General features: G+C 40.9%; 1 protein-coding gene across 1 annotated transcript; it reads right to left on the minus strand.

The window, feature by feature from the left end:
* Window positions 1–6,829: 6,829 nt before the first annotated feature.
* Window positions 6,830–110,622, minus strand: LOC124795381 (serine/threonine-protein phosphatase 5). The gene is made up of 11 exons (XM_047259391.1): window positions 110,352–110,622; window positions 93,730–93,971; window positions 93,507–93,654; window positions 93,263–93,384; window positions 86,283–86,447; window positions 74,064–74,169; window positions 60,870–61,012; window positions 58,987–59,074; window positions 35,873–36,092; window positions 35,597–35,678; window positions 6,830–7,453 (listed from the first exon to the last, which is right to left on the minus strand). Exons 1-11 carry the CDS (start codon window positions 110,446–110,448, stop codon window positions 7,394–7,396), a joined length of 1,473 nt encoding a protein of 490 aa, XP_047115347.1. The 5' UTR covers window positions 110,449–110,622; the 3' UTR covers window positions 6,830–7,393.
* Window positions 110,623–115,222: the final 4,600 nt, after the last annotated feature.

Here is a 115,222-nt window from a genome sequence, read left to right on the forward strand (position 1 = left end):
TGATGAGAACGTAAATTTGTACCGGACTGGACCTCGAACACTAATTTCTTGTTTTAAGCGAGCGGTCGCCTTGACCACTTTGGCTATCCAGGCAAGAGTCTTCGGCAGACCCAAACTTCCATATGTCATGGTTACTGTGCCATAATCTGCACTCGAGCACACAGTATGTAAACGCTTACAGAGCAGGGCATTTTAATTGAATGTCGCTGCCTCGTATCGGCAGATAAATACAATAGTGTTGTGCCTATGTTGTTAACAGAAGGATGCAATGTTCCTTGGAACTTGAATGCACATCCGAAGAAACAGGCACTACAACTGCTATGAAATACACTGACGGGGGGACGCTAATAGCGTCAATATGACGATGCAATTAAGGGTTGCTTTAAATGCAAGCTGTAACGGTAGTGAACCTTTCAGACTGGACGTAGGGGTTTGATGTTAGCCAAGAATGACAAAGACGCCATTCTCAGCACCTCACTGAGTTTGAACGATATTATGTAATAAGGCTACAAGGAGCTCGATGTTCCTTCGGCGATACTGCAGAAATGCTTGGCGGGCATGTAGCCAGTATACATGATTGCTGGCAGCGGTAGTCACGAGAATGTACGGCCAGGCTCCAGACAGAAGACCGTCATGTTCGGCGTATGACTGGAGCATCGTACTGCAGTTGCAGCAGCAATCTGAGCTGCAGTTGGTACCATAGTGACACAACGACCTGTTACAATTCTGTTACTTCAAGGACAGCTTTGGGCCAGATGCCCTGTATTGTGCGTTCCACTGACCTGAAACCATCGCCCTTTGCGACTTCAGTGGTGTCAAGCGAGAGCTCATAGCAGGGCAGAGTGGAGGTCTGCTGTGTTTTATGATGAAAGCTGTTTCTGCCTCTGTGCCAGTGATGGCCATGTGTTGATTATGAGGAACTAGTTGAGGGCTTGCAACCAAACTGTCTGCGTGCTAGACACATTGGACCTACACCGGGAGTTATGGTCTGGGTTGCGATATTCTCTGACAACAGGAGCACTTCCGACACACACTGATTGCAAATTTATTCGTCAGTCTGGTGATTTGACCTATTGTGCTGCTATTCATGAACGGCATTCCAGGGGCCATTTTCCGATAGGATAAAGCTCGCCCACATATTGCTGCAACATGCTCTACTGTCTCCAGTCCAGCATATATGGAACATCCACAAACAGTATACACTGTCCCTGTATAGGCCGACCGAATGCAAACAGGCATGGAACCTCTTACCACAAACTAACATCTGGTACCTGTACAAAACAATGTATGCACGTTTGCATTCAACATTCTGACGGTTTCATCAGTTATTAATGTATGAGCATTTTACATTTACAATGGCTTATCTTACGTTTACTTTAAAATGTGATCTTGCAATGTTAATAATTTAAGTACGAGTATGTTACCTAGACAAATGTATTCCCGAAAGTTTATTACTCTTCATTAATTGTTTTTTTGGTGTTGCGATTTTTTTTTTTTTTCAGTCAGTGTACATGACGTGACACGCATGCATCTTCGAAGGAACACTGTATCATACTTCTTAACAATACAGGCAATGTAATATGGCATTTATTCGCCCACTGTCTAAATTTTTCTGTGAATAAAACTTAATTAAAATATTCTAGGATGCTTTCATAATCTTGAGTGCTGATACAGTCACACCAAGGTGCTGTATATACTACCTGCATACAGTGCTGATAGCTCCCATGTGGAGCAAGGACAGTTATCCAACTCTGAATGGCTCATTCCGCCAACAAACCTGTCTCTGTCATCATACAATAGCAGCAGAACACTGGATCCTGACTGTTAGTGGTTGTAGTTATCGCTTAGCGCTCTGCCAGTGGGCAGTGTCCCCAGACATCTGGAGACACCCCTGCTTCAGCTCACCTGCTATAAGCGGTCAACTGCACTTATCAGAAATCCTGCTGATGGCTTCCTGTACTTGTGGGGAATAGTCCATAAAAGTCGGGCGAAATTGCCGTGACCTTCCCGTCCTTTCCTAAAAGGCAGCAAGATTTCCTACCATTTGTCAGTATTTAAACTATCACAGTTCTGCACATCTGAGTGCCACTGATCACTCTACCGAGACACAGATTATATCCTAAGAAGATTTTTATTTTCTTGTACTCACGTTGGATGCAGCCAGATAAGCCAAGCGATTTTTACTTTCTCTGTTTACTGATTTCTTCATCACCGATGTCCTCAGTACACCTAACGTGTCAAATACCTAAAAATTTCATAACTGTTTAAGCAGATCAGCTATATCCAGCATTTTGACTGTACCTTTGCATAAGACTAAATCTTGCTACACTTCAGATGAATGACTGTGGAACAAATTACCCCGTGATCTCTGTCTCACCCAAAAACTGCTCTGCATTCAAGAGGAGATTAAAGCTTTCTGTCTGATCAATTGGCACAGCTTCTCTCTCAGCATATTCTAGTGGTTTTCTTTCTACCTCACTCTTCCTCTGACCAGTCAATTACTTCTCCACAGTACTGTACTGTTTCTCTTCGATGACACTATTCTCATTTGTCAAGAATGTAATGAGGAAATTGCTTAATGTTAATAAGACTGACATTTCTTGAATACCACATATTCATTAACTCTGGAATAGATAAATCAGTGTCACAGTGAATCATGTTTGTGATTTCAAACACCAAGTCCTGGATACTGTCTCTATGCTCAAAAACAGCTAGCTGGCTGAACAGCACCCAGTTTGCTCTGCTGATCATCCATTTTGGCAGCTTTCATTCAGAAACTGCTCCATTTGACAGATGCATACAGAGTGGGGTTGAATGTAAATCAGTAACTTCTGTGAGGGCTGGAGAACTGAGCAACAGATCTGTGACTGGTGATGACATATTACCAGTGCTGAAATGCGCGTGGCTGCCAGCGGGTAAGGGTACACAGCTACACAGATACCATGATGTCAGTGTTTAGTAGTTGCAGCGCCCCACAACACATTGTGTCACTAACTTTTCACTAGCCATGGTAAATATACTTACCAATAACTGTATCTATTTACTATACTTATGAGAATAAATCATTCCACCTCTGTATGCTGCCGACACCTAGTGAAAGTCCACCAGTTGTAGTTTCTGTTTGTTGCAAAATTAGTTTTTAGGCCCTGGGAAGTATATGTCCCATAAAACCACCTTACTTTAAAGGCCCTTTTTGTGCCCTATGCTGTACCAGGTGTATAAAAACTGCTGCAACAGTCTCTTGTGAGATCACTACAGTTGCTTGCAAAGTTTGTACACATTGCTTTGTTTCTAATGAATATATTATGACTTACCAGCTAATTTATTTATTGTGTGATAAACGAAGTATCTAGCATTGTTTTCATATTGTGGTAAGTAAAATAAAAACACAAAATGCTGTTTCCTATTACTGTTTGAAATGTAATAGTAACCCACAACATCTCACAAATGGGGTGTGGGAAATGCAGTTACCATCATAGTTTTTGGCCCTAAATCACAAAAATATTATCAAATAACAAATGTAATCAATTGATCACAATTCCCTAATAAAATATGAAAGAAATTAACTTTGGTGGGTAATTACAAAGAATGCACCTGTGATAGGGGTGCACTAAGAAAAACTGTACAAGATGATAGCATGCCCACAAAATGAGAAAACAAAAACTGATCAAAGTTTTCTTTCTTCCTTCTCCAATTTCTGACTATTCTGTTTTGAGTGAATTAATGCAATGAGGATTAGAGTTTAATGTCTTGTCAACAGTGAGGTGATTACAGACGGAGCACAAGGTCAAATTAGGGAAGGAAATTGGCCATACCCATTTCACAGGAATGCTCTCAGCATTTGTCTTAAGTCATTTAGGGAAATTAAATCTGCATGGCTAGATGGGAATTTGAATCCCCTTCCCGAATATGAGTCTAATGTGCTAAACACTGCACCACATCGCTTGCTGTTAATTTCCCTTCTGTTTTTAAACTGTTTATTGATAATGAAACACCAGGTTCACCAGCCTTGTACCCCACCATTACCAGCAGAGTCCTCTGTAGTGCACACGATTTATCACATCTGTGGAGAAATACGTGCCTAAACAAGTGCCATGGAAATGGCAAGCATTAACACACTATCCTTAAAATTTGGTACACTGTTTTTCATTTCATAAAGTCTATATTTGAGTTTATGTGCTACATTCTTCAGTAATGAGGAAACACATCCTAATTTATTTCTGCTGTGAGGGTACAATTAAGTGAATTAATAATTCGTCAGTTCGTAAAACATCTGTCCTGTAACAGCTGATATAATTGAGAAATTGTGGCTAATCGGTAGGCAACCAAGTTTAATTTATGTTATTAGGGTCAGTCGGAGTACTGAACCAATTCTCGGTTCATTGTGTTTAAATTTTTGTTAGACCATCTTATGCTGAAACTGCATCATTGCAAATAGCCACAGAATCTACAGAGCTGTGCGTCTCACAGTGGAGCCACTCCACGACAATGGTCAATGATTATCTGATCTGAGAGTGTTGAAGGAGAACTCTAAAACTAGGCTTGATCAGTTCAGTCATACTTGAATTAATAACGAGTTGTAGAGTTGGGAATTCAAGTCTACTTGTAATCTGACAAACAAAACCACATAATCTTCCCTAACAGATGAATAGTAGTTCTTTGTAAAAAGCAATTTTCAGGAAGAACTTGTTGAAGAACTGGTGAGTTCTACCAGCTGAAGGTATTACTAATACCACATCCTATTTGATATTATGAAACTCCCTGTTTCACTACACAAACTTTTATATTGATTCTTAAGTTCTGCAATTTATTATTCCAAAGTAAAAAGTTTTAGAAAAAGCTGTATGTGTAAAAAACGCACATTTATTTGGCACAAAGTTTATAAGAAAATTGCAGACATGGAAGTATTCGTACGTATTTCAGTGCTTCAAGTATTTGTATGGATCTCAATGCTTCACTGCTGAATTCCTGCAAGCAATAAATCTCAATCAACGAATACCAACATCCCTGAAAATATAACACTAAGGCCTCCAAAAGCTCTATTCTTGATATACTTGACTCAGCTGTCACTTTCCGAACAGTTTGGCACAATACGTGAAAAATGTTGAACCTAGACAGAACCTGTCCGAGATCTTGGAATAAACGCCACTAATTTCCATGACAGTAATGTGACTGCAGGGTCCACAAGCTAATATTGTTATTTAGCTGTCAGTCTGGCATGACTACAGTCAAGATTGTTGCAGGAACTCATTCGTCACATTGTCTGCAGTGCATGTTACTGAATGTTTGTTACCCACAAAGTTATCCAACAGGATGATTATCTTACAGCACTGGTTTCCAACCATTTGGAGACCATTTATTATCCCATGATGAGAAAAAAACAGTCCAACACCAAGTCAAAGTCAGGGGGAAGGGAGGGGGGTTTGTAATTCTGCTTTAGAAATGAAAAGGTGGATTATATTTAGTTAATTTAAACAAAAAACTCTTACGCTTTTTTACATTTTTGTTACACCAAAGATTAATAAATCAACTAAGACTGCTAGTAGTGCTTGTTTCTAACTACATTTTTCATATTCTGTTTGGCGTCTAGGAACTGTACATTGTAAACAATCAGAAGTACATTCACTTCCTTGCTTTTGCTTCCACTCCTATTTATCACATCTGCAAGTTCTTGTGAATGGTGCTGATAATCATGAATTTAATGATGATAACTATTCAACATCATATGACAGTATTTCGCTAGCGACTGCTGTCCTTGCACAGTTCAAGAAATTGTACATTGGCTCAAATCTTAGTATCTGACAATTTTCCATTCATTGAAAATGTTCTTTTTAACTATAAATTTACTTCCCACTTTCCTAAATTAGGAAAGCAGTTGCTCATAGAATTTTACTGATGAAAATTGCTGACGATGACTGGATGAGCAGAAAAGGGTTTGGTGGCTTTGCTGAGAGATCGTGCTTCGTTACAAAAATGGTCTCAAAGTACATTGGTAAACAAAATACATGGATAACAAGGTTTGCAATGTGCCTGAAAGTGAATGTTTTGCCTTGTGAGATATGAACCTTACAGGCAAAAACCATGGAAAAATGACTGCTGTTCAACAAACTACAGAGCAAAGTATGATGGAAAGGGGGGGAGGTGTGTGTGTGTGTGTGTGTGTGTGTGTGTGTGTGTGTGTGTGTGTGTGTGTGGGGGGGGGGGGGTGAGAGAGAGAGGGCGGGGGGAGAGGGGGGGGGGGGGGGGAGAGGGCAGGCCAGGTAGGAAATCATATTCTCAGTGCTCACAAGCAGTAATAGTAACAGGTTTACAAAAAAATTGAAGAACATCAATTGTGTGGTTGTGTTGTTGTGAGATTCGTGTGAGCACATGTTAGGTTTCATTATAATTCTGTTGAAAATATGTCATGTTTTTTGATTGGCCAAAAAATTTTGAGAGCTCTAGAGGGAGAATTTAATGATATTGGACTGGAAGAGGAATTATCTGAGTGGGAACAGTCTGAAAAAAATTAGTGAAGGACTCTTCCAGAAAGGCACAACATTGACTCAAGAAACTGTTCCTAACACAACTACTAGCAATAGGTCTGTAGGACGACACTTTCTTGATACAATTCCGGCAACTGAAAACAGCAGCACATCTAGCATGTAACACTGGCCATCCATCCATCCATCCATCCATCCATCCATCCATCCATATCTCTCTCTCTCTCTCTCTCTCTCTCTCTCTCTCTCTCTCTCTCTCTCTCACTCACTCACACACACTCATGTAAAATCAGGTTTTAAAAACTAATTATTTTTGACTTTGATAATCAAAATCATTAACACAGTGATAAGCTTTCAATTTTATTTTAACAAAAGTTTTTGGATGGTGTGATGATGGTAATATAATAATGATCACAATGATTATTTTTCTTTACAAAACAAACACAAATATTACTACTTGAAACATTAAAATAAAACATTTCTTTCACAATGGGAGGTATTATGAAGCTTTAAATAAGAAGTTGTATAATTACACAGGATTTATGTAGCAAGGTAAATGGAAATTAAAAATCCTGTGCTATAAAAAACTCTTTCACAAAGTCTGGAAACAAAACTGCGAACAAGCTTTTAATTACACTTAACTGTTGTTGAACACAGTTATAAAAATTTTCACAGTGACATTGTGTTGTGGCACAGATTTTAAACTAATGTCATTGATTTAAAATAATATTCTTTTAGGCTTCTAAAATAACTGCATTTTTTCTCAACTTGATCTTCGAACATTCCTAAAACAGGGAACAACGTTGAGTCCAAAAGTCCTTCGAAAGCACCTATTCCTTAATATCTTTGATTCTGACAAAGATAATTGTATTGGCACTTCCTCTTACGTATGTGTATTTCAAAGGAATACACTACACAATGTAACGCATCAGAGCATTTGCATATGCCATTGGTTTCAAGTTGGGATGAGGCTGGAAAAAATGAAATGAAAAAATAAAACAGAAAGTATTCACTACATCTCTCAAATTTATTATGGTTTTCATTTAACATCTAAATCTTAAGTTTGCATAATGGTAACAATGACTGCTTTGTCACAGAAGCTTCACAGTGCGATCTTTTACACTTTTAAGCCAACTAAATGGTTAGCTATTACTTACCTTCAGATGGTGTCATTTCAAGCATTTAAAATGGAAAAAAATATTCCTAACTGTCAGAACTGTTAGTTCATTCATCGGGGGGGAAACAGGAACAGATTCTAGAAGGTTACGAAGGACCTGACCACAAACTTCTACCACCACAGAAAGCATAGATCGCTACTCACCACTTACAGGAAGTAGCGTCACAGACAGGCACAATGAAACAGAATTCTAGAAATATTTCAGGTTTCAGACGAAGATGTTCTGCAGAAGTAGTAAACTCATGCAAATTCACCCAAGAATTACATCTCAGCACCTGGAGACAGTGCCCATGAATGTGAGATTCGTGCTTGGGTGAATGTGTGCGAGTTTTCTATTTCTGAAGAATGACTGTCTGGAAGCATTCTTTTCCATTGGCCTGTCTGCGACACACACCACCTCTATGAGTTGAGTAGCAAACTGTTCTTTCCATGTTGTTATTTCATGCTGGACTTTCCATTTATACACGTTCCCCCTTCCTACTTTTTGCCTTTTCCCTGTCTCTTCTTTTCAGCCTGCCCCTTACGCATTAATTGCACTATTCATTCTACTTCCCATTTCTCTTCCTCTCACTCAATCTGCTGGCAAGGTGCTTATCTGTGTACTATCTTTTACCTCCTCCTCTCTCCAATGTCTCCTGCATCATCTTTGTCTCCCTTGTATCACATTACATTGATCCTCTTTTTGTAATCTTAGTCAAAAGCTGCTTCCCAACATTCAAAAACCTATACCTTATAGGTATAGTATGATGATCTCATTGTTATTGTGGAAGGGGTAAATCAAAATTTTTTTTGGGTACACAACTGTTGAAACCTTAAATCCAAGTTGCTAAGAAATGTGAGTACGGAATATCTTACTAACATCTGAACCAAGGTTATTAACAACCGCACAGGCTTTGCAGTATGTAAAGAACTTTACTTCTTTCTAACCAAAGTGGAGATTATATATATATAAAATAACTCATGTTTAAATAACTTTGCGTAATCTCAGTTTGTCTTTTCATGTTTTTCCTTTGTTTTCTGTCATCATCATCATCATCATCATTTTTTGTTCTCTCAGGGGCACTTTATCAATATATGTTATGTAGAACACTGCTTAAATTAAATTTTAGCCTATAAAAAAAGTCAAATTCTTCTTATTCTATTCAACATAGACCAGAATTGCAGTGAATCAGCATGCTTCACCACTTCATTGTAATTCCATTTGAATAAAGACTGCATATACTAGAAAATGCGTAGACTAACAGCAAGCAGAGGCCGAATGACCCAAAAGTTTTTCTATGTAAGAAAGATTTGCATAGCAATGAAGAAATAATTATGCAACTGATAAATATCAATACAACGATTTTCACTGTTCTGTAATCTTTATTGCATTTTTACCAACATATTGCGTGTAAATTTAAGTACACTTTTCTAAAAGCTTTCAACTGTTTTATATCTTATCTGGGCAAGCTATTTCCAGTTTACATTTAATGACTGCCTGTGAATGAAACCAAACAAGATATCCAGTATGCCCCAGTTGGCTTATAAGAACAAAAATGAGTCAAAATATGTATTGCTTTTTTTTTCCAGCAACTTCCTTAATACCACTGAAATTTTGTAACACCAACTGCTTGGTACACACTTCATCGCTCAACAATACGTTTACAAATACATTAGGATGTCTGTCCATTACATTATTTGTACTATGCAGAAATCATTATTAGGGCACACAGTTATATTTTTTCCTCAGCTGCATAAGTACAACTACTGAGCAACATAAATATCAAATGTACTTCGTTTTATGTAACTATTTAGAGCAACTACAAGGGTTGGACCATGCAAGAACAAACATTTCCGAAACTGTTTCCAATTCATTTATATGAAGTATGCTCAACAACTTTATCAGCCTGACGAAGAAACACAAAATAATTTTAAAACCTTTTTACAGAATAGCTGATGCTGAGTGAATTTTTAAATAGACCAAACAGCTAAGGTCATCAGTACCCTATTTACACTCCAGGACAGAGGCAGTGTACCCAGTCCATCTGTGTGTAGAGCAAATTCAGTGCGCAGATGTGAGAAAGTGCTCTAAATTTTGGCATAGTGTGTATCTGAGGTGGAACATTGGAACTAGCCCAGTATTCAACTAGTAGGATGCAGGAAACTGCCTAAAAACCACATTCAGGCTGGATGGCACACGGACCCCTTGTTGTCAATCCAATGGGCAGATTCGATCTGAGGTCGATTAACCTCTCCGTCCCGGAAGCAGTCGCAGTTGCATTAACACATGCACGGCCACCCAGGAAAGTAACACAATTGCCTAGCAAATCATTACATTTAACTCAATGCTTCCTACTTTTCAATGCCCTTTGTGAAATAAAATTTGTCATCTTCAGCAAAAGAAGTATTTGTTTTACCTACAACTTTGAACCATTAAATGTGAAAATTGTTCTCTGGTCTGTTTCTCTACATTTTGCAACAACAAGTAATTGCCAGGATCTAATTACACTGAATATGGAAGATCTGGAAGCATTTCAAGAGAAAAAGAAAGATGCTGATGCAGTTTTTCAGGAACAATAAAGGAATGTTACTGTGACAAAGGAGAACACTTCTCTGCAAATGAAACTTTGGACTGAACAGCAACCTTCAATTTGCCAGCACAACAGTTCCTGCCAATCCCAGAGACTCTGTCGAGTTTGTGACAGTCACGGCTGTGGATTTCTGGACCTGCGTTATATGGTGCAGTGCTTTAGGGCTCCCCACAGTAGATAAGGGGTGCAATACTCAAAGGAAGCAGCTACTCAGGTAGCAAAGTACTTGTGGAGCACATACAGGGCCTTTTTAGGCTGACCGATAGTTTGAGGTAGTCTGATGAATACTCAACAATCGACATGCAAAGAGCAAAATCAGATCGCATTCAGAGTGAAGACACTTTGACTGTCTAAATATAGCTGGTACACTGTCAAAGTATTTGTACAAAAGTTTCCCAACATACTGCTCTCCATGAAATTTGTTGCATTCAAATTATTCTTGACACCAAGATCTGATTGAAACACTAAGTACTAAGCTCTGAAATCTTTAGTGAGTCATGAAATCTATATCAGAAAGCCATATTATACACCAGAGGAGGGAGTGTGTGTACTGCAATGGACAAAAATATTGTCTCTAATGAGGTCAATTCCGAGGGTGACTGAAGTTACCTGGATGCAAATAACAGATTTAGGTGAAAGTGAGTTAATTACCGCATGTTTTTCCTTGGCATCTAATTCTGCTGTGTTTTAAAACCAATCAAACGAAGTCTATCCTCAGTAATGGAAATATCATATATACAGAACATGTAATATTAGTTGGAGGCGACTTTAATCTACCGAGTATGGACTGGAATGTCTATGGATTCACTGCAGAAGTTACAAATAGGGGGTCCTGTGAAGTACTTTTAAATACGTTTTCCAAAAACTGTCTTGAGCATACCACAATGGAAATACCTTAGACCTTGCAACTATAAAGAGGCCTGACCTTATCGCAGTGTCTATAGAGACGGATTAGTGATCATGATGATATAGTGACTATGGTTACTAAAGTTAATAAATCAATCATGAAGGCTAGGAGATTATTTTTGTTTGAAAGAGTAGATAAGCAGTTGCTTGCATCCCACTTAAACAGTGGACGGACATCAGTGTAAATTGCACTCTGGAAAAGTATGTGACAAGTAAGTGGATTAAGGACACAAAAGTCCACCATCGCTTAAAATAAAAAATCGAAAAATGCTGATGAATCAAAGACTGTTGCACTCTCGGTGCAAACGAGAACATGCAAATGATGACAGGCAAACATTAGTAGAGATTAATGCACATGTAAAAAGATCGATGCGCAAAGCACACAACATCCACTGTCGTATCTTAGCAAAGCATCTAGCTGAGAACCCAAGAAAATTCTGGTCCTTCATATAATCCCTAAATGGGTTGGAGGCTACCATCCAGTCACTCATTGACCAATCTGGTGTGGCAATACAATATAACAAAATGTAAGCTGAAGTTTTAAATTTCACATTTAAAAAATTGTTCACACAGGAAAATCATACAAACATACCATTGTTTGATCATTGCACAGACTCCTTCATGTAGGGCATAATAATAGGCATTACTGGCATAAAGAAGCAACTGAAAGAGCTGAAAACATAAGTCTCCAGGTCCAGATAGAAACCCAGTTCATTAAAAAAAAAAAAAAGTACTCTATGGCACTGGTCCCTTACTTAGCTTACATTTATCAAGAATATCATACCCAGTGCTAAGTCACAAGTGACTCCTGTATTTAAAAAGGGTAAAAGATCTGACAGAGCAAAATTGCAGACCAATATGCATAACACTGGTTTGCTGCAGAAGACGGAATATAACGAAGTCCTTAAGAAGTAAAAGCTTGACCACAGATCAGCATGGTTTTAGAAAGCATTGGTTGTGTGAAACTCAGCTTGCCCTTTTTTCACAATCCCCTGCGAACAATGGATGAAGGCCAACAGGCGGTGCCTATATTTCTGAATTTCTGAAAAGTGTTAGACATGGTGCTGCATTAGGTACGAGCATACGGAATACATTCCCAGATATGTGAGCGGCTCAAAGACTTCTTCAGTAAAAACAGTATTTCTAATAGGTGTGATGATTAAAAAAAAGTCATGTGACTAGGGCCTCCCGTAGGGTAGACCGTTCGTCGGGTGCAAGTCTTTCGATTTGACGCCACTTCGGCGACTTTCACGTCGATGAGGATGAAATGATGATGATTAGGACAACACAACACCCAGTCCCTGAGCGGAGAAAATCGCTGACACAGCCGGGAATCGAACCCGGGACCTTCGGACTGACATTCTGTCGCACTGACCACTCAGCTACTGGGGGCAGACGGTGTGATGAATGACAGCTAGCTCTAACTGCAGAAAATTTTAAGTTAATAGAGATACTAGGAAAATACAATCCTGTAATGTATGAATACAGTATTGGCAGTGTCTTGCTTGACACAGTCATGTCAATTAAATGTTGTTGTTGTTGTTGCTGTCTTCGGTCCTGAGACTGGTTTGAAAGCACCTCTCCATGCTACTCTATCCTGTGCAAGCTGCTGCTTCTCCCAGTACCTACTGCAACCTACATCCTTCTGAATCTGCTTAGTGTAGTCATCTCTTGGTCTCCCTCAATTAAATATCTAGGTGTAATGTTGTAAAGCAGAATGAAATGGAACAAGCATATAAGAATTATAGTGAGGAAGGCAAATGGTCAAATTCAGTTTATAGGAAGAGTTTTACAAAAGTGTTGTTTATCTGTGACTGAGGCCCCAATAAAACACCAGCGCAACCCATTGTTGAATACGCTCGAGTGTTTCGGATTGCACGATGTCGGATTGAAGGAAAATGTCAAAGCAATTCAGAGGCAGGCTGCTAGATTTGTTACCTACAGGTTCGATCAGCACTCAAATATTATGGAGGTGCTTCGGGAATTCAAATGGGAATTTCTGGAGGGAAGGTGATGTTCTTTACAATGAATGCTATTGAGAAAATGTAGAGAACTGGCATTTGAATCTGAGGTTTTGGGTAAGGGTCATGAATGTGAGAAAAGAAATTAAGGCTTGTACAGATGTGCACGCACACACACATTAATTTTTCCCTCCCCATCTGTGAGTGGAACAGGAAGGGACTTGATTAGTGGTGGTACAACATACCATCCCCCACAGTACAGTGGCTTTCAGAGTACGTGTTTATATGTAGAAATGGAGCTCTGGCTCATATAGGGCAGGGACAGTGCTGGCTATGTCCTGTTCATTACTAAAATATACCATATTTACCCTGAATAACGACCCCCCCACCTTTTTTTTTAAATACTCCTTGAGGGAATTTTATTTTTAACATATTGTGACTAATCAAAATTATGAACTGTTTAACTGATGTAAAGAACTCTGCTTAAGAAAAGTTAATGTTATAGGTTTCCTGAACTTATGCCAGTTATTGATGTAACCAATGAGGGATAACTGAAGAGGCAATGTATTTCTGGTGCTGAATTCCAAACCATTCTGTTCTTTACTTAAGTGTTTCCTAATATGTAAAATGTAAAGAATTACTAGGTCATGATCAAGTTATGACCTAATAGCACACTTTATATTGCTGTGAGTGAAACAAGCACCAATTAAATTTCTAAGCTTGCTGTCACAAATATCTGGCTGTTTCTTCTGAATATGTTGCAAGTTCCACAGATCCAGCTATGGTGGGACCTGACAAGACAGCTTTTTTCCACACGCATAGCTGATTTCACATCTCTCCCTGCATGAGAATGTGACAATATTCCTTTGTTTCTTCCTTCCAAGCACACTGCCTAACCCATTGGCTGCATACAACCAGCAGCTGACCCCCTCCCCTAGTTGTTTCCACCATACTTCCCAATGACATTGACAGCATCACTGCACAAAACATGTAAGTACGCCACTGGCTCCTATCTATACATTTCTCGTCTCCTGCAGAAATGTATACTACTGTTAAGTATTTACCTAATTTTAAGGTAAATTCAATTCAGACTACACATGGATTAATGCGAACTGCATTTTAAACGTGGTAGATGGTCATAAAATGCCAAGATTCACAGCACACATCCCTACAATTGGCAGTGCAAGTTTGCTGCCCATTCCCCACTTTATTCCCCACATCTGTAGTTCTCAGGCAAGCTGTTGTCGTTTCCCCTTCAAACCTTCACGATACTTCAAAATACAGTGTGCTCCCAATTCTTCGTGTGCAAATTATTTATGCATAACAAAAAAAGGGGCACACGTAATACACACATAGGAACTGGCAGCACAAGTTGCCAGCTGCTAAGAGCAGCAGCGGACGCTAATCCAGACCCGCAGCAGAGGACGACTGCGCCAAGCCATGTCCGAGCGCATGCAGACATTGGTTTCCAATGCTGTTGCTGCTACCCGTCTAGTGGACATCATCCTGAATACGTGTTTGAAAATATCTTAATTATTCATGTTTTTGACAATTCATGCATCTTCTCCCCACATTACACCAAATAATCGGAAGTATGCTGTAAATGGTGCTGCGCTTGAGCACAACTAACTGCTCCAGCAGTTTTCTTCACTGCTCAAGAAATCACAAGTTCTGCTCGAGCTTTTGATTGCCCCATCATCTAGTGACTTCTGTTGGTTCTTCTTCTATGACCTGTAAGAGGTTTTAATGTACTATTGAGTTTAATGATGGAAATAACTGCAAAACACTAAATGCAATGTTTTGTCAGGCACTGTTTCTATGTAACAATAATTGTGATTGCGATTCAGTCGTATTATTAAGTTTTCGCTCGTCCTGCAATCTAGTGACATCTGCTGGTAAAGTCTTCATGAAGGGTCTAGCTGCTCGCAACAGGAATTACAGTCAGTGTAACAGGATTTATTTCTTTTGTTGGTGTTTTAATACTTATTAACTTATTTTCTTGTTTCAGCTAAATATTACCCTCTTGTTTTCAAGCTGTTAATGTTTTATCCATTTTTCCAAAATGTGGACACGGATCGAAATGTTCATTTGCAACCCATTTGGTAAATCATTAAAACAAGTACAAGGCATATAACGTTGCTTCCACCGTTTTTTCCCCAACATTTGAAGCTTTAATGAAAAATTGGTTACACATGTATCATTCAAAGTATTTTCCATTGCTCGCCACTACTTTCTCCAATCTTTCAGGCAGTGTATGAATACTGCATCGGAAACATTGTTCATCTTATGAAACAATCCATGAATAAATCCAATTTGTGACTTCTTCGTGAGATTGGAAGTGTTGGTCAGCCAGGTCATGTGCCATTGATCTAAACAGGTTATAGTCAGAGGGAGCAATGTCTAGAGAATACGGCGTTTGGGGTAGGACTTTCCACTTTAATGTTTCCAAGTATGTGTTCACCTCTTTTGCAATGCGGGGTCGAGCGTTGTTGTGCTGCAAAATCACTTTATCATGCCTCTCGCTGTATTGTGGCTGTTTGTCTTTCAATGCTCAGCTCAAATGCGTTAAGTGCATTCAATAACGAACACCTGTGATTGTTTCACTTGGTTTTAACACCTCATAGTACATGACACCGAGCTGCTCCCACCAAATGCAGAGCATGATCTTGGAGCTATGAATATTCTATTTGGCTGTCGACGTGGAAGCATGGGCAGAATATCCCCACAACTTTTTGCGTTTAGGGTTATCGTAATGAACCCATTTTTCGTCCCCAGTCACAATGTGATGCAGAAATCCCTTCCGTTTTCGCCTCTGAAGCAACTGTTCACAAACGCCATTCAATGTCTCTTGGTTTCAGCTCACACAGGACCCAAGTTCCTTCTTTTTGAATCATGCCCATAGCTTTGAGACATTTTGAAATGGCTTGCTGTGTCACTCCCACTAATTGTGCCATTTCTTCTCAAGTTCGACGTGAGTCTTCGCTCAGCAATGTCTCCAATTCTGCATCTTCAAAAACATTCTCTCTTCCACCACTATGCAGGTCTACGACATTAAGATCACCATTCTTGAAGCATTGAAACCACTCACAACACATTCTTTCACTAACAGCATCCTTACCATACGTACCTGAGAGCATTCGATGAGACTCAGTTGCTGTTCTCTTCATACTGAAACAAAACAACACCTACCACAAATGACGAGAATTAGGCTCATAAATTGAAATTTTCAACCAAGAATAACTTTATGAAGCAGACACAAATCGACTAATGTTTGAATGAGGTTATGTTGACCGAGGTCCAAGCTAACTGCTTTATGTCTGCAATCTGTTTCTTTCAACCGCTACTTACCATTGTTGCCACCATCGGCAAATGACGGAAGCAAAGTTGTAGACCTTGTAATATTTTTCGAAGGAGAACATTTTCCCCTATGACTGTCAGCTTCACTAAAAATCAGCACAACCGTTAATCTATCCATACAGGTGGGTACTGTGTGAGAACTCTTACTGGAAATTTGTACAAATATAACAAGAACAGTGGTAGTATTAATGCTAATTTCTTCTGCATTTCATGAAATTTTTAATTTTTAAGCTGTTATAGCTGCTTGTTGTGGCTAATTCGTAGCTTCTCGAATGTCCCTTTCACTCATGCCATGTGATTCAAATGTCATTCAATTATTGAAGCATACTCAATATTGTATCAAGTGCTATGGCATATTGGAAAACATCGAGCCCATTTAAATGTGAGTACTGTTTGTCCAGGCTTAAAAATATATTTGCACTTCATCTGTATTAATCTACTACACAGCACAACAATATTGACCTCAGTAGCAATAATTTAATTCATGGATGTAAGATGACCATCTCTTTAGATGATAAATTTGGAAAGAACCTAATCTTTTCATCGATTAAATATATGGCACCTGTTGACTCTGGAAAAAAATCTTGGGAAAACTTAGTCTGAATAGGACAAGACGGATTTCAATCTAGTATCTTTCCTGGTTTGAAGAGAGGTGTCAAAATTGCCTCTCTCCACGAGTTGGGGAAGTTATCTGTCTGCCATATGACATTAAAGCAGTGGAGCAGGATTTCCTTTGATGCCATTGGCAAATGTCTAAGCATGCAGTACTGGATTTGGCTGTGACCAGGTGTAGTCTCAAAGTCTCAGACAGAACAGTCTCCAGCTCTCCACATGGAGAAAGGTTAGTAGTTGTACGTCTCAGAACTCGTGGATCTAAAGTTAATTTTCTCCTCTCTACAGTCACATAGTAGTGATGAAACACCGGATCCTGGCTGATATTGGCAGTAGTTCTAGCAAAATGCTCAGCCAGCATCTGAGCAATGTCTCCAGGTGGTGTTTGGAGACACTCCTGTTTCAGAACTGTGGCTATTGGTAAATAACTGTGTTCACTGGAAATCCTCCGGATGGCTTCCCATACTTTTGTAAAAGAAGTGGAATGGTGGATGGTGTTCAGGAACACTTGCCATGACCTTTTCTTACTCTCCCTAATGACACACTGAGCCTTGGCACATGTAACTCAAAAGACACCGAGGTTGTCTGCTGTTGGTCGGCATTTAAAATGTTGAAGAGCCGCGTACCTGTCCTGGATTGCTGAACGGCACTCATCTGTCCACCAAGGTACATGTCACCACCTTAGATAACCAGAAGACTTGGGGACGGATAAGTCAGTGGCATGATGGACCACTCATGTGATGTGGTCCTCTGACGTGCGTGAATTTCAACTGCAGCTGACTGCAGATTAGTGGCCAGGGGGAGAGCAGAGGACTGGTGTGCATGATTTACGAACACAGCAACACCTCCCTTGACCCTTTCCCCAGTCAGGTCATCCTAGCAATAGATAGTACAGCCCTGTAGGACAGGGGCAGCAAATGCTTTAAAATGCGTTTCCTGCAGACAGATATACACTGGGCGTTTCTGCGCTAGGAGCTTCAGTTCCTCCACATGGATACTGAACCCATTAATGTTCCACTGGAGGATGGGAGCTTTTCGTCACAGGAGTAGCACTTCCACATTTTCTTTCCGCATGGGAGGGGAGCCTACCGTATGAGGTGACTGAGCTTTGGGGCTAAATGATTGCCTCAGTCTGACATCAAGTTCCATTTGCTCTGATGAAGAATCAAGAGATACATCAGAGAGGACATGTTCGACATCACTGGACAGTGTATTTTCTGTCTCTGTTATAGGCTGATGCTTTGGCTTCCATTTTTTTTGTCCTGAGTGGGCTTTGGGGCCACAACTGTGGCTGCAACACTTGCTGGTGGACCAGGCTGAACCTTCGGAGAGGCAGGGAGCTCCACAACTGTGACAACCACAGACTTGTCTGCAGTCTTGTGTGGCGGTATGGGCTTCGAAATAATTGACGCAGAACAAGTGCACTGGCAGATGCAGGTACTAGTGCTGACACTGGTAACCTCCGTTTGTGCAGCAGCATCCGTTTTGGGACTGACTGATTAATAACAGACGCCATGGAGACAGCTTACATTGGGGGGCTGCATGACCTTACAGATCTTTGTGGCCTTCCCATATGAGATATGTTTAATAGTTTTCATTTCCTATCTCTCCCTTTCTTCAAGAAAGACACTGAAGTCCCTACTCCAGACAGCATGATCCTCAGAACAGTTGACACACTTCACAGATGAACAGCAAACTCCAGCAGGGGCGGCTTTCCCCACATCTACCACATGTGGCTTCTCCTTTACATCTGACAGTAGTGTGCCCAAAGTGGTGGCACTTAAAACACTGCATCAGGTTAGGGAAATAAGGCCATATACTAAGGCAAAGGAAGCCAACCTTAATGTGCTCTGGAAGTTTTGTGCTGCTGAATGTCAATATAAACGAGTCTGACTTCACTAGAGTGCCACCCACTCTTTTCATAATGTTCTGCAGATCAACAATGCCTTCCGGGACCATTCAGCTTTCAGTTCTTCTCAGGGAATGTCAACCAGATCTCTGCAAGTCACCTTTCCTGCAGTTCATGGTGTTGTGCAGTTCAGTATCAATTGTGTACTCCTTGAGGGATTGAGCTTTTTGGAGGTTCGTCACTTGTTGGTAACTGGACTGCTACAGGTTCCCCAGAAGTTGCCCACTAATGACTGTTCCACCTCAATGGCCATTAATCTCATCAGCACACAGCACACCTTGAGATCGAGGTTTCTCTTTATAGAGGTTTTTACCATCCTCGCGATCTGGGCGGTCAAGCCAAGATCCCTATTCCCTGCGACACACAACATTCCACTACTGCACCATACAGTGGTCACTGAAGCATGCCCAGAGCTTAAGGTGACAAGACTGGTGGCACTTACAAGTCCCCAGCTCAGGAATCCATGGTCACCAAGCCCATCCATACTCAGCAGACAAATGCTGAGCCCTGAGGAGAACAACCCCAGGAAAGGTTACAATTCTGTGTTATCTACTTAACTGCAAATTGTGATGGAGGTCATAAAGAGTACTTATCTTTCATGTGACTTATTGCTTTTGTGATCCTTACTAGTCGCTGGCTTTTGGAACTTTAGGAACTGAGAGCGTCTTACCCCAGCACTAGCGATCAAACACTGCCTTAGTGTGGGGAGAGGAGTCCCTGTTGAGCTTCTGCACAGAGCAGTCACATGCTACTGCACTGCAGATAAGTAATGTGCAGAACATGATAGAAAGTGAAATAAATAGTTAAAAATATTAAGTCAGGTTGGGAAAAAAAACATTTTCATGGGAAGGTGCACAGGATTAATTAAAAGATTTACGGTTCATGCAGTGTCGTGTTTGAGACTCGGCAATTGTCATGAAGAAACATACTGTTAGTAGAACACCAGTGAAAAGGCTTCCAAGATCAGTTATCTGATTCATTAATGTGGAAAAAAGCAAACAATTGTTAAAGAAGACTGGATGAGCATAGGAATTATTAGGGAAATGTGTTCATATTAAAGGAACAATGCAACTAAGTAATTTGACTTTTACTGTTATTATTTTACACTGACATTCCTTCTTTAATTCAGTAACTTTAATATTAAAATCTTAAATAGACATGTATTCATATTGGGCACATGATCAGGTTATATTTGTAATGATCTCTCAGCAAAGCCACAAAACTCTAATCCGATAGCTGCAAAATACTGATTATCAAAATTAAAAAGACAAGGACAGTCTTATTACAAGATTCTGTACTGCTTGAAAGTTGCACAACTGAAAATAGCATGAACAATTAAACAACTGAAAATCCAAGACAGAATCGCAACAATAATATGAAAAGGTTACATTGTTACTAACTATATTGAGCTGCAGACAGGCACAATGAAACCACTGATATACAATTAAGTTTCCCACCTAAATGCCTTCTTCGTAAGTAGAAAATTGTCGTGGGTGATGGGGGTAGGAAAGTGGCAGGGAGTGGGAGGGGTAGGGACAGTAGGTAGGGGTTGGGGAAGGTTTAGTGCTGCTTGTGGGAATATGCAGGGACATGGTAAGGATGGGGTAGGGGTGCTAGGTGCAATCGGGTTATTTGGGGAGGAGGAGGAGTGGAAAGGGAGAGGAGTAGAGAAGGGGAAAAAGACTAGTGGGTGTGCTGGTAGGATAGAAGGCTGTGTAGTGCTGTAGTGGCAGTAGGGAAGAGGATCAGTAAGTAAGCACAGAGAATAGTGAAGTTGAGTCCAGGGAGTTACAGGAAGGTAGGACGTACCGCAGCGAAATTCCCACCTGCACAATTCAGGTTGCTGGTGTTGCCAGAAAGGATCTAAATGGTGCAGGCAGTGAAGCACTCATTGAAGTGAAGCACAGTATGTTGGGCAGCGTGTTCAGCAACTGGGTGGTCCAGCTGTCTCTTGTCCCCAGTCCATCGATGGCCATTCACGCAGGTAAACAGCTTGCTAGTTGCAAGTTGTCATTCCCACATAGAAAGCAACAGACCTAGATGCAAGACCTGTCCCATATATCTCCCCACAACTACAAACTCCATTCCAATCACTGGCGTCTCCTCTCCCATCAAAGACAGGGTTTGCGTGAAAGCAGCTATGAGGTCTACAAACTACGCTGTAATCACTGTGCTGCTTTCTATGTGGGAATGACAATTAGCAAGCTGTCTGTCTGCATGAATGGCCACCGACAAACTGTGGCCAAGAGACCACTGGACCACCCAGTTGGTGAACTTTTATCACTTTTTCAGTGTCTATGCCATCTGGCTTTTTCCTTCCAACACCAGCTTTCCTCAGTATAGGTGGGAACTTTCCCTGCAGTATGTTGCCCACACCCCTCTGGATTCAAACTTTTCTAGTCTCTATCCTCCACCTACCTATCCCCTTCCCTGCTCCCACCCCAGCACCACACAGCCCTCTATTCCAGCATCACACCCACAGTCTTTGTTCTCCTTTCCTTCTCTCTTCTCCACTCCCCCCCCCCCCCCCCCCTCCTAAACACCCAAAACCTTCTCACTGCACTGTCTGTGACTCATTATCTCCTCTAGAAGCCAAGTAGCAATCTGTTATCCTTTTCACAATATTACCAAAAGGAAGAATTGGAAAGGTAACCTGTAAGATACATGAACCTCTTTCAGGTTTACTTAATGAATCAATTGTTACAACCAAGGGAATTCTCCTTTCGAGATGGTAATACAGTCACCGAGATGGTAAGACAGTCACTCTCACAGCAGCATGATCCAAGACGAGTTTTAAGATGATGAACTAGCACATCAATCTTTATTATTGAGCTCTACATCAGCAGATTTCGATAGTAATGTGTGATTTTGGTTTGTATTGAGCAGACGCTTCAAGTTACTTTTCTGTAGTCACCCAAAAAAAAAAAAGGACGGTTTAATGGGGGAGTGAAAGAAAATCCTTCACACCTTTGTTTAGGATTAATACAAATTAATCCTCTAAAAGAAGGAAAAGGTGGTCTTACAAAATATTAAATGAGTTTTCCTATTTTAAGGAACTGCTGTAGTTGTGGACAAGGAACACAATGCTAATTCTGCATTAGAATGTCTGTAAAACATAGTTTACTGAAAATGAGTGTGGAGGGGGAAAATGTGGCAGGGACTGACAAAAACAGGGAAGACAACCTTTAAAAAAAACTGGGGCTCACTTTTGTTTATTCTGGTTCTCAAGCAACAGTAACCTCAATCTTTGAAGGTGTGAAATGTAGTTAATTGATAATAAAACAGCATAATATGAACTCTGGATGAGAATTACGTTCACAACACGTTAGAAACAATTTATTTGCATAGGATGTAATGGAGCAGCATACGGCATATTACATATACTTTAGAGAATACTTACAATATAAGTACTCTTGAAGTGAGAATATTTATAAAATGGATTGCAAAAATCTATTCACCAAGAGGATGTAAATGTGAACAAAGCTGTAAAATTGCTAGCTTGCACAACCAGGACAATCTTCTAGCAGAAGAAACTAAAGGGCTGAAGGGAAAGTGACCGAACCTTACACTCATTGGAAAAATTATCCAATATTTACTAGACAGGATGAAAGGCAAAAGCTGGGTTGTTGGTAACATAAGTTATTTGAAAACTCAGAAGGTAGAGAGAGGGAACAGTCAAGTCAGATGACTGGAAAACCAGCCAAGACATAGGGAGACTGAATGCAAATACAAATTGATGAGAGGAAATTTTATGGGAGGACAAGAAACTAAAGGAAATAATAAAATGAAGAACAATAGAAAAAAATACTTCAGAATGAATTTTCACTTTGCAACAGAGTAGCAAGTGTGCATTGATTTGAAACTTTCAAGCAGATTAAAACTGTAAGTCAGACTGGGACTTGAAGGTTTCTGGAAAGACCAGTTTGGTGGTAAGAATCAAGCATGTCCCATTTGGCAAACCAGAAATAATATTCTGGAGTAAAAATTCAAGTGGCACTTTTGCAAAACAGGCACCAAAATCATGACTAATGGATGATGCTCAGCAACAACGCACTGTGGGTTGCACATGTACACTCTCTGCTTGTCGCCATTTATTCTACTGCCAACTAGGTAGTTATCACACCGATATAAAAATCAGATAGTGGTTGCACATAGCTTATTACTTGAAAACAGTTGCTTCTCATGTGGCACAGCCTCTGATGGCATAGGACTTGGCAATAATGAGGTCAGAGGTGGTGATGGTGGTGCCGGTTGTGGGGTAAATCTCACTGTTGGCATGACTACATGGATAAGAACCAATGAGCAAAGCAATGGGTTCAGATGTGTAAGATCTTCAATTGATTGACTGATTAATTGAGAGAGTATGGGACCAAACAGCGAGGTCATCGGTCCCGCGATTCCCAAGTGGGTTACATAAGAAAGAGGGTCTGCTAAAAGTGGATGGATTCAGTCAGAGGAGTCAAATTATAAAAGAATGAACATTAAACACACACAGTAAAAGCATAAAAGATGAGACCAAATCTAGAAACAGGAAAAAAAGGGGAGGCAGTCATGGGGTCATAGACCGTGAAGACTGCAGAAGGAGTCCTAAACACAACCAACCCGCTCCTGCTCCAAGACTGAAGGAGAACCTTATATCTGAAAATAAAAACCACTTTCCCGGAGGAAACTAAGGACCAGGTCAACCATTCGTGGATCGTCTGCTAATATTAAATTTAAGGAAGCAGGAAGACTATACTTAGCACGAAGGGTCGAAAGAAGGGGACCTGCCACCAATATGAGATATTGTCAGTCTGGCACCACAACCACATTGCGGGGGTGGGTCATTACGTAGGAGGAAACAATGGGTGAGCCGGGTATAGCCAATGCGTAAATGGCATAAAACAGTGGACTCCTTCCAAGAGGGGCGGAAATAAATGCACCAAACTGCAGTAGACTCCTTGATTGTGCAGAGTTTATTACTATGAGCAGTAGCGCTCCAGATGGGCGTTCCAGACTGTTGGGCAGAGAGAGATTTGATGTAGATCTGCATACCCACAGCTGGAATCACGAAGGGAAAAGGGGGTAAGTATCTGCTTCTCTAGCCAAACTGTCAGCCAATTCATTCCTTGGGATTCCCACAAGACTTGGGATCCAGAGAAAGATGAGTGAACAGGCGGTATGCTCAAGGGCAGAGAGAAGGTCATGGATGGCAGAGACCAAGGAGTGACGAGAGTAGCATTGATCGATAGCCAGTAGGCTGCTCATGGAGTCTGAACAAATTAAAACTCTATGGAGGGAGGCCAGAGAAACAAAAAGAGGGCCCTGTGAATGGCTAGAAGCTCTGCTCTAAATACGCTACATGACCCTGGCAACAAATGGTGCTCGAAGCCAGTAGGAGACGTGAAAGCATATCCCACCTTATCAGTAGTCTTAGAACCATCAGTGTAAAAGATGGTGGCACCCTGGAACTCTACAAGGATGGCACATACAAGACGCCGGTAAACCATAGGAGCAACAGAGACCTTAGGACCCTGGAAGAGATTGGTCCTAATCCGTGGTCTAGGCACTGTCCAAGGGGAGGGGGGGGGGGGGGGTTGTGTATGGGAGGAAAGACAAGGGGTGCAGTCCAGTGAGTGCAGATGGAGTCCCTTCAGAGGGTAGTGAGATGCATGCCAACCAGCAATACCACCTGTGGGCAGTTGTTTGGAGGGAGACATCCCTCATTGGTGAAGAGCATAGGGTACACAGGACGGTCAGGGAATTGGCGAATGGTGACTGCATAAGAAACAAGGAGTTGGCTCTGTTGGATGTGTAGAAGGGGACTCCCTCTTCTGTGAGGAGAATATCAACAGGTCTACTGTGAAAGGCACCAATAGCCATACACACCGCACATTGATGGACAGGATCATGGAGTTTCTAAGTGGAAAGAGCTGCTGAGCCATAAAACTGACTACCATAATCGAGTCTGGACAAGACCAGAGCACAGTAAAGATGGAGAAGAGTGGAACGGTCTGCACCACAAAATGTGTGGGCCACGAGGCAGAGAGCATTAAGCTTCCGCATGCATGTAGTCTTTAGGTGGCGAATGTGGACCAGCCATGTCAGCTTATTATAAAAAATAAGGCCCAAGAAACGGGACCGTGCTACAACATTGAAGAGCTGGTTGCCTAAACAAAGTTCTGGATAAGAGAGAACTGTGGGTCGATGACAAAAATGCATAACCCACATTTTGGAGGAGGAAAACTGGAAGCCATGGGCGGTGGCCCATGCAGAGGCCAGTCAGATGGTGCCTTGGAGCTGGCGCTCAGTAGACGCCACCGAGTGGGAGCTGCACCAGATGCAAAGATCGTCAACGTACAATGCCGGGGTAACCAGAGGCCCAACAGAGGTCACAAGCCCATTTATGGCTATGAGGAAGTGTGTGACACTTAAAACAGAACCTTGTGGGATACCGTTCTCCTGAATCTGAGGGGTACTGAATGAAGTGCCAACTTGAACCCACAAGAGCGGTAAGATGAAAACTCGTGGATAAAAATTAGAAGGGGACCACGGAAGCCCCCGTCATGGAGGGTAACCAAAATGTGATGGCGCCTAACCATGTTGTACGCCTTATGTAGGTCAAAGAAAACTGCGACAAGGTGCTGGCAGTGAGTAAAAGCCTGTTGGATGGCTGATTCCAATTGGAGTTAATGGTCAGCTGGAGATCGCCCTGCCCAGAAGCCACACTGATACGGTGACAAAAGGCTCCATGATTCGATTACCCAACAGTTTGGATTTGACCATCCTTTCGAGGAGTTTACAAAGAACATTCGTAACGGTAATGGGGCGGTAGCTGTCTAGAGACATTGGGTTTTTCCCAAGTTTAAGGACAGGGATAACTATACTGTCTTGCCACTGTGATGGAAAAGCAGCCATGAGCCAGATGTGATTGAAGACCCTGAGGAGCTTTTGCCTCTGGGGAACGTCCAAGTGTTGAATCATCTGATTGTGAATGGAATCTGGCCCTGTGGCTGTGTCTCATGAAGAACTAAGAGCCTGCACCAATTCCCATTCAGCGAAAGGTGCATTATAAGACTCAATGTGGTGCGGGATGAAACGGAGGGGGGTCTGATCAACTCTGCTTTTCAGCTGGAGAAAAGTAGGAGGGTAGGAAGCAGACGATGATGCCATCACAAAGTGTGTCGCAAGGTGTTCTGCGAGGACCAATGGATCAGTGCACAGGGACCAGCGCACAAAACTCCTAGGAGGTTCAAGCTCTGGACAGCTGACTGTTGCTGGCAGCCCAGAACGCTACGGAGCTTTGACCAAACCTGTGATAAAGAGGCATATGTCCCAGGGAGGAGACATAGCGATCCCAGCATTCCTTTTTACTCTGCTTAGTAAGGCAAAACCTCCCCCCCCATGAACCAAGGACCTTGCCGTTGGTGGGGAGGCTTGCGTGCCTCAGCGATACAGATAGCCGTACCGTAGGTACAACCACAACGGAGGGTTATCTGTTGAGAGGCCAGACAAACGTGTTGTTCCTGAAGAGGGGCAGCAGCCTTTTCAGTAGCTGCAAGGGCAACAGTCTGGATGATTGACTGATCTGGCCTTGTAACAATAACCAAAACGGCCTTGCTGTGCTGGTACTGTGAACGGCTGAAAGCAAGGGGAAACTACGGCCGTAATTTTTCCCGAGGGCATGCAGCTTTACTGTATGATTAAATGATGATGGGCGTCCTCTTGGGTAAAATATTCGGGAGGTAAAATAGTCCCCCATTCGGATCTCCGGGCAGGGACTACTCAAAAGGATGTCGTCATCAGGAGAAAGAAAACTGGCGTTCTACGGATCGGAGCGTGGAATGTCAGATCCCTTAATCGGGCAGGTAGGTTAGAAAATTTAAAAAGGGAAATGGATAGGTTAAAGTTAGATATAGTCGGAATTAGTGAAGTTCGGTGGCAGGAGGAACAAGACTTCTGGTCAGGTGACTACAGGGTTATAAACACAAAGTCAAATAGGGGTAATGCAGGAGTAGGTTTAATAATGAATAGGAAAATAGGAATGCGGGTAAGCTACTACACAAACAGCATAGTGAACGCATTATTGTGGCCAAGATAGATACGAAGCCCACACCTACTACAGTAGTACAAGTTTATATGCCAACTAGCTCTGCAGATGATGAAGAAATTGAAGAAATGTATGATGAGATAAAAGAAATTATTCAGATAGTGAAGGGAGACGAAAATTTAATAGTCATGGGTGACTGGAATTCGAGTGTAGGAAAAGGGAGAGAAGGAAACGTAGTAGGTGAATATGGATTGGGGCTAAGAAATGAAAGAGGAAGCCGCCTGATAGAATTTTGCACAGAGCATAACTTAATCATAGCTAACACTTGGTTTAAGAATCATGATAAAAGGTTGTATACATGGAAGAACCCTGGAGATACTGACAGGTTTCAGATAGATTATATAATGGTAAGACAGAGATTTAGGAACCAGGTTTTAAATTGTAAGACATTTCCAGGGGCAGATGTGGACTCTGACCACAATCTATTGGTTATGACCTGTAGATTGAAATTGAAGAAACTGCAAAAAGGTGGGAATTTAAGGAGATGGGACCTGGATAAACTGAAAGAACCAGAGGTTGTACAGAGTTTCAGGGAGAGCATAAGGGAACAATTGAAAGGAATGGGGGAAAGAAATACAGTAGAAGAAGAATGGGTAGCTCTGAGGGATGAAGTAGTGAAGGCAGCAGACGATCAAGTAGGTAAAAAGAAGAGGGTTAGTAGAAATCCTTGGGTAACATAAGAAATATTGAATTTAATTGATGAAAGGAGAAAATATAAAAATGCAGTAAATGAAGCAGGCAAAAAGGAATACAAACGTCTCAAAAATGAGATGGACAGGAAGTGCAAAATGGCTAAGCAGGGATGGCTAGAGGACAAATGTAAGGATGTAGAGGCTTATCTCACTAGGGGTAAGATAGATACTGCCTACAGGAAAATTAAAGAGACCTTTGGAGATAAGAGAACCACATGTATGAACATCAAGAGCTCAGATGGAAACCCAGTTCTAAGCAAAGAAGGGAAAGCAGAAAGGTGGAAGGAGTATATAGAGGGTCTATACAAGGGCGATGCACTTGAGGACAATATTATGGAAATGGAAGAGGATGTAGATGAAGATGAAATGGGAGATACGATACTGCGTGAAGAGTTTGACAGAGCACTGAAGGACCTAAGTCGAAACAAGGCCCCCGGAGTAGACAACACTCCATTGGAACTACTGACGGCCTTGGGAGAGCCAGTCCTGACAAAACTCTACCATCTGGTGAGCAAGATGTATGAAACAGGTGAAATACCCTCAGACTTCAAGAAGAATATAATAATTCCAATCCCAAAGAAAGCAGGTGTTGACAGATGTGAAAATTACCAATCAGTTTAATAAGCCACAGCTGCAAAGTACTAACACGAATTCTTTACAGACGAATGGAAAAACTTGTAGAAGCCGACCTCGGGGAATATCAGTTTGGATTCTGTAGAAATACTGGAACACGTGAGGCAATACTGACCTTACGACTTATCTTAGAAGAATGATTAAGGAAAGGCAAACCTACGTTTTTAGCATTTGTAGACTTAGAGAAAGCTTTTGACAATGTTGACTGGAATACTCTCTTTCAAATTCTAAAGGTGGCAGGGGTAAAATACAGGGAGCGAAAGGCTATTTACAACTTGTACAGAAACCAGATGGCAGTTATAAGAGTTGAGGGACATGAAAGGGAAGCAGTGGTTGGGAAGGGAGTAAGACAGGGTTGTAGCCTCTCCCCGATGTTATTCAATCTCTATATTGAGCAAGCAGTAAAGGAAACGAAAGAAAAATTTGGAGTAGGTATTAAAATCCATGGAGAAGAAATAAAAACTTTGAGGTTCGCCGATGACATTGTAATTCTGTCAGAGACAGCAAAGGACTTGGAAGAGCAGTTGAACGGAATGGATGGTGTCTTGAAGGGAGGATATAAGATGAACATCAACAAAAGCAAAACGAGGATAATGGAATGTAGTCAAGTTAAGTCGGGTGATGCTGAGGGTATTAGATTAGGAAATGAGACACTTAAAGTAGTAAAGGAGTTTTGCTATTTGGGGAGCAAAATAACTGATGATGGACGAAGTAGAGAGGATATAAAATGTAGACTGGCAATGGCAAGGAAAGTGTTTCTGAAGAAGAGAAATTTGTTAACATCGAGTATAGATTTAAGTGTCAGGAAGTCGTTTCTGAAAGTATTTGTATGGAGTGTAGCCACGTATGGAAGTGAAACATGGACGATAAATAGTTTGGACAAGAAGAGAATAGAAGCTTTCGAAATGTGGTGCTACAGAAGAATGCTGAAGATTAGATGGGTAGATCACATAACTAATGAGGAGGTATTGAATAGGACTGGGGAGAAGAGAAGTTTGTGGCAAAACTTGACCAGAAGAAGGGATCGGTTGGTAGGACATGTTCTGAGGCATCAAGGGATCACCAATTTAGTATTGGAGGGCAGCGTGGAGGGTAAAAATCATAGGGGGAGACCAAGAGATGAATACACTAAGCAGATTCAGAAGGATGTAGGTTGCAGTAGGTACTGGGAGATGAAAAAGCTTGCACAGGATAGAGTAGCATGGAGAGCTGCATCAAACCAGTCTCAGGACTGAAGACCACAACAACATAGTAAGGCAACAAGCCTTCGCTTGGAGACACTTAAAAGTGAGGAGGTTGGTCTAGGAGAGGTATTGCTGAAATTGCTGCAGTGCCCAGCGGCAGTGCTGCACAGCAACTGCGATGTCCTTGGTCCACAACTGTACCGGTCGGTGACAAGGGGGGCCTGTGGATAGGGGGACAGCAGTGCCAGCAGCATGAAGAAGAGCAGCAGAGATGCCTTGTATGACTACATCAATGGAATTCGAGAGGGAGGTGTCAAAGTGGACAGCAGACATGTATAAAGGTCAATTAGCCCTGCAGAATGTCCAATGTGGGGGCCTGTTTGCCTGGCAGCAGCAGGGGAATAACAGGGTCACTGAAAAGTGATCACTGTCACAAAGGTCATCATGGGATGACCAATGGAGGGAAGCCGCGAGGGCAGGGGAGGAGATCATGAGATCAGTAGCAGAGAAGGTGCCATGAGCAGCACTGAAGTGGGTAGGAGAACCATTGTTGAGGAGACATAAATTGAAGTCTGTGATAAGTTGGTCAATTAGGATACCCCGACCCACTGAAGTGACACACCCCCACAGTGGATGGTGAGCACTGAAATCGTCAAGGAGGAGAAACGGGGGAAGGAGTTGCTGGATTAAGGTAGATAGTGCAACATAAGCAAGTGGCCAATCTGGAGGCAGGTAGACATTGCCACTCTGACATCACTTCCAAGGTGGTACACAGGGGGATCCAGTCACTAAGGATATCGGAGCAAATCAAAGTGCAGACCCCACCAGATGCTATCCCAAGGCCAGCAGGGCTCCGACAGAATGCCCGATAACCACGGTAAGTTGGGGAGTGGTCATCACAGAAATGCATTTCTTGGTGAACAAGACAGAACGCAGAATAAGAGGAGACAAGACGTTGCATTTCCAGTAGGTGATGACAGTATACCTTGCAGTTCCACTGGATGACCATGTGGTGTGGTCCAAAGTAGACATGAAGGAGCTGAGCAGAAAGTCAGGTCACTTTGTCAGTAGTTGTCACCGACAAGGATGGGGTGACAAACATAAATAAGATTAAGATGTCAGGCTCAGGTTGTGAGAGGGGAGTTGGCACATCTGGGGGCACCGGGGGGGGGGGGGGGGGGGGCGGGGGGGGGGGGCTTGTCATGGGATTTATGTTTCTTCTTCTTCTTCTTCTTCTTCTTCTTCTCCTCCTCCTCCTCCTCCTCTTTCTGAGGTGGAGGAAGGCAGGACACAGGGGGAGTACAGGAATCTGCAAGATCAGGTACCGAAAGAGTGTGGGCGACCTTGGGATGCGCAGATGGTGCTCCTCCTCCTCTCACCACCACGGTGAGAGTCTTCTGGCCCGAGAGATGCCGGGGAGAGGGTCCCTGGGAGGGAGCCCGATCACTGGCAGATGCCGAAGAAGGCAGGTACTTCTTCAGCCGGGGAGGGGGAGCGACTCCCTGAGTCGAGGTTATGGGAACTGCAGGGGTGGTGGAGGGGAGATTGGGGCGGGACAGAGCTGGGGTAAGGACGAGGTAGGAGGAGGAGGAGGGGGAGAACGAGGGGGAGGATGGGGGGGGAGGATGGGGGGAGGGGGGAGGAGGGGGAGGATGGGGGGAGGGGGGAGGAGGAGGGGGGGGAGGGGGAGGAGTGGGAGGAGGGGGAGGGGCAGGAGGGGGAGGGGCAGGAGGGGGAGGGGCAGGAGGGGGAGGGGCAGGAGGGGGAGGGGCAGGAGGGGGAGGGGCAGGAGGGGGAGGGGCAGGAGGGGGAGGGGCAGGAGGGGGAGGGGCAGGAGGGGGAGGGGCAGGAGGGGGAGGGGCAGGAGGGGGAGGGGCAGGAGGGGGAGGGGCAGGAGGGGGAGGGGCAGGAGGGGGAGGGGGAGGAGGGGGAGGGGGAGGGGCAGGAGGGGGAGGGGGAGGGGGAAGGGGGAGGGGGAGGGGGAAGGGGAGGGGGAGGAGGGGGAGGGGGAGGAGGGGGAGGGGGAGGAGGGGGAGGAGAGGGAGGGGGAGGAGGAGGGAGGAGGGGAGGAGGGGGAGGGGGAGGGGAGGAGGGGAGGAGGGGGGGAGGAGGGGGGGAGGAGGAGGGGAGGAGGAGGGGGGAGGAGGAGGGGAGGAGGAGGGGGGAGGAGGAGGAAAGGAAGTAACAGAGGCAAAAGCTGAAGACAGTGACACCAGATGGAATGTCTCATACTTTTGGCGTGTCTCAGCATAAGACAGGCGATTCAGGGACTTGTATTCTTGTATCATCTTTTCTCTCTTGTAAGCCGAGCAATCCGGCAAGCGAAGGGAGTGGTGTTCAGCACAGTTGACACCCACAGGCAGCGGAACACAAGGCCAGTCACCACACAAAAGGTCCACCGTACAGTGGGAAGACATATGCTCAAAACGCAAGCACCGAAAGCACCGCATAGGTGGAGGGATGTACGGCTTCATGTCACATCTGTAGCACATAACCTTGACCTTCTCTGGGAGAGTATCCCCTCGAAAGCCAGAATGAAGTTGCCATTATCGGTGCGGTTGTCTTTGCGACCCTTCTGCACCCGTCGAACAAAATGGACACCATGCCGCTCCAGATTAGCCCAGAGTTTCCCGTCAGATTGCAGGATGAGGTCCCTATGAAAAATGACACCCTGGACCATATTCAGAGATTGGTGAGAAGTGATAGACACTGGGACATTGCCAAGATGAGCACAGGCATGAAGAGCTGTGGATTGGGTGGTTGAAGAAGCTTTGATCAACAGGGAACCTGATGGCATCTCCACTTCACCAAACTTGCCCTCGATATTTTCCACGAAAAACAATGGCTTTGTGGTGGTGAAAGTGTCCCCATTCATCCTAATATGGACGAGGTAACGGGCAAGGGTTTCAGCCCAAGATGGTGAGCCTGGTCCTCCTCCCACGTTGTAGCCAGGGAATGGAAGGCTGCCAGGCCATACAAGGCAGCATTTAAGGATCCTCCACCATTCAAAGAGACACCCGTGTGAGAATGGCCAGACTTTTGCAGCTTGATATGCTGCATGTGCCAAGCATCCGCCCTGATACCACCCACTCCAACCAGGGGCTCTCCCCATGGGCGCCACCCAGCCACAGCAAGAGCCGTCTGGCATGGCAGACATTGCCAGGAGTTCCGATGCTCCAAGAAGACAAGCAACCACTCCTTGGCATACATGGGTAGGGAACAGCTCAGGTATCAGTAGTGTGATCCCTGTGTTGTCAGGGGGCTCAGCCATATGGATACATAACAGTCCTACCACACGGACTTGCTACACATGCTGGTGACCTAGCAGGGTGAAGGGGGCTACACTAAGGAACAGAGAAGGGAAGGGCGGGGTAGAGGAATCCACATGGTAGATGCTAGGGAGGGAGTTCTTCCCCATATGGCTCACACTAAAAACAGGAAATTTTGAAGTGGAGGTGAAACCTCAAGTGGGGACAAATGCCAAAACGGTGAAAAAACAGGCAAAAGGAACTAAATTGCAACCAATACAGGAAACCAGGGGAATAGCCAGATTGACATAAATCAGAACACCGAGAGGGGAAAGAGGTGGGAATAGGGAAAGGGGGGGGGGGGATAGGCAGGGAGAAGGAAATGCAGCTATGGAATGAAGAATGAGCTGCAATAGCTCGGGGCCCCATGTGCGCCACACATGAACTCACGAAAGAACCGTGAGCCTCCGGGGGATTGTGGAAGATGAAATTTATTTCACGTGGTGAGAAGAATGAAGAATATTTGGTATGTCTGAGTTCATTTCAGATACGATTTAAGAAAGTCACATATTTGCAGGAAGAGTTGATTAATGCGTTCCAGATGGGAACAGTATAAGGAGGGAGGGAGGGAGGGAGGGAGGGAGGGGGGGGGGGGAGAGAGAGAGAGAGAGAGAGAGAGAGAGAGAGAGAGAGAGAGAGAGAGGGGGGTGTAGTCCTTTTCATAGAAAACAGTAAAACAGTGATTCCAGAGCTAGCTTGGTGGCCCAGGAAATCAATCTGTGTAACTAGGCATTGGGATAATTATAAGCAGTATACGCAGAAATCAGATCGGCAGTGTACTTATGTAAGAGTTTGCAGACACATTTGTCATGAATGTTGAGCTGTAGGGAGAGCACATTTCATATGGAAAGAACAGCAAATGTCAAAATATCAATACTGCTGTTTATTGACTGACTTGACAAGTACTTGGGTATGAAGCTGGCCTTCAGCAAGATTGATGTCAGCACCCAGGATATTAGAACAAGATTTAGTAATACACTGTACAAGAATATTTGGTATTTAGTGCCACTTTATACTTTGTTTCATCAATAAAAACACACTTAAGTGCTTGCATTTATTTATAAAAAAATGTGAAATAGTTGTATTCACTTCCATAAGTTCCAGTAAATGGTGATTTGTTTCAAAACACCTTACATAAGTGAAAACAATTATTTCACATTATATCTACATAAATGCAAGCACTTTATTGTGATTTATTGATGAAACAACTTATAAAATGGCACTAAATATTCAAATATTCTTGTGCAGTGTAGTGTAGGAGCAGACAACACGCTGTTGATCAAAACCTTTATGTAACTGAAAATATTAGACATTCCTAAAGATGACCATGGTAGCCCAAAACCGTTTATGACACTAAAATAAAATATTTAAAAAGTATTTTTCGTCATCGCATCATTCACCAATTTCAGTATAATTTCAGATTAAACCCAGCTAACCAGTTTTAATAGTAGTGGTATGATTTCCTTAAATTCTGGTATACAGCTAGCTGAATTACCTAATATTCTTTTTACAGGTATCTATGAAACAAGACACCTAAGAATGCATAAATTGGGGGCTCATGACACTGCGCTACAAACTCCCCCATATCCTACATTTTACGTAATGCATACCTAACTCCCACCTACAGCAATCCCACCACTAGAATGCTGTATTGGGAATGATCGATGTTACTTTTTCATCAGTTGATTCAGGTGACTTCGGTATTTGCAGTTCTTGGTACAATTATAATCACATGGCTTTTACTCAGTAGCCTTACACAGAGTATATGCTCAATCATAATCACTTTTATGCAATGCCACAGGAACAATGCTTTCAAATTCTACAGGTAAACAACATAACTTACAAATCACATCAAATTTATTTTATGTTTATATTTGCATTACATTACTTATCTACAGCTCTCATTTTTCCTTGAGATTCCTATCTGATCTTCTGCGCACCCTAAAAGTCTTCATCTTTTACTGATTTCTCCGTTCCTTATTCACTACATTCCTCCTCTCATTTATTTGTTTCTCTGTGACTAAATGTTCTCCCAATTTATTTTTGCTTGATTTGCATTTACGCAAGTACACATTTAGCAGATTATTATGCTTGGTGAAGTTTTTACTTTTCAGTATTGCTTTCAGTTTCTGAGTGCAAGCCTATCCCCTTCTTACCGTAATAAAAGTATTGGGTTTTGACCAACATACAAGAATTTCTGCGAAGAAGAAAACAAGTCTCATGGCAGGCTATCTCCATGATTCCAATGTTGCAATAAAATTTCAACACAACATTTAAATGCAAAATATTTTCATTCATACTTACTACACCATTTGTGTGAAAAAATGTCAACTAAATAAAATCTCACGGGCAGGAAAACTGCAGCCAGCCACACTATTAAATGCATACATTATTCCACCACAACTAGTTTTGGGCCTGAGCCCATCACCAGATGGCAGCGTTGATTCTTTGTACAAATATCAGATTATTTTGCTCTTTAGGAAAGATTGTTATTACAGCATAGTTGTACGCATCTGTGGTTGTGGGTGCAAAGAAATCAAGGCAAAAATAATGTGAAATTTGTAAAAGATATCCTTGCCGCCATCTGATGATGACAAAATACAGCAGTCGTCACAAAAGTGTGGCTGGTCACCATTTTTCTCATCAGTGAGATTTACTGGAACAACCACAGTATTCTCACACCATTACAGATAAAATAATGTAAATAAATGCTTACCACTGCTTCATATGATGTGAATTTAGGTTTCATATCTCTGCCATTAAGTGTAATAAATGCACCTTTGTTCCCCATCGAATCACTGAAACACAACATCATTGATAAACAACTCAATGTTTAACTGGTAACGTATATGTAGGTACCACACACACAATAGTGGAAAGACTTTTTATGAGGAGACACACACACACACACACACACACACACACACACACACACACACACACACACACACACACACACACGAGAGAGAGAGAGAGAGAGAGAGAGGCGCACCAGTAATTTGGAGCAGAGAATACTGTTATGCAGCGTCCATCGTGAGCTATTTCAAAGCCTTCATTTTTCACTTCATGGCTCCTTATTATGTAATCTAGACCATTAAGGTCAAGAAATTTCTTTGTAACATCTGGACCAAACTGTATGCCAACACCTCGCTTGCTTGGTTCTCTGCCAGGCTGAGGTTGTGGATCAGACCACAATAACTCACACATTAAACCTGTGAAGAAAAATGTATATGTTATTTATGCTCAAACAACACTATATTAAATTTATGCATTTATCTTGTGAATTGTAAACCACAATGAAAAATTACAATAACAGTCTTTCACCTGACACTGACGTACTGGTAAATTTTTATCCCAACAGGAACTGTATTAGGAGTCAAATATATGTTGTTGTTGTTGTGGTCTTCAGTCCTGAGACTGGTTTGATGCAGCTCTCGATGCTACCCTATCCTGTGCAAGCTTCTTCATCTCCCAGTACTTACTGCAACCTACATTTTTCTGAATCTGCTTAGTGTATTCATCTCTTGGTCTCCCTCTACGATTTTTACCCTCCACGCTGCCCTCAAATGCTAAATTTGTGATCCTCGATGCCTCAGAACATGTCCTACCAACCGGTCCCTTCTTCTTGTCAAGTTGTGCCACAAACTCCTCTTCTCCCCAATTCTATTCAATACCTCCTCATTAGTTATGTGATCTACCCATCTAATCTAGAGCATTCTTCTGTAGCACCACATTTCGAAAGCTTCTACTCTCTTCTTGTCCAAACTATTTATCGTCCATGTTTCACTTCCATACGTGGCTACACTCCATACAAATACTTTCAGAAACGACTTCCTGACACTTAAATCTATACTCGATGTTAACAAACTTTTCTTCTTCAGAGACACTTTCCTTGCCATTGCCAGTCTACATTTTATATCCTCTCTACTTCAACCATCATCAGTTATTTTGCTCCCCAAATAGCAAAACTCCTTTACTACTTTAAGTGTCTCATTTCCTAATCTAATTCTCTCAGCATCACCCGACTTAATTCAACTACATTCCATTATCCTTGTTTTGCTTTTGTTGATGTTCATCTTATATCCTCCTTTCAAGACACTGTCCATTCTGTTCAACTGCTCTTCCAAGTCCTTTGCTGTCTCTGACAGAATTACAATGTCATCGGCGAACCTCAAAGTTTTTATTTCTTCTCCATGGATTTTAATACCTACTCTGAATGTTTCTTTTGTTTCCTTTACTGCTTGCTCAATATACAGATTGAATAACATCGGGGAGGGGCTTACAACCCTGTCTTACTCCCTTCCCAACCACTGCTTCTCTTTCATGCCCCTCGACTCTTATAACTGCCATCTGGTTTCTGTACAAATTATAAATAGGCTTTCGCTCCCTGCATTTTACCCCTGCCACCTTTAGAATTTGAAAGAGAGTATTTCAGTCAACATTGTCAAAAGCTCTCTCTAAGTCTACAAATGCTAGAAACGTCCGATCCGTAGAATGCTAGTTTTTTCTGTCCTGATAATGACGTCCTCTTGAGTAGTCCCCGCCCGGAGATCCGAATGGGGGACTATTTTACCTCCGGAATATTTTACCCAAGAGGAAATCATCATCATTTAACCATACAGTAAAGCTGCATGCCCTCGGGAAAAATTACGGCTGTCGTTTCCCCTTGCTTTCAGCCGTTCGCAGTACCAGCACAGCAAGGCCGTTTTGGTTAGTGTTACAAAGCCAGATCAATCAATCATCCAGACTGTTGCCCGTGCAACTACTGAAAAGGCTGCTGCCCCTATTCAGGAACCACACGTTTGTCTGGCCTCTCAACAGATACCCCTCCGTCATGGTTGCACCTACGATATGGCCATCTGTATCGATGAGGCACTCAAGCCTCCCCACCAACGGCAAGGTCCATGGTTCAATATAAATGTTCCAAATCTGTATTTGTGTGCAGTGACATTTTGGCATCTAGGGGGTGGGCAGGTGGGTGAAGGGGAATTCATCATAAAGTTCATGAAATTTTAACTTGACATAGCTGAAAGATTATGAAAATTTTATTAATACAAGTGGATCTTCCCTTGAAGATGTGTCACTGTGTATTTGAGCATATATTTCACCACACAAAACTTTATTCTGAATAGGAAATGTTACAGGATCTGCTTAGACTGATGAGGGATACAGAAGCAGTAATCATAATATTATCAAATGGCAGTCCCATCAGTAGTTCTGCTAAAACCTCACTGTCTCAGACACCTTGAAAATTTCTCAGTTAACACCTAAAGTAACACACGCTCAACAGAGAATCAACACAAACGATATTTCAGAAATATTTAGGTTTTCCTGATAATGCTGGCAACATAAAAATTTCAAGCATAATGCATAAAAATACATTTGAGAAAAGCATAAGGAAGAAAGGCAGTTCTAACGGGAGGTTTTTGTTTGGTGTGCTGATGGCCAACATTAAGAAATATAGGTTGCAGAAAACGAAACAGGGCAAAAGAAGTCTACAGAAAGTGCTTTAATGAAAAAAACAATGTGTTTTTCTCACATGTACATATTACAAGGATTACATCAATGAGCCTGATCAAAAAAATAAATTTGGATATGGTAGAAGTGTCAACAGGCAGGCATCACACATAATACAAAACCATACAGCAGTCATGTAAATGTTTTGACGAACTAATCAGTGAAATAAGACCTGTTTGTCCCTGAACACTATGATATTCGGCAATTAATATAGGGATAAAATACAAGGAAGTGACAGGCTTTCTACAACTTATACAGAGACCTGACTGAAGTTATAAGAGTTGAGGGACATCAATGGCAGGCAGTAATTGAGAATGAGTGACATAGGGTTTTAGCCTATCTTCCACGTTATTCCATCTGTACATTGAACATGCAGTCAAGTTAATGAAGGAGAAATTTGGAAATGGTATTAACATTCAGGGAGATGAAAATAACTGAAGTTTGCTGACGATATAACAGTTCTGCCCAAAAGCAAAGGACATGAAAAGAAAAGACAGTTGAATGGAATGGATAGTGTCTTGATAAGAAATAATTAGATGCGCACCAATAAAACTAAAACAACAGTAATGAAATGTAGTCTAATTAAATCATGCAATGCTGAGGGAATCTGATTAGGAAATGAGACACTACAAGTATTAGATGAGTTTTGCTACACATGCAGCAAAATGACAGCAGCAGAAGCAAAATGGATGCAAAATACAGATTTGCAATAGCAGAAAAAGAGGAATATACATAAATCTAACATTAAGAATTAGGGTTTCTTTTCTGAAGGCATTTGTTTGGACTATAGTGTTATATGGAAGTGAAAGAAACACAGAGAAGGAGAGACTAAGATTTTGAAATTCTGTGCTACAAACAAATGCTGAAGTTGAGAGGGCCAGATTGTATGGCCAAAGAAGAAGCAGTGAACTAGGAAGAAACAATATTTGCAGTATAGCTTCAATAAAGTAGGGGTCACCTGAACCATCAAGCAATAAAAAATGTAGTATTCTTTTTAGGAATTATAATGGGATAAAAACTAAGGTGACTACAGAAAAACTACAGGAAAGAGGTTCAAGGATGTGTGTGTCATCTTAGTTACACAAAGGTGAAGGGATTTTTCACAGGATAGACTCGTGTAGGGAGCTGGAAAAAAAAAAAAAAAAAAAAAAAAAAAAAAAAAAAAAAAAAAACCACTAAACTTAAGATGACGACAATGACAACACGTCATCAAAGTACTCCAGAATGAAACTTTCTGGCAGGCTATAAACATGTGCTGGTCCGCAAACTGAACCCAGAAATTTCCCTTCCATAGCTAATCCCCTCACTGGCTAAGCCAGGGGCAGGCAAACGTTGCACGCGGCTCATGAGCACACAGCGCTGCACGTGTGCTGCTCGTGTGCAATCGTCGACAGGGGCAGTGGCAATAGCCAACAGGTTGCGGCAGTGTAGTACCAGGCTAAGTTACGGACATTGAAGCGAAGCGACCACTACGTAGTGAACGTTGTATTTCAATAACCGGAAAATGCTGAGCGAATCAAGGAAACGGAGAATTGGAGATTTGCTACCTTTTAAAAAGGAATAGGAGAATCTTTTTTTTTCTCTGTGCAAAAACGTGAAAACTGGAAATGTATAATATGTGACAGTATTCTCGCTGGTCAGCGGAAGTTTAATATTGAACGCCATTATAATAAATTTCAGTATGTTGCCGTTCTTGGTGCAATAAAAAGAGGAATTTCTCAAGCGATTTGGGGATATATCTTACTTATCCCAAGGTTTTGAGTAGTTCTCGAGACAATCTGCTGTTTCTGTAGATGATATTCATCCCAGTTTGCAAATAGAATTAATAGATCTACAGCGTAATTCTCGTCTGGGAGACAAGTTCCTTTTGGCAAGACGTGTAATAGATTTTTATCATGACTTTCCACAGCAAGAGTTTCCTCGTCTCCATCGTGAAGCGATGAAGATAATGTCAATGTTTGGCTCGACATGCGTTTGTGAGAGATTTTTTTCTGTTATGAAAGTCTCGGTTAAGAGCAAACATCAGTAATGAAAATTTACGTAACTGTTTGCGTTTGTCTGTATGTAGAAATTTTGTTGCAGACATTAAACGTATTGTAAACTCCACCTGTGATAAATAAAACGTATCGTAGGTAATAGGTACTCTTTCAAACCACGATTACTTTCAAGCACTCCTACTAACCTTATTCCTTCATTCAATAAAGCAGGCCAGGAAACAAGACGCATTACAAAGTAAGAAGCGGTGAGACGGGGTGGCGGGGAGGGGAGAGAAGCGGGTGGCCAGCTTGCCCCTGTGTGCGCGCAGAACACCTGTTAACTGCACACGTGCATGTGCATCGCACACGTGCAGAATTCCTGCCCGCCCCTGGGCTAAGCTGTCCAATCATGCTCACAAGCTGTCCTCATAGCTTAATCTCTACCAATACCTCTCAATCAGGCTAAAAGGAAAAGAAGGAAAATTAGTATTTAACATATTGTTGACAAATTGGTCATTAGAGAGATAGATAGATAGATAGAGAGAGAGAGAGAGAGTGTGTGCAACCCACTGGAGAAGGAATGGAAAGGGAATTAAACCACGTCATTTTCAAAGGAAATAACTAAGCATTTGCTGTAATGCAGACAGCACAATGAAAAGATTGCCAGAAAATAAGCATTTGGCCAACAAGCCCTTCACTGGTAGTAGACACACACACACACACACACACACACACACACACACACACACACACAAATGCAACTTACATACATGACCACAGTCTCTGGCTGCTGAGGCCAGGGTGGGAGCAGCAGCACATGATGGGAGAAGCAGCTAGGTGGTGGAGGTGAGGAGAGGTGGGGCAGGGTAGGGATAACATGGTAGAGGTAGGGGATACTGCTTGTGGGAGCATACAGGGACAAGGCGGAGAGAGGGTAGGGCAGCTAGGTGCAGATCAGAGGATAAATGGAGAGTGGGTGGGATTAGTGATTAGTGGAAAAGAAGTAAAAAGGCTGTGGGTGCATTGGTGGAATAATAGACAGCTGTGTAGTGCTGGAACGGGGGACAGGGAAGGAGCTAGATGGTTAAGGACAATGACTGATGAAGGATGAGGCCAGGAGAGTTACACGAACTTAGGAGAGTTCCCACCGGCGCAATTCAGATAAGCTTGTGTTGGTGAGAAGGATCCAGATGGCACAGGCTGTGAAAGCAGTAACTGAAATGAAGAGCGCCGTGTTGGACAGTATGCTCAGCAACCGGGTTTTCCACCTGTTTCTTGGCCACAGTTTGTTGGTAGCCATTCGTGGGGGCAGAGAGCTTGTTGGCTGTCATGACCACACACAATGCAGCACAGTGGTTGCAGCTTAGCTTGTACAACACATGACTGATTTCACAAGTAGCCCTGCCTTTGATGGGACAGGTGATGCTTGTGACCGCACTGAAGTAGGTGGTGGTGGGAGGATGTATGGGACAGGTCTTGCATGTAGGTGTATTACAGGCATATGTGCCAAGAGCTAAGGAGTTGTGTAGGGATAGACGAGGATACTGTGTAGCTCTGGTAGGAGGGGAGGGAAAGACAGTGGGTAGGACATTCCTCATTTCAGGGCATCACCAGAAATACCTCTGCATCGATGGCTGCCACCCATTCCACTCCAGGAAGTCCCTTCCACACAGCCTAGCCACCTATGGCCATCGCAACTGCAGTGACGAGCAGTCCCTCTTCACAGGCAGTAATTTCCCTTCCAACCTTATACAAAAACTGATCTCCAATGCCTTATCTCTCCAGTCACCCACCACCTCCAAAATCCCATTGTCTGGCCACAGAGGAACATTCCCTTTGTGACTTAGTACTACCCAGGACAAGAGCAACTGAATCACATTCTTCACCAGGGTTTTGACAACCACCTCTTGTTATACCCTGAAGCGAGGAATGTCCTATCCACATACCTCCCACCCTTACCACAATGGTATTCTGCCACCCACCGAACCTACAAAATAATTATTCCCTTCCATCCCTACACACACAACCTCTAGACTCATGGTTCATATTCCTGCAATAGAACTAGATGCAAGACCTGTCCCATACATCCTCTCACCACCACCTATTCCAGTCCAGTCACATGCATCACCTATCCCATCAATGGCAGAGGTACCTGTGAAACCACTCATATTGTGATCTTAAAGCTGGGCTGCACCCGCTGTTCTGCAATCTACGTGGTCATGACGGCCAACATGCTGTCTGTCCCCAAGAAACAGCTGGACCACCCAGCTGGTGCGTGCATCACCCAACATGACGTTCTTCATTTCAATGACTGCTTCACAGCCAGTGCCATCTGGATCCATCCCAACTGCACCAGCTTCTCTGAATTGTGTAGGTGGGAACTCTCTTAACTCTCCTGGCCTCAACCTTCATTAGTCATTGTCCTTATCTGCCTATCACCTTCCCTGTTTCCATTCCAGTACTACACAGCCCTGTATTCCACCAACACACCCACAGTCTTTCTACTTCTCCCCTTTTCTGCTACAACCCCGTCAACCTGCCCTCCATCTAACCTCCTGCATGCACCTAGCTTCCTTACCATATCTCCACCTTGGCCCTGTATGCTTCAACAAGCAGTGCTTTACCATCCCCCACCCCTACGCTGCTATCCCTTCCTCTCCATGCTCCGGCCTCCTCCTTACCCCCCTAACCCTGCTGCTTCTCCCATCATGCACTACTGTTCGTAGTCTGGCTTCATCAGCCAGAGATTGTGGTCTTTTTTGTGTGTGCGCGCGCGCGTGTTTATTTCTGACGAAGGCCTTGTTGGCTGAAAGCTTACTTTCTGACAGTCTTTTTTTGTGCCTATATGCAACTCAGCACCTCCGCTACATGGTGGGTAGTAATTATCATTTCATAATATTGTCACATTCTATGCTGGATTTTCCATTGTGTACACAAATGTACTATCGCAAAGTTCCATGCAAAGATCATGAAACTGAAGGCAATAGAGTGAGGCTGGAGGAGAGTCCTTAGGAAGCGAATGAAGGCAAAGGTGAACACAGGCCACCGCATGAAGCCAAGGTGGTGTAAGGTTCATGCCCACCGGAAAAGTTGCAAGTGGTGTGAAGTTACTTCAAGTCGCCACAGCAAGTGCCGAAAGTGGACTCCAGGAGGTAACAGAGAAGAGGAATGCACCCCATACTGGTGATCATAGGAGTCATTGAAGAAGGAGGCATAGTATGGGTGACCATGCATGGCAGACGAATGGCATGCATACCTGCCGAGGACAAAGTCATGGCAGTAGGACAGTGGTATGATTCTTCAGTAAGATGATCTCGGCTTGCGGAAGGCCAGCATATACCAGATTCCCTGTTAGTGTGGCAAGACTTATTGGTCAGACAGTGCACACCAGTGAAGATCAGTGCTGAGAACATCAAAGGCACACACGACTGGAGTATTCAAACAAGTCGGCAGTCACAAAGTCAAACAAGTCGGCAGTCGCAAAGCACTGTTTGTCCAAAATACATGAGATGGCTTGGCCAAGACTTCTACATACTTGGACAGTGTGGTTTGAGAAGCCGTTGAAATTCGCATCAAGGATGAACTTGTCAACCACGACTGCAATTATAATCTTAGCAAGGCTTGGGAACCAGCACTGAGCATAATTAAGAAGACACTCAGCAATGAAAACAATCTGGCGTGCTGGCCAGACGTACCAACTACATTGATGCTCCACAGACACCGACCCCTGCATCTCCACGACTGTCGATGTGTGCCCATGAGGGAACGGCCCGTGGGGGGAGGGGATATAAGGTGGCCACCTGCCCTCAGGAGCTCAGTTTGTCAGTTCACCTGAGGCAACATGTCCGATTGCTGAAATATTGTGCCAGTTTGACACTGTGAACAAGCAGTACACCTGTGGACTCTTCAATCAGGACAGTGGTCGTTCAGCAGCTTCGGCATACAGACTCTCAACCTGGCTAGTGCAAAAGGTGCCAGTGGCCAAACAGATGCCACGATGGTGGATAGTGTTGAGCTGGTGTAAGGGGGATGGACGTGCAGACGTGTATACAAAGCACCCATAGTCTAGTTTCGAACGGACAAGGGACAGGTACAAACAGAGGAGAGTGGTTCAATCTGCACCCCTGGAAGTACCATTGAGGACACACAGGACAGTGAGGGACCACGTGCAGCGGGCTGCCAGGTAAGACAAATGGGAGGACCAAGAGTGTTTCCTATCGAGTATGAGCCCCAAGAATTTTGTAGAGCAACAGACCCAAGATGTAAAGATGGTGGGGGATAAACCAACTGTGCCGCCAAAAATTCATACAGATGGTTTTGTCAGTGGAAAAACTAAAGCCATTGCCGATGCTCCAGGAGTAAAGATGATCAAGACATTGCTGAAGACTCGTGATTTTGTGATATCACATAAAAGCCAAAACCAGACTAGAGGAGCATTTGAACTGCCACCCTCCCAAATAAGAGTCCAATGTCTTAGCACTGCACCACCTCACATGATTTTGATAAAGAAATGCTCCAAAAATTGAAACGAGATTACTTTAATCCTGTCTTACAAGGTCAAATATTCCTCTTTGTTAGTAATGTGGTGATGTATTGACTTCTCCAAACACTGCACATAATAGGTTGTTAGGTCTATGGCAGTGTTGCTTTAATCTAAAAAATCTTATGCGTGTGGAACACGTATTCTACTATCTGAGGAGCTACTTTGAATGTGTGGTGCATGCCAGACTTACATAGATGTTGCTAAAATTCACAACCATACAGCACGGGGCAAAATATCACCCCATCATATCACAGAATTGACATGAGTCTCCAAATTGAAGCTCCAAATCAGAGACCAATTAAACATGCACATTGCTACAAATCATTAACTTCCTTCTTGTGAATTCTTGAAATTTTCCCGGTGAAAAGAGTATTCCAAGAAGTTTCAGGTTTGCAGTAGGATTACATCAACTTCTTGCTACGATATTTCGGCTGACAACATTTAGCCGTCTTTAGGTGAGTGTTTTGCACTGGAGATTGCTAGTTCACTTTGCTAAATTTACATAAAAAATTGGTGTAGAGAGGCATGTGCTAAGGAAGTTGCTACATGAATGACCTCTGTCGAACTGTGCACCCTCTTTGAAAATTGCTCCATCTGTGTCGCCCAGATGCATGTGTAATGGCAATACCTCATGCGTGAGATCTGTGGAAATGCGCACTCCCAGAGTCAAAATTAATGTCCAAATTAATAAAAACAATCGTTGCTAGATGTGTCACGAGTCATAAAATGTTTTCTTTTGGAAGAAATTAAAGATCATTAGGTCTCACACCTTATCCAGTTGAATGTTGTCATCACAAATAATAAGATCTTCTGTCAAACGGATTGATACCAATTCCTTAACAATTGAATTACGGAAGGATCTCGCCTAGGCCAAGGTTTCTGTGGCAGAATAATCCATGGACTATCCTGTGGAGATACAATGCTCAGCTATGGCTGACTTGCAAAGGAGCTGGAGCACCTACAAACTATGTTCAAAGATAATGGATATTCTACCAATCAGATCAGCACAGCTTTTAAGGAAGAAGAAATTTTACCACCCACAAGATCAAGAAGGGAATTTGTTTGTTTGTTTTGTTTTAGGGTGCAAAAACAACTGGGGTCATATGTACCCAAGCCAAATCTATAGAACATGAAGACAGAGAGCAGTTAAAAATGACTACACGTCATTCCCAATCGCCTTAAGAGAAGACAGCTAAAAACAGGGATGTGGAGAAAGGGCTACAAAATACACCATAGAGAAATGGAAGCCCATACTGCTACAACAGATAAAGTAAAATGCAGCCAAAAGTCCGCGTGCCGTTCGCTAAACCGGCCGAAAACTCAGACGGCAAACCTAAGCGGGAATGTAAACAGTTAAAAAATGGGCATCCCGTCTGTAAATAGTGACCATTTAAAACTTGGGATCAATGTGCACAAAGTGGTGGGGGGGAGTGCCACTTACGAAATGGCGATGGTTAAAAAGGCAGTGCCCAATACGCAACCTAGTTAAAATGACCTCCTCCCGGTGGGGAGGGGGAGAGGAGGGGGGGTGAGGGGTGTGTGTGTGTGTGTGTGTGTGTGTGTGTGTGTGTGTGTGTGTGTGGAGATGTCGTTCAAGTTGCTGGGAGAGGCTTAATAATCTGCAGCTTACTCCCTTGCAGGGAGAACCAATGGTGATGCCAAAGTGACACCATGTCCTGACACACGGCAACACAGAGGCCATTGGAGGGAATATAGGAACTAGTGGGATGAGGTACGAGGACTGTAGCCTTGGCAACAGTGTCAGCAGCCTCCTTTCCTGGTAGACTGACATGACCAGGAACCGATATAAACATCACAGTGGCTCCATTGGGAGTTAGCAAGTGACAGTTTTCCTGGACCCGTTGGACTAAGGGATGGGCGGTACACAGCGCACAGAGACTTTGAAGGGCACTGAGAGTGTCGGAGCAGAGGACACAGTTGAAAAGCATGTGTCACCAGATGTACTCTGTGGCCTGATACAGGGTGAAGTGTTGGACCGTAAATACTGAGCAATGAGCTGGAAGCCGATACCGAAAAACGTCTGCGCCAATGACAAAGGCACACCCGACACCATGGTCAGTCTGAGAGCTATCAATGCACACGAAGGTACTACTGCGAACCTCCATGTGAAGGTCATGAAACTGAAGGTGATAGGGCAAGGCTGGAGTAGTGTCCTTAGGAAGCGAATAGAAACGAAAGTGAACACGGGCCACCGCACAAAGCCAAGGTGGTGAAAGATTCACACCCACTGGGAAAGTTGCAGGTAGTGTGAAGTTAAGCCGCCAGAGCAAGTGCCAAAAGCAGACTCCAGGTGGTAACAGAGAAGAGGGACGTGCCCCATATACGCTATCAAAGGAGTCATTGACGGAGGTGGCATAGGATGGGTGGCCGTGCATGGCAGATGAATGGTATGCATGACTGCTGAGGAGAAAGTCATGGCAGTAGGACAGTGGTAGTTCAGCAGCTTTGGCATACAGACTCAACTGAGCTAGCATAAAAGGTGGGTAGTGTTGAGACGGCATAAGAGGGATAGCCGTGCAGATGCATAAACAAAGCACACAGTCTAGTTTTGAATGGACAAGGGACCGGTACAAATGGAGGACGGTGGTCAAAACATTGCCGCAGTCTGGGATTTCCACAGAAAACCATTCATGACATGCATGGACAAAGTGACGAGATGGTCCACTGCAGAACAGTGTGCTCGAAATCTACACTGTGCAGTGGTTCGTAAATTGCGAGACTCTAGCCACCATGCCAGCCGGGCATGAATCATACATTCCATCACCTCTAAACACAGCTGGTGAGAGAGATGGGGTGGTAGTTAGAAGGAAGGTATTTGTTCTTACTGGGCTGAGGTATTAGTATGACAGCAGCTTCACACCAGTGTTTGGAAAACGTGCCCTCTGCCCAGATGCGGTTGTACATATTAGGCAGAAAGTGCTTGCCTGCAAGAGAAAAGTGCTGCTACATCTGAATGTGGACAGTGTCTGGCCCTGGGGCGGAGGATCAGGATGAACTGAGAGCATGATCTAGCTGCCTCACAGTAAAAGTGTCATTGTAGCACTCACGATTCTGAGAAGGGAAGGGTATTGCCTGAGCCACCTTCGCCTGTTTCCAATGCCACTGTCAGGCCAGAAAGTGGAGAACGGATCTTGGTCCCAGAGAGCCGTCAGAGATTTGTCCACACAACAGAGAAGGGAGTGGAACTGTTAAAAGAACTAGTGAATGAAATCCAGCTAGCTTTTTTGCTATCCCAAAGAACGCGACAACACTATTTATAATGAATGCAGTTTGCCATCATAGGATGATGATGATCAAAAACATGGAGAGCATGTCTCCGTGCTCGAATTGCATCACGCCATGCCTCAGTCCACCAAGGGACTGGGACGCGGCATAGGAAGAGGAAGTGAGAAGAATGGAATGTTCTGCAGCATTAAGGATAATGTTTGTAAGGTATTCCACCTGGTCATCACAAATAGGGAAATCTTGTTCTTTGAAGGACGCCAGGGAGGAGTAAAGCCTCCAGTCAGCCTTAGTAAGATGCCACTTGGATGTGCACACAGGTGTTGCACTTTGAGCCTTTCCAGTTAGAGGAAGGTTCAGGTGTTGGTTCGCTGGAGGGAAGTAGGAATTCTTCACAGGAGTACTCTTTCTGTCCTTTCCAGCCTGCTGGTTGTGTAGCTGGTGGCACTGCCCCTTGAGGCAAGAGTTTGACGGCTTGTTCCACAGATGGGTGAGGGGACAGCGGCACTATCTCGACACTGGGCAACTTCACAAGCTCAGAGCTGAATTTGAGGTTGCACGTCTGCCTACCACATATTACACATTTGTCTGAGTGTCAACAAGACATTCTAGTGTGGTTGAAACAATGACACTGGTAGCAGTGCTTCAGGTTCGGAATGTACGGTCGGACTGTGATAAGTTCATAGCCTGCTTTGATCTTGGACGGAAGCACCAGTCCATCAAAGGTGAGAAAAGGAGTGCTTGTGGGCACTAAGAAGGAATCTAACTTTTTCATCCCCCCATGGAGGGCAATGACACCCTGATCAGAGAGGTATGATTAGATTTCGGCCTCGGTCAGACTGTTGAGCAGCCTAGTGTAAATAACAGCACAGGAAGAATTCGAAGTCCTATGGGTCTCAACACAAACAGGATAGCCGTGGAAAACCGATGTGGAAAGCAGTTGTTGTTATCAAGAATCAGTAATAGTCTCCAAAAGCAAAGTGCCCTTTTGTAAATGAGAGCAGCATTTCACAGGGCCGGCAGTTGCATCAACACCTTTCTGAATAATAAACGGATTTACCATTGAGAAGGGCTGACTGTCTTCAGTATGTGAAACCATGAGGAACCGTGGTACAGCTGGAAGGGTCTTTGAACTGTTAGCCTCATTCCATTTATATTTTGTAGACTTTAATTGTGAAGATGAAAGGCTCATTGCGAGAAAATCTCCCACGATTGCCAGAGTCTCTGATAGCACGCTCCTTCCAACTGGGGGTCCCCTTCACGACGGGGCGCACCCACCTTAGGTGATTGATTGTTCACATCTCAGGTCACATCTCCCAAACACCTGGCGGAGGGGCCAATCGGCAATTTGGGAAGATTGCAGCTCAGGAGGATAGGAGAAGGGAAACAAAGAAAGGAGAAGGGAACCGTTCTTATGTCAGCAACGGACAGTGGGGAAGGTTCCCAGTAACACCTCAGACACATTCCCCAAGGGAGGGGAAAAGAACAGCAAGAGAATTGACATGCAGCATGAAAGGGAAAATACACTGCAAAGGCTGGAGCCCAATGGTAGCTACGCACAAACCCGCCAAAGGGTGGCGAAACCCCAGGAGGGGAGGATGGGGGGGCGGGGGTATGACATCAAGAGGGGTTCAAATCCAAGGCATTCCTCTTGCACAATGGCAATAGTTTGTTAAAATTAGGCATTATCATAAGGAAACAATATGTAAAGTAATATTCTGCCCATCAGCAAAGGCATGTGGTGCTCTTGGTTAGGAGAAGCATGATCTGGGATTGTGCAGGACTGGAATCTATGGAATATCTTGCCAATGTGGCAAAGCCTACATCGATCAGACAACATGCACAGAGCATGAAAGACATGTTGAACATAATCACCACAACCACCTTTTGCAGCCCAGTATGTCAGTCATAGCAAGATTAATATGTGGCTACATGAGCCAACATTTGCTCTTGGCTACTGTCTGTAAACTCCACAGCCACTGTGAAGCCACATACAAATGGAAGCTTCTTCCTGAACTGACAGCTACTTGTCTGAGGGAATGAATTACCTGCCAAATGCTTGAGCTCTGGACAACTTACACACATACCCTTTGCACTGGAGTGGAGCCTTCAGATAGATCACTCTCCAGTCCCAAGAGATGAGTGATCATATAGTGGCTAACAAGGGGAGGGCCTGACATGCGGGTCACCAATTTTGATCATGGATGTTTAATCTAAACACCTTTCAGCCATCTGAATTTCCAATTGTTATTTTATTGAGAAACCAATTTCAGCAATATATTACAGTCTTCAGATATTTGCAAGGATATCACCTACTGGAAATCAAGAGACACATGTTTTGGCTTTTTATACGACACTCCCTAGTTTTTGAAAAAACTAAGTGAATGCTGATGTCAAAAGTTATTGTCAATGCTATATATCAAAAGACCATATAAAAACAAACATTTAATATTAATATAATATGGGGTTCAAAGTTAATAATGTTCAAGCAATTACAATTTTTGTGTTTTCACAGCATAGCTTGGGTACAATTCATTCAACATGCCTAGCAGAGTGAGGTCGGTGGGTGAGTGGTAACGGCATTAGGTTACCAAACTGCTGGTCTGTGTTCAATTCTTGGCCATGACTTTTCCATTCAATATTTTTTCAGTGAATCTGATAATACTGTGATAATCAGAATACCATTCTTTCCTTTTTCGAAGTAAAACATTGAGATGCGTGGTTAATTAGAATATGAACTATTTTCATTGTGATATGAAAAAAGTACAAAAATACACCCACAATATATTATTATATAATCTTACCTGACTGTCTATGCATCTGCATTCTTGCAATCAGTCGGGTGAAACTTATCACAGACATGGGCAAAAAATAAATATGTGCAACACACGAATGATATCTCATTGCAGTGACATGTTTTCCAGTACACCATTCATGGAAAATATATCTGAGTCATGCTGCTAGAAACAGGTTATCATATATCAATTTGGATATGTACCAAGAGTATAAAAGCGTATCTTGAAAGACAGATATGGAGAACTGGTTGTGGATCATGTAATGGGACACCCTTTCTAACATAACCTTTTTCCTTATAGAAGTAGCCAATACCAGGATTAATCCCGAATCTGGTATTGGTGAACATTCTTGACTGTTTCCCTGGAAGAATTTCATTTGATTTCATATATGATGTATTATATTTCAGGCTTAAATATATAAAAAGAAATTAAGTTGTTACAATCGATACAGCTAAAATTATTCTTCTTGCATAAAATTTGGAATTGTGAAATATTTGGCATACTTAAAATTCGTTTTAATAATTGCACAATCAACTGCTAATTATTAAACTTATTTCTGGATTCATTTATTAAATAGTGTTATAACTTGGTGACGATTCTTCTTTTTTCAAGTAAGTATGTAGACTCTCTTGCTTTGTAAACTCTTCGCAATATTTTGAGTACCACAGAATTTAAGAAGTAGTGGCCATGCCTCTGATGGGATCAGACTTGTTTTTGATTGTGTCACTAATAATTTAATTTGTGGTGTGACAGAAGTGGAAAATGTAAATACGGTGTGATACGGAGAAACGTGACGAAGAATAAAACTCGAGAATAATACAGGCAAATTTTCATCAGTTATTTAGTCATCAGGAACCCACAGTGTTATAAATCAAAAGTTCAGCCATAAGAATGTGCCCATAGACACAATAACTGCAGCCAACAAGGCATGAAAATGAAGATAAGTAAAAAGTTTTTCTTTTGTATATATTACACCTCTTGACACATTTGAAAATAATGAAGATACTACGAGAAATTTCATGGTGCTGTGTGGGAGGGTAAGATTACAACCAGCACTTGAATTTTGATGGCATCCACCCTATATTTTAATTCTCTGCTCTGCTGCGATATTGCATTATTTTGAAGTCATGTGATGAAACGCTTTAGCTACTGGAGGAAGGAAAAAATAACACAGTTGATAGAGAGAGGTATGTTTCGGTGGTATCACCTGCACAGTGCAGGTCAGCTGAACATCACCATCTATGAAAGCCTTATCGTAGCACGTCCTGTATCATGCTGAAAGTAAGTGCCAATACCTTATACATACTTATTTGATTACTAATCACATCTCCCGATGTTTTACTTTAAAACCAGGAGGAAAGAAAGGTATTCCTATGATCAGTATATTATCAGATATATTGAAAAAAATATCAAGTGGAAAAATCCACAACCAAAGATGTAACACAGACCAGCAGTTTGGTAGTCTAATACCTTGACCACTCGACTGATGACTTTTCTCTTCTACATGTGTCAAATGATGGGTACTCAAGCTACAGCAAGAAAAACAAAAAACATTAATAATTCTATCACTATGAACTTTGGACCCTATATTGTCACATAGAAGAAGGTGCAATTAAATGAATGATGAACACTAACTTCACTGCACGACGGTTTATTCAGCACTTACACATACAAGAGCATGGAGTGAACTGCCTCCGGCCAGAACACACACACACACACACACACACACACACACACACACACACACACACACACACACACTCTACAATGATTCTTGACATCTGTGGATACTTCTAGAATGTACTCTAACCGAATATAGAAATTAAAACTGCACAGTCCAGGTGAGTTTTGAACTCACAACCCTTCATGTAACAGTTTAGTATCATAACCACTACACCATGCTGCTACTCTGCTTCTTCTGTGACATTGCTCCCTCCGTAAGAGAACAGCGTCTCTGTGTTACATTCTCCTAGTACGGGAAAGAGTCATCGGTCCTGCATACTGATTTTCACCCTGACGGTGATATTCTTAGAACTTCTTTCACCGCTATGCTCTTCGTCACCTTTCCACTTGTTGCCTGTCGCTGGAGCTTTGAATTTACTCTGGGTTGCAGCATTCTTATAGGGCTTCATTCGAAAGATGATCTTTCCTCGTCTTGTGTTGGGGTCAAAATCTTCAACTTCATAAGTAACATCAGACAACTGTCTTACAACCTTATAAGGTCCAAAGTAGCGCCTGAGGAGCTTCTCAGAGAGACCAACCTTCCGAAAAGGAGTGAAGATCCAGACGATGTCACCAGGCTGGTAAACAAGGGCAGTGGCTCACGTCATACCTTCGGCGATCTTTTCTTGAGCCTGCAGCGTGCGGAGTCGAGCTAACTGCCAAGCTTCCTCAGCTCTGTTTAACACCAGGCCGATGTAATCGTCATCCACATCATCAGGATGTAATGGAAAAACAGTGTCCATCATCCTCGTTGCCTCACACCCATGCACCAGGAAAAATGGCATAAATACTGTGGTGTCTTGTTTGGTGGTGTTGTAGGCAAACATCACAAGAAGTAGCACTTCATCCCAGTTGCTCTGCTCAACACTGATGAACAATGATACCATGTTGGCCAAGGTTTAATTAAGGCATTCAGTATGCCTGTTACTTTGCGGATGGTAGGCAGTCATCATGTGATGAGTAATGTTGCACTGACAGTTTACCTCTGTCACAAGATGCGATTGAAAAACTTTCTCTCGATCCATACTTAATGACCCTGGGGCACCGTGTTTTAATACAATGTCTTCTGTGATGACTTTGGCTACCTCGGATGCTTTGGTTGTTTTCATGGCATTTGTAATGGCATAGTGCGTCAGATAATCAGTGCAAACAATAATCCATCTATTGCCACTAGCAGACACTGGAAATCGTCTGAGGAGGTCAATCACAACACGCTGGAAAGGCATTTCGGCTGGTGGAATTGGTATGAGTCGACCAGATGGTTTCTGAGGAACTGCCGTTCTCCTCTGGCACTCTCGATAGTGCAACGTATAGTGACAGACATGCCTAAATAAACCTGGCCAGAAAAATCTCTTGCGGATTCTATCGTATCCTGGAATTTCTGTAGAACATCTAAGCGCATGTGTTTAGGAATCACTGGTAGCCACCTCTTTCCAAACAGATCACAGTTTTTCTTGCAAAGTAATACATTAACTACCTTAAATTGTCCTTTCACATCCTCTGACCGATTTAAGGCAAGCATAATTTGAGTTATCTCGGCGTACTACTCCTGCTTAGCAGAGAGATCCTGGAATGCAGCGAGATAATCACCATGTCCATCAGTCTTTATGGTCTTGCACAGGGTTTCTTGAGACAGTTGGCATCTTGGTGTTTTCTTCCAATTTTGTACAGTATGGTAATGTCATACTCTTGACGACGTAGTGCCCACCTGGCGAGTCGTCCTGTTGGATTGAAGAATGGCAAGTAGCTTCTTGTGTTATCCCTTAGTGAGATCTGGTGATAGTTGAGCTAGAATATCTTGTCTCGTAGTGGCAGTGCTAATTTCACCCACAGACTCGGCATTGGAGGTTTCTAGGATGCTCAGCTGTTTTTCAATTAACGGCTCAGTGTTTGCTATACACATGCATCTTGGAAGGATCTGGGGTTCTCGGCGACAGTTAACTATCTACAATTCACTGAATCCATTCTTAAACGAGACGACAGAGGCTGGGATGACCAAGTTATTCTTCAGTGGTATGCTTCTATTATATTCCACTACAAGATTCATGGGTTGATGCATGGCATGACATGTGACAGTTACCTTTCTAGTGCTGACAGCAGGAATTATCACTTCATCCAGCACACACAGTCTCCACACACTCGGATGCGCATCTTCCTGTACATAGTATCTCATCTCGTCTAGCATAATCTTCGCGTGACCACTCTCTTGTAAGACTATGAATTCTAAGGGCTGTGTATAGCCACTTATACCCACATGAATGGTACATCTTCCTGTAGGTTTTACATATTTCCCATTAGCCACCTTCAGCAGAGATGTTTTCTGCAACTGGCAATGGCACTTCTCTGAAATGGCTGAATATGATGCTCCAGAGTCCACAAGAGCTTAGGCTGGTCGGCCATCCATGAGGATATCGACATAGTTTCCAATCATTTTTGTAGTGATCGACGGCAGAGGATTTTTCTCTTCGGCGGCTTCACTTCCAAGGAAGGTCACAACATTTAGTTTTCCAGGTTACGGTGGCTAGGTGATCAACTGGAGCTCCTAAACGTCGACGGAGACCTTGGTCGGCATGTTGGGGAGCTTCCTCTCCAGCGGCTAGCCTGCGGCGATGGTGACCTACGTCATTCTGCACCCACATCATCTTGTTCATCTTCGTTGTCCCGGAGTTGGCGTTAGTTAAGATCGCTCTGCTGTCTTCTGGTGCAGGTGTCATCAAATATCTTTCATCTTTCTCAACAATAGTACATTGCACATCCTGCTCATCCACAGTGGAAACATAAAGGTTGGTTATCCTGGGTCCTCCAGAGTCAGTCTTCCTTGGTGCCCAAACAGGTTCCTCATGCGGCATTGTAGGAACGCAACTCTGCCTGGGGCTCGACTTTTTCACTATTTTAAAGGGAAATGAAGGACGAGAGATTGGGTTCAAGGTCTGTTCCACTTCCTCTCTTATGACCTCTTGAAGCATCTGTTTTTGCTCACCATGCAATCCAAGTGCCTTCTGAACTTTCTCTCTCACTATCTGCCAAAGAACACTTGTGAAATCAGTTGCCTCCTCCATCAGACACTGATATGATGTTTGGAAGCCGTTCAAACTTCTTGCATGTAATTCTTTTTTGATGCATTGTCTCGATATAATGGCACCATTTTATGAAGTCATCTGCTGTCGAAACCTCTTTCAGGAGTCGGGATTGATACATGTCCTCAGCAACACCCTTCATGAGATGTGCAATCTTATCTTCCTCCTTCATTCTAGGATCCACTATTTTACACAGCTCCAAGACATCTTGAATGTAGGATGCTGTAGTTTCTCCTGGATGCTGTGTCCTGCACTTTAGTTTACTTCAGTTTTACACTTCTGTCGTCGTGTGTCACCGAAATACTTGCAGAGTTCCCCCTGGAATACTTCCCAACTTGTGAACTTCTCCTCATTGTTCTCATACCATTGCTTGGCAGTGCCCTCCAAGTTGGCTAAACACACTGTGTCATCCTATTTGTTACATTTGGCTATATGCTCATATACCTTCTGCCACTTGGTTGGATCTTGGCCATTGTCATCCGAGAACCCGGAAGGACGTCTCATGTGTTGGCACACAGTTGCTGTCATCGTAACATGCTCTACTTCTTCTGTCTGATAGATTGCGATCTGTTGAATATGGCTCGAACTCAGATTTCTCATCACATAAACAGCAGCTCTGTCGTGGCCTGATGGGAGCCACTGTGTTGTCAATAATGTGTGCTATCACAAGTTCCAATACCCAGTGTCTCCACCAGGATAATGTCACATAGAAGAAGGTGTAATTAGATGAATGACAAACACTAACTTCACTTAACGAAGGTTTATTCAGCACTTGCACTTACAAGAGCGCGGAGCAACCTGCCTCCAGCCAGAACACACACAGTATACAGCTACAGAACATTCCAGTACAATGATTCTTGACATTTGTGGATACTTCTAGAATATACTCTAACTGAATATAGAAATTGAAACTGTATGGTCCAGGTGAGTTTTGAACTCACGACCCTTCGTGCAACAGTGTAGTATCACAACCACTACATCACTGTGCTACTCAGCTTCTTCTACGACAATATTAAACTGATAAAAATGTTTGTTTTCATATGATCTTTAGATGTATAGCATTGAAAATATGATTTTCTGTTGTCAACTTTGATCCTGATTTTTTCGAAACTTAAGGCGTGTCTATCAAAAGGCTGAAACATGTAGCTCTTTATTTTCAACATAGAACATCCTTGCAAAACTTTATCAAAATCAGTGACTCACCCATCAGAACCTACCCATGTGAGAAATATTTTCAACAAGTGGTGTCTCATACCTATTGTTAAAATGTGTACAGATGGCTGTGGGCCCAGTTTTCACCATTAATCTTACACCCCAAAACAAGGATTAGCTAAGTATTATGAAAGAACAATTAAATCCTAGTAAACTAAAAACAGTGTGTAGGTAGTTTAAGCAAGCAATTCAGAAGAGGTATGTTACAAAAAAAATGACATGGGATTCTACAAATCATTAATGACAAGACAGAAAATGCATTTATCATTTTAAGTAATAAAACCAATAGACTTCATAATAGAAAATTAATGTACTGTACTCATAAAGAAACTAAGAGCTGAATTTTATCATTACATATGCAGGTTTTAGCCAAATTCCTATGAGGGATGAGACGCTACTGGCCTAGGGAAAGTTACCTTTAATAAGCACAAACCAGTTATTTTGTGTGGCTTTTAATAATACTGAAATTTATGTACAAATAAAAAATCGAGTATAGGGTTTGGAAAAAGTACAATGCAACTGACTGTAAAAACATTTTTTTTATGAAAGAGTAAAGAAAATAAAGTCACAAAACAAGCTTTCAGCCAACAAGGCCTTCGTCGAAAAAAAAAAAGACAAAACACATGCAAATGAAACAAATGAAACTCATACACACATGACCAGTCTCTGGCAGGTGAAGCCAGATTGGGAGTTTCGCGCGCGCGCGCGCGCGCGCGCGCGCGCGCACACGTGTGTGTGTGTGTGTGTGTGTGTGTGTGTGTGTGTGTGTGGTCAAAGCTCATTTTGTAACAATCTTTCTGTTGTGCCTATCTGCGGCTCAGCATTTCTGTTATACGATGAGTAGCGACTATCCTTTTCATAATATTGTTACATTCTTGTGACGAAGCAAGCTGGGATTTCTTTACTTCCTCTCATTTCGCCATCTGCCTCCTTAAACTCGCTTTTTTCCATTTTTGCCTAATTACCATTAACTTACATGAATATAATCTGCATTTCCATTAAAGAGAAAGGTTGGCCCTCAGTCTTAAGAAATCTACCACCAGATCTAACTTTGTGCTTAGTTTTGTGTATGTAATTAATTTCCTAATTTATTTTCACTGTTCCTAGTTAAAACTTTTGTTACTGGGTGAAATTAGTAATTGTTTCATGACTTAAATGCTGTTGTTGACTTATAAACAAATATAAATTCTGTACTAATTATAAGCATTTGGAGAATGAACTACTGGGATTCTTTAAGTATTTATTTGGCTCCAATCGAAAACATATTAGCAAAGCTAGCCCTTAATTCCAAAATAATTACCATGTTTGTCAAAAGCATATTTGCAAACTATATCTGTTAAAAAGAAGGAATTTTTTGATGTATTCAGTTAATTGAATGAGTTATGTTTTAAATGTAATTTCTGTAAGTTAAACATTGAACAATGTATAGTTTCAGTGCCTGTTTTTTGCGAGGACATAGAAAGGCCTGATTTTTGGTCCTGAAACAGTCAGTTCACAGCCGATTTTCAGATGGGAAGTCTGTATCAATTACAGTAACAATAATGCATTAACAGTGGAATTAATGTAAGGCCAATAGGCCATGTGTTAAAACAATGACAGTGTCTGTTCAATTTGAGAAATCGTTGTCACATGTACCTCATTATTCTGCAAAAGCTGAGCTGTGTGGTTAGGTATTTACTGCTCATAGATGTTCAACAGCAAACTATTATAGCAGTATGCTGATGTTTACCTGCAAGCTATTAATGAGGCTTATTTACCAATAGTGAACTGACCATATAACTGTGTAATATTGGGGGGTTGTGAACAGCGAAAATAAAGAACTGTGAAAAGCAACTGTGCAACTGTCAGCTACATCATTTACAGAAGTCAGTGTTGAACTTCCAACCCCCATTTTTCAGCCAGTATAACAATGCAGTATGTTGACACCGAGGACTACCAACAAAGGAGTAAAGCAGGCGAACATCACATTCTGTCCTGAATTTTCCATTGTTTAAAGAAAAGCAAGATGTGAAAATTTTTACCTTCTTCTGGCGGTTGCCTGTTCCTATCAATCTTTCTCAAATCTTCCAATGTGACACTGTCGTCTGAAAACAGGCCACCATGCATAACCTGAAAACATAAATGCCATTATATATGTATTCACTATGCATCCTCCCACCTTCTCTCTCTCTCTCTCTCTCTCTCTCTCTCTCTCTCTCTCTCTCTCTCTGTGTGGTGTGTGTGTGTGTGTGTGTGTGTGTGTGTGTGTGTGTGTGTGTGTGTGTGTGAGAGAGAGAGAGAGAGAGAGAGAGAGAGAGAGAGAGAGAAATGTGCACTTACTTCTGAATTAGTATCCTAGGCCAAAATTTATCAGCATAGAATAAGTGTAAAACATATAAAGCTTGAAATCTGTGACACATATCCTAGCCTGTGTAAACCACCATAAAAAATTTGATTACCTCTCCTTTGTTTATGTTGATAACTAAGCCAGAAACTGAAGTGACTCACATCACCTCCAAAAGTTGTTAAAATATAATTTTCAGATACTTTACATACAAAAATGAAAACCTATTGAAACAGCAAAGAAAGTGCAGGAGCATGTTTGGATACAACAAAATTAATCAAATGGTGTCCTGCACATGGTGGAATTCCTCTTCAGTTTTTCTTCCTGTCTAATAATTTTGTAGTTCTGAATACATTCAGCAACTTATGATAATGGCTTCAATTCAGAGAAGAACACAGTTCCCAAGTTTCCCCCAGGTATGCAGCATCCAGCTGAAGCCTCTCACTGACGATTACTGTACAGCTGCCAAATAGATCCTTGGTTGACTGCTACGTTTCACTCGCTGTTTCACATAGTCCCAACATTTACTATTGGGTTAAGAACAGGTGATTTAGTGGGTCAGTCGATGGGCAATAGGGTGCCCGAGTGTTCATCATACCAGGACTGTACATATACAGCCTTGTGAACACGACTTATCTTGGAAGATGAGTGTCCACAGAATAATCACAGAAATTTAAAAGAAAGTGCAACAATGTCACAAAGAATGCTGAAATTAACGTTCTGGTTCACATTTACATTTACAGCAACCTGAAGGTGTGGTCCTCAGTCAATGTCTAAAAAACGAAACACCGAACCACCTCCAACACGAACTGCAGGTTAAATGTGCCAGTGGGCTGTTGCTGCATTCACTGCCTTGCATAATTTGAAAAGAGGCAAAATCATGAGTCTATGACACACACACACTACAAGCCTACAATCAGCTACTGTCCAGTTTCTTGTTGTTTGGGCCATTGAAGATGTGCAATTTTATGTGATGCCTGTGGGCAATGGCCATGTGTGAGATACCAGGCTCCAAACAGAAACTGCAAGCAGTTTCTTCCACAGTGTTCACTCAGTTACTGTTCAGGTGGACCTGCATTCATTGGCAGCAGCAATTCCTATTTGGTTTGAAATTTATAGTCATTGGCAAGGCATAGCCCTCATTTATGATCCTTGTAGGTTAGGATCTTTTTACAACCACTCTTCTCATGCAACGTTAAACATCCACTAGTGGTACACTCTGATGACCATCAGGTATCAATTCTACACCACTCCTAAGTGACCAATGTGCTTTCCTAAGTGAACGACCGATATTTTGTCCTGTGAGCTCAAGTGCAGATGCCGGGGGAGGGGGGGGGGGGGGGGGGGAGCTATGAAAACCTGCATGTCCATAAAGTTTCCTTGTACTGTGAACACAAAGTGAAGACTAGTGAGCATCAGAAATGATAAAATAAGGACAAGGACCCTGATCAATATCACAATTATGACTTATTGCTGCTTATTCCATCATCATAATGAAAGGATTTACAAGGAATTACATTATTGAACATTTACTTTCATATATAGCATTCTAATAATGAAAACTAATGCTTTTATACTTACTAGTACTCTATTATTTAAACAATGGCACAGCGGCAGCCAGTTGTAAACCTCTGTAAAAAGTTCAGCCATCTGTGCAGTGTACTTTGCCTTCACCTCTCCTTCAAAGCCATACATCTCATTCATCACTCTACTTTCGTGGTTACCTAAACAACAACAATTTCATAAGTTTTAATATCTAAAGCTAGAGTGGCCTGCTACCTTTGTAGTAAGTACCAAAATTTCCTACAAACAGATTAATAAGTGCATGATATGCTGGTAAAATGTCACATACCACTGTGTGCATTTGAAAATAAAATAATCTTACAGTTTTTTGCTGCGCAAAAGAGATATATATAGTCAACCTTTACAACCTGCAATCCAAACATTCTGCTAACAGCAAGTGCTTAAAGTAAATTTAAGGAATGTTTGAGTATTTGATTACAGTAGTATACGTTAAACATAACTGTCTAATATTTTTTCAAAAAATAATGTAACACCCTCCATTGCACAAAGTAATGTTGATGATAATCTCTACAAAAAAATCAGAGACTGACATCCTCAGAACTGGCCATTACAAACAATCTTTTATTGCTGAATTGTACATCCTAGTTGCACAGTCCCCAGCACTACATACAAAACAGTTTGCTTTTCTTACAAGGCTGGTACACCCAGAGGAAAAACAGCTTATTCCAAAATTATTATTTTCTATGACAGATTGGTAAACTCAATATAAAGCCGGAACAACGGGATATGGTAGTACTAAGTTGGCAGGTGCCTGATTTTGTTTAAATGTGCGGGAGTCAGAAATTTTTTTAAATTAAGAATGACAGAACAAAGAAGTTATTATTCATCTTAAGTTTTCTATGCCATGATGCCATACAAAATTCTTGTTGCAGCTGTTTACTGCATCCAACAATGATGCCAATACCAATCAAAAAACAAAGTAAATATTGATGTAAATGTTAAGTATTGCATGATGAACAACTAGTTAAAATGTTACCAAATGGATACTGTACTTCCATATCTGTGACATACAGTGATTAAAATTTAATTCTTGTGTGAGCTTATTTCCAGTACAGAAAAAAAACCATTCCTGCACATGAGGAATAGAGTAGCTACTGAGTTCACATGGAGATTACAACATTGTGTAATCAGAGGACACGTGAATGCAGCTTTTTGCCTTCTTTCTGACTGAGAAAGGTAGAGTCATTAGCATGAGGGATATGGGAGCTACATACTGACAGGTCACATACATGTCACCGGATGTAATGAAGTGACTGCACAATGAGGGGTGATGAGACAGCTTCAGGACAACAGTGTAGCAAGAAGAGTAGGCACAGGATCTTCCAGAAAGACTACACCACAAGATGATAAAATTGTTCGACCAGCTCTAATGGTGTCAGAAGACAACAGCTCGAATCTGGACACCGATTACTTGCAGCGTGTCACACAAGTCACTTGGAACAGATTACTGGGAGCCAGTTTGTGTTCTTGAGTTAGTGTGGGTCGTTTACTGTTGGCTTCATGCCACAGACTTGCACAGTACATAGCCAGAGTCAAATGGGTCACTGAGTGACATTCTATGGTATTCAGCTACCTCTTGTTTCTGTTGGTGGGGGTCAGATTGTGGTTAACATGCCCAGAGAGACAAGGTGAAAGGTCACAGAGACCACAATTCTTGAGACCCATGAAACCTGAACTAAAATCATGGTGCAATGAGCTATTGGGTATAACAGGAGTGATTATCAACTGTTGTAGGGAGGATGAATGTCCACCAGTATGTGGCAATAACAGTAGACCTTATTGTCATATGCTTCATGACTAGGGTACCAAATGGCTCATTCCAGCAGGATAATGCATGACCCAACATCTGCCAATCATTTTGAGGAATGCATGGATCCTTGACTGGGCTAGCCGGTCCCCTGATTTGCCATCCATGTCTGGGACACGATGGACAGACATACATTCATACCAGCCTCCAGCCAATAATCTTCACGAACTGACACACCTTGAGTCTAAGGCATGGCAACAAATTCCTCATGGTTATATTCAGAGGCTACTAGCTTGCATGTGATAACACCTCATGTGATAACACATAACTGACATCAGTTCTGAATGGAAGTTTTCAATCAACATAAGCTACAAAAACATTTTTTAAATTACATCAATTAGGGAAAGGATAATATAATCTTTGAATATCAACAAAAAAACTAAAATCATGGCTCATCATGAGAAATATCCCATATGCTCAAAAATAAAAAGATAATTTACCACTTTAATAGATACTCCAACTTCAGTTTTATAGGATGAAACATAAGTTTTGACATGGACAAGGACCTAGAAAATAAGACTGACAAATGACAATCAATGTGTGGAATAATATATAAAGCATTCCAGAACAAAATAAAAATTTTTAAAACCACCACTACACCTGTGCTGCTATATGGAAGTGAGTCACAGACCACCCCCTCCCAAAAAAAAGAGTGGCAACAAAAACTATGAGTACAAGAAATGAGATTTCTTAGGAAATTGAGGTTTTAGTGGAGATGACCATATAAGAAATGAAGATAGGAAAGAACCAGTCTTGTATAATATTAACAAAACGATCGAAGACAATAAACTAGTGAAAAGTTACCTACAAAACACGAGTGCAGAGAGAATTCTACACCTGATCCTGCTGTACTAGCCTAGAAGAAGGGTCACGGGTAGAGACAGAATGAGGTGGCAGTGAAAAGTGAAGATGGAATACGCACAGGTGCCTAAGCCTTGAAGCAAAGAAGAAGCAGAAAGTCTAATCATTTGATACCTGTTATCTGAAGAACATCTCCACAACATTTGATAAATATCAAACTGGTGTTTTACAATTTAACACTTTCCACTTCCACCAACATAATAATAACAAGTTTTTACTATGTCTCATTTAATACTCTGGACAAGTGAAAAATATTAATACATGTTTCAAGCCTAACATTATCAGGCAATACACACCGAATGTATAATATATTAAGTTCAAGTTTTTTCCATGACATTAGGAATACGAAGTTTTGTGGGCTGTTGCCAATTTTTCACTGCACATATTTGCGAAGTGTTCGTTGCCCAATAAAGGATAGTGAATTAGTGTCTGTTCCAAATTAAGTTTGTAACATTCTCATGCAGTGGCTATGATCCGTGTATGTTCTGTGATTTCTCATTCACCAACTGATGTTGTTCTGTTTAGAATCTGAATTTCTTTCACGTGAAGAACTAGTTTCTAACGTTTTACTGTTGACTAGAGTACTTCACAGATCTGCTCCACAATGTTGCTTGTCATTTCACTTCCACTTCTGCATTAAATACTGGATACATTTTCTATTTGTAAAAAGACATTCAGCAGGTAGGACATTAAAATAAAACCTATATCATCATCATCATCATCATCATCATCATCTATCTACATATGGGAATTATCATTTTTAAATACATGTATTATTGATAAACAAGGAAGAATGAAAAATAATTATGTACAGTAATTCCATTTACATAATCATCATATGAAGCTTTGGAAATAATTATTTCAATTTTAGTGTTTAGTATGGGTTCTGTATGTTCAAAAGCTTGCCTCATTGCTAATGATGCAATAACACACACACACACACACACACACACACACACACACACACACACACACACACACACAAAGTAATGTGCATATATTTTTTTTCCCAAATTTAAGGACAAAAAACTGGGGTGCATGAATCAATTGTAACAAAACTGATACTGCTCTGCCTCCAACAATAGATGGTGTTATACACTGAGGTAACAAAATTCATGGGATAGCTATAGGCGCATATACTTATGGCAGTATATTTGTGTACACAAGATGTAATAGGGCAAGTGCATTGCAACAACTCACATTTGCATTGAAGTGTGATTCATGTGAAAAGGTTTCAGACATGATTAGGGGCACACATGGGAATTAACAGAATTTGAACACTGAATGACAGCTGGAGCTAGACACATGGGACATTCCATTTTGGACATATGTTAGGGAATTAGTTCAAATGGCTCTGAACACTATGGGATGTAACATCTGAGGTCCTCAGTCCCCTAGAACTTAGAACTACTTAGACCTAACTAACCTAAGGACATCACACACATCCACGCCCGAGGCAGGATTCGAACCTGCGACCATAGCAGTCGCGCGGTTCCAGACTGAAGTGCCTAAAACTACTCGGCCACACCAGCCGGCTGTTAGGGAATTCAAGATTCCATTATCCACAGTGTCAAAAGTGTGCCGAGACTACAAAATTTCAGGCAATACCTCCCACCACGACAATGCAGTGGCTGACAGCCTCCATTTACACCTAAATCTACATGGAAACTCTGCAAATAACATTTAAGTGCCTGGCAGAAGGTTCATCGAACCAACTTCACAATAATTCTCTGTTATTCCACACTCTAACAGTGCATGGAAAAAACTAACACCTATAACTTTCCATGTGAGCTCTGATTTCCCTTATTTTATTATGATGATCATTTCTCCCTATGTAGGTTGGTGTCAACAAAATATTTCTGCATTCGGAGGAGTGAGTTGGCGATTAAAATTTTGTGAGAACATCTCGTCGCAACAAGAAATGCCTCTGTTTTAATGATGTCAGTCCCGATTCCTGTATCGTGTCCATGACACTCTCTCCCCTATTTCTCAATAATACAAGACATGTTTCTCTTCTTTGAACTGTGTTTAGTAACTGCTTTAACAGCACTGCCATCGACAGTGTTTCAATAGCTATCAGGCAGAGAAGACAGTGACTATGTATTTCTGCTAGCATGCTTTACATATGACCAGTATCACTTTGGATTCATTGTGAAAACTATTATAAGCATCTTGCATTGAAGTCCGCACTAAATTTTGAGCTACTGAAAAGATCGCAAATCATGGGGGTTTGTGTTGGTTTAAATTTGACATGCTTTTTTGTTGTTTCTGCAACAGTATTCTAACTCATTTTCAGTATTAAGGGGTTGGTTGGTTGATTCGGGGGAGGGAACCAGTTATGTCATTGGTCCCATTATGTCCTTTCAAAGGAACCATCCTGTCATATGTCTGAAGCAATTTAGGGAAATCATGGAAAAACTAAATCAGAATGGCCAGACATGAGTACGAACCATCATCCTCCCGAGTTAGAGTCCCATGCGCTAACCACCGCGTGTGCTGTGTCAAAACTCACAGGTTATGTTTGCCCTTACTAGTGCTGAGCATCCTACACGATAACTTAATAACACCACCTGGTGCTTACTGTAAATATATGTGTACAATATATTAAGAAATATATATATAGTAGATGAGCCGCGAATGTCGACAGAAAAAAAAAAAAAGGTGGCGAGTGCGGGCGACTTCAGCGATGCAACAACTTGCCTTCACTCGGCCCAGAGATCCCGCCTGAGCGACGCGCAGTAGCTAGCCGCTGTCTTGGAGAACCGACAATAGCAACGAATAATTAATTAACTGTCAAAAGTTGGCGTGGCACTGCATGTTTGTTCATTTTAAATGGTCCTATGGTATGACAAAGATTGAGTTAGTTCCCATGTAAACCTCTCACCGACTAAGTGGATATATCGGTGTGCATCTGGGTCTGATAGAGTGACCCACTGCGTGGTGTAGTGAGGCACCGCAGCTGGCAGTTAAGGCTTGGGTGAAGGAAAGGAGTTTTGATTGGTAGTACCAGTATTTTAATTTGGGTACAGTCCACAGAGGCAGAGTGGCTATTTAGTCTTTTAGGCCCCTGCTCATATACGTGGCTGTGACGGTCGTTTCCTCCCAATGCTGAGTAACAGAATATACAGAGATTCTGTTGGATTTTCTGAATAGTCGCTGGTGATACACCGGTTTTGGCGAATTTAAGTGCACAAGCTATCAATTGTCGTCGTCTTGTGGGCAGTTTTGGTCAAAGTTTGCTGTGGTAAATCCAGCATGATCCTGGTTAGAGAGAGAAGTACATAGTAGGTGCTGAGTTTTTGGGCACTGGTGGAATCAATATCCTGTCCGTGATGTACGATTAGTGATCTCAGCTTGCCCACAGGTAACTGGGTTGTTAGCCATTTTGTTGAAATGGTTTGGTAGTGATTGGTGTGTGTGTGTGTGTGTGTGTGTGTGTGTGTGTGTGTGTCCCCCAAGAAGGGAAAGCCTCAAACACATGTTCGTAGTCGTTGGTTAAATACCACTATCTTACAGCGGACCGAGACTTGGCTGGAATAAATATGAACTGTTTCACTATACTGTGATAGAGTACACCAGCAGTTGAGTGGATAAGGGACAAGAAAATGAAGGAACCATTTTACAAGCAGCACACAGCTAAACAAAAACTTGATTAGCCAAAGTGACGAGTGTCCGAATTCAAATAGGGCACTTAGCGGGTCGTGTATTGTCAACGCCTGAAGAGGTTCAGAATTTTTTTAAATTGTCACTTAAGGTTAGACTTCAAGTGGCAGTGGCACTTAGGGTTTTTGTTTAATTTTTTTTATTACTGAATTTCCGTGTTGTGGGGTGTAGTCTTTGATGGCACTTGCTCACTTACATGAAGGAAATTGTATCTAAATACCTAGAGAAAATAAATTAAAGTTTTCTTGGGTTAACTTAAACCTTACGTGTATTTAATTAGTATCTGGTGTGTGTGTGTGTGTGTGTGTGTGTGTGTGTGTTTTACGAGGAAAGAAAAGGGTGAATTCCAGAGATCTTAATACCGCGTTGCAGGATAAGAGTATACGCTGGTATTTGTAAGTTTGCCTAATCAAAAGTCCATTAATTGACTGGAACCATGATTAACCTACAGAGGGTAGATATTCTAAAAAGTTAAAACAATTTAATTGATGAAAAGAGTGTGTAAGTAAATGCAAGAAGACATGAAGTTGTCGTAATTTATTACGGAAAGGTCAACGATTACACTAAGGACAAAGATTAGTAAATCTGTGAAGTACGTGACGTATTATTTACATAGCAATGCTGGGCTAATTGGAAAGAGATTTAGTGGTAGCATAAACTATTTCAATTCTTATCAATATTGGTGGAAGCGTCTTAATACTCACTGGTCATAACACGACGGTATATGGAATAGGAATTTTGTAAGTAATTAAAAAGTTACGAGTCTTTTCCAGAGATAATCTACTGTGTTGTGAGAATTTCGTTGTGTGGGAGAACAATTGCAAGCTAGTTGGGGCATTTATCTCGACATAATATATACAGGTACTGTATTTAAAGGGATTTGATGCTTGGATTTGACCAGTAGCTTAGATAATGGGAGTTGTTATCTAGATCGACCTATCTCGTAACTACTGCTTTACATTGGTGATAATTGTCATTATAATGTTTGGATGTGTCTATTCGTAGTGTAATCGTGTCATTGTTCGATCTCGATGTTGTGTAAAGTAAGGGTGCAGTCTTTCATTATTCGATATTCGAGCCGGCTGCATAGTCATTGGTTGAGGTTGCCACAGTAGTAATTATACTACGGGTGATCTGTCTTCAATTTGTTCCTTGAGAGTGCGATTACGGTACAAGCTCGACTTCAGGTAGTCGTCAGGCACTCTACTATGGCTGGAATATTCTAAAAATCAGATAGCAATCTGCAGTCACAACATCAAGTGTAAAATTAAAAACTGTACCTAATTAAAGCTGTAGTGGTCAACTGGTTCACCCAAGTATTTTGCACGGGAGGAAACCATACATTAACGGCATAGTGATGTTGGTACAGTACGATTCATTGCCGTTGTTCAGTCCGAACCAATGCGAATCAGTTGTGTCATTTGTTAATTTATTTGATATAAATCTCTTAATTGCTGTTGATATCATTTCTTTGAATTCAAGCCACAACTGGTCAACACTTATACACTGTTAATTTGGAAGGAGTGGAGGATGTCTCTCAGGAAGGTGTCAAGTGAATTTTGATCTGCTTTTTTTGAATATGTATATTTTTCGTTATTTTTTGAGAATTTAAAAGTTACAGCATACAGTCTCACTAAGACAACCCTGTGTTCACCAATCTCTCTATCCATTTTGATGCTCGTGATTAGCTCAGGATTATTTGTTGATAAGACGTCAAGTGTGTTTTCATCGCCATGAATTTAATATTTGAGTGGGCTCATGAACTAACTGGTCAAAATAATTTTCAGAAAATGATGATGGAATCTTTGTGGCAGACAATGCGCCATGTATTTGGCCCACAATTGTTTGCAATTGGTTCTAAGAACATTCTGGACAGTTCGAGCGAATGATTTGGCTATCCATCAAACATTTATGAGGCATAATTGAAAGGTCAGTTCATGCACAAAATCCTGCACTGACGACACTTTTGCAATTATGTTTTGCATACACGAGTTACAGATATGAAAGTAAAATTGCAGTTTAGTGTAGTGTTCTGTGTGTTCAATTGTGAATGGGACAACTCGGCTCATGTTCACTGTTTAGTCCATCAACTCACCTCTAAGCCTCGTTTAAAGCTCAGACCATGCAAGCATTATCATCTTGGGGCAAAACAGGTTGTCACCATTGGAAATTGCCCATGGAAATGGTGTATACCACACTGATGTCATGTGAACATTCAACCACTTTTATGACATACAAAATATTAAAGATCTGCACTCTAGTGGTCGTCTGCAGTAAACCACTACCTATAAATTATGGCTTGTATGTACCACAAGCCAAAGGCAAAATAGTGTATGCTGTTTCTTGGAGACAACAGAACTGTGTCGACCAAGACAGTACTGTTTAGAAAGAAAGCACACAAGGAAACATGTACAAGGGAACCCTGATCACTGACTATTGAAGGATTTATCAAGTGCTGATCTTTTCAGAAGAGAGTGGGGGCAGCCAGGCACCAACGCGTCTTTGGCATGCAGCTCCACAGGTTCAGAACAGAGGTGGGTCAGCTATGTTCTGGAATGACAGAGGCCTCTCAGTATTATTGAGAGTGAGTTGCAGGCTGAGCAGTATTGAGGCAGATTCCTCCAACCAACAGTAAACATTGCAGTGATGCGTTCATACTTTGGGACGATAACACTTTAGCACACTGCATCCATCTTATGAAAACCATCCTAAGAAGGCAGGAATGAACTGAAGCAATATTGCACATTATCTATTGACATGAACTCAATTGAACACACTTGGGATCAGTTGAAACCTTTAGTGTCACTGGAGGAACTGTACTTGGACACTGGATGTCCTCGGGAAGGCCACTGTCTAACAATGGGACAGACTTAGGTAATCTCATCTTCCGCCCTTTGTACACCGCATGCCGAATCGTATCCAAGCGAGGTGAAATGACTCTGTATTGAATACTACACAGCACCAATTTCAGTCCGACGTCCAAATATGAGCCATTTCAAACAAACTATTTTGATATAATAGAGGGAAACTTCCACGTGGGAAAAATATCTTTTTTCCCCCTAAGGTAAATCTTTCCGCTCTCGGGATTGGAATGACTCCTTACCCTCTCCCTTAAAACCCACATCCTTTCGTCTTTCCCTCTCCTTCCCTCTTTCCTGATGAAGCAACCGTTGGTTGCGAAAGCTTGAATTTTGTGTGTATGTTTGTGTTTGTTTGTGTGTCTATCGACCTGCCAGCACTTTCGTTTGGTAAGTCACATCATCTTTGTTTCTAAACTGTCTATTTTAGATAGATTTTGTGTGGCTTATTCTTTCATACCCTGTTTCCTCTGACAAAGCCCATATGCATTCAAAAATATGGAGGAGCTGCAAAACTTTTTTGGGGCAGTTTTTAATGACAATCATTTTTACAAAGGCACATAATCCTCTTCGTTTCATTCTGGTACCTCGAATAATAAAGATGTTAACTGGTTCTTTCACAATTTTTTGTAGAACAACTTCATAATTAAAAATAAAAAGCACATACTGTGCAAGTTCTACAGCATTAATACATTTTTGTTAACTGATTTTAAGCTTTTCACAAAAAATTACATTGCCACAAAATCAGATAAATTAAGCACTACCGAGCTTCTAAATAAGTGGGAATATTTGAAAAAAGTAAATTATTATCTGACTCCCACATGTTTCCAAGTCCTTCTTCAAGATGCTACTTAGTTAGTGAAAGATGTGTAACCTTGAACCAAGTGTCTCCTAAAGTGTATGGACTTCCAAACCTACATAAGCACTATGTACCCATCCATCCAGTTATATCCTCATTCACAGCTCGCAAATAAATTGGACAGCAGTTAAAGAAAAAATTCAAATTGAAAACACTGTATTTCTAACTTGGTGGACCTCATAAATAAAATACAAGGTCTACTCATCTAACACAGTGTTAAATTAGTAGGGGAATGTGCTGATATTCTGACAGGATTGATGTGCAGATCTTATGTCAGCCCTGTCTATGTGGATGACTTGACAGTGTCCACTCAGACTATTTCCAGTTCCAAGGGCCTCTGTGTAAACAGTTAGATGGCATAACTATAGGGTCTGACAACACTTAGTAACACACAAACAAGCAGCTTTACACTCAAGGGTGCACATTTTATTATCTGCTCCCATGTCCAAAGAATATTTCGAAGGGTGTGCAGCTATCTGTAGTTGTTTGCTGATGATGCCATGGAGTATGGTAAGGTGTCAAAACTGAGTGACTGGATGAATATACATGATGACTTAGACAAAATTTCCAGTTGGTGTAATGAATGGCAGCTATCCCTAAATGTGGAAAAATGTAAGTTAATATGGATGAGTAAGATCAAGACTGTAATGTTCGAACACAGTATTACTAGTGTCCTGCTTGACACAGTCACGTCATTTAAATATCTGGGTGTAATGTTGCAAAGCAATATGAGGTGGAACAAGTATGTGAGAACTGTGGTAGGGAAAGCTAATGGTTGACTTTGTTTTATTGTGAGAATTTTAGGATAGAGTGGTTCACCTGCAAAGGAGATTGCATATAGGATGCTGGTGACCTATTCTGGAGCACTGCTCGAATGTTTGGGATCCGTACAAGGTCGGACTGAAAGAAGACATCGAAGCAATTCAGAGGTAGGCTGCTAGAATTGTTACCAGTACGTTCGAACAGTGTTTAAGTGTTTAGGAGATGGTTTGGGAACTCAAATGGGAATCCCTGGAGGGAAAGCCACATTCTTTTTGAGAAACACTACTGACAAAATTTAGAAAACCAGTATGTGAAGCTGACTGCTAAATGATTTTACTGCTACCAACATACATTGTGCATGAGAACTACAAAGATAAGGTACGAGAAATTGTGCCTCATATGGAGACATACAGATAGTAATTTTCCCCTCACTATTTGTGAGTGGGACAGGAAAGGGAATGACAAATAGTGCTACAGGGTACCCTCCACCGTGCACTGACAGTAGCTTGCAGAGTACTGATGTAGATGCAGAAGCAGAGATGGCCACAACAATATTTATTGTCTCGACGAATCGTTATAATAGTGTCCTCACTTACCACATATTGCATAGAAATCAAAAATTGAAAATTATACCTCTTAATTATGTTCTCTGTTCTTCCTTCACACATCAGCAGTACATGGTGTACAATCTGATACCTATGACAGATACCTAAGATTGTAACCAGAACACTGAAATCCTGCCACTATAACATTTCACACTATTCAAGGAACACGACAGCCCACAGTATTTTCAACAGTAAAGATAGAACAACTACTAGCCAACAGTGGGATATACAAACTTATTTTTCCTGATTGCAGTAAGTTTTATATTGTTCAATCAGGCAGAGACATAACAACTAGGTCGGCTGAACACGAACCCAACTGGAGCTTGCAGGATTATGACTCTACATTTGCTGAGCATGTACTAGATGAGGGCCACAGTTACAAGCCACAGTCCATGTCTTCCACTTAGCAAAAAAAGACCAAAACCTTAATCTGTTGGAGGCCCCTGGAAATCAACAAAAATGTGATCCACAGTTCCAATTTTAATATTATATTAGTTTTCCAATACTTCCCTCACTGTTCTATTCTATTCCTCCAAGTTTCCTCTATTTATTTTATTTTATTGTGATTGTCTATGTACACTGTATATTTTGTTGTTATAATTGTCATTTCCATCTTTTACTCTGTTTCCGTATCATCTTCCACACACAATACCTCTTCAAGCTATTTTTCGGTACTCTTGTTATGTACTAATGTTATTTATTGGGATTGTAAATGAAATTTAAATAGTTGTATAGGCAGTTTATCTGAGTTCAATGTAAATGTTGTTCTGGTTTGTTCCTTTTATATTTATTTACTTTTTAACATTTTAACTGCATCATCACTTGACTGTCAGAGATGACATTTTGTGTGTTCATACATCACTCTGTGTGTAACAACTTTTCAAAGATGTTCCTGAGCATTGCACCTCCTTTCACAATGATAGTCAGTTTAAGTCTAAACATGGCCTTGTAATCTAAAAACTAGTACACAAAAATAAATTATTATAACAGAACATGATCAATATTGTGCTTTTACATTTACTATTATAATATTAATGTATACTTTGGAAAATCCAGGGTGGAATGTAACAATACCAGAGAAGGAAAGTTGCTACTCACCATAATAGCAGAGATGCTGAGTCGCAACAGGAACAAAAAAAAATTATACGCACAACTTAGCTTTCGGCCATTAAGGCCTTTGTCAGCAGTACACACACACACACACACACACACACACACACACACACACAGAAACCCAACTTGCATACACATCTGCAGTCTCAGGTAACTGAAACCACACTCTTTTGTTGTGCCTATCACAACTCAGCATCTCTGCTATATGGTGAGTAGCAACTTTTCTTCTCTGGTATTGTTAATGTATACTTTGTGTTTTTAAAAGCATGATATGCTTGTTCAGTAAAGCAGAAAAACCTGCATTAAGGCACTTATGTGCAAATTTTCAATTAAAAAAAATTTGCATTACCTATTTCAGTTTCATACAATTAACTTATACCACAAGTATTTTCATTTCACTGTATTGACATTAAGATAAACACTGAGTTTAAACTTACTGAGGGTTCATAAAAAGAACAAGATAACATTTTACTGACATGGGTAACAAGAACCACTTCCGCAGGCAGCATAAACATTCACCCGTGTAGCTCTCTGAACCATAATACTTAACAGTGCCACATTTTTACCAACAAATTCTGAAGATCACTACCAGCTGAAGAGAGAAAATTAATTCTCTAACCTAATAATAAAAAAATTTACAATACTTATATGACAGTAACTTACCTCGTGCCATGAAGAAATGATTAGGATATAGTAACTTGAAACCAAATAATGTAAATATACATTCAACTGAGAATGAACCTCTGTCAACAAAGTCCCCATTAAACAGCTGGTTTTTCATTAAGGAAAAAGGTCATAACATATGATTGGAAACACCTAGGTGGAATACAAAATAGAAAATATGGCAGGAATAAGAATAAATCATCGTCTTATAGTTAATTAATGTATTGAGCGGAAGATTGGCAGATACAGATAAACTCTGAACTAAGCTTTTAGCCCCCCCTTCCTCTCTCTCTCTCTCTCTCTCTCTCTCTCTCCCCCCCCCCTCCCCGCGAGTGGGGCAGGTTGAGGGGAACGAACTGAAGCAGCATACGAGTAGCTAGTAGCTAGTAGCTACTGAGGCCTGTAGTTTTGTTTGATGAAGGAAAGTGTTGTAGACTGTTCCCTTCTATGTAATTCTGAGGAATAGGTACTGCAACGCAGCAAGTTATTATGAGAAGATATTCGTTGCTTCGTTGCAGTAAGGCATGCAGCCGTTTGGTACGGTGGCTGGAGAGGGCCTAGGGTTGGTTTTTTTTTTTTTTTGTTTGAGAACATACCATAACAGTCAGTCAATATGAAGATTCACACCCTCTACGAATCCAAACAATTTATATTAGTTACTACCCAATTTTGTTCAACTTTGGCACACAGTCTTTTGTTATTAATGGAATGACACTGTCAAAATTTCAGATTTTTATTTATTATAGTGCTGGAGATAAACAAAATTACCTAAAAGTCCTAAAACAAATGCTTGTTTTTTAAAACCAAGTTAGGAACAAATACAGACTGACTTGCATCATCATTTGAAGCCATTACAAATTTATCATTGCATAAAATCAATTAAAATTTTCTTTTCAAACCTGTAATCACTGTGCATTACATAACACAAAAATAGGTCAAAATTATTATTTGATTATATTTTGTTGTGTGAGTGCGTGAGAATGATTGAGAGTGTGTATCTGGGACATACATTGATACTTATTTTTCATAAAACCTTGTACAAATAGACCATGGGAAAGTTATGGTGCAACTGTGATTCACATGACGTATGCTGGTGTGAGCTTGCTTTTGTATAAAAGCAGCTAGAATGAAAGTTAGAGGTGGAATAAGTTTATTTATCAATTTGGAGAATAATTCGTTGTTGTTGTTCTTGTGGTCTTCAGTCCAGAGACTGGTTTGATGCAGCTCTCCATGCTAATCTATCCTGTGCAAACTCCTTCATCTCCCAGTACCTACTGCAACCTACATCCTTCTGAATCTGTTTAGTGTATTCATCTCTTGGTCTCCCTCTACGATTTTTACCCTCCGCGCTGCCCTCCAATACTAAATTGGTGAACCCTTGATGCCTGAGAACATGCCCTACCAACCGATCCCTTCTTCTAGTCAACTTGTGCCACAAATTTCTCTTCTCTCCAATTCTACTCAATACCTCCTCATTAGTTATGTGATCTACCCATCTAATCTTCAGCATTCTTCTGTAGCACCACATTTCAAAAGCTTCTAATCTCTTCTTGTCTAAACTATTTATCGTCCATGTTTCACTTCCATACATGGCTAGACTCCATACAAATACTATCAGAAACGGCTTCCTGACACTTAAATCTATACTCGATGTTAACAAATTTCTCTTCTTCAGAAAAGCTTTCCTTGCTATTGCCAGTCTACATTTTATATCCTCTACTTCGACCATCATCAGTTATTTTGCTCCCCAAATAGCAAAACTCCTTTACTACTTTAAGTGTCTCATTTCCTTATCTAATTCCCTCAGCATCACCCGACTTAATTCAACTACATTCCATTATCCTCATTTTGCTTTTGTTGATGTTCATCTTATATCCTCCTTTCAAGACCATGTCCATTCCATTCAGCTGCTCTTTCAGGCCCTTTGCTGTCTGACAGAATTACAATGTCATTGGCGAACTTCAAAGTTTTTATTTCTTCTCCATGGATTTTAATACCTACTCCGAATTTTTCTTTTGTTTCCTTTACTGCTTGCTCAATATACAGATTGAATAACATCGGGGAGAGGCTGCTATCTGGTTTCTGTACAAATTGTAAATAGCCTTTGGCTCCCTGTATTTTACCCCTGCCACATTCAGAATTTGAAAGAGTATTCCAGTCAACATTGTCAAAAGCTTTCTTTAAGTCTACAAATGCTAGAAACGTAGATTTGCCTTTCCTTAATCTATTTTCTAAGATAAGTCATAGGGTCAGTATTGTCTCACGTGTTCCAACATTTCTACGGAATCCAAACTGATCTTCCCCGAGGCTGGCTTCTACCAGTTTTTCCATTTGTCTGTAAGGAATTCATGTTACTATTTTGCAGCAGTGGCTTATTAAACTAATAGTTAGGTAATTTTCACATCTGTCAACACCTGCTTTCTTTTGGATTGGAATTATTACATTCTTCTTGAAGTCTGAGGGTATTTCGCCTGTCTCATACATCTTGCTCACCAGATGGTAGAGATTTGTCAGGACTGGCTTTCCCAAAGCTGTCAGTAGTTCTAATGAAATGTTGTCTACTCCCGGGGCCTTGTTTCGACTCAGGTCTTTCACACGCAGTATTATACCTCCCATTTCATCTTCATCCTCTTCCATTTCCATACTATTGTCCTCAAGTACATCACCCTTGTATAGACCCTCTATATACTCCTTCCACCTTTCTGCTTTGCCTTCTTTGCTTAGAACTGGGTTTCTATCTGAGCCCTTGATGTTCAGGCAAGTGGTTCTCTTTTCTCCAAAGGTCTCTCTAATTTTCCTGTAGGCAGTATCTATCTAATCCCAAGTGAGATAATCCTCTACATCCTTACATTCGTCCTCTAGCCATCCCTGCTTAGCTATTTTGCACTTCCTGTCGATCTCATTTTTGAGATGTTTGTATTCTTTTTTGCCTGCTTCATTTACTGCATTTTTATATTTACTCCTTGAATAATTCAAACTTTGATTAAACAATATCCTAGAAATTGAAGTCTTAGTGACATTAATTACTATCAGATTACTGACTGGATAAGGCAAGTATTGCCGTGAGAATGATCTGGAAGGAACATTCTGAATGGTCGTTTAGATCAACAGGCAATCAGAATTAAGCTGATCCCGTGTGAATATAGCGGAGTGGGCAGTGAGTAGAATAGTTTGAGAGAGTCGCTTGCTAATCGGCCTACAGATAACACCATGTTAGATAGCTCTGCAAAATGAAGGAATAGTGAGTTAATTGCAGTTCAAATACCTCGGGACTGAAGTGACTGGAGTTACGAACATTGTAATGAAAGTTTGGTGTTTATAAATTAAATAGTTTGACAGTTATGAGCGTGTGAACTTCCTGGTCGTAGTAACCGTTCAGCGTGGCATGTTTCGTGATCTGTAGGAAATAGTTTGGTGAGCACTTCTTTCGAAGAAGACCACCGAAATGACCAAATGTTTAACTCGCGAATAGTTGTGGGTCGGTATCTGGTAGAATGTGAAAATTAGTCAGGTCAGACTTGCAAAAATTCCTGCTGCTTTTCGAGTGAAACTATGTTGTACAGACAGTGAACTTTGAACAATAGAGCATTACCATATTAAATGCAGACCTGATAGCCATTTCATGTGTTTCCACATGAATAAAGCAGATTCAAACTAATTTTAAATGCTTTCTGCAAGTGGACTGTATCCTCCGAACGATCGATTTAAAAAAAAAAAAATGAACTTTCAGGAATGACTCAACTCTAGTTACGCAGCCTCTGTGTGGTAGGTATTAGGTAGTGGTTTCATCAATGCTGCTTTACACTGCCTAGCACGTATCTGCTACTACAGAGTGAAGGGACATGGGAAAGAAGGATATCGAGGTAGGTGGACTTTCGATAAGTGAAAGAATTCAGACAACTGACTCCGCCCCACCGCAGTACTTAGCACAGTGCTCTCCACTTCATCAACTGGTTGTGCCACATTATTTTGGCTCCTCTAATGTTGCACTACGGTACTGACTACAGGCATTGTACATCCAAGCAAACAGAAAAATTATTATGTACCTTTATGTTTTTTATATGATATGCAACTTGGCAGCTCAGTGATAAAGGGCCGAACTATTAATCTGAAGGTCTTGTGTTATAATCCCAATCCACACTAGGATTTATACCTGTCACCTTTCACTTCTGGCAATGTTTATTGATGTAAAAATGAGGTGTGGCACCATGATTTTATGTCCATGTTAAACTGTATGTCACCATAGAAATGGGTGGACAAGTCAGTTCAATAGATCAGAGGAATTCAATGGCGTAACGCCTCCGACAGGACCAAGGCTGGAAAAGCATTGTGGTGTTCAAACCAGTATGTGGTTTGATGACAGCTTTACCTTACTTAAATTAAGACTCTATGACTTATCTTGTACTGGGTAAAAAGGGATATGCTCAATGACAATTAAGGGCAGGGCTAGCCACAGCATACCACACTTCAGGTGTGCAGGACAAGGCCTGCCCTACCTCAACTTTGCTTGGTCCTACTCTGAAGTACACGGAACAGTGCGACATTTCAATGAGTATTGCAGTGTGGCATTTTTCAGTCAGCATAGCTCTCTCCAGTTCAGATGGCAGATTGCACAGAAAGAGGCAGTATGGTGGTCTATTGTCCAAACCTTTAAAAATGAATGGGAGAATGGAGGTATGAGAATTCTCAATATATATTGTGCACTTGTGTAAGCAATGAGTACTGCAAATCTGCTAAAAAATGACATTAAAATACCACGCAGAAAGAATTTATGTATTTAGTTGACAATGAAAGGGCAAAATTACAACAGTCGACAGACAAGATTCATTACTCAGTACATCAAGAAGTACTTGGTGATAAAGTTGCATGTATGGAACACACGAAGAAATTGGTGGTACAAAAAGTAAAATTTCTGATGTCACATGCATTATTCCAGTCAGTTGAAACAATAGAATTGAACAAACAGTTTGGAGAGTTTATATATAACTGCAAAGTATGAGCGTTAAGTAAAGGGGCATACCTGGAATTATTTTACAATCTGAAACCCACTATTGTTGAATTTATGAAGGAAAATGAGTGCAGGAATGAAAATTAGAACATCCGGAGTAGATCGCACTTTAAGTGAACTTGACTGGTCACAATAAGACACTGCAAAGTGAGAAACATCATCTTCCGGATTTGATAGAGATGCATTTCAAAAGAAAATTGCATTGTAGAATGGACATATTCTGATAAATACAGTCCAGTTCCCTAAGCTCACTAGCATTACAAAAAACCTGTGGTCTAAAGAATTCCTTGACACAATTACAAGGATAGTTTTCTAAACATTTTAAGAACAATGCCAATATTACATCTGATTTGGACTTGTTTTTGAGACAGTTTGACGTTCCAGTTGAAAGCGCCCCAGTGCATGTGCAGATGTAACTGATTGACCTGCTATGTAATTCCCTTTTTAAAGACAAAACCTTTCATGTTAAATTGTCCAGAATGTCTACATTGCTTTCCTCAAGCAGACTTTCCACTTCTCCATGATCAGGTTGCAGACATGCTACAATATTTTGACCAACATGTGCATGATTTTTTTTTTCTATTACAAAACTAAACAGGTCATGATTATGTGGTAATCTGGGTGCAAAAATCTTTGAAACTGTCTGCATCAGCCTGTATGCCAATAATCTGTACCGGATAAAAAAATGTACTGAGTCTTCAATGCTCCATGCAATTAAGTAATATTCTAAATTTGTTTTGTTTTTGATCTACATTGTACAAAAATGTGAAATATAGAGCCTTGTTGTATGCAGTGGAACTGCATTGCCATTAAAATATGGCACATTCCCAGTTTCCCCTCTTCTTCCTCCTCACAATCAGAAAGCATGGTGTGGCTATGGTAGGGGGTGGGGGGGATGGGTCAGCCAGGCTGAGCACTGAGGCACTTGTTACAGGGCACAGCTTGCAAGCCAAATTCTTGCCCACTCCTGATTAAGGGATTAAGCTGGGTGGTTCGAAAATTAAAAGTGTATGTGGATATGATATGGGGGATCTACACAGATGAGCCAAAACATAATGACCATTGCCCACTGTGAGGTGGTGTGCTGCTGGCACAGGACATGGTAAGGGAAGTATATGTACGGAGCAGAGACGATTGGGGAATTGTTCTAGCGACAATAAGAGGTGTAAATGCCAAGGTGTGCTGCTGGCTGGTGATGAAAGGCACATGACATGGTAAGGGAAGGGAAGTATATGTATGGAGCAGAGAAGATTGGGGAATTGTTCTAGCGACAATAAGAGGTGTAAATGCCAAAATACGCCAACTTAGAAGACTTCAACAAAAGCCAGATTATTGTGGTCCAGTGCCTGCAAGCGAGCATCTTGGAAACAGCAAAGCTGGTCAGCTGTTTGGTGCTGCTGTGATTAGTATCTAGGGAAAGTGGTTGAAGAATGCTGAAGCCACGAGTAGTTGACAAGAAGTTTGACATCCAAACCTCATTACAGAAAATATGGATTGGAGGCTTGCCCACACTCTACAGCAGGATAGGTGGCAATCCGTAGCAGAGTATAGTGCTGGCACAGGCACAAGTGTTTTGGAGCATTCCAGTCAGCGCCGTGTTGAACATGGTGTTCTTCAGCAAGGACCACTACGTATTCCAATGTTGATCCAACAATATCATCAATTATGATTACAGTGGGCACAGATCACTTGAGATTGGACTGTGGATCAATGGAATCATGTTGCCTGGTCAGATTGATCCCATTTATTGCTAAACCAAGTTGATGGTAGTGTCTAGATTGGCCATCATAAAAGCGAATGGCTGCTTGAAACATGCAGCGTGCCAAAGACGCAAGCCGGTAGGAGCAGTATTATGTTTCGGGGAACATTCACGTGGGCTTAGATGGGACCATGACACCTGTGGACTACATGAACTTTGTAGTGGCCATCTGTAACCCCTTGAGCTTGATGTATTCCTCAAAGTGATGGCACATTCCAGCAGGATAACTGTCATTGTCACAAGGACAGAATCGTGCTGCAATGGTTTGAGGAACATGATACTGAACTCGTGCTGATGTCTTGACCACCAAATTCAGCTTACCTGAACCTAATACAACCCAATGGGACGCTATTGGGCGCTAACTTTGCACCCACAAACCAACCGCTCGTAAATTATAGGAAGTTTGTGACCTGTACGTAGGTATCTGGTGCCACAAACCTTGATAGATTTCTATCAAGTACTTGACGAATCCATGGTATGTAGAATTGCTGCTGAACTGTGTTCCAGAAGTGTGACAATACACTTAAGTAGGTGGTCAAAATGTTTTGGCTCATCAGAGAATTTGTTGGCTTGGTTTGGGAGGATGGGGACTGTGGAAGACAAAGACTTTCAGCCTATTGTGTAAGAATTGCTCATCAATGTGACTGTGCTATCTATGAATGGTTAGCCTGTACATGGGAGACTTTGGTGTGGAATGGATAGCAGCTGTCAAGTGGACATCCTGTTTGTGGTTGGCAGCTTTTCTATGCACACGGTTTTTATTTGTGGCCACAGCTCTGCAGCGGATGTATTTTTGTATCTTCTGCATGACGCAGAGAAATGAGGATATAGTTGGTCAGGCATCGAAAGAATGAGGTGGCAAGTTTGCGGCTGGCAAGACATTGTTAGTACTCAATCACAGCAAAGCAAAGGTGATCAGGTGGCTTGTTTGGGTAGAGGTGGCAGTAATAATGACAAGTAGCCAAGGATTCAAATGCTAATGGGATAGTGATCACATGTGAGCAAGAAGTGGACGGTTTCAATGTAAGAGGGTGGGATCCAGGAGTTGGAGGCATTATCAAATAAGGCAGAAATTCATTCTGGGGTACAAAACAATTAGCAACAAAGTGGTGCCTAGGATAGTTAGGTTTATGGTTTTACAAAGCATACAGAATGGGCTGTTGGCTCGATAAAGAATATGGATTCTAAGTAGTAACTCTGGGATGGTCCTAAGGGTCGCAGTAGAATTTGCAGCTTATGGTGAACTTCTGGAGTGAGATCCTTCCAGGAATTCACTGTGATATGTCACAAGCACGATGGAAACCATTTTCAGAGAGAATGATCACATCAGATCTGTTTCATGATTGAAGACAGCTCCTCTTTCTTCATAAAGTAGTTTGTCTTGTTGAGAATGGACCTAGGAAAGGACGGCAAGACCAGACTGGAGGTGAAGAAGTGCTCTAGAGGTTATAGTTGGAAAAGGAAAGATAGGTTTAACATCCTGTCAACAATGAGGTCATAGGAGTTACAGCAGAAGTAAACTGGTCAACCTGCCATTTGTCTTAAGTGACACAGAAAACCAAACTTCTGGATGGGGACTTCAGCTGCTGTTGTCCTCAATGTAATTCCAATGTCTTATAAGACAGTGATATCTCACATGTCATGACTGCAAGGGTATGTGGATTGGGAGAGGCAAGGTTCAATGTTAGCTTCTGACTGGTTTTGGTCAAATGGGGTTGACAGGGAAACAAAAATTCATTTAAGATTGGGTGAAGGAGCTTAGATCAATCCAGTACAACTGAATTTGGGTGTGGAGCTAGAAAATACTGAAAAGATTATGTATTGTCCTGACATTGATTGAGTGGTGAGAGCACATGTTGTGTCTCACGTGGAGAGGAACAGGAAGTAATTGGAAAGGAGGTGGTAGAGGACAGTTAGTGGAGTGGAAGCAGAAAGGGAAAAATGTGGCTTCAACATACTCATTTGGGTGCAGGCAGGAGAACTCCTTTGTGGTACATGATGGAACTTGTGGGGCGGGGGCAAAAGAGCAGGGGTTGAAAAGAGGAAGAGAGAGACTGGAGAGAACAGTACGGCATTACATGAAATGAACTACACTGACACACTGGGAAGCTGTTGGGAGGCGTAGACAAGGTAGGGGTAGAGGTCTAAGTGGGATAGGGGCAAGCAGAGATTGAGGCCAGGGTTGCTACAAGGATGATTCTAATGAACACAATACAAGGGAGATAGTAAAATGGTGGTTTGTAAAGTTCTTAGAATCACCACAAGAGGTCAGCACTAGTGCAACAAGTTGTTCACGTGATATTCATTGGACTGTTGCCTGTAAACATGTGCCACGTCAGTGCTCTTGGAAGAGAGCTGTGGCAATGACGTGGCTCTTCTGTTGTTCCCGTGAAGAGATTAGATTTGAGCAGTGATTAAGTACTTTGTAAAGAAAGGTATGAAAGCAAAGGGCATTCATACCAATTTCCAGAATACACTGGGGGACTCTGCTCCTCCATAATCAACTGTTGCCAAGCAGACAAATGAATTTAAATCTGGCCGGGAGAGCTTTGATGATGATCCACACTGCGGTCAGCCAAGATGTGCAACTACTCCAGAAATCATTGCAAAAGTGCACAAAATGGTCATGGAAGATCGCCAATTGAAAGAGCACGAAATTGTTCACGCTTGCCAGATGTCTTCTGAAAGGGTATATCACATTTTAACAGGCGAATTAGAAATGAAAAAGTTACCTGCAAGGTGGGTGCTGCGACTCTTGACACGCGCCCCGACACACGCCGTCGCCACGGCAAAATGACATGAACTAAGGTATGAATCGTTGCCACACCCACCTTATTCACCTGATATCGCTCCGTCAGACTTCTACCTCTTCCCAAAACTGAAAATTTTTTGCAGGCCTGGAGGAAACTCTTTTTCGAGATGGGATCAAGGCACTGGAACATCGTTGGACCAAGTGCATTAATCTACAAGGAGACTACATTGAACAATAAAAAAGAGTTTCAGTGATGTAAGAATTTTTTTTCTATTCCGTTTCAAGGACTTTTCAAACCACTTTCATAATGAAGAACACGAATTGTATGGCATGGGTTGTGAAGATGGCACTGAGAGACCGGCATGTCAACAATTCAATTTTTTGTATGTTCCAGCCGTTGAGCAGTTATCGATGCAGATGATGGGTGGGTACTATGTCTATTATGCCTAGTAAAGCACTATAGGTTCAAACCAACTTCTGATTCGCAAAACGTTTTAACTTACAACTTCACAGGCAGGCATTTCCTCTACATCATTACAGCATTTGATTGTCTCCACCACCCAGTTGGTCATAATATAAAACCTAAACTAGTCTAATGTTTCCTTTCACCATCTTTGAACTACTCATCCATCCCATGAAGTTTTCCCTTTATTGACTACTTATTTTTCCTTCTTCCCTCTTTAAGTTTTGGAATTCATCTCACCGTATTTTCATGACTAATTCTGCACTAACTTCTTTTTTCTCTTCCCTTTCTCTGTTGATGTTAGTTTTTGTCTTATCTATGTTCCAATGTTTCATCCTTTATCTCAACCCATTCTAGTGAGCAAAAATCTATTTCTTTGTATTTATAAATTTTACTTTATCAGACTTCCCTCCAATTTTTATCTCACTTTCCTCCTATGTTTATAAATTGTTAATAAGAACTTGAGGTGAATACGAACGGTCCTTCATTGATATAGTTGAGTTTGGATAGGATTTGTGAACATGCATTCAATGGACCTTATTTCTACATAACCTGCCAGAATGTCACATCAAGCAATCAGCTGGGATCAACAGGAACAGAATGCATTGACCAGTGTGACTGCCAGAGGGTGTCATCACTACACCGCGGGATGGCCTCATGGAGACAGATCCTTTGCCGCGCCTGCCTCCTCTCGTCCTACCAATAGAACTCAACCTGCCCACATTGCAGCAGCTGAGACCTCCTACATCTGGTTATGGGCCTCAGGAGGTGGCCCACATACCCTTCTGATTGTTATCCGGGGAACGTTTCTGCCAGAGCAAAGGCCGGATGGCGGGGTATGACTGGCCTGACGTGCCCCGCAGCCACAGCTTCCGATGTTGTGCTCCCTATACGACGACGGTCCGCCCCTATATTAGACGAGTGGGCAGAACACAACAAAATTTCTGAAGTTTGAATGAAGTAGGAAACATAGAAAATCTGAAAGGGAAATGCGAAGGATCTGCTAGACCTCCCAGAAGCATACCCTATCGTATCACATCAGAGGCACGACCACATGTTAAAGAAATCACATCACATACCAAATCTGCTACACAGTCTTTCATGTGAGCATGACGACTAGCCAGACCTCTACCTGAATGAATGGCCACTGCCAAACTACAGCCAAACACAAGGTTTATTATCCAGCGCTGCCAAGCATAACACACTGTAAAACTATAGCTCATTCACATGAAGTGCCACCTGGATGCTACACCCTAATACCAGCTTCTCTTAGTCAAGTAGATGAGAATAGACCTAAAAACACATCCTTTGGGAACTCAGCCCTGCCAGCCCCAAATCTGACCAGTTTCTGTCCCACACTCACTTCCACACTTACTTTTTCTCTGTTCAGTCTTCCTCTATCACAGCCCTCCCTTTCTCTCTCTGCTTTACTGTGTGCCACACACAGCTTCTATGTCTGCACCAATGTGAGCTCATTGGTCCTGCCCATTCCACTGCTGCCTGTCTCCCCCCCTCCCGCCAGCTGGCAGCCTACGCTTTGTTCTCAACTTTCTTGCTCCTCTCTCCAACTCCACTTTACACTGCATCTCACGCAGTGGGCTGTAGTGCCAAGAGGATGTAGTTGAACATTTTTGTTAGTTAGCATTGGAAAGGACACTGAAAACTCAATGATGTTTTCAATCTTGTTAATGTGCCTGCTGAACACTCAAAAAACCAACTATAATGTAAAGTGGTTAGCTTAATTCTTCCATTGTTTGCATTAAGAAACCAAGTAAAACAGCCGACTAAAACTTGTTTTGAGCTCTACTGTGCTTTACTAGGAATGGTTCTATTGGATGTAATATGCCCTCACTTTCATCTAAACTGTAAACTAACTTACCCAATCCATTATATGGATGCTTCCAACTTAATGTTATATATAAAACACTTTGAAACATTGTGGGCTTTTACAAACACACAAAGAATGTCAGAACTGAGGGTTGCATAATGTAATAGAAAAAGATTCTAGCAATAACTCAAGAGTGAACAGATTCTTCTGTTAATTGACTCTGTGATTTCTGTCTTCTTTGCTCAGCACAAGTATCATGTTGATTCGGAAATGTTATTCTAAAACATTAAAGCTTTAACCCAAGTAATGTGGGGTTATCGTTGGTGAGTACAGCTTAGTTGACTTTATGATTTAAGCATTTATGTCCAACTATCATTATATGGGTTAACGCCACGAACGTAAAGGATACATAAGGATTTTCTTCTGAAGGAATTCCGTTAAGTTCAAATATATTCATGAGATCATAGTACTGGCCATGTATATCTCCACACACTGTGAATTTCTTACCATCTGGAATGTTAATGTCTACGAGGGATGGTTGTTTCATAAAAAGTTGTTTCACATCTAGTAATATCTGCAACAAAAGATCCAATTATTAGCCATTATGACTTACATCATAAACAAGTATGATTACATCTATCTCTTTCAGTATTTTCTGTAACTAGATACGAGTTTCAAATACAAAATTAAGTATAAATTACACACTCCATTTTACCATTTTAGTTAAAATTTTCCTAACAAACGAAAACTGTCAACACAATCAAAACTAGTAGCAGAACCAAATGACAGCTCCTCTTTTTTTTATTGGTGAAGATAATTTATGATGCCTCACTGCGCTGTATCAACCTACTTCAGGGTTGTAAGGGACTATATTGTTTATTTTGATTAATTGTGCATCATGATCAGATAGTCCATTAACAATTGAGAATACCTTAATTGTTTCAGCCTGAGCACTGTCTATTAAAATGTCATTAGTGCCCTACCATTTTGCTGCACAAAAGTTGGGAAATTTGGTACTGAAATTAGATTGAAACACTCAATGATTCCAGTTCACTTCTCCTGTCAGTATCTTAAGAAATCTACAACGAAATCTCCAAAAACTATGAACTGTTCTATCTTGTCTGACAGGCAGCTCTATAATGCAACTAGATTTCTTATAAATCGTTGGCTGTTTCCTAGAGGCGACCTGTAGATCATTAAAATTACCAGAGAAGTATTCTCCAGTAACAACTCACAAGCACATGGTTCTAGTCCTGGTTTACATGAAAATGATGCTCTTCACTGATCCCTGATATTCAACTTCTCTATCCTGATGCTATTTGGTGTTCAGAGACATACAGAATGTCTAACACATCATCAGAATTTTCCACATCTTTTAGGCATACAAGAAGCTCGTCTGGCCTGTTTTCTAACTCCCTAAATGCTCTGATGGAACAAATTAATTTTACTTTTCTGGAAACCATTACATATATTCCTATTCTGCTCTAATTTCTTTCAATAATGTGACTATAACCTGACTGATCTAAGAAAAATGTGCCCACCCGACTCCAGTAACCACAGGGCTGTTGTCTTGTGCACAGTGGCCCAATTCCATTTTGTACACTTTGCTTAGCTAATATTTCCTTCCACTCCTCTTCATGTGCAGACCACTACTTGTGTATCCCCAGCTCCCAACTGCAGCAACAGGGATAGCAAAGATAACTCGACTGCTTCAGTCAAAAGTAATCTACTCAATTCCTTGTTTATACAGCTAACAACCATGTTAACGCAGGGCTGGCCATTGTGCTGTAAAACCAGCACAATCTCAATATGAGTGTATGCTGTTGTTGCTCCTATTTGCTCTAGTTTACCTTACAACACTACAATACAGTGCCTTATAATTATCACTACATTTATTTTACAATCTTGATAATATTTTCCAAATATTATTTTATTATAACTTTACAGAAGTTCTCCTGGTTCGCAGGAGAGCTTCTGTAAAGTTTGGAAGGTAGGAGACGAGATACTGGCAGAAGTAAAGCTGTGAGTACCGGACGTGAGTCGTGCTTCGGTAGCTCAGATGGTAGAGCACTTGCCCGCGAAAGGCAAAGGTCCCGAGTTCGAGTCTCAGTCGGGCACACAGTTTTAATCTGCCAGGAAGTTTCATATCTGCGCACACTCCGCTGCAGAGTGAAAATCTCATTCTGGAAAGGTTTAAAAGAAGTTAAATGGACTTGACATTAATACTTAAAATTAGGCTAATTCATGAAACTGGAAGCAGTGACAATTAACTGAAGTTCACATATAATTTTGTGTATTAACTGCAGTCTATAACCATTTGAGAAAGAAATTTCATGTATATTAAAAATAACTGCAAAATACAGGCAAAGTGTAGTGAATCTCTTACATTTAAACAAAAGTGTTTATATTTTTCTTGTTCTGTAAGAGTATTATGTAACTTTGGCTCTCACAATTTCAGTATGCTTATAGCGATTGCTGTTATTTGTAAAATCTTACCGAGCTTAACTGTTACAAAAACTAGTATGAAATATTGATTAATCATAGGTATTAACTTCACAGCGCATTTAATATCATCACCTAAACACAAGTTAGTAACTGTTAGTAATATTTTCAACAGGACACAATTCATAATAAGTATGAATTGGCAACAATAAATTATCGTTCAATAAGGAAGGACAACATTCAGTGTTTTTAATCCATACTTGTACACTCCTTCAATAGCACAATGCACAGATGTGTGTCCCTCCCCATGCCCCTTCTTTGTACGCACTGCTTGGTAGCAATGCTCTGCATGCCGACACTGGACATTGCTGGGACAGCTTGGGAAGGGAGGAGAGTGAAGAGCAGATCATGGGGTATGCTTATCCAAACAGGCAGATACCTGAGGGCAGCTGATGTTATTGTATGTACAGCAGCTTGCTTACTCAGCATCACTGATTGTAACAAGTCTACTGATATGTGAATGCAACTGCATTTAACAGCTAGTTTACTAACAAGTTAGGAGAGGTTGAATGGCTTTACGACAGCTGTATTTCCTGTATTAGTAAACTTTACAATTTTTATGTAGCTCCCTTGAAATGTTTAAAGATACTTTTATATTTACAGTCACATGATCTAAAATAACTAAAAAAATTTAAATAGATAACTCAGGGTGCAAAAATTTCTAGTGCCAGGAAGCAGAAACTTCATGATGAAGTGAGATATAATAAAACTAGGGACTTTACTGAGTATGTTAGGTTTATAAACCTGTATTTTAAAAAGTTGTGAAGGCAGCCAAACAAGTGGCAACAAAAATGTAATGTTACAACATAAAAGTATGACAAAAGCAGTGTGGTCCATTGCCTAATCACAGTTAGGGATTAGAGATAGTAGTAATTAAAAATCTAGTATTAAAGTAGATGATAGCCTTACTGTAAACCCAGCTCAAATACCAGAGTTCTTGAATGAATTATTCTAAATGTGGCAAAGTCAGATGTTGACATAGCAGAGCCAATCTCTTTGTACTCCAAGAAGCTGAATATCTCACAGATTTTTAAAACTGTCTCAATAAATAATGTGGAAAATATTACATTGTTGTTGTTGTGGTCTTCAGTCCTGAGACTGGTTTGATGCAGCTCTCCATGCTATTCTATCCTGTGCAAGCTGCTTCATCTCCCAGTACCTACTGCAGCCTACATCCTTCTGAATCTGCTTAGTATATTCATCTCTTGGTCTCCCTCTACGATTTTTACCCTCCACACTGCCCTCCAATACTAAATTGGTGATCCCTCAATGTCTCAGAACATGCCCTACCAACTGATCCCTTCTTCTAGTCAACTTGTGCCACAAGCTCCTCTTCTCGCCAATTCTATTCAATACCTCCTCATTAGTTATGTGATCTACCCATCTAATCTTCAGCATTCTTCTGTAGCACCACATTTCGAAAGCTTCTATTCTCTTCTTGTCTAAACTATTTATCGTCCACGTTTCACTTCCATACATGGCTACACTCCATACAAATACTTTCAGAAACGACTTCCTGACATTTAAATCTATACTCGATGTTAACAAATTTTTCTTCTTCAGAAACGCTTTCCTTGCCATTGCCAGTTTACATTTTATATCCTCTCTACTTCAACCATCGTCAGTTATTTTGCTCCCCAAATAGCAAAACTCCTTTACTACTTTATGTGTCTCATTTCCTAATCTAATTCCCTCAGCATCACCCGACTTAATTCGACTACATTCCATTACCCTTGTTTTGCTTTTGTTGATGTTCATCTTATATCCTCCTTTCAAGACACTGTCCATTCTGTTCAACTGCTCTTCCAAGTCCTTTGCTGTCTCTGACAGAATTACAATGTCATCGGCGAACCTCAAGGTTTTTATTTCTTCTTCATGGATTTTAATACCTACTCCGAACTTTTCTTTTGTTTCCTTTATTGCTTGCTCAATATACAGATTGATTAACATCGGGGATAGGCTTCAACCCTGTCTCACTCCCTTCCCAACCACTGCTTCCCTTTCATGTCCCTCGACTCGTATAACTGCCATCTGGTTTCTGTACAAATTGTAAATAGTCTTTCGCTCCCTGTATTTTACCCCTGCCACCTTCAGAATTTGAAAGAGAATATTCCAATCAACATTGTCAAATATTATATTATCATTAAAAAATTAAAACTCTGCTGGATGGCATAGGATACCCACTAATGTGATTAAAAAAATATCAATTATTAGCACCTCCACAATCTAAAAAGAATCAACCAACCTTTCAAAAACATTGATGCTTTCCTGATGGGATTAAGTATGCTGAAGTCAGACCACTGTTTAAAAAAGGGTTGAGGGAAGACATGCGAAACTATTGCCCTATTTCTAACCTTCCAACCCTCTAGTTGTACATTATACTCAACTGCTTGATAATGATCAATGACAATCTTGCCACCATTTTTTGGTCACAGTTATTCTTCAACACCAACGCATTTTCTGTGAAGTACAGAACACTAGAATACACCCGACATTAATGTACCTGAGAGTGTGGGTGTGTTATAACTTATACTATACTCCAAATTGCTTGTCAGGCTATTTGCTGCTCACTACTCTTGCAAGTACGTGATCCTCTCCATCAAAATCTCTGCACAAGGGCCCTATATTCTCTGTCACCTGGCTAAGCTTGGCACTAGGTTTCATAATGCTTGTCACCTGGCATTCAACACCTAGCTTTTCCTTTAGCATTTGGTCTATACCCCTCCTGTGACTGCTACCTAGCATCAAAACTCTCTTCTATTTGACTTTTCTACTGACCTAGCCTTAAATTTATTCCTTTGAGTGAACACTCTACTAGCTCAAAAACTAAATGAGGTTGTTCTCTGATTGGTTTTTGTCCCTTCAAGCCATCTAATTCAAAATACTCAGTTTTTAATTCTGCCTGAAGGACACAAATCTATCTTTCCTGTTCAATTATTGACAACATAATCTACAACTCCACCAGAGAGCTTCATCTGACACTTTACTAACTTCCTCACTACAATCACCCCAGGGAAACACCAACCCACTGCACCAATCCAACATGTTTCTCCTATCCTAACATAAGGCAACTTTCACACGTGCCACAGATGACACTGAATACACTTAAAGTAATAATATGTAGAAAAACTTATCTTTGGGTTAGTGTACAGCTAACATCTAGCTGTCAGCCGAACATAGAAGAACAAGAATGAAAAACACCACTCAGATCTTTGCTGAATGTTAAGTTTTAGGTAGCAGAAGACTTGAAATGAACAAAAAGTACAGAGCATGATTTTTCTACCAATTTTAAGCAGACACTACCCAGGAATTGTGAACAGCACTGTTATGTATCCAAAACACAAAAAATTCTGCAACTGCTGGTGTTTATGTCATAGCACTGAGTGCAGCCATCCACCACAACTGTCTACAGCCAACAATTGTAGGTATTTTGGTAGTTTTCCTTTTATCATACTTTAAATCTATGCCAGTTTTAGTACATTAGCAATTGAAAATCAGTTTTGCTTAGCATGTATGGCATGAATAAATGACCAATGACACTGCATCAGACTGAAATTAATGTTTTTCTGAGGCTTAGCATACCTTTTTAATTTAGTGATGCTTTGTACTGAGAGGACTTATTTAAAGTTACAGCACATGGCACTGAACATAACACTTTGAAGCTCAACCAATAAATAAAGCTTGTAAACTTTTGGAGTAAGTAGTAAAACATCATGGTTGATATTCCAACCTGAAGTTTCCATTGTTCGATTAAACATCAGAAAAAGATCATTTCACAAATTTACTCTAAAGACTATTCTGTAATCAAAATACTCTTATGTCTGACATAAATTTGCAAAAATTTTAAAGCAAAGTGACTACTAGCAATCTGTAAATAATACCACACGAAGCCTAGGTAATAATTTACATTTGGTTTCAATACTTCCAACTGGAAGCAAAGCACTATTTTAATTTAACCACTGAATTTTACTAGAGCCCTTATTATCAATGTAAAGTTCTTTGTCAACAGTATTTACTTGATTATAAAATTAACCATTGCACAGTAAGCTTCTGTTCACTTCAGACATAAATATACAAAATTTTAAGAAACTGCAAGGGACAGCACTTAAGGCAGTATCACAGTCAAGGCACTTTCTGCCATTGCTCTCTCTTCTAATCTGTTACGCCCCAATGGCACTGACTAAACAATTAATTACAGTAATTGTAGACTTGTCAATCTGGTTGTCAATGAACAAAATAAGGTAAAATGCTGTGATGTTAAAGGACCTTAAGTGGTGACAATAATTATTCCTGTTGACAAATTTTTTTTCAGAAAGTAGAAGTTCATATCTCTGTTGCTTTTGGGCAATGAAAGAATTCATTGGCAACAAAGAAAAACTTCTAGCAAGGCAAGGATTCGAACCCGGGTCTCCTAAGTTTTCTATGCCACCTTGGCACAGTGGTTAGATAACTGCATGAACTATCCACGCATGGCTCCCCAATACAATCCAAATTCTCACTTTCCACACACTGCAAAAGTAGCATCCTTTAGCCCTTTTCTTCTTTTTGCTTTCCACATCACACGAAGTGCCACACAAGGTCAGGCAAAGAGAGCTCTGCACAGAATGATCTTATTAGCCTTCATGGTGTGTATATACCTATAGGAGTGGTGTTTTCCTTCCAGACAATTTATTGACAAAGCATCCACATAGATCTTTTAGTTTCCTGTTTGATTTTTCACAATAGGTTGTATTATTTATGTTCTTATGACCACAATTTAACAAAACTTAAGTTTCCAGTTGTTGGATAAGCTACATAACAAACATTTAATATAAATGTTCTCATAACTTATAGAGAACAGAAATTAAAAGATATCTTTGGTAAATAGTAGTATTTATACTAAATTACCTTGTATGCATACTTCCTATGAAGCTTCCGTTGTTCTTTATACTGTTGCATAAGGTCTACCATGAACTGCAACGTAACCTTCCCATCTTCTAATTTGGGTCCATCATAATCATCTTCTATGGCTGTAGAGATATCAGATATCACAAACTAAGCTTTACAAATGCAGCAACATGAATACAGTTTATATACAAAACTCATTAAATATCCTTCACAACAAACGTTAAAAAAGATTGTGGCAACATACTCATGTTTTCCAGTTCAATTGTGTCAGCTATACTTTTCTTCCCATGATCGACTGCAATGGCCTTCTCAAATGCAATTTTCTTCACCATTTTGTTACACTGGGCATATTTGGCTTTTGCATCTTCATCATTTGGTTTAGCTTTTGTAACCTGGAAAAACAAAACATCTGTGAAATATCTTTCATGACATACACTTTTACACAATGATATTACATACTTACTTACAGCTTCAAAATCTTTCAAAGCCAATTTGAATTTCCCAAGTGACATATATGCTGCTGCTCTCCGATAATATCCTTTAATGTACGTCTTGTCTAAGCTTATCGCCTTAGAAGCATCTGTCAATGCATAACCAAAGCATTCTGTTCTTAAGTATGCAAAACTCCTGTTGGCATAATAAACAGCAACATTTGGATTTGCTTCAATTGCTTGTGTATAAAAGTCAATTGCTTTATTATAATCTTGATCTGAAATTAAAAATGGAGATAGTAGTAAATACTTTACATGATCCTTCTTGTTAAATTAAATGTAAATCTACAATGACACAGATAATATATAGTTTCCAAATCTTGCGTATAAAATTACCAAATGTTTTAATTCATCTTTCGTTCAGCAACTTCATTAATGTTACAACAATCTTATGTCTTTCTATATTTTCAAGTTTTTCAGCATAATAGAGATTTATGTACCAAATACTATGCCTAATTTATTTTTCTTTAAAAATGTCTGTACTGCTTGAGACAAATCCTTTCATTTCTTTGCAAGAAATAGTTATGCAACACATACAGACAACACCAACGACAATGTGGCAGCCTATGAAACTGATAACTAAAATAAAGAAATTTTACACAGCCCCATCATGGAGTTTAAAGCAGTCAGTAGATATACAGGGTGTTTCAAAATGAACATACAGGTTTTAAGGTGCTGTAACATTTACTACGTTCAACTTACAATTGTAAATAATGTACCAAATGAAAGAGCAACTCAAACAGTTTTGTTTGTATAGCTGTGTGCTATGGGAAGAGTATGGAATGACAAAAAGTGACTGAAAAATGTGTTGAAAGAGTGCGAGTCTTTCACGCTTAGCCCCAAGAAATATCCCTGCAGAAAGTTTATGGGTCTTTCTTTTTTGGTGAATCAACTGTAAATGATGTTTCTTATCTTGATATGCTACAGCTATGGCCTGTGAATCAATGGGAAAAAGCTGAACAACACATCTATTTGGGAACAAGGTGATGCGCCACCACACTGGCATACCACAGTACGCAACTGGTTAAACGCCGATGTATCCGACTGGTGGATTTGGCACAAGGGGCCGGTTGACACAGCATTTTATGCACGACACGATCTGACGCAATCATGTGTATGTGCCTCCAATGTCAGCTGATCTATCTGGCTTTAGAAACAGTGTTATTGCAACAGTTACTACTGAAACATTGATCAAGGTTTCAGAACAACTCGCCTATCGACTGTGTGTGATAGGTGTTCACTCTGAATAATTTTAAGAAAAACTGTGTGTGTGTGTGTGTGTGTGTGTGTGTGTGTGTGTGTGTGTGTGTCTTTCATTTGGTTTATTATTTATAATTGTAAGGTGAATGTAATATGTGCTACAAAGCCTTAAAACACGTGTATTGATTTTGAAACATCCTGTATAGTCTGTAGGATGGGTGTGTGCATGATGGGTAGTTTAAAAGCTAATAATGAACAGAACATTGCACTTTTGTAATTAGTATCCTTTTCTTGGCATGCCAGTGAAGATTTGACACTGTGCAATGTGTTTTAGCCAAATATCTGATTGGAAATCTGCTCAAGGGACACCTTGTGCCTAGCATTTTGTTTTCATATCTACTGCTGAAGTTACTCAATTTGCACTCAAAATAAACACAGCATGTTCTTGAGTTGACATACTCATCTAGTTTATAACATAAAATTTGGTTGAAAGGACATCCGCAACTGACTATCATGGAAACACATAACAGAATGCTTCAAACAGTTTTACTGGTTCAATAACAACCAGTTTCACGTGATTATAAGCCCACCTTCAGGTGAACATGACTGCAATAGGGAAATTGAGAAACTATAATAAGGGATGAGCAATCAAAGGAAGAAAGGAGGAAAAAAACTATGAGAATATCAATGAACAATGAAGGAACTTACATCATGAGGCACATGGCCACTGCACAGCAGGCTGCAGGCAGGTGACAGCCGCTAGTGAAGCCAAAATGTGGTACAGTGCAGGGGTAACCTCACAGAAAATTTATCTACTTTAACACGCCTACTTTTTGTGATTGTTAATTATTTTGATCACCAGTGGAAAATGTGGGAGCTGTTGTACAAAAGTGAGTAGTGGGATTCATTGTGAGGATTTTAGTAAATAGCTTCACTGGTGTGAATGTAATGACAACACTGGGATAGTTGCCTAGTTCCCCTTGATTTGTTGTTTGAGAGTTAAGGGACTAAACAGAAAAGTTTTCAGTCCCTCAGTCAAGAGGTCATTCGTTCCCTCAGTAAATAGGTAATTCATCTGGAGTTAAATACACCTGCAAGAAATTTTAGGTCATGGAAGCATATGAGAGGGATAAAAAATGAAGCATTTAAAGCAGTATTGGTGACAGGGATGAGAAATAATTTACAGGGAATACAGGGCAGGCTGGTACGGAGGTCTATGTGGATGTGTTGTCTCCCAGGGCTTACCTGTGGTGAGAAAAACCCCACCCACAACTGACCCCACATACCCAATGGAGGGTCAAACTGTCTCAAAACAATTACAGTGTACAGAATGCCTTCTAGCCAGGAGATTCAGAACAGTGAAAGTGAGGTCAAAAGTGTAATGGACTGAAACTTATAAAACTAGCTCAGAGAAGTAATCAGACCAGGTGAGTGTCCCCTGGGGCTCTGCAATCAACAGGAGCTGCCCCTCACACAGCCATACCACTTCTGATCCAATATAACCAAAGCATTAAAAAAGGAAACAGAATCATTATTTTTCAGAGTGGTACCCCTAAAATGGAGCAGCAGAGAAAGGGGCTAACCACGTGTAAAAGCAATAATATCAGAGTAGAAGAGGAATGACTGAGACAAATAGCAAAGAAGGTGGGGTCAAAGGTCAGCCAGAGCCCCACTGCCAACTCAAAACTAGCTTAAAATGTCATATGTGACAATAAAAACAAGTTTTGTGGAGAAAACTATAAATCTATTCAACTGTCAATGAGCTATCTGCCATTATTGGAGGGAAAGACTTCAGAAGACTACACTTAGAATCAACAGTCAGAAAGGGGTGGGGGGTGGGGGGGGGGGTGGGGGTAAGGGGAGCATTCTGCCAGAATGTGAGCTACTGTCTGCAACCACAACAGGGAGTGGGCTCATTACACAAATTAAACCATGAATTAATTCGGTGCAATTGATGCATAGGTGACAAACAACAGTGGATTCCTTCAGGGAGAAACAGGAGGAGGAGTGCCGTGCAGGAGTCTCCTTGATAGTGCAGTGTTATTAAATGGAGCTGTAACCCACCATACATTGTCCCATCTCAGAGTGAGGAGAGATCTTATTTGCACCTGCTGCAGCTGGAATCATCAAAGATGATGTTGGGTGTGTAATGGATTCTTTAATCAGTCGGCCAGTTAGGGAAATCCACAAGCTGGGACAGATAACTGAGCAGACAGTATGACTTATGTCAAGAGAGGAGTTCCTGAGCCACTACAAATAAAAACAAGGTCAAGGTAGGTCTGCTTAATAAAATGTAGGGCTCTTGAAGGGCTAGCCGCTCTTCCGAAAAAATACTACACATGCCTGGGAACAAATATTGTACCCAAACAGTGGGAGGTGTGCTATCCATGGTTTGGAGCTGTCAGTATAACTGATGGTAGCATCCTTACACTCCTGAAGAATACAAGGGGAGCAGCTGCCGAAATGTGAGAGATACAAACTTTAGTATAGATTGTGCTTAATTTGTAGTATGAGTACTAACCAAGGGTGTGAGGGAGTGAGAGAGCAGAGATGGAAAATATGGCTAGCACCTGATAAGGAGGTGAGTCGGAGGACCTGTTAGAAGGCCATGAGACACATTCCAACTGGTAATCCACATGGAGGGCAGATATCAGGGCATCTATGTTCTTTGCATGCAAAATGATGTAAGGAAAGTTGGATGATAAGGATATTTTCAGAGCATGAATTGTTACTGTCAGAACTGAATTTTTTTTGACGGGGGGGGGGGGGGGGGGGGGGGGGGGGGGGGGGGGGGATAGCAGCAGTGTGCAGTTCAATGATAGGGAGATGTTTTCAGCTTGTTGTTTATGGGTTTAAAAGGTAGCCAGGTAAAATGAGGACACTGATACTGTGCAAAGTGGGCCACAAGATTTTCAGCAAGAACTGAAGCATCGGTACAAATGCCAGGAGGCCCAGAAGACTACAACAGAGTTTGGTGCACACCTGGAATGAAGAGGCATACACTTCCATCATTCTTGCTTCCTATGTTTAATTGGGTTATGAGCCTCTAGCACGAAGCTACAGAATAGTGAGGAGGATGGTCTGAAATATGTTGATGGAGACAGAGCCAGGACCTTCAACAATCCTAAATAGCTGCTGCATTGTTTTTGGTCCATATGGCACTAGCTGGCAGCAGAGGGGGCCTGTAGGAAGGGGAATAAACACTCCAGCAGTGCAGGTGGTCACAATGGAGATGTCTCCCACAACGTCGTCAATGCAATCTGACAGATGGGGGGGAAGTTTCAGCACAGATACACAACTGTCAAAGAGTCCATCGTGGTAATTAGTCCATCAGATAGTGACAAAGAAGTGCTGGCATCACTAGAAGGTGGTTGCTGTCACAAAGATTGTTTTAACGAAACCACAACATTGTGAGGCAAGTGAAGGGGCCCTCACACACTCAGTGCTTATTGTGCAATACTATTGTGTCAATATGTTGCAAGAAAGTGCGATGTCAATGACAGCACAATGTTATCGTGCAATATCTATGCCCCGAACAGGCCAGTCAGTACTCTGCCTTCACAGCATACATGTTGGCCCTCGACAATGTGGAACACATGTATTTCGATTGAGTAGCTTGCCTTGCAAAACATAAGCAGAAATTATGCAGAATGGATGAAACAGTTCTCTGCTGTAACAACTGTTGCAAACAAAATCAAACCATTATTTAATAATTACTGATTGTAAGTTTACATGGTAACTGGTGTTACAACTGTTACTTTTCACAGGCTAGGAACTGTTTCTGGCTCTCAGCTCTTCACACTGTATGCCCCCAGACCCTGATTCAATTAATAAGAGACCAAATGTTACCCAAATGCTCAATCTATACAAGGTGTTCTACCTTATTAGACTACCTTAAGCCAGGTAAAACCCAACATCCATCAAACAGCTATTGTCTGTGATTAACTTCACCTCTGTGTTCTGCAAACTGCTTGGAATGATATTAGCCCAATGATTCTGCTGGATTTTTGAGCAATGGGGCCATGTTAATTCCTATTGCTGTGGTCTCCATGGGAGACACATTCCATGATTGTCCATCTCATTTGGTTGGATACCTCAATCCCATGGGGTTTCTTGAAGTGCCAACACCTCACTGTAGTATTATTGACCTGCATAAGGCATACCACACCACTTGACACCATCACATTTTATTTAAACTCCATGAATGGAGGCTCCTCACGGTTTTTTATTCATCAGTTTTTCTCTGACCAGTTGTTTCAGGTTAAGTTGGTAAGTCACTCAGCTCTCCACGGATACAAGAGAACGGCATGTAATAGGGCTCTGTGCTGAGTGTTACGCTACTCCTTACGACAATCAGTATTAGTGAATCTGTTGGACCAGTGGTTATACCCATGTTGTATGTCAATGACTTCTGCATTTGATTTAGCTCCTGGTCTGTAGCCTTGGATGAATATATGCTCAGAGGTGCCATCTTTACTGCATCTGCTTGGACATTTTCCCATGGCTTCTAGTTCTCCCATGAAAAACCAAGTCACGCAATTCTGTCACCACATCACGGTCTATTCTGACCCTGAACCCTACTCGGGTGCCCTGTGCTTGGACATCGTTCCACAGTTACGATTTTTGGACTTGGGTGGCTGCCCCATATTCGTCAACTGACGTCTAGCTGCATACAAAAGCTTAATGCTTTCTGCTTCCCTGCCCACATCTATCTGAGTGCAGATAGCACTTCACTCTTCAATATTTACTGGGCTCTGGTCTTGTTCTTATTTTCCTGTGGTTGTCAGGTTCATGGCTTGGTGGCATCTTCAGTTTTGAAATCATTGAACCCAGTCCATCAGTGTGGAGTAAGACTGGCTATTGGTACCTTCTGGAATAGTCCTGTAGACCATCTCCTTGCAGAGACGGGGCTCTTCCCTCTTCAGTTCCGACAATACAATTCGTACTCACTTGTACCTCCACCATCTGAAAATATCATCCAACTCCCCTTCATCATTTTGCATTAAAAGAACATTGACCTGCCCTCGATTTGGATTACCAGCTGGAATGTGCCATGCAGCCTTCTATCAGGTAATCCAAATAACCTCCGTTTTAAAGGTATCCTCTCTCCCACCCTCTCACTCCCTTGGTTAGTACTCCGACTAGAAATTAGGCCCATTCTATATCAAGGTACTAAAGTTCATCACCCACACGATGTTTCGGCATCTATTCCTTCTCTGATATTCGAGGGTGTTAGGATGCTAAAATCACTTACATTGACAGCTCTAAAATCATGGGCAGGACATCTCCATTGGTTGGTTGGGAACAACATTTGTTGCCACGCATGTGTAGTATTTTTACAGCAGAGCTGCATACCATTACCACAGCCCTACATTTTGTTAAACATCTTTATTTATATTTATTTGCCATTGACCATTAACGTAACAGAATAGGCTTTATGACTTATACACAACACTGATATGTTCAGTTCTATACATAATTACATATGTTTTAACACGTGTTTCATATATTTCATTACATGCTCAATCACAGATATTTATAATTGATTGTATACACAATTACAAGCATTTACAATGAATTACCTACACGACTAAAACCATTCTGCCATATATTTTAAATTTTAAGACATATTCATATTTCTTCATCAAAAATTCTGTTACATTATAAAATGGATTTCACCCAGCCAGCTGTACAATTTTCTTTGAAATAGTTTAGAAGGCATGGACCATGCTGAGGGTGGTAATTTGTTAAAGGTTATTAGGGAGCCAACTTTGGGTGAGTGGACTGTTTTTACTAGTTTGTGTCTCAGAAAATCCTTTTAAATTTTTCCTCTGTTGTGTTTGTGTATATCTCTTCCCACATGAAATTCTTTGATACTTGTTTTGATGCATAGTGGTGAGACACATATATACAGATTTACAAATTTAAGTATATTGAGTTTTCTAACAGATCAGCTGTGATCTGTTGGTCCAATCCTATACATTTCTCTTACGACTTTTTGTATCTTCAATATATCAGCTATATGTGTGTAGTGGCTCCATACTGGCAGGCTGTAAGAAATATGAGATTGGAACAGTCCAAAATATGTCAAGCTTGAATAGTTAGGAGTAACTAAATCTCTCAGTTTCCACATTAGGTATGTTACCCTTGATATTCTTATGCAACTGTGATGTGTTATCCATATCTCAATTTGGAGCCAATGTGGAATCCTAGAAGTTTAACTGTCCTAGTTTCTATACCATTAAAGAGTCCTAACAGAAGATTCTGGGTCTCATCAGGGTTACACAGCAGTTAGAGGAGAACCATTTTATTGCAGCATTTAATGATTCCAATGACAGACCTACCTCTACCTTATTTTAACTTTTAAAGGCTTGGGGGCCCCATGCTTACAACACAAATACTCACAAAAGGGTTTAACCCCCTTGGGGCTCCACTCTTGATGCTGCAATATATACAGTAGAAATATCTTATTAAAAGAGCTGGAAAGAAAGATCTAGAACCACAGAAGGAGCTACTCAGGATGACTGCAGGTAGTGAGGAGAGGCATGTTTGAGAACTAGGAGCTGATAGGAAGGGCAGGAGCAGCATGATGTGGTTTGACAGTTTTGTTGTAAGGAGCAGGAACTATTTCCAGCTGCAACAGTTGAGCAGAGAAGTCTCATGCAGAATTAGGAGGAGGACATGTGCAGTAGAGTTTACCCATGAATGGGAATAGTAGGGACAGTGCTAATGTCAGGAAGAAGCAGGAAGGAGAAAGCTGTATTGGTACACATTTACAAGAGAAGTTAGGATCACAGAATCAAGTCAGCAGCTTCTTTTTCAAGTGAAGTGCAGAGCTGAATCAGGTAAAAGGGGACTTACAGCCTTTACATGAAGATTTAACTACGGATGATATGGTTGTAATAGTAGGTGTGGCACCAAACAGCTTTGAATGGGACAGAGGGAGTCAGGGCCTGCACCTTAATTGAGCAGGGAAAGTAAGCCTGGTGCAGATAATTAGTTAAAGTATAGACGGTGGCAATGGAGCACGCATGGTCAAATCCATGATGTTATGAGTAGCGTATTGAGGCTTCTTTTAGGCTAAATGATAAGAGGATGCCTTCCCTAATAGTGTCTTGCACAATATTTTGACAAACAGTCCAGTTGACTTACTCTGATACTACTAGTTGTGCTGTGATGTGTACTTGCTATCTGGATTCCCATAAGATTGGTTGGAGTCCAGACAATGACTACATGTAACAACATAACTTAAGGCAATTGGGCAGGTTGTCAAAATATTGTGCATAAAATGGAAACAACCCAGGTGAACACTATGTACACCATTAAAATTCAGCATGGTATTGTTTTGGAAGGGTGGCGCAGGTTGGGGGTGGGTGGATGTAATTTAGGAGTATTTTAGGCTTTCTTTTTGTATAGTTTCAGGTTTTTTTGTTATGTAAGGGGTATAAATGCCATTTTTGTTATTTACACTTTGTTTAGGAAGTGAGTTTAGTATGTGCATTTTTTTGGGAGGAGGGGGGGGGGGGAGTGGTTTAAAGGGTTGGTTGGGTTTGGGAGGCATATGTGGCCTTTATAGATATTGCTTTGTTTTTTTTTTTATGTTGTGTGTTCAAGAGTGTGTGTGGTTGGCAGCCTAGATTTGTGTGCTGTCAGCTTCAGTTGGTAAGCTATTATTATTATTATTATTATTATTATTATTATTATTATTATTATTATTATTATTACATGTATGGTGTGTGTGGTTATATTTATTACCGTGTGTTTCATGTATATCAATATTAGTGGTGATGCAAGTTTTTATGAATTTCTAGTTTTGTTGTTAGTGTTCAGTAATTATGGTGGGTTGTGATTGGTGGGTTTCATAGATATGGGTTTATCACTGTTGGCGGGGTTATGTTTTCGGTATTAGTTATGTGATCGGGGTTTGGTTTCCTGGTGTTGTGGACTGTTATACAGGTCAAGTGAAATTTCCAACACACATTTTTTGTGCATTTATTATTTTTTGGTCTTGATTGCTGAGGATTTTGTTTCCTTGAGTTTAACATTTCCTTATTAGTTTTGATATGTCATCACTATTAAAATTGTCATATTTAGTATGCCCCACCCACAGCAGATTTTACACTGCATTCGCAGCTGTGTTAGTCCTAGCTTCTAAGTATAATCTATTGTAGATCCCTCAAACAAAAAAACTATGGCCAGTAGTTGAAGAAAGGACAGGTCTCGCCAGTTTACAAAAAGGGTAATAGATGTGATCCACAAAACTACTGTCAAATATCCTTGACATCAATTTGCTGTAGAATGTTTGAACATATTGTGATCTCAAACATAATGAAATATCTCCAACAGAACCACCTTTTCCATGCCAACCAGTTTATTCGATTCAGTACCACACCTATGCTTATTATCAAAAGTATGATTTTATGGGATATCAAGCAACTTTTGTGACAAGATTGAGGATTTTCTGGTGGGGAGGGCGCAGTACTCTATTTTGGATGGCGAGTAATTAACAGTTGTAGAAGTACCTTCAGGTGTGCCCCATGGAAGAGTGTTGGGGGCCCTTCTGTTCATGTTTTATATTAATGATATTGTGGACAATATTAATATTAATTTCAGACTTTTCGCAGATGATGTAGTTATCTATAATGAAGTACTGTCTGAAAAAACTTGCATAAATATTCCGTCAGATCTTGATAAGATGTCAAAGTGGTGCAAAGATTGACAACTTGCTTTAAATGTTCAGATACGAAAAATTGTACACCTCACAAAATGAAAAAAAAACCATAGTACCCCATGACTATAATGTCAATGACTCGCAGTTAGAATCGGCAGACTTACAGAAATACCTGAGTGTAGCACTTGACAGTGATATGATGTGGGATGATCAGACAGTCTCAGTCATAGATAAAGCCGGTGGTAGACTTCGGTTTATTGGTAATACTGGGGAAATGCGATCAGTCTAAAAAGGAGGTTGGTTATAAGTCACTTGTATGATCTATTCTAGAACACTGCTTTGGTGTGTGGTTCCCATACCAAACAGAACTAAAGAGTGATATTGAACATATACAGAGAAAGGTTGTACCAATGATCACAGGTTTGTTTGACCCATGGGAGTGTGTCCCAGGGATGCTGAAGAAACTGAACTGGCAGTCTAAGACAAAACTATCTTGAGAGCCTTATTAAAAAGTTTCAAGAAGCAACTTTAAATGGTAATTCTAGGAAGATACTACAAACCTCTATGTTAGGCACTTTCTTGTTCCATGGATAATTTACTTGATAAATCATAATGAAGTGGAAACAGTCATTTTACATTCATGTCACAAATTAATTTGTAAATATGACTACATGTTCAACATTTATCAGTTATTCCTTTCTTTAAAAAAAAAATTAAAAAAAAAAATAAAAATAAAGCAGATCTGAGAATAGAAATAATTCTACAGAATAGGAGGAGCTGTCAAGAAGAATGTTTTTCAGTTTGTTTTCAAATTTTGCTTCGCCATCAGAAATTTTATATCACTGAATAAGTGATACGAATTTTTAGTTCCAGCACTGTGCACCTCTTTTGTGCTAAAGACAACCTTAATGTGGAATAATGAAAGCCATTTTTCGTTCCGGTACAATAATTATGTACATTATTGTTCCTTTTGAACAGTACTGCACTGTTTACAACAAACTTCATGAGGTGTACTGTGAAGCAGTAGTTATAATGCCGAACTCATACAGAATTCTACATGATCATCACAGGTGAGCACCACACACTATTCTTACAGCAAGGTTTTAAGCAATTAAGACCTCCTTCCTTAAAGATGAGTTACCACAGAACATTATTCCATATGACATTACTGAATGAAATTCTACAAAATATGTCAATTTACTGATTAATCTTTTCCCTATACATATTACACAGAGATTACTTAGAAATTCAGAGTAGGAGTCAATAATAATAAAAAGGGAGACTGCAAATGAATACCAATAATACCTAACCAATTCTTTGTTTTATTTTTGTATTTTTAATTCAACAGCTCATTCCTCATGAGGGGTTCAAGACCCAGTTTTTCAGACAGGCAGAAAGGAAGACATGGAGATTTACGAGACATACAAGTATTGTCGTGGTCTTCAAGTGGGCTGCAAGTGCAAGTGGTGTGTACCAAGTGCAAGTGGTGTGTGTACAGTTGAAAGTGTGAAAAGACAATCAACAGGGCACAATAATTTTTCATATTATACTGACTTGGTTCAAGTATGTACAAACATAAGAGAACTGAATTTTTGGTAGAGCGAAATGAGGTATTGTATTGGTTAATACACTGAACCAAGATTTGATAGGATTGAGGTAGGTGATTTGTTCAGTCATCCTGATTAAGGTTTTCCTTGGTCACTTCAGGGAGATGATGGGACGGTTCCATCAACAAGGCCATAGCTGATCATCTGTCCTCTCTTCATTAAAAATGTATGCATATTCACATCAGTATACACCACTGTCATTAAACTGACAGATCCTTTAAAATTGTAAAATGATTATCGAATGAATAATTTACTAACAACCACCAATGATATCTTTTCCTTACAAACATAGTCTTGGGCTGTAAGTAATACTCTGAATCACAACAGCACTATAATACACATCAAATTGGAAGGTACCACATTGCAGAGAGGATGAGAGTGGTGGGGAAGTGTGGGGCAGATGAGGTTTGCTCACACAAGACAACAGATGCGGTAGGCAACTTCCATGTTGCTAAGCACAACAAGCTGTTGCTTCAGGCAACAATGGATAAAACTGCATCACCAATTAAGTATGGTCATGTCACAGTGTGGGTGAGAGCATTTATTGCTATCTGGCACTGTTCTTGGCAAGATGTCAGGAAGAAGACAAACTCTGTGTGATGGAAGTTAGTAGAAGCGGTCATGCAGAAAGTTTCAAAGTTGGGACTCTTAACAGCATGACGTGCACTATAATAAACTATCATCAAAGTTCACGGAAAAATTTCTGAATGAGGTTAAACTTCAGCATTTCTGAGGCAGATCTATAGAAACAGTGATCCTATTACTGTAGTGTAGTCAGCAAAACTGGATTTCATTACTACTAATGTCTTGTGTGTTACATACAGTAAAAATATATACATATTTTATTGGGTTACGAAGTACTTCTAATTTAACTGTGTTTCTTTTAAACAAAAGTGGACCTCTCTCACCTCAAATTCATGCTAAAAGTTAATATTTTATTGTTCTATTAACTACTATTCCCAGAAATAACTTTTACTTCAGAGCTTAGTAAACATAATTGCAATTCCTCAGTGACAAGGGGTAGAGGGGGAGATTGATAGCCAATCCAACAGTTATTAATTGTTAGCTACTGCAACAATATTTGAAGCACTAATTATTTCTCAGGCAAGTTTAAATATTTATTGGTTATTAAACTATTTTTCACAGTGTTATTCATAACAAAGAATATATACAGTGATGGAGAGGAAAACTTGATTCAGAATATTATTAATGCTATTTAAAGTCATCTTCATCTTCAAATAGAATTAAAGGTGGGACATGTGAACAATACAACCCAAAACTTTTTTTTAAGTTGCTTGAAAACCCATGTAAATCTTAATTTGTAACTTACTCTACCTACAGCAAACGTGCACTTTTGTCGTGGTAGAAAGAACACAAGGTAAAACCAACAATGTAGACTTAGAAGACTGAATGCTAGCTTGGGAAAGAATTGATGGTGGTGGGATGGATGGCTAAATCAGCTGTGCTTTTCCAAAGAACACTCCTGGCATTCACCTCAATTCCAAAAAACTGCAGAAAATCATATCTGGAAGGCTGGATGAGACTTAACACATCTTCTGAATGGGATGTCTAGTGCCTAAACTCCTGGCCATCTCTGAGTGTTCTTATGTTCCTGTTTTATTTTTCACAGATTTTGGCAAAATTTAGCATTAAAAAAAGGGTGAAAACAAAAAGTGGCAAGTGAAGCAGAGCAAACTTTGTGCCAATTTCAAAGTTTGTCAACAAAAGAAAGGAACTGAAAAAAGAATGGTGGAACAAAGTAAACAGATATAGGGATCACCAACTAAAGGTTACAATAGTGATGTACTGAGGCAATGTGCTGACCAGAAATTACATAAATAAATAAAAATAAATAAAAATAAATAAAATAATATTTTGTACAGAAATCCTAACAAAAGGTAAGCAGTAGTAAAAAAATTATTTTCTGCTGAAAAATCTAGCATGTGTATACTATTGATAATAGATTTGCAACTATATAATTTGTAGTGACGAGGGCTGACAAATAGCACACCAAAGCAAATGTGTAGAAGAAAATATTTAAGGAAAAATTAAATCTTCAGCCATTGGGAATAAGTCCACTGAGCAATAAAGGATTACACTGGCAATTTTAATGGAAGACATATTTCCAGGTGTCAGGAGCACCACATAACATGTGAGGGGAAAAAAAAGAGGAAGAAAGGAAAGTGTATCAGGAGAGAAAACTGTATAATAAATTGCTAAAGGAAATGAGGAAGATTATGAGAATACATCTGTGAAAAAAGGCATCAGGAATATTCATAAGTAATGAATGCTACACAATTATAGATTACTTAGGGTAGTGGGTAGTAATGGAAGGGGATAGCTACAGCACCTCGTCACATTTGAATACATGTTCATGAGTTACTGCTTATATAAGAAAATTTGTCAAGAGGTGAAAGGCACAATAGTAATGTACGACCACTCAGTTTTCAGGTGGACTGAGAGGAATGGCTGATGAATGTGGCATGAGGCACAGTAGCAGCTTCACATTCCAGGAGTCTTTCGTGAGTGTCTTGAGTGCTTGTGGCAGTTAAGAACCAAACTGTTTTGTATTCCAAGCCTCATGAAACTAATTGTGAGTTAATCAAGAACATTACAAAATACGGATTACCAAATGAGCCAGTGCAGCTGTTAAGACACTGAGCTCAAATTCAGGATGACGAGTTGCTTCATCTGACCATCCTGATTTGGGTTTCCCTAGATCACCAAGGCAAATGCTGGGATAATTCTTAATCAAGGTCATGGCCAATCATTTGTCCTATCCTCAAAGCATGTGCTGTGTATTACATATTTTGATCTATTGATTTGTACTGTATTACATTGACAAATCCTGTATCATTGTGAGATGATGCTAGGCTGAATAAGATAAATAAAACAATCAGAACATTGACTTCTCGGTTAACCCTCTTTCGCAAATATGATCAGATCTCCTACAACGGCAAATGTACTTATTTCTTCCTTCACACTGACCTAACACTCAAAATGGAAAAAAATATTAGTCAAAGTGTCATGAGTAACAGTTTGGGAATGAGGCAATTTGACAAACGTCTTTGTAGCAGTGACAGGACATTGCAAATCACATTTATGTGATTAAATGCACAAGTGACATTGTAGATGTCAAGATAAAGTTAAAACTGTCCACTGATCATGTAACTGTGTAATACTACTCACAGTAGGTGCTTGGGCACGATATAGACACAAAATCCAATGACTGATGAACTGGACCAAGGAAAGTATAATGTGCATGGGCCAACTTTGTCACAGTTGCTGTTAAGACATTATTCCACCAAACTCCTGAATTTACAGCATTTTCTTATTACTACACTGACAAATATAAACAATCAGAATACAATCATGAAATTTACATTATAACACACATCTGAAAACAACTTTCCACAGCATGCACAGATGCCAAGCTCTTCGCCAGATTAACACGCCAATGGTGCTGGAGGCAGAGTAAAAAAGTGTGGAAGAATGTCAAGCCTTGAAAACTACTGTTGCGTACATGTAAAGCTTTCCAAGTCTGCTGGCAATGAGATAAGCAAAGATTTTCTATACATTACAACATTTGAGTTCTAGTTAGATAAATATGTCAATGATTGTGGAGAGGGTAAAAAGTTCATAGCACTTCAAAAATATAAAGCTATAGTAATTTTTGTTTAAGAGGAACAGAAACTAGCGGATGGTGTTACATCACATTCAAGACTTAACACTCCATTGCAATTCCTGATTGGCTAATTACAGGACATTTTCCAACAGAAAAAAGGTAGTCTAGTCATACAAGTAGGTTATTGTACAAATTGTAAGGAATGTTAACAAGAAATGATCCACACTGTCCCAATTGTTTGGACACAACATATGAGGGCATCAATTCTGTAAGAAACCACCTTACAGGATCTTATATGGACACAATTGGAAAACAATGGATAGGCTTTGATAAAGTCAATGATGAATCTACTGACAACACTGTAAACATAAGGTAGAAGCTACTTTATGTTATCAAACTTGAGAAATAGCCAAAGCCAGTTTGCTTTTAATGCTGGTAAAAATTCAGGGTAGACAAAAAAAGTCTAAAAATACTCAGATCGAACCTGTTCCTCTGGAGTGAAGTAAGTTTCATTGTAGTCACATTTTCTCGCCACAAACTGGAAACAGTAACAATACACTGACCTATCCATATCATGACCTTACTGGTAACTTGCTACAGGATTTAAAAATATTGGTTTCCTGTCCACCAATATGTGACATAGGAACCAGATACATTTCATACTGCAATAAAATTTGTAGTTCAAAAGTTAATTTACCATGTTTTCATGAAATAATGCCTTGGCTCCACTGGTAACTCTAAAAGGACTGTTAGCCGCAATAAACAATAACTGATTATTTTGCATTACTGATAATACAGGTTCTGTGCTAATAGGTAATATCAATACATGAAAGTACATCAAGTGTACAGTATTTTAATGTGTGGCTAGATAATAAAGTTGTAAGTTTTCTAGTCTAATTCTAGCGGTTCTGTCTGGGTATTAAAAATAACTGCTGACATAAATCTTAGTGCTTCAATACTCCACTGTTACAACGATAACTTACATACGTTCGTACAGCCGACTATCCTAATGCTTCTGCCTCATTGTAAAGTTTGAAACATAGTCAAATATATAGGCCTAATAAACGAAACTCTACGACTTTTAAGGGGCCAACTATTTTTCATGGGACGGGATTAATTTTTTATTTTCTGTATTTAACTGAAAACAAATATTCACAGCTGGCACAGAATTAACAAATACTATGACACGAGGATTAGGGCCTAATGTACTTCGCAGCCTCTCGGCTACGACTGCGATAATGTAATTTACAGAGTACAGGAATACATCGTTTGGACCAGGAAATATATTTAAGGAGGTTATTAATACGCGCACGGCAATGTAATGTAGACTTCTTAAGTGAACTAGTGACCGTCGAAAATTTAAAATGATTAAACTCTTACAAGTGCAAAGCCGGCCCCAGCAACTAGCAACGAAAATCAATTCAGAACTGTCAATATCATAATTATACAGAAGTAAATAACAAGTGTTATACTTATGAAACTGGAAGACTCTTACTTCTAAAGCACAAATTGGCTTCCTCTTTCAATTTCTCAGCCCTCTCTGCATCAGCAGAAGAGACGGTGGCGCTTGTTGATGTCTCGTTTCCACTCATCTTTAAAACGTTTTTCACGTTTTAAAAGAAGCTTGTAAACTACCAAAATGCTTCCGGAAGGGATATTTAAAGCATACACTTCTTCCTAATTCCGACATAACCTATAACAGCACCCATACACAAATTTCCCTGCTCAATCACTGCCATCACCGGCTTCGTAACACATGAGACCAAAGACACCTCTACGACAGCTAATTACTTATCTTTACGCGAGTAGAAAGATCTTTGCAAATCACGAGTCGCAGAATTGGTTATGATTGCTGGAAACTGAATTAAGCGAGGATTTTCCTCCTAGCGAGTGTGGGCAATAGTAAAAGATGGAGGTGAAGCAGAAACTAGTGGAAGTATGAACTATATTATCTACTACCGGAAAGTCACTATTAAACAAAATAAGCGTAGTAGAGGAGAGTGAGTCTAGTAGGACATGGGGTAAGAGTGGGCACAAAATAATTTTAATAAAATAACATTTGAGACACTTGTACCTTCATGTTGGTAGTTCCTTAGCATGTAATAAAGAATAACCCAAAATTTGGCAACCATCCAGTTATTGTTGCAAGCAAGAGAAGTTAAAATACGATTTTTGTCCTTTCACCTTCGATTTTTCTGAAAGTTCAAGATTATTTTAAAAGGTTAGCACTGAGAAATATTTAAAGTTGTGGTTTACGAATTTGTAATCAGTGCCATAACTTTTTCTTGGGTAACGTTTCATGTAAACAAAATACATTTCCCACAATTTGGTTTCATATCCGAAATAGCCCCTTGAGACAAGTGTAGACAATTGAAGAGGGGTAAGTGCAAGTACCACCACAATGGAGGGGTATTTGTTGAGAGACCAACGAACATGTGGTTTCTGAAGTGGGGCAGCAGCCGTTTCAGTACTTGCAGGGGCAACAGTCCGGATGATTGACTGATAAGGCATTATTAACATCAAACAAAACGTCCTTCATGTCCTGATATTGCGAACAGCTGAGAGCAAGGGGAAACTATAACCATAATATTTCCTGGGGGCATGCAGCTCTAATGTATGGTTAAATGATGATGCGCCCTCTTGGGTGAAACATTTCAGTGATAAAATACACTCCTGGAAATGGAAAAAAGAACACATTGACACCGGTGTGTCAGACCCACCATACTTGCTCCGGACACTGCGAGAGGGCTGTACAAGCAATGATCACACGCACGGCACAGCGGACACACCAGGAACCGCTGTGTTGGCCGTCGAATGGCGCTAGCTGCGCAGCGTTTGTGCACCGCCGCCGTCAGTGTCAGCCAGTTTGCCGTGGCATACGGAGCTCCATCGCAGTCTTTAACACTGGTAGCATGCCGCGACAGCGTGGACGTGAACCGTATGTGCAGTTGACGGACTTTGAGCGAGGGCGTATAGTGGGCATGCGGGAGGCCGGGTGGAAGTACCGCCGAATTGCTCAACACGTGGGGCGTGAGGTCTCCACAGTACATCGATGTTGTCGCCAGTGGTCGGCGGAAGGTGCACGTGCCCGTCGACCTGGAACCGGACCGCAGCGACGCACGGATGCACGCCAAGACCGTAGGATCCTACGCAGTGCCGTAGGGGACCGCACCGCCACTTCCCAGCAAATTAGGGACACTGTTGCTCCTGGGGTATCGGCGAGGACCATTCGCAACCGTCTCCATGAAGCTGGGCTACGGTCCCGCACACCGTTAGGCCGTCTTCCGCTCACGCCCCAACATCCTGCAGCCCGCCTCCAGTGGTGTCGCGACAGGCGTGAATGGAGGGACGAATGGAGACGTGTCGTCTTCAGCGATGAGAGTCGCTTCTGCCTTGGTGCCAATGATGGTCGTATGCGTGTTTGGCGCCGTGCAGGTGAGCGCCACAATCAGGACTGCATACGACCGAGGCACGCAGGGCCAACACCCGGCATCATGGTGTGGGGAGCGATCTCCTACACTGGCCGTACACCACTGGTGATCGTCGAGGGGACACTGAATAGTGCACGGTACATCCAAACCGTCATCGAACCCATCGTTCTACCATTCCCAGACCGGCAGGGGAACTTGCTGTTCCAACAGGACAATGCACGTCCGCATGTATCCCGTGCCACCCAACGTGCTCTAGAAGGTGTAAGTCAACTACCCTGGCCAGCAAGATCTCCGGATCTGTCCCCCATTGAGCATGTTTGGGACTGGATGAAGCGTCGTCTCACGCGGTCTGCACGTCCAGCACGAACGCTGGTCCAACTGAGGCGCCAGGTGGAAATGGCATGGCAAGCCATTCCACAGGACTACATCCAGCATCTCTACGATCGTCTCCATGGGAGAATAGCAGCCTGCATTGCTGCGAAAGGTGGATATACACTGTACTAGTGCCGACATTGTGCATGCTCTGTTGCCTGTGTCTATGTGCCTGTGGTTCTGTCAGTGTGATCTTGTGATGTATCTGACCCCAGGAATGTGTCAATAAAGTTTCCCCTTCCTGGGACATTGAATTCACGGTGTTCTTATTTCAATTTCCAGGAGTGTAGTTGGGTTGCGTTGTTTTGGGGGAGGAGACCAAACAGCGAGGTCATCGGTCTCATCGGATTAGTGAAGGACGGGGAAGGAAGTCGGCCGTGCCCTTTCAAAGGAACCATCCTGGCATTTGCCTGGAGCGATTTAGGGAAATCACGGAAAACCTAAATCAGGATGGCCGGACACGGGAGATAAAATAGTCCCCCATTCGGATCTCCAAGTGGGGATTACTCAGGAGAATGTCATCATCAGGAGAAACAAAGATGGAATGTTAAATTCCTTTATCGAGAAGGCAGGATAGCTAATTTAAAAAGGGAAACAGATAGGATGTGGTTAGATGTAGTAGTCAAGACCGACATAAAGCCCACACATACCACAGTAGTAAAAGTTTACCTGCCAGTAGCTCTGCACATGATGAGAAGAGACTGAAGAAACGTACAATGAGATAAAATAAATTATTCAGCTAGTTAAAGAAGACGAAAATTTAATTGGAATTCGATAATAGGAAAAGGAAGAGAAGGAAAAACAGTAGGTGAATATGATCTGGGGGAAAGGAATGAAAGAGGAAGGTGCCTGGTAGAATTTTGCTAGAGCACAATTTAATCATCCCTGACACTTAGTTTAAGAACTGTAAAAGAATATTGTACATGTGGAAGAGACATGGAGGCACTAGAAAGTTTCAGATTGCTTATTTGATGGTTAGACAGAGATTTAGGAACCAGATTTTAAATTGTAAGACATTTCCATGTGCAAATGTGGACTCTGAACACAATTTGTTGGTTATGAACTGTAGATTAAAATTGAAGGAAATGGAAAAAAAGTAGGAAACTAAGTAGTGGGTCATGGCTAAGTTGAAAGAACCAGAGGACGTTGAGACTTTCAGAGGGAGCATTGGGCACCAGTTGACTAGAACAGGAGAAAGGAATACAGTAGAAGATGAATGTTTGGCTTCAAGAGATGAAGTACTGAAGGCAGCAGAGGATAAAATAGGTAAAAAGGCAAGGCCTAGTAGAAATCCTTGGGTAACTATAAAGATATTAAATTTCATTGATGAAAGGCGGAAATTTAAAAATGCAGCAAATCGTGCATATGAAAGGGAATGTAAACTTTTAAAAATGAGGTTGACAGGAAGTGCAAAATTGCTAAGCAGGAATGGCTAGAGGACAAGTGTAAGGATTTAGAAGAATATTTCTCTAGGGGAAAGACAGATATCACCTACAGGAAAATCAAACATGGTTTTGGGGAAAAGAGAAGCAGCTGTATAAATCCCAAGAGCTCAGATGGTAAACCAGTCCTAAGCTAAGAAGGGAAAGCTGAAAGGTGGAAGGAGTATATAGAGTGTCTAAAGAAGGGAGATGAACTTGAAAGCAATATTGTAGAAAGGGTAATGGACGCAGATGATGACGAGGTGGGAGATATGGTACTGTGAGAAGAATTTGACAAAGTTCTGAAAGATCTATGACTATAATATTAATGAGACACTGTCGGAATCGGCCAACTCCTACAAATACCTGAATGTAACGCTTTGTGGGGATGTGAAATGTAATAATCACATAGCTTCAGTTGTGAGTAAAACAAGTGGCAGACTTCAGTTCATCGGTAGAATACAGGGGAAGTACAATCAGTTTACTAAGGAGACTGCATACAAATCACTCCTGCAACCCATCCTAAAATATTGCTCAAGTGTGTGGGACCTGTACCAGACAGAACTAACATGAGATACTGAATGCATACAGAGAAGGGCAGCACGAATGGTCACAGGTTTGTTTAATCCAGGGGAGAGTGTCATAGAGATACTGAAGGAACTGAACTGACAGACTTTTGAAGACAGATGTAAACTATTCTGAGAAAGTTTTTTAACAATGTTTCAAGAACGGGCTTTAAATGATTGCTCTAGGGATACACTACAAACCGCTAAGTATTGCTCACATAGGGATCATGAGGATAAGGTTAGAATAATTACTGCACACACAGAAACAGTCATACAAACAATCATTCTTCCCATGCTCCATACGCGAATGGAACAGGAAGAAACCTTAATAACTTTAAAATGGGACATACCCTCTGCCATGCACCTTACGGTGGTTTGCAGAGTATAGATGTATATGTAGATGTAGATCTAAGTAGAAACAAGGCCACAGGAGTAGACGATATTCCGACAGAACTACTGATAGTCTTGGGAGAGCCAGCCATGATAAATCTCTTCTATCTGGTGTGTAAGATGTATGAGACAGGCGAAATAATCTCTGACTTCACAAAGAATGTAGTGATTCCAATTCCAAAGAAA

Source organism: Schistocerca piceifrons, chromosome 4 (genome assembly GCF_021461385.2).
Source record: "Schistocerca piceifrons isolate TAMUIC-IGC-003096 chromosome 4, iqSchPice1.1, whole genome shotgun sequence".
In the NCBI taxonomy this organism is placed as follows: Eukaryota; Metazoa; Arthropoda; class Insecta; order Orthoptera; family Acrididae; genus Schistocerca; species Schistocerca piceifrons.

Excerpts from the sequence above, each read along its gene's own strand:
- LOC124795381 (XM_047259391.1), bottom strand. The coding sequence starts at position 110,448 with ATGAGTGGAAACGAGACATCAACAAGCGCCACCGTCTCTTCTGCTGAT. Across the intron at positions 74,170-86,282 it reads CTTCAGAAGAAAATCCTTAT|CTGTTTAATGGGGACTTTGT; the intron begins GTATCCTTTACG and ends ATGAAAAACCAG. Across the intron at positions 35,679-35,872 it reads TTCTCTGCTCCAAATTACTG|TGATTCGATGGGGAACAAAG; the intron begins GTGCGCCTCTCT and ends GTTGTGTTTCAG.